Source organism: Centroberyx affinis, unplaced genomic scaffold, assembly GCF_046629955.1.
Source record: "Centroberyx affinis isolate AG114_WGS23_722 - 3 ecotype Tasmania unplaced genomic scaffold, CSIRO-AGI_Caff_v1 ptg004204l_1, whole genome shotgun sequence".
Lineage (NCBI taxonomy): Eukaryota > Metazoa > Chordata > Actinopteri > Beryciformes > Berycidae > Centroberyx > Centroberyx affinis.
Genome location: NW_027281952.1, coordinates 612,437 through 755,535, shown reverse-complemented (window position 1 = coordinate 755,535; position 143,099 = coordinate 612,437). Strand labels below are relative to the sequence as shown.

Genomic DNA, 143,099 nt, shown 5'->3' with positions numbered 1-143,099 from the left:
TCTAGTAAACAAAATTGATACTCTGTATGAAATAAGTATCTATGGCATGGTTTGGTGTCACAAAAATGTAAACTTTGATGAAATTGCAAGGGGAGCTGTGAGTTTTGTAGATGTTTTGAAATAATAGCGATCTCTGCTGAGCATCTGCAGATCGCACAGAGCGGTTGCCATGGTAACGAGGGACTCAACTGCGTTGTTACAGCTGAAACTACTGTAAAACACTAATTACAAGCCCTTAGCTAAGGAGATCATTTCAGGGGGTTCATGGAACGCTCCTAAAGAAACACCTGGCCTCAAGGAATTATTTGCCTAAAGGGACAAACCTAAGTTTGACACCGAAGGTTTTTCATGCAACTGGGCACTCAGATACTCACCAGTTGATGCGCCTTTAAAACATCAAAAGCTCTGTGTCCTTGGTGGCTCAAACTTACATTGAGTGTCCTTGGGCTTAGTATCATGTACACGCCACCATAAAAGTTTCAATAGAGTCCTCCGCTTTCACAAAATACAGCTTTTTGGAGCCAAATTGCTACCACACTGATGACGTTGACTGCACGCACGCACAGCGTCATCAGCGTGGTGATGCGACATCTCACTAAGCGTTACCTGACTGACTGACTGACCTGAATTTGGCTTGTGATGCCCTTGGCTGTGCCGTGGGAAATATCAGTTACTCAATATCAATCTGTAACACTTACTGAGGGCCAATGTAGAATAAGAATGGTAATGTAATGTGCTGACATATAACATGCACCACTACTATAATACAAAATATCAATAAAGGCTTAACTCAATGTATGGGCTGTATCTATTGGCAATGATAACATTAGGTACACTCAAGGAGGATAGAATGGACAAGGGCGAGGTTTTAGAAAAAAGTGTAACAATTGACATTTATTCAAAATCAATGTCTTCAGTGTAAGAGCTCATATATCATCAATTGATCCAGTAAAATAACCATTCAATGTATATTGAATTCTATTCAACAGGAACAATACCGGCAAGTATATATATTTCAGTGTTCATCTACCCGGGTAGTGTGATTTTGTTTTGCAAAGATCTTAGCTGAGTTATCAAGAAGAGACGAGTGTGCTCCATTCCATGGACACACGATGAGGCAAAAGTTGGGACGTCACACCCTCCACGCATGCTGGCCCGCACTCCGCTCCACGAGGCTCACTGGGTTGGGCTCTGGCTCACCATCTTGTTCATTCAGAATCCACTCTTGCAAAAGGGTATAAACAAGACTAGGTCAAAACATATGGCTAGACCATGTATGGGTGTGCCACATGCCACGGCAGTAAGCCCTTGGCGTGCTGAAACCTCCATGCTCCATGCTTGTCTGTGTCTCTCTCTCCACCAACAGAACAGAGGACTTCAGGTGGACTGAGCTCGCACATATGCATAAAATAAAATGGCGATATGATATAATTGTATAGATTCTACTTTAGCTTCAGCTTACATGCATGATATTGGTCAGCCTGCTTACTGTGTGGGAGAAACAAGATGGGGGAGAAAACGAAACTTAACTTTGCTCTGTGATCCTATGATGTGCCACGTGCCACGGCCGACCAGTGGTGTAACTTGATCACTCAGTCAGTCAGTCACTCAGTCAGTCAGTGAGTGACAGACATTCGCGTTTGTAGGGCTGGCCCCGCTGTTGCGGTCCAGCCAAAAAAACAACCTGCATACAGCGGTAGTTGTAGCTTAATTAAAATCTATAGCTCTTTGCTGTATAGTGATCTCTGTCTATGAAAATAGCTGTGTACTGTAAATAAATTAACTCAATAACCTTAGCCTTTAATGTATGGCTTCCAATACAATACATAGCAACATTAGCTACAAAATTTACAAGACTACATCGTGAAATCAAACAGATCACAAACATTCAGTCTGTCTCCGATTGCTTTTTAGAATCTCTAGCATACATAACAAGGATGCATAACGTGGCACATAGCCACAGGATGTAAACGTACGATGGGGCCAAAGTTAGCCAGCATGCTAAGCTAGGCTAATATCAACGCGATTTGAGTCCAAGTGAAACTCACCGGAGGTGAAATGCAATGAAATGGATGACGCTTGTGGGTCAAAACCTTCGGTTTTCAAGAGTAGGAGTCTTCTTAATGTAAAATCTAAAAGATACAACTCAGTTGATGAACATTAGAGAAGGTTACAAGTATATCAAAGTTTCACGAAGGGATATCTGTGCTCCAGTGTCTCTTGCATCAGTCAAAAGAGAACACTCTGCAGCGTGCATGCGCACTCTGCTGGTGAAAAAAGGAAACTACATGATGTTAACTCTGTATGCTGATAGTCAGTGCAACTAATGTGGGTTACAAATCTAATAAACTGTTTTAGTTTAAGTAAAAAGGACATCTTCTCAGTCTCCAGTACTCCAGTAGTAAGATTACACTAAACGCAATGAGGAAATAAGTGAAAGCAGCAAAATTATTCTCTAGTAAAGCGAGATTATTTGACTCGAAATATGTTGAGATCAGTTTGATAATGGTAATTCAAGTTAAAATCACATCCTAAAGTTATTTGGGGTTTTTATGTGGTATTATAAGCTTTAATCTTATACCAGCAATCACTTGAGTATGAATGAGTAGCTGTTACATTTTTTTCTTGATTTTTTTGTTTCTCAATAAAAAGTAAATTTTTCTTACTATTGTTATTTTCTTCCTTGCAGCCACTGAATGGATTGGGGTGACCAAACGATCATTCGGAGCATGTGTGAGTCAGATATTCAGTGCGTCCGGCCAGTGCATCCTTGCTGGCATTAACTACTTCATCCGTGACTGGAGACTGGTCCAGTTGGTCACGGCGGCACCAATTGCTGTTGTTGTTATTTACATATGGTGTGCATTTATCACATTTATCATTTTTGATGACCCTTTCGTTTTTTACTGTAAAATTGTAGATTATTACGAAGTGTCATTTTACTAATGTACATGCTTGTTTCTATCAGGTTTATTCCAGAGTCTGCCAGATGGTTGATGGACAGAGGAAGGACAGAAGAAGCTAAACAGTTGATTCTCAAGGTAGCAGCAATCAACAAACGCACTGTTCCAGACTCTCTGTTGGAAAAGGTACTGTCTCTTCACAAGAACTTACTTTTTTTTGCTAAACATCAATATATGATTGCCAAATTAATTGTGATACCTTGGTATAATTACCAAAACGAAACAAGTCCATGGTTGAAATGGTTGGTAAAACCACATTTCACATAAACCCTGATACTTCCTGTTGTAAAGGTGGTGTTGCTTTTTGCCCCTCCCCCTCCTTAGCATCGCTCCATGTGCATTTGTTTGTAATAACAACCTTTGATAACAGCGAATGTGTATTCACTGTTCCACCTTCTGCCATTGGGACAATAGGGACATTAGGGACTTTTGTTCCCTCAGTAAGGCCTATCAGGAGGTCGCCTCGTACAATCGCTACAATTGCTGCCAATCGCTGGCACGCCTCTTTCTGCACTGAGCCAACCGCAAGAGTCCTCTGAAGTGTGACATAATTTCAGCCAAAATGAGGGATTCCAGATCCCACCCCCTTTCAGGCTAACGTGAAAATGAAGAGGGGTGTAAATGATTGCCTTTAACTATGTCCAACACTAATATTGATTATTTTTGCTTTTGGGGTTAGCCTGGAAGCCAGGCTCTATTATGCAGTTCTTTATTTGTTGAGGTGGATTCTGATGGGTTTTGAAGGTGTAATGAAATTTAAAAACAAAATCGAATCGCTAGCCATACTTAGCATTCCAGCATTTGCTTGCTCTCTTTCATAGCTTTTTTTGAAGCCATGAATACAAAAATTTTAAAAAATAGGAGCACACAGCAAACTCTAGGAGCACAAATTAGATATGAATGTTGTATCCCCGTCAATGAGAATGGAGAGGTAGAAAATACAGAGACTTCCGGTCGATGGCGTGCTAGAGTACACGCGGGGGAGGAGAGCTCTCAAACATAACTTGTTTAAATACCATTTTTGCGCTACTACTACAACACATTAAACTTTCAACTTACTAACAAATATTAACGGAGACCATATGTCAACCAAAATGTCTAAACTTAGAAACAGAAAAGAGGAAACAGTATCGTCTTTGGACGAACAGGCCACGGGAACAAAGACGGCGGAGACATTCACGTTCGCTATGCTAGTAGCTGAACTCGAGAAGAACCGGGCTAGCATCACGGAAGAGCTGACAAACTCGATCAAGAACTCGCTTTCGCCAATTCAGAAGTCGTTGGACTCCGTTCGACTCACGGTCGAGTCTTATGGTAACCGTCTCACTGACACGGAGACTGCGCTCTCAGATCACAGCGACAGGATTGTTACGCTGGAAGCCGCAGTGACTGAACTGAAAACTGCCGTAGTGGACCTCAAAGCTGAGAATAACAGCCTCAAAGACCAGCTGGACGATTACGAGAATCGTGCCAGGCGCTGCAACCTTCGTGTGATTGGAATTCCCGAGGGTAGCGAGGGCCAGTCTCCATTAAAATTCATGTCTGAGCTTCTCGTTGAAATTCTGAAGGATGAAAGCTTCACCAACCCACCAGAGCTGGACCGTGCCCATCGGGCACCGATGCCCAAGCCTGGGCTAGGTGAGCGCCCACGCCCGTTTATTCTCTGTTTTCATCGATATCAAGAAAAGAACCGTGTACTCCAGCTGGCAGTCGAGAAGCGGCAACTTTTCTACCGAGGAAAAAAAATCTTCATTTTCCAGGATCTGAGTTCACGGCGAGCCGGGAAACGGAATGCATACAAGAGAGTCAAGTCGCTGCTCTATGAAAAGGGGATAAAGTTCGGCATGCGGCACCCAGCGACGCTCCTGGTATATTATGAAGGGACCCGATACTCTTTTGAGTCTGCAGAGGCGGCTGAGACCTTCTATGACCAGCGCATTGGAACGAAGGTACCGGGCTAAGCTGACAAAGTAGGCTAGTCAAGTTGGCAGGCAAGCTGGTGAACTAACCGGGATGTGAAATAAGCTATTTGAACATTTTGCACAGTGCCCAAGAAGTGCATTGGAAGGGACACCTTGCCCGGACTGATTATCTGATAACACTTTCGAGTCAATCGCGACAAGGTGAACCTTTTTTTTTTTTTTTTTTTTTTCTTTTCTCCATGAACATTTGGCTTTTCTGTACACTCTGTTAGGATAATATAGGTGTACAAGGTATGTTACTAAAGCCACGTTTGTTTGTTTGGTGTAGTTTTTTTTTTTGTTTTTTTGTTTTGTTTTCTGGTTTGTTTTATTTTTACTACCCTACACAATCTCTTTAATATAAAAGCACTGAGTGCATTACAGTGAAAGAACGTTATAGATAACTCAAGTTATGTTTTCCCGATGGTTGGTTGACTCGATGGCTTGTTTGCTATTTACTTGGTGCCATCATCTGTAGTAGACTTAGTTATATAACATACCTTATATAAAATCATGTTATATTGCATTCTAAGTTTCATTCTAACAATGTTATGTTTTGTTTTGTTTTACTTTCATCATTCACTGTTACTGGAATTATACTTATCTAAACCCATAGTGGACTGTTAAATCAGTCTGGGGGCATGGAAGGGTTAGTTCTACCACAGACACCCACGTGAGGGCGATCTTGTCCTATAGACTGGCTAGCAGTACCAAACCGCTCAAATGAGCATACTGGGGCCCTCTATACAGGACCAATGGCGCTATCTTAGCTAAACTTTTTTTTTTTTTTTATATGGATATAAATATATAAATATACCTATATAATTTTGGTATGGTAAACTAAGTTGTTCGATTATGGCATTATATGCATACTTTTTTTTTTTTCTTCTCCTTTTTATTTCTTAGGTTGTAAGAACTTGGAGAGTTCTCCCAAAGAAAATAGGTAGTTTACAATGTTACTTTTCGGAAGTTATGTGTTTATCACAGAAAGGGTGGGATGGGACACACAGAGATTCTTTCTTTGCTGCTTTTTTCTGCTCAGGTCTATTTCTTACTTTGATCAGGGATTATGACTATGGTTAATTATACTGTTTTATCTTTCAATGTTAGGGGGTTGAACTCGCCATTCAAGCGTACTCGAGTTCTGGATTTTTTGAGAAGGAAGGACGTAGATGTGGCTCTCTTGTCTGAGACCCATCTTAAACCAAATGATGTACAACGAATGCAAAATAGTCGGTACAAAGCGGTTGCCTTCTCTGGAGATGGCTCAAGGACGAAAGGGGTAATGATTTTAATGAAACGTAACATAAATCTTTCAATTGAAAAATCCAGCTCAAATGATTCAGGGAGACTAGCCTATTGTGGGGTTTCTATTCAGGGGAAAAAAGTTGCATTTGTGAGTATCTACGCCCCAACGGTCTTTGACCCTGCTTATTTTCCATGGCTGACCAGAGAGCTACTGAATTTGACCGATTATTCACTTATTATAGGGTCTGATATGAATACATTTTTTGACTATAACCTAGACAGGTCTAATACAACTACTACACGTTCCCAAACCTTAGCCTCCAGGGCTCTGTGGAATTTTGCTAAGGATCTCAATCTGGTTGATATTTGGAGGATACAAAATCCAACAGCTAGAGATTATACGTATTTCTCCCCGCATCATAAAATGTTTTCAAGGATTGATTATGTTCTCTCCACCCCAGATCTGACTTCTGTGGCGGGGAATGTTGAATTTCTGCCCCGAAGTATCTCTGATCATAATGCAATATTAACTACATTTAACTTGGATTGTATTCAAGGCAGACTGTCTAGGTGGAGATTTAATACTACATTACTTAAAAATAAAGAATATCTTTTACAGCTTAAGCCCAAATTGGAGGAATTTATCAACTTTAACAAAGAATCGGTTTCGGATCCAGCATTAATCTGGTCTGCAATTAAAGGCTTTCTACGGAATAATGCTATTGGCTTCTCCTCGCACCTTAAGAAATCTAAAATACAAGCTATTTCTCAGTTAGAACAATCGTGTAGTGAACTAGAAAGGGAGCTTAAATCCAACTACAGCAATGAGGTGGCGCTAAAGTTAAAGACAAAAAGGGCAGAATTAAACAATTTATTGAGGCAACGCGTTGAGTTCTTAATGCACATCACTAAGCATAAATATTACACTGATCGCAGTAAACCAAGCCGCCTTCTTGCATTGACATTGAAGCGACAAGATAACAAATTTAATATTTCATCAATAAACTGCCCAGAAAAAGGACAGGTTTCCAAAACAACTGACATAAACGATGCCTTTAAGTCATTCTTTGCCAATTTATACTCCTCAGAGGACCTATTCTCCCAAGATCTATTTCACTCCTTCTTTGATCATTTAAATTTGCCTATTTTATCTGATGAGGATTGTAGGGATCTAGACACTCCTATATCCTTAGAGGAACTGTATAAAGCCATAAAATTAACTAATAAGGGACGCTCCCCAGGCATAGACGGCCTTCCAGCTGAATTATATCTAGAACTATGGAGTATCTTGGGACCTATTTGGCTGTCCACCATTAACTCAGCTATAGAGAAAGGCTATTTTCACCGAGATCTCAACACGGCACTTATCACAGTTCTACCTAAACCTGGTAAAAACCTTCAAGACTGCTCCAGTTATCGGCCTATATCCCTAATTAATGCAGATATAAAAATTTATGCTAGAGTCATTGCGCTGCGCCTAGAGAAGGTCATAGGAGCTTTGATCAACCCAGACCAAACAGGATTCCTAAAGGGTCGATTAGCATCTGACAATGTTCGTCGTGTTTTGCATATTATTTCCGAAACAAAAAAGATAGACTCGCCCAGTGGACTTCTATTTCTCGATGCCGAAAAGGCCTTCGATCGACTAGAATGGAGATATTTATGGAATGTTTTAGAAAAATTTAAGTTTGGTCCAAAGTTCATCAAAATGGTTCAAGTTTTATATGCTAATCCCTCCGCCAGGGTCTCCACGGGAGGACTTTTTTCAGACCTTTTTAATATCTTTCGTGGGTCCAGACAGGGGTGTCCGGCCTCACCCTTAATATTCAACCTTTCATTAGAACCGCTGGCCCAATATATACGACAGAGCCCATTGGTTGCCCCAATAATAATAGGAACCATGTCCCATTCTGTTTCTATGTATGCAGATGACACGCTTATATATCTCTCAAATCTGCAATACTCCCTTCCAAATGCTCTCAAAATTATAGAACACTTTGGGACATTGTCTGGCTTTAAAATTAATCATTCCAAGTCGATTCTAATGTTACTTAATACGGACACAGGCAGAATGGGCGTTATGCCCTGCATACCCGTGGCACATAAGGTGACATATTTAGGTATAGAGATTAGCCCCTGTGTCTTTGCAATAGCAAAGAACAATTACTCCTCCATTTTGAGGAAGATTGAGGACGATCTTGGGAGATGGAAGCCTCTTGCATCATCAATACCGGCCCGTATTGCCACAATAAAAATGAATGTGCTCCCCCGGATTAATTTTGTTAGTTCGATGCTACCATTGTCACCCCCAGTAAATTATTGGAAGAAGCTTGACTCATTGTTAAAGAATTTTGTTTGGAATGGAAAGCGACCGCGCATTAAGTGGTCAACCCTGCAAAGAAATAAGTCTCAAGGTGGGTGGGCCTGCCCAAATTTTAAGCTTTATCATTGGTCTTTTGTGCTGCGCTCTTTACACTACTGGTTTGATACAGAGATGCATTGTCCTTGGAAATACTTAGAACAAGAGCTGGTTTCACCCTTAAGGCTCCGGGATGTGGCCTTCTCTGGGCTAAATCATAGGAAATGTACTGTACAATATGGACCAATAATATCGTACACAATACAAACTATGGCAAATGTGGAGAGATACCTAGGCTTCAAGTCAAAATGGCACAAACATTCACCTATCTGGCATAACTTAAATCTGTTGTCAGATGGCAAACCCTTTGCTGTGGAATCATGGGCCCAAAAAGGCATAAGAATATTGGATGATGTTTCAGGTCAGCAATCAATTCTTGACTTCCCAGACTTGATATCCCGCTTTGGTATTTCAAGACACTCGTTATTTTTCTACTTTAGGCTGAGATCAGCTCTTAGGGCATACAAAGTTCCCTGGGGACCAGACTTAGCTAATCACCCCATAGTGTCTTTAATAGAGAAAGCACCACAAAAGGGGATAGTCTCTTACATTTATGACTGCCTTATGTCACATCCCTCTGCAAAAATATCTGGGTTTAGGATGTGGGAGAACGATCTGCCCCAGTGTGAAGGGGTCATAGACTGGAGTGTTGTATGGGATAATGTCTTTGGCGCATCTAAAAACCCAAATCATCAGTTAATTCACTATAAAATCTGTCACAGAACATACTTGACACCACGTAAAAGACACTTGATGGGTTTGGCCCCCCACCCATACTGTACATTTTGTGGTCAGGGGACTTTGGGTACTCTGATGCATGTCTTATGGGAGTGTCCAGATGTGCAAAGGTTCTGGGTTGAGGTAGTGAAAAAGGTGTCTAACTTGGTGGGAAAACGCTTCCCCTTAGACCCTGTTCTCCTCCTGTTGAGTGACAACTCCAGGTTCGAGATCTCAGAGAGAGAGCGCAAACTTTGGTTGGCTGGCATGACGGCAGCAAAAAAAATCATAGTTTTACGTTGGCTACCTCCCCACCAATTGTCATTAAAGCATTGGTTACAAGCTCTCCTTGATGTGATATACTTGGAGTTGTCATCAGCAAGGATTAATAGTGTTAAAACACAAACATTGGACATGTGGAGAAGTGCTGCCGAGAATGTTAAAACTATGTTATTGGCATGAATTTAAAGTGTCCTTTTGAATTTTCACCCCCCCTTTTTCTTTTTCTTTTTCTTTTTCTTTTTCTTTTTCTTTTTCCTCTTTGTATAACTGCAATTTTACTTTGTATGTACTTAATACCCTGAGCCTGATTATTTTACATTTAACTGGATATTGCTTCTTTTATTTTAGGACCTGTTCTCTCTGTTTTGTGTGCCCCTTGAAGGGAGGGACAGTTGGTGGGTGGGGGGTAGGGGGTGAAATGTAATGTAATCTGCACTATTTTGTATGCTCCTATGTACGTCATTCACCCTCTAAAAGGGAAACTTAAAAATCTAAAAATAAAAAACATTTAATTACAAAAAAGAATGGAGAGGTAGCATGCCACTTGAACACTAACAGCCAGGTTACTCTTAATGGAGTCTGCTATCTCCCAGTCATCGTGGCACAATGGACGTCATTATCACAAGTTGGATTTATGTCTGAACTTTGTGAAGCTCCTCGGCTACAGTGCTGTATGCGACATGTAACAAACTAGCTTACTTTGTTTCAGTAAGCCAAGTTAAACATGTTTCAACTTTTATTACCTTGTCTTTATCATGCAAGGATGGATGGTGATCTGGAGGATGCTGTAGTATGTAAGATGTGTTTGACCCATTGTGTTCTTCAACAACCCCCGTCATTTTTGAGGAATCCAAAATACTCCCACCCTACTGATTTAAGGCACTTTTTGATGGATAAAAAGCTAGGATGTTGTATCCTCTCTGTTAGCTAATATAGCCTCCACACCAACACACAAACAGTGATTCACTCTTGTGAGAAGTTTTGACAGGAGCAATCTTGTGCGAACATGAGGCTGCATTCAAGAGCACAGAATCGCAGACAGAGATCAGAGAACCTTGGCGTTTTAAAGAGCGGCTAATAGTGACATTAATGTCACTAAACGCTCTTTGGCGATTTAAAGAGCGGCTAATGGTGACATTAATGTCACTATTAGGGATACAGCGATTAACCAATTGGTTAATCGCTGTATCCCTACTTTCACACCATTGCCCCTAAATTTAACCTCTCATTCGCATTTTTTCCACAGCGCAACTGAGGGCATCACAAGGGAAATTCCGGTCAGGCATTCAGTCAGTCAGTCAGTCAGTCAGTCAGGTAACACTTAGTGAGATGTCACTTTGCGAGATGGCCTCTAGAGGGCATCTTTGTCTAAGAGATGGCCTCTCACCTATGGGTAAATGCCACATTGGATCTCACACATTGAGCCACAGTTTTTGCCATAAATTTACAGACACTTCCAAAACTTAGGTTAGGTTAGCTAGCAAGCCAGCTAATACGACTATCATCTTGTGCAGTGTGCACATATATTTTGGTTGGCTCATTGCAGAAAGTGATGTGCCAGAGATTGGCACGCTGCTGCCTGACAGGCCTCACTGAGGGAACAAAAGTCTCTCCGACTAAATATTTAGCTACGTTTGCACATGTGACAATTAAGCATTTTTCCCACAATCTCCACAATGAGTGGTAATTGTGGGAATTAGGGAATTGATATATGATATAATAGAATGACTTGAAGTTATACCTAATTATCTAATGATTACTTTGTTTTTAAATATATACTTGATCATTTTCTGCTAAATAATAGCCTATTAATGATATAATATTAATATTATATCATATTAGATAGCAAACAGATGGTGTGTAGTTGACAGTGATTTTTTTGAATACGAATAAGTACATAATAAAATAATATAATATTTAATAATATTTCGATTACAGATTGCTGGGAAAAAAACTGTGGAGAAAGCAGGCATAAGAGTTCTAATCAGATCACCTGTACTTAGGAAGTATTTCTTTATTATAACATTGGCATGGTAAGTTAAACTCCACAAATTTTATAAATGATTCAATATTAATACTAAAAACTGTATTATGTGTTTACTTATAATGCTGTGGTAGCACTTAACATAAATTCTGGTCTATAATACATTCATAACGCTTGAACAAGAGCTCCATAACAGCGACATGGGACATTCATGAACATTGGCTCAGTTCTTATGAGACATTTTCATTAGGTGTCCATGTAATGCGTATGTCATTTATGATCAGTGTTGGGGAAACTTACTAGTTAGTTTACTTTGTTACTTGCCCTAAATAGTAACTTGTTACATTACTAAGTTAGTCTTTATTAAAAGTAACTTGTTAGAGTACGAGTACAAGTAACAATCTACTGTTGTCTAAAGAAAACATCAAGGTAGCTTTCATTTACCTGGTTCCACAGTAAATAGTCAGATCACGGAAGCGTTAACTGATCCGGTCTGGTCTCAAAATAAACGGCAGAGGCTCACAAGCGCTTTCTTTTCGAACTCAACTGGCTGGATTTCCCCTAAATAATGGTGTCAATATCGGTCTTTTCCTCTCACTGTGCATTCGTTGGCTTCAGGAGACTTGGATTATGCTGCAAGAGCTGTATGGAGTAATTTTATAGATATGTTCTGTTCTATTTCTGCTCTTTTCGGAACTCTAAAGATCGGTCCCTAACGACTTCAATTTTTTTTGGACAATGCTGCTACGAAGTTGTGCTGGAAAGCTCCGAGTGTGTTGGTCTAACAAACTTCACCTGTGTTTCAACTGGCATGAGGATGAGTAGATAATGACTGAATTTTAATTTTTGGGTGACCTATTCCTTTAATAGACAGTCACAGTATAGAGAGACAGGAAAGACAGAGCAGAGAGAGGACATGACATGCAGCAAAGGGCACAGGCAGGATTCAAACCCGTGCCGCTGCGACTAGGACTTAGTCTTAATGGTCTAAAATGTTTCTTTGACATAAAAATGTAGAGCTGGAGTGTATCCAGATTCAGTCTCCGGAATATGTACAGCAAGGGATCCACATGACGTGGAAGTTATTATTATATTTTATTATAATATATGTTTTATTATATTTCACTTTTGTGTTATTTAAAAAAAAATTTTTTAGTTCAGTTATTTGTAACATTTCCAACTTTTGTAATGTTATATAGGTCGACGAGTGATTAACGAGAAATAGATGTATTTGGTTTTTCGAATCTATGCGCACAGTTCTCATTGATTGAGTCTACACGGTTCCCATTGATTGAAAGCCACTCAATTCAATTCAATTCAAGGTGCTTTATTGGCATGACAGTTCACAAACAAACAATATTGCCAAAGCATGTAACAAGAGATTAATCATCAATTAAATTATTAAATAACAAAAAAAATTAAGTAACAGAAAAATAATTCCATCCCCTCCCATGTATTATTGTGTATGTGTGTGCGCGCATGTGTGTGTGTGTGTGTGTGTGTGTGTTGCTGTGCATCCACTGTCTACTGACTATCATCATATGCCACTCTTGTCCACTTTCATTAGTGTAGATTCTCGCTCATAGAGTGAACTAGAACCACGCAGAGTCAACGTACTCTTTTGACTCTCATTCATCATTCACCGGAAGTCTTCCCTCTCTGACTCACGCATGGCCAACTGAATCAAATGTACAAAAGAATTCATTGAAAAAATCCTGAGTGAATAAATAATTGAATCTCTAAAAAGAGCTGAACTTCTCAACACTAATCTACGTAAGCAGAAGCCAACAGCCCGCAGAACAGCAAGAGAGGTACAATCAAGGTTGCCAGAGGGGAGGGGTGGTTAAAACAACATATATATAACATCTGACAAATTGTTTCATAACACACATTCTCATTGCTAACCATAATACATGTTTTTCAGTTAACAGTGGCAATTACTCAGACTTTTATTTTGAAATTTTCACTCAATAAATTGACGCTATTCCCACAAATGACATGAAAACATTAACCTGGCAAACGGTATCAACATACATGAATGAAGCATGTCCCATTAGAAAGCTGTTGTTCAGGAGTTATTAATGTTATATAATTGGCTAACAGTAATGTTGCCATTTTGTGACATTTTGTATCAAATATTTTTTTTATAGTGCAATTGTCTGTATTGTGCAATTGTCTGACAACATAAACAGATATGTCAATGAAAACACCTGTATTGTGTTATATAAGCTATATGGAAAAAACAAAATAAGTGATCACAGACAGAGTTGTAGGCAACAGAAAGTTGGCTTCTCATTGCTGGTAATAATGAGAACCGATCTATACCCTGCGGAAGTATGTCAGCCATGTTTGTGAAAAAGTTATATTTCTTATGTAACGTATGTAACTCTAGTAAGAGGATTTTCAATAGTCAAATGCTTTGTTTAGTTAATATGAGACATATCCCACCGTTAACATTGACTTTGGCTCGCTATGGAGTTCATGTAAGGTGTCCTGCTCATCTCTGCATGACTAATGCATTTTTTTCCTGTTTAAAATCTAAGGTTTTCATTGAATCTTTCCTACTACTGCATTTACTTCAACATGGGAAACTTTGGATTGGACATCTCGTTGACACAGCTTATGTTTGGTCTCACTGAACTACCAGCTCATTTACTTTGCATCTGGCTGTTAGAAGTTTTGGGGAGAAAATTATTACTAATGTCAGCACTTGTGATTGGGGGACTCTTGTGCATGCTCACCCTAGCTGTTCAAGGTAAGACACTTGGCAGACTTTAGTTAGCAAAAGGATGATTTTATGTTTTTGCTTTATTTATCACTCTATTTTTCATTTCAGGAAGTGCCATTGCTGTTACATCCTTAGTTATTGCAGGACGTTTTTTCATGATTGGGTCTATTTCCATATGCAATGTCTACATTCAGGAGTTGTTCCCAACATCTGTTAGGTAGGTGTTGACAGTTCATGTTGGGCCTCTTATGTGTGAACAATCCAGATCTGGGTGAAACAGCATATTAAAATAGTTTTATTGGTTTGTTTTAGCCTAGTTAGCAGCCTGATGAATGGCACTGAGTACTAGAAAGTTTACATTCACTAGAAAGCATTTGAGAGCATGTGTAGCAAGTATATTTGTTGATACTTAAAGACTTAAAAACATTTTATGAGTTGTTCTAATGTGACATCCTCCATCAATGTGGTATTCAATGTATGCTAAAAAAATGCAATTACCACTGCAAATACTATTTAACCCATTTCTCTCCTCTGTATCAGACAAACAGCTGCAGGATTAGGGGCCGTAACAATGAGAACAGGAGGGTTGTTGTCTCCATTGCTCAACATGTTGCCCATATATCACTGGGCCGCACCCACCATTGTCTTCAGCAGCCTTCTAATGATCAGCGGGGCTCTCACCTTCCTGCTTCCTGAGACAAGGAGAACAGAGCTACCTGATTCAACTGATGAGGCTGAGGGCAACAGGTGACGATGAAAATATATCTTCATTATTATACATTATGTCATACAGGTATATACTGTATCTCTTAGCTGTCCTTATATCATGGATTATACCCCTTCTCTGTCCTGTTGCTTTTTCAGAAATATGACCTCCATGAACACAGCAAGTGACTATGAAATGGACAACTGTCAATATCAACAATCAACCAAACTATAGAAATGTTTCAGAGGGTTTAGTCTTGGGGTTGTCATTGATCTTTATCTGTAAAATATGTCTGTTAATCTAAAAATTTTCATACACATTGAGACACATTGAGATTTCAAAAATATTTTTGGTCTCATCAATAACTTATATACATTTTTGCCTGGATTTATGGGTAGATTGTTGCTTTGTTGTAAAAGGTCCAAGTTGAAATATTATTGGTTCTATGTATGGTTCTTCAGTGATTCTGTGATAATACCAATAGAAACAGTTTCAGGGTATGTGATAAAGTGGTCTAACCAAGTGTTACTGATGATCCAGATTTATACATGATTGAGCCTCCTTATACTGCCTAAATGGCAGTTGAGTCATTTTTAAAGAATGAAATGAAAGAATAGATGAATTATTTAAAAAAATATATATATAATACAATAATGAATCATTTGTTTTTGAGACAGTGTGATACAGTATAATGTGCATCTTTAAATCACCTCAAAGAGAATTTCTGAATCTCTCAACTGTCACTGGAAGTGAGTCCCCTCATGAATACAAGCCAATGAACCACTATTTTGGACTGTTTCCTGTTTAGAGTAGATCACAGTTTGTACATAAACATAAGAAAAACTAGAAGGGCACTCGGAGAGCGCAGACCTCCGCCAAGGTTTGTGCTATTATTGCTTGTTCATGAGTCGGATCCGGATCCGCTCCAAAATTAAATGGGTTCTTCCTTGGCCCATGCTACACCCTTCCACGAAGTGTCATGAAAATCAGGCCAGTAGTTTTTCCGTAATCCTGCTAACAGGCAAACAAACAAACAAACAAACAAACAAACAAACAGCACCGAAAACATAACCTCCTTGGCGGAGGTAACAAATATTAACACAAAATTATCAAAAGAACTTAAGATGTACAATGAATGTATAAATTGCTCTATATACATGAAGAAAGAATCTGTGCTTGTGGTTGCAACAAATAACACTTTAGCTTGCAGGCTGCTAATTACATATGTGGAGTTGAGAAAGAGAGAGAAGGATGTGTGGGTTTAAGCGTGGTCCAAAGTAAAAGACACGCAATTAGCCAAAAAAGATTGACAGCAGATGAGATGATGTATCATATTACGATTAACAGACATACCAACCAGACCTGAAATTTATCAGCATTTGACTGGTGGTGTAGGTAAGTTTTATTATGCTGCTGACTGAGGAGACAAGGATTCACTACACACAAGATTTATTCTTGGCTGGTAATCTTCTGGTACAGGTGGACTCTGATCTGCACAAGTCACATTTTGACAAGATTACACTAGCTAAATGAGTAGAGAAAATGCTAACTGCCCTATTTCTTATTCTCAATGTCAAGTAACTTTGAAACTTAAGTTTGTTGATGTGGATCCTGCACAGCTGTACTGAGGTTGGACAAGTCTCTTACAACCACAACAAGGCAGCTCTCATCACCTCCATCAGCATAGAGAGAGACAGCTTTCTGACCTTAACACTGATACAGACCTAGTGTAGGCTACATGGTAGACACAATCATGGCTACATGCCATGTGAAGTTCTCATCAGTCAGTCAGAGATTGATAATCTGACGATAATCACACTACATAAGAGATTTACAGATGGTTTATTTTGTTGGTGGTGACCAGCCATCAATATCACCAAAAGCCATATATTCACCATAGTGCTTACCACTGGTGTGATCTAATGTTGGCATGAATCCAAGTCAAAGTTATATTGCTGTCTACTTAACTCATTCATATAAGCTTCATAAACACCAGTGGTAGGAACTGTAGTCACATCGATTGGTAAAACAGGCCTAACTGTGTAGCTAAATATCCGCAGGGCTGTCAAAACAACATGGTGCTGTCTGGTCCACACCCAGTCTCTGGGCTTTGACTGGATCTCCTCCTCCTTCTATGGTGGCAACAATCTCTTTCAAAGATCCTCTGTGAGAGTGATAGTTCACACCAACACTAGGAAGACTTCGGCTCTGGCCCTTTTCAAGTGGTGGAGTCACATGGAGGCATAATATGTGTGTCAAAAAAGATTAATATAAATGCAAGGAGATCCACAGGCATAGTGCAATGAAAATACATTGGCCTTAAAAAATATGAAAAGTGTTGTAACTTATGTGAAAACCCCTTTAACTTATTTTATAAAAACAAAACCTTTTTCATAAATATGAAATTATTTATTTATTTGTGGATGTTTTTTTTTGGCAATCAGCAATCTTAATACATATTTATCTTTTTCCATTTATATTTCTAATAATTTATTACATATATTTGTGATTATTGACACAGAAGTCTTAAGTCTTGATTTTATGTAAGTGTACAGTAGCAGCCTTTTGTTTGGACTAAGCTCATCCTTTCAGTGTGTCATGCCCTTGTATTTAGGAAAAGTTTTCTTTATATTACAACTTTTTCTTGGTATTTCAGTGATAAATCAACATTTAGAGGTAGAAGATACATTGTGACAAAACTGAAAATAGTAGAATTGTTCAGAAACATGGCAGCGTATTAATGTCACAGTGAAAAAAAAATCTGCTCAGTATCTCGTTATAACGAGATTTTTTCTGGTTATAACAAGATATTTTCATGTTATAATGACATATTTTCTCGTTATTACGACATACCAACTTATCTCGTTATAACAAGAAACTTTTCTCGTTATAACGAGAAACTGTCAAATGTTGTTATAATTAGAAAAAGATCTATAGCCTAATGAGAAAACAACCTATGGACATTGGAGAAATTGAGAATGGCTCGTTTACACAATTTAACTCATGGAATGAGACAACTCAGCAACAACAATCAGACCAACCCGTTCTCATTCCCAACTCATCCGATCTTGACTCTTAGTCAAATCCCTTGGCGTCGCTATAACGACACTAAAGGTTCCCTTCTGCGTCTGTATAGGATGCACCGGGTGTTCTATAGACTCCATAGTAAAGCCTCTCGCTGCAGTATTGGACGCCTGCAACTTTCTCTCCTGGACCACGGAACACACAGTCTGGCGTACAATTTCTGCCCAAATAAGGCATTCTGCTTTGATGCATTTCTTTGCTTGAGCTCTTTGGTGCTAATAAAAAACAGGTTAGTGTGGTTGTAGATCAATTTCGAGGCCAAAAAAAAAAAATTGCTTGCATTTACCATGATGTCACCTGCTAGATAAATAAATAAATTTGGCTCATAACCTATATAACATGTTATTTCAGTGGCATCTCAATGAACTCCATAAAATATAGCACTTTATAACGACTGTATCGTTACATCTACATGCATTTCAAAGTAATCTGACCCAACTCCTGCTTAACTGTTACACTCCTCATTATAGCAAGTTGTTACCTATGAGGTTAATATATATTTGCGTTTTAGCAACAACCCAAGTTGGGATATTATTTTAAGAAGCTCACTTGATTTTATCCAGGCTGGAGTCTCAAAGGGTCTCAGAAACTACTCCTGAAAGAGCCTGGGGGGGACAGAGGTGAAAATTTAACTTTGTCGTAGGACAAAATTAAAGACATTTTTGGAAAGGCCTTGACCTGAAGAGTAACATATGTCAATATGAAGAACATGGGTGGTTCCTGTACTGCAGTATTGCCCTTTGAACTCTGACCCCAGGCTACATTTGAAGGCTTATTATGCAGCAACAGAAGGGACTAGAGACATGGGGTCAACTTCTCTAGAAAGCTATTGAGCTGTACTTTCATGGGAATGGGGTTACTGATGGCAGGCGGCAGTGAGTTGGGTTGAAATGCAATATTTTAAGATGGCTGAAATCTGACAAAAGATTTGTTCTTTTCCACCCTCAAATACCCCAATAACAATGTCAATTCCATGTTTACAACGTCAACTATGGGAGGAACAACAACAAAACCCACGGAGCAGGGCTTTTATTGTGAAGTGCTCATAGGAAGTGCTGAACAGCGCAAGCTGTAGTTTTTCTGGGTGGAAGGTTGCAATTGTGAAAAGGCAAACTGCTCAATATTAGAAAGATGCAATACAATCTGAACCAACAGGTTGATTTTATAAGAGGATATAATAAAAAAAATTACAAAAATATGCTTTTGTTGGTGCTATTTTGAAATTGATCTACAACCATACTAACCATTTTAAAAACAAGACTAGGGTTGTGTTCGGAATCGGATAGTAACCGCATACTAACGTACTATTCATACTAAGTGTGACGTGAAATTAAGTATGTAGTACGTTCCAACTGCATAGTATGTGAATTTTGTGTACGCGAGAAATGCCCGGATGTATACTAGATTAGCAAGAATTTCTGAGTATGCGCCGTGAGCTTACTGGATACACTCAACCGCCCCAAAATGCATTGCGTGTCTTCAGACATCACATTAATATACTGGGAGCTAGTGAGCTGATATTGTGCTAATACTTACTTCTGGGGGAAATCCCAAAATCAGGTACAGTTGAATCATGTACCGCAGACGACGAGCTGATTGCCTCTGTCGTCTGGTAAGAGGCATGGTTGGATAAAATGTAAAATGAAATGAATAAAATGTAAAATGTTAAAATGTTGATGGCGAGTGAACGTGATGCACAGGACGTTATGGTACAGGTAGGAAAACAAACGGGGGAACGGGGGGGGCGGGAGCGGCGGCGCGCTGGTCTGGTTTGTTTACCTTCAAATCTCCGAAAACGTCGCAGCAGATTTACAAACAGGCGTTATTTGGATACACTGACCACATATTGGGAATCTACATGGTTACTTTCTCGCCTGAAAAAATATTAAAACTTACTAAAGTGACATATTAACAGTCGTAGAGCCAAAATTAAAACAGCTTTTGTCCTGCTTTAAAATTCACGCTATCACTGCCGGCGAGTGCGAAATGCATTCTGGGATACTTGGTTGTATACTACAGTGTGAACAGTCTGCATACTTAATTTCATAATTAGTAGGCAGTATGCAGTACATACAGTACATACATATTGAGTATGTAGTAGGCAGTACGTTAGCATCCGGATCCGAACAAGCCCTAGGTCAAAACCTAGTATATGGCTGGACCGTGTATGAGTGTGCCACGTGCCACGGCCGACCAGTGGTGTAACTAACTCCGCTGTTGACAGGGGTTAAAGTGAGATTTGGCAGGTGGGGGAACCCTGTTTCGGAGGGGGGGGGGGTTCAGAAAAAAATAGTAATTTAAAACAAATTTCCTGCATTTGTACAGGGGGTAGATACATAATTGGTGGAGGGGTCAGAAAAAAATAGTAATTTAAAACAAATTTCCTGCATTTCTACACCACCTAACCTCTTGGATTAAGTCAAGAAACAGCAACATATTATAGATATATATATATATATATATTACTAGATTTCAGCATTGAGGTGCTTACATTCATGATCTTGCATAGGCATACTAACCTAAAAAACCTATTATTGGGAATCATGAGAAAGTTTCAGAGCGACAGACACAGAGCATCCCCGTAACCATAGCAACTTACTCTCACTCCTGCCTGCGTGCACACGGCGCGAGAGGAGAGGGAGAGACACAGAAGAGCTGCTGACTGAGATTACTCTGAGCAGCATGCATGGGAATAAATTACAATATAATAATAATATAATATTATAATAATATAATATAATATAATAATTTGTGTATATTTCTCGCTATTCAGATGGTCTGAATAACTCGCTGCTGCGCTGTGCTGCTCTGTCTCGTCTGTCCTGCTGTCAGTTTCCTTTTTTCACGTCGCGACGTTATCAGTTATGAATTTGTTTTTCACTGCGTGAGAAAATAGACTTGTGGCGTGAGAGCGTGTGAAAAATGTCAATTGCGTGAGTCTCTCAGTCAATGCGTGAGAGTTGGCAGCCCTGTGAACTCGCTTGTCATTATTATGTATGAAACTGCCAATCAGATTTATTCACTTATTAATCGAAGGTGCCGGAACGCCGTTCCAGGTCGTTCCAGCCCACTTTAACCCCTGGCTATAGACTGCTAATACAGAATAATAGTCCATACATCCATACTGATCGTTCCAGCGCATCCCGTCTCTCTCTACACCGCTGTCGTCTCCACCCACGGCCCGCATTGATCCTGTCGATCCAAGCGCCAGGCGCTCTGTCACCGGGGGCGCATCGTCATCGGGACCCCGGCCGAAATCTCGGCCGGATCATCGGGAATAAATCGGCGGCCAGCTAGTGGCACTTGCCGGAACCGTGGCCCCGGGAAACTTCGGGAAGGTCGGCAATAAGCCCTCGGCGTGATGAAACCTCCGTGCTTGTTTGTGTGTCTCTCTCCCACGACAGAACAGAGGATTTCAGGTGGACTGAGCTCGCGCATATGCATCGACATAAACGGTGATATGATATAATTGTATAGATTCTACTTTAGCTTCAGCTTACATGCATGATAGTGGTCAGCCTGCTTACTGTGTGGGAGAAACGGGCTCCTGATCTCAGCGGAGAAACTAGACGGCGGAGAAAACGAAACTTAAATTTCTGGCTCTGTGACGCTATGATATGCCACGTGCCACGGCCGACCAATGGTGTAACTTGATCACTCAGTCAGTCAGTCAGTCAGTCAGTCAGTCAGTCAGTCAGTGACAGACATTCGTGTTTGTAGGGCTGGCCCCGCTGTTGCGGTCCAGCCAATAATAATATTAGCACCAAAGAGCTCAAGCAAAGAAATGCATCAAAGCGGAATGCCTTATTTGGGCAGAAATTGTACGCCAGACTGTGTGTTCCGTGGTCCAGGAGAGAAAGTTGCAGGCGTCCAATACTGCAGCGAGAGGCTTTACCATGGAGTCTATAGAACACCCGGTGCGTCCTATACAGACGCAGAAGGGAACCTTTAGTGTCGTTATAGCGACGCCAAGGGATTTGACAAAGAGTCAAGATCGGACGAGTTGGTAATTAGAACGAGTTGATCAGACGCATACAACTGGCTCAGACACAATCAAGTTGATATCTTGTTATAATGAGAAAAGTTGATATCTCATTATAACGAGAAAAATGTCTTGTTATAACGAGATATGTTCGTATGTGATTATAATGATTATAATGAGAAACGTTTCTCGTTTTAATAAGATAAGTTGATATGTCGTAGGCCTAATAACGAGAAAAGATGTCATTATAACGTGAAAATATGTTGTTATAAAGAGAAAAAGATTTCGTTATAACGAGATGCTGAGCCAATATTTTTTTTCCCACCGTGACATCAATACGCTGCCGTACAGAAAACCAAATTACTGCCATTTGTTGAAACAGCTTTTTGTGGAGTCTGTCTTACTAGTCAGTCATGGTAAGACTGTTACTGTATATTATGTACAGTGGTATGGAGAGCTGTGTGTGCCGCAGCAATTATAGGCTAGTGATTAATTATCAGTAATTAATTAAAAGATAAATAAGTTTATTATTTATAAACCGATTAATAAAAATGCTTTTAAATGGGCCATTTAATAAAACTATTTATAAAACAGTTAATTAAGTGGACAAATAAATGACTGAATTTAGAATTTGAGTTGCAAAATGCTATTAAAAAGACATTTAAAATTTGCCTTTCATTGTTCATTTGTTTATTCATTTTCATATGCTTTTTCCTTTTCACAATAAAATGTTTACATTACTAATTAAAATGGATTTAAAATGTGTCAATTAATCACACTTTTTTATAATAATCAATTGAATAGGAAATTAAATTGATCAATTAATATGATTTCATAATAAACGCAACACGCAAAATGGCTTTCAAAAAGATATTTAATTTTATCTTTCCATTTTTATTTGCTTATTCATTTTCCTATTCCTTTTCCATTAAGTAAATGCGTTAACTAAAACCACAGGGGCCAAGTGTGCCACGCTAATAATAATACAAAGTCCAACCCACGTAGTAGTAACATGAGCTCTCATTGGCCAGCTGCTGCTCTGTGGATTCTCACTCTATCTGCAGTCAGGCTTCAGCATGTTGCTAACGCTAGCAAGCCAGCACAATGGCAGGGGCAGGGGTCCCTTGGCTTTAGCCTAGTCTGGCAGACCAGATGTAACAGCAGTGGAGTCAACCAGTGGATGGTAAGAGCAAGCATTAGCTGTTAGCCGGTTAACTTTAGTTTGACCACCATCAATTAGCTCGTGAGCTCTCTAGCTACTACTAGCACACACAGCAAGGACCAGTTTCTCAAAAGAACCATCAATAAGTTCATGTCACATGATTTGTTCAGTATGCTGGTGGTAGCTTGATAGCTCACAAGCTAATCACTGGTGGTAAAACCACCAGCTAACAGCTAATGCTTAACAGCTAATGCTCTTACCCACATGCCATTAAGTCTGAGCAGCTGATGACTGATACCATCGATGCGTTGATATGCTGCGTTCAACAAAAGTGAGGCCGAGTTCCCCCATAGTTTAGAGTCACTCTGAACGACTTGAAAGGTTGAAACGAAAACATCTGGGAGTGATTACTCAGACTTTTTAAAAATAGGGAGTGATTACTCAGACTTTTTAAAAATATATGAAAATAAATAAAGAAATATATACGGAAATAAATGAACAAATGTGAAAATAAATATAAAAATGAATAAAAAAATAAACCATGAAATAAGTTCCGATTCACACCATTTTATATTTCTATATTAATTTCCAGATTTATCAATGTTTTTTCCATGGCGCAGTCAAGGGCATCACGAGCCAAATTCAGGTCAGGCAGTCAGTCAGTCTCGCTTCGTCAGATGGCCTCTAGAGGGCGTTTTTGACTATGAGATGCAGTGTTTCCCATACAGAGGCACACAAATCAAAAGTTGCTCACTGTATAGAAATGGATCTAAATCGATCTCTAATGCATCTGATGTGCGCATCATGTCATGTCTGTAATTAGGAGATGTACAGACAGCAGACCAGCAGCACTGAACTCAATCCACAGAGTCTCCCGTTGTGAAAACAAAAGTTACGCTTACCATTCCACAGTTAGTAACGAGGATTTGCAGACAGTAACTCATCTTCGCTTCCCTACAAACTTGAACGGTAGGTGCCTTTAACATTATCTTATGGTATTTAAGTAACGTTAGTGGAATTAGGTAATTTAACCGTGTCGCAGTGCTTCAGTGCATAGAATTGATCACGCGCCGTGGGTCTGTACAGGATCTGTGCGTGTTTTGTATCGATTTCCCAATTGTTTTTTTATTCATATATTTATTTATATATTCTTTTATTCATTTATTTATCATTGTTGCACTTTCAGCGTTCCATAGAGGCAGCATTCCATACAGCAGTGTCCGTCATTGACCTTTTGTGCAATGTTATCTATTGCATATTATGCAACTGAGTTATCTTCAGTTTGAGTGTGTCTACACAGAGACTTGAATCTCAAAGGTTAATACCAAACGTTTTAGTTTTATGAAATGTCTATTCTAAAGCACCAATAAAATGTATGTGCATATGATACTGTTATTTAAACAACACTACAGTATATGTTATGGTCATATCAAACAACAGCCTGCAAAAGGAAACTGCTGTTGTCATGTGAAAACCCCATAACTCCAGTTTAGTGATTTTCATGTTTTCACTTCAATTGAAGGATTACTTGGTCTTCTGTGGGTTGAGAAAATTCGTCAACACTGAGTTTATGAAAACCATCCAAAAACCCATCGGATAAACTATAGTAAAAAATGCATGGTGGTCAAGCTCAAGGTAAGGCTGTTTTTCTTAGTTCCTGAGAAGTCAACATTTTGGAGATACAAGGTTGTCACCCAACGAACATGATAACGAACATGAATGGTGAATGCAGAGCATATTAAAGTTTGTCTAGTTTACTGCACTTCAGGTCAATGGAGTAAAATAGTCATCTGCTTGCTGAAATATAAAACACTGGGGTTAAACATTAATGGACACTGTTTAAAGGCAATCCTGTGGTAGTCTTTTTCCACAAAGCAACACAAAGGAGATAATCAGCAGTCTTGGAAGATATCCCTTGGGCTAAAAGAGATCCAAATAAAAGAAAAGAAAATCAAATCAACATGGCTGATTTTGGAGAGATTCTGAGGACTATCGGAGAGTTTGGATTATTCCAGTGGCTCACTCTTTTTGCTCTTTCTTTCCCAAATCTTTTCATGCCTTTTTACTTTGCAAGCTTGCTCTTTGTCCAGTCAGAGCCAGGCCGACACTGTAACACAGACTGGATCCTCAGTGCTGGTCCTAACCTAACCACAGATGAGCAGCTGAACTTGACTCTGCCCCGGGAGAAGGATGGGACCTTCAGTAGGTGTCAGATGTTTGTCCCTGTGGACTGGGACATTGATGCCATCAGGGAGTATGGACTCAATGAGACCACAGGGTGCCAGAAAGGATGGGTGTACAAGAAGAGTCTCTATGAAGCCACCGTAGTCACTGATGTAAGCTGGACTGAGTGTGACTCTTTGATATTAATGTTCAAGTATTAAATTATGCTCATAAAATCCTTTTCAATATACCACACAGTATCTTTTATTAACCAGTTGTATTGATGTCGGGTTTCTATTTTTTACAGTTTGATCTAGTTTGTGACAAAGCAAACCTGGTGGAACTGGCACAAACAGTGTTGATGGCTGGTGTTCTTGTTGGTTCTCTCTTATTTGGACCTTTTGCTGAATCGTGAGTGTATTTTCAAAGTGGTAAGTGGTAATTGTTTCCTTGATCTTTGATGTATCATTTTGTTCAATGATCAATCTCTGTGTCTTCCAGGCTTGGCCGCAAACGAGCAACACAAATTCCAGTGGTTGTGATGTTCATATTTACTGTAACAACAGGGCTGTGTCCCAACTTCTACTTATATTTAGCGTCACAGTTTATGGCGGGGGTTGGAGGTGGAGGCTTTCGAGTCAACTCTATTGTATTGGGTACAGTATATCCATTTACTCATTTGGAAGTGCAGTTTTCAGCAAGTTATTGTTTAGGCAGCTGTTTGCTGTTATATTGCTCCATAGAAAGATATACAGTAAAACTGACCAAAGATGAAGAGATAACAATAACATAATTTAAAGTAGTAATACAAGTCAGGAGATAATATAACAATGAGTTTGCTAATTAGATATTATGATATCTCTAAAACATAAACATCTACACAAGGTGGCACAATATGATTAAATTTGGTGTGGTACAAAAAAACAAAACACAGGTGACCTGTATAGTAGGAGGCTTTCGTAGAGAAAGAGCATGAAGAGAATACAAGGGTTTCATTATTAAAATGTAAATAGTTTTGACTTGAAATGTGTTGAGATCATTTTGATATTCATATGTCATTTCAAGTTAAAATCACATTCTAAGGTTGGTATTTTTTGTATCTTTACTAGGCTTTAATCTCAGCTCTCATTTTCTTTTTTCTTGAAACAAAGTTAAAAAACATAAATTGTATATTTTCTTCCCTGCAGCCACTGAATGGATTGGGGTGACCAAGCGATCATTGGGAGCATGTGTGTGTTTGATATGTGGTGCGTTCGGCCAGTGCATCCTTGCTGGCATGATCTACTTCATCCGTGACTGGAGACTGGCCCAGCTGATCACAGCAGCACTAGTTGCTGCTGTTGTTATTTACATATGGTGTGCATTTTTCACATAGTGTTTTTTTGAGGACCCTTTAGTGTTTTACAGTAAAATTGTAGATTATTACGAAGTGTCATTTTACTCATGTACATGCTTGTTTCTATCAGGTTTATTCCAGAGTCTGCCAGATGGTTGATGGACAGAGGAAGGACAGCAGAAGCTAAACAGTTGATTCTCAAGGTAGCAGCAATCAACAAACGCACTGTTCCAGACTCTCTGTTGGAAAAGGTACTGTGCCTTCACAAGAACTTTTGTCTTTACATTATTAATAGTGGTTGTCTAAGTTTATACTTCCTTGTGCCACGTCCTATAAACAGTACATTGCTAATACTTTATTTAAAGGTGCGACATGTAGCATTTTTAAACATCAATATATCATTGGCAAGTTAATTGTGATACCTTGGTATAATTATGGTAAACAAAGACAGTGGTTGAAATAGTTGCCATTTCCAATAAACCGAGTTACTTCCCTCTTTAAAGAGGATGTTACATGTCTGGTGGCTCACTGAGTAGAGCGCGTACTGCATAAAGCTCAGTCCTTCCCGCAGCGACCCGGGTTCGAATACAGCCCGCAGTTATTTGCTGCATGTCCTCTCCTCTCTCTCTCCCATGCTTTCCTGTCTCTCTCTCACACTATCTCTCTGTCAATAAAGCATAAAATGCCTAAAAAAAACTGTTGTGGTCACAGGTGTGCATTTATTGTGATTTTTATTGTGATTTACAGCAGTGATTTGAAGTTATACCCAACTACCTAATTATTACTTTGACATTAAATTAATACTTGATCTGTTTCTGCTAAAATATTAATATGATTAAATATTAAATAGCAAACAGATGGTGTGTAGTTGATAGTGAAAAAACTTTCAGTGCTACATAAGATATTTCTATTACAGATTGTTGTGAAAAAAACTGTGGAGAAAGGAGGCATAAGAGTTCTTATCAGATCACCTGTTCTTAGAAAGCATTTCTTGATTATAACGTTGGCATGGTAAGTTAAACTCCAATAACTTAATAAATGATGGGGAAAATAAACCATTTAAAGTAAATGAAAATGTTGTAATGTTGTAATGTTATGGTAGCGCTTAACATAAATTATGGTCTATAATACATTACACTTTAAACAACAGCTTCCTAACAGGTACATGGGAGATTCATGAACACTGACTCAGTCCTTATGAGAAATTGTCATTAGGTGTCCATGTAATACTTGCGTCATTATGATATAGCAGTGGAACAGTATTGTCAATTTATTTAATTTTTTTTTTATATAATAATAAGCCATTTTAACTTAAAACCATTGTTTGGGTTTAGCCATGAAAATTTGTTTGTGAAGCTGGTTTTCGGACACTTCTCCTCCTCTTCTTTGCCTTGGATTTGGAGCAATTCAACTGATGCACTGCGCACAGCTTGTTAGCCAGTTGGTTAGCTGTTGTACAAGTAAATTCAATTCAATGTGCTTTCCAGTGACAGGAAATGGACAGGTTACAGCAGTATAGTTAGAGATAAAACAAAAGAATAAAATTAGATACAATATAAAATAATACAAAAGACTAAAAATAAGATTAACTAAAATATTACACCACACACCTAGTTAAAGCCAGAGCAAAAAGGTAGGTTTTGAGCTAGTGTTAGGGTTATCCTGGTTGGTGTTTAAAAATATAAATATTATCTACTTTCCTGTGATCCTCTGGGAGGCTATTCCACCGTATAGGGCTATAGCTATTAAATGCCGCCTCTCCAAAGGTGTTTGTCCTGCTTTTTGGAACAGTTAGCAGGATATTCCCAGATGACCTGAGGGGTCTTACCGGTTCATAACTTAAAAACAGATCAGAAATATGACTTGATGTAAGCCCATGCAGTGATTTAAAAAATAATAAAATAATTAAAAAATCAATACAAACATGGACAAGTAACTAATTTAAAAAAAGGAGTAATGTGTGCACTCTTTCTGGTTCTAGTTAGCACTCTAGCAGCAGCTTTTTGAACTAATTGCAATAATTACTCTGGCAATGTTCTTTAAATGGTAGAACCAATAACAAGCACTTAGGTTTTGTCCTGGTTGAGCTGCAGAAAGTTCTTGGACATCTAAGCATTAAAATGCAGTTAATAAGAGAACCAATAGACCTAGTGTCATCAGGGGACACAGCAGCATATATTTGAGTGTCATCAGCATAGCTGTGTAAGGAAATGCCATGCCCCTCCTAATGACCCCACTGAGGGGAAGCAATAAAAATTAAAGGACCCAAAATTGAGGCACACCGCTATTTCAGATGAGAATTCGTCCAAGGCCACAAAACATTCTCTCTGGGAGAGGTAGGAATGTAGCCAGGCGAGGACATTGCCTGCGAGGCCAATGTATTTATTTATTATTAATCTCTCTATAAGAATAGTGTGATCCACAGTGTCAAATGCCGCATTCAAATCTAGTAGTAACAGAGCGGAAAGTTTCTTGGCATCTAGACCGACTCTGATATCATTGAGTAGCTTAACTAGGGCTGTCTCGGTGCTGTAATGGACCCAGAAACCTGATTGGAACATTTCCAACCATGAGCTTAAAAAGTGATTTAATTGTTTAAAAAACAATTTCTCTAAAATCTTATTTAAAAATTGAAGGTTTGACATTGGTCTAAAATTGTTAGGGGATGAGGGTCTAAGTTTATTTTCTGTTAAATGGGCTTAACCATAGTGGTCTTCAGTGCAGCAGTTAAAAGGCCTAGATGTAGAGAATAATTAACAACACCCAAGACCTCCTCATCCACACAGTTAAAAATGGTTTTAAAAATGGTGGTAGGGGGCACCCCGGTGCTCACCGAGTCGAGCGCGTACCGCATAAGGCTCAGTCCTTCCTGCAGCGACTCGGGTTCGAATCCGGCCCACGGTCATTTGCTGCATCCTCCCCTCTCTCTCCCATACCTTCCTGTCTCTCTCTCACACTGTCTCTATCAAAAATAAAAAAGCATAAAATGCCTAAAAAAAAAAATTTAAAAAAATGGTGGTAGGAACAGGATATAGTGATCAGGTATAGGGCTGCATGGATTGATTGTAGTATGAAACCTATGTAGCTAGCTAGTGCTAACAGTAGCTATATAATCAACTGCTAACCTACCATTAGCTAATAGCCATGAGAACATCATGCCTAGATAGAAAGACACGTACGTTACCTTACATGGCAAGTAAGAAACATTCAGACAGAGGAGTGAAGGATGCTTCCCCATGTTCTGTTCTCAACACTGCGTATTTACGTATATAAGCAGAAGCTAAATGGCTTATGGAGATATGGATTAAACCAAAAGTCAGAACTTATGGTTTGATTAAAAATTAGTTCAGTACTGAAAACTATGTGAAATATAATGATGACCAGGATACAGAGTTTGTCATTTATGTTTGTTAAATGAAATTGAAAATGAAATGCATTTTGTTTTATATTGTCCCTTGACTACAGAATTTGTTTGTTTAATAAGATCAATAGAGAAGATCTTGATTATTTATTGATGGAAGACTCGGCTTTTGCTGACTATTTAGATAAAGCATGGACACTCAAAAAATACATGTTGTATAAGTAGTTGCTTTGTATTATATTAGCTGTCTTATATTAGTTTGTGCTGTTGAGTGACCTGGAAGTCTGTGTTTTATATGTTCTTGTAATTGTGTGTCATGTAATCCCATGTGGGATGGGCCATTTATATGGTATGACACGAAAATTAAAAAAAATAATTCACTCATTCATTCATTCATAAATAGTTGAATTGTGAACACAAGACCACTGAAGAGCAACATGCGATTACATTTGCCAGAGGGGAGGGGTGGTGGCATTCATTAAAGCAACATACAATGTCTGACAAACAGTTTTATAACACATTCTTATTGCTAACCATAATGCATGTTTTTCAGTTAACAATGGCAATTACTCAGACTTTTATTTTGGAATTTGCACTCAAATTGACACTGTTCCATTGTCATTTCACAAATGACATGAAACCTGACAATCAGTATCAACATACATGAATGAGGCATGAAATGGTGGAGTTCATGTAAGGTGTCCTGCTCATCTCTGCATGACTAATACATTTTTTTCCTGTTTAAAATCTAAGGTTTTCATTGAATCTTTCCTACTACTGCGTTTACTTCAACATGGGAAACTTTGGATTGGACATCTTCTTGACGCAGCTTATGTTTGGTCTCATTGAACTACCAGCTCATTTACTTTGCATCTGGCTGTTAGAAGTTTTGGGGAGAAAAGTACTACTAATGTCAGCACTTGTGATTTTGGGATTCTTGTGCATGCTCACCCTAGCTGTTCAAGGTAAGACACTTGGCAGAATTTAGCAGAAGGATTATTTCATGTTTTTGCTTTATTTATCACTCTGTTTTTTATTTCAGAACGTGCCATTGCTGTTACATCCTTAGTTATTGCAGGACGTTTTTTCATGATTGGGTCTATTTCCATATGCAATGTCTACATTCAGGAGTTGTTCCCAACATCTGTTAGGTAGGTGTTGACAGTTCATGTTGGGACACAGAATCAAATCAACAAGTCAACAAAGCAACTAACTATAGTTGATACACTGTATTTAGGCTACATAACTATAGCTAAGGCGTATATGCTACTCATGCATCAGTAACAGAGGAACAGACAACACATCAGACTGAAAAACAAAAGATTCATGGTTTGGCACGGCAGCACATATTGTAGGCCTATACTGTTTTGCGCAGCAGTTTTGCCCACATCATATCAAAAACACAATGAGACAGGGTGGGCATTCTGCACCGATCCAATTCGGAAAATATAACCTTCTGGCATGGCGGCCCATCAGAAATCCCAAATCCCCTTGAAAAGGGGTTATTTTAATGGCGTCCAACGAGCCTAGAGTTGTGCAAACAATGCACGGGCCACACAGGCCCTCTCAGTCACGGGCCCCAGTGCAGCTGCACTGCCTGCACTGCCTATATGTCGAATTCAAAATACTTTTTAATGGTATTTGTTTTAACCTAGTTAGCAGCCTGATAGATGGCACAATGAGTACTGGAAAGTTTACACAATCACAAGAAATCATTTGAGAGCATATTTAGTATATTTTTTGATACGACTTAAAAACACTTTCTGAGTTGTTCTAATGTGACATCCTCCATCAATGTGGTTGTCAATGCATGTTAAAAATCAAAAACGATTTGCAAATACTATTTGACCCAGGTCTGTAAGTGTCATTGTAATCAATTGTATTTTCCCTCCTCTTTATCAGACAAACAGCTGCAGGATTAGGGACCGTAACAATGAGAACAGGAGGGTTGTTGTCTCCATTGCTCAACATGTTGGCCATATATCACTGGGCCGCACCCACCATTGTCTTCAGCAGCCTTTTAATGATCAGCGGGGCTCTCACCCTCCTGCTTCCTGAGACAAGGAGAACAGAGCTACCTGATTCAACTGATGAGGCTGAGGGCAACAGGTGACAATGAAAATATATCTTCATTATTATACATATGTCATACAGGTATATACTGTATCTCTTAGCTGTCCTTATGAATTATACCCCTTATGTGTCCTGTTGCTTTTTCAGAAATATGACCTCCATGAACACAGCAAGTGACTATGAAATGGACAACTGTCAATATCAACAATCAACCAAACTATAGAAATGTGTCTGAGGGTTTAGTCTCGGGGTGGTCATTGATCTTTATCTGTAAAATATGTCTGTTAATATAAAAATTTTCTCACACATTGAGAAATGTTGATTAGGATATTTCACGATCAAAATTTCAAAAATATTTTTGTTCTCATTAATAACTATTCATATGTTGGCTGGAATTACACTTCAGAGGCACTTTATGGGTTTAATGTTGCTTTGTGGAACCATTGCTCTTAATTTATTTGAAAAACCTTTTGCAGTTCCTTTAGCCTCTAGTTGTTCCATTTAGAACTAATAATGATTCTGTGTAGTTTTGTAAAAGGTCGAAGTTGAAACATTATTGGTTCTATGTATGGTTCTTCAGTGATTCTGTGATAATACCAATAGACCAAAAGGTTACAGGGTACGTGATAAAGTGGTCTAACCAAGTGTTACTGATGATCCAGATTTATACAACATGATTGAGCCTCCTTATGCTGCCTAAATGATAGTTGAATCATTTTTAAATAAATATATAATACAATAATGAATCATTTGGTTTTGAGACAGTGTGATACAGTATAATGTGAAGATGCATCTATAAATCACCTCAAAAATTTCTGTATCTCTCAACTGTCTGTGTCTGTGTTAGCTTGCAGGCTGCGTATTACATATAATTATGCCCATTCTTCAAAGTAATTAACCCATTATATCAAACTCTTTATACTAATTAACCCTGTATTGTCTTCTTATCATTATGCATGATTTATGATCTATTCATCGATATTACTAGCCTAAGCCCAGGCTCTGCTTTAAAGGGCCAACAAACAAAACTTCAGCGAAGAGTGTGATGGTAATTTATTAGAACAATGCAACATGAGGAAAGTTCAAATTTGTATTTTGGAAAATTGTGAGATTTTATTACAGATATTTATTAATGCATATTGTGAACAAATTATTTTTACATCAACATATTCAAACAGTCTTATTTTCTAGAATGTATACAGATAGCATTTCAAAGTCAAATTAAGAGTATTTAATTGCACCTATTTCTTACTCATGAACTTCATTTATTACTTATCCACTCATGCACAATCACCTTGAAATATATACTATTATTCTTTGGGGAAAAAGTTAGCTTTTCTTGATAAATGTTTTTGAAGAAAATCATGTTAATTTAATTAAAAAACAATTGATTTTGCAGCTCCAATGGAGAGTTGTCATTTTTATTGGCAGTACATAAAAATACTATCAGTGTGTCTATCTTCCTCATTCTGTTCATGAATCGCTTAATTACTGAAAAAAAGGAACACCAGTGAAAATAGTAGTACAATGCAAAGCTAAATGAATGCAATATTTTACTGATTAAATGTTTTGTGGTTCTTCATATTTATACACACATTTGGGTTAACCACATACGATGGTTTCTCTGTTCCTTGTACATTGCATTACAATATCTATACACATTGTTGCTATTACCCAAGCAAGTCATCCATCCAGCTATTGTTTGTGACAGTATTTTCTGTTACTTGCTCAACATTACTGTTTACAGCCCCTAAAGGACTGTCCATAAATGGATTTGCATCGCTTGGTTCAGACATTGCCACCATTTCTGCTTCTGATGTAAATATGTTTTCAGCAAAAAGATCCCTCTGAACTGAAGGGGTAGCAATAGATGACGTGTCTGACCCAAGGAAATCACTCAATGTATTGGAATTGGCTTGACTGCATGGTAGCACTGTAAAAACATCTGCACTACTTGAGATGTCATTAATCCCAAAGATATCATCAGGAAAGGCTGACGGTTTATGGTCTGAAGAAACATCAGCTGCACCTTGATCAAACACATTAATAGTAGACGACTGAGTGAGAATAATGCCCTCCGAGCTGAATATGTCAAAGTCAGTTTCCTGTTCTCTTGTCTGGGTATTTGTACTGAAACCAAAAAGATTTGTGGTTTGGTTCCCATCTTGCTTCTTGGGTGCTGGGACAATGAGCTGATCTGTCATGCCATATTTCTCTTGATTTTCAGCTGATATGGGCTGAGAGTCAAGCATCCCATGAGTTTCAGCAGAAGCATCTGTGGACAAAATGTTATGGCTCAAAGAAGATGCAAATGCATCACCAGAGGTGTTCTCAGAAATGTTCTCCTGAGAGCTGGATGGACCAAAAAGATTTGAGGAATCTTGAAGAATCTGGTTGAGACTGAAAAATGATCCGTCACAAAGGTTTCTTGCTTCTAATTCTGGTGCTTCAAGCATTTCATTTGGCTGTTGGACAGAGTTGTCTGTATCTATTTGAGTGATCAATGGCTCGACAGGGGCAGAACTGACGCTGTCTCCAAAAATGTTATCCTTAAATGCATCACCCAAAATTTTGTTGCCACTTTTCTCAGCTATTAGCTGATTGGCTGACACCTCATATACTTGGTTCATTGATTGCATAGCAACAGAAAGATCATTACAGTCAGCCATGCCAGTATCAACGAGAGACAAGCCTGTAGCTTCACTGCTCTGTATATTTGGTTCCTGATTATTAAATGAATTCATATCAATTTGTGCAGGAGCTGTTAAAATTGGTTCCACAACGGTTAGGTTATCACCTGACTTGAGTGGGTGGAATGGCTCTGTCGTTTGACTTTTGTCACTATTCAATGTGTTGGGGTCATTAGGATGTGAGTTGTCCTTTATATTGCCTACAGCTTCTTGTTCCAGAGGTGGGACTTGAGCTGTGTCCCCTTCCTCTGGCATTTCTTTTGTAACTCCGTCCTTTACCCCTTCTGTGCTTTTGTCATCAGTTTGAGCATGTGTGATGTCTTTTCTTTCCTCTTGCACAGCTGATCTTTTAGTGTCTTCAGTCTTCTCTGATGATGACTGAAACAGTTTTCCTAAGAGCCCACTGGGTTTGATTTCTGGTTTCTTGTCGTCTTTCAGTTCAACCTTGTTTGTTTTTTCATTGCCACTAGATGTGAAAAGCTTCGACAATGGACTCTTTCCTTTGGACCAGGATCCCAATTTTACTTTTGTCCTGTCAGTCTGTTTACCAGAACCCTTCAGAGAATTAGCATCCTTCTTCTGGCTACCATTGGTTTCTTGCTCTTTTGCTGAATCATCCTGTTCAAACTGATTATTATTTTTTGCTAGACTACCCTCTTCTCTAGTCATTTGTTCTGATTGAATTTGCAACATACTTGAATTTTCTGAGTCATACTGATTTACCAAGTTTCTTGGAACAACATCCGGTTTCTTGGATGGCTCTTGGTGAGTAACAACTTCTTGAGTTGAATAATCTCTTTCTTTTGTAGTTTGTACTTCATCAGCCTTAGATGATGAATTACAAACTACAACGTTCAGAATTGTAACGTTGTCTTTGTCACCAGTCTGTGGGATCTCTTGACTGGTCTCCACTTTCACATGCTCTGGGTTTGATGTATTAGTTATTTTTCCATGGCATGTGTATTCAAAGGGATTAATCGTTACCTCACTTTCAACCTGTTCTTTCCTGAACTCAGATGACAAATGTTCAAAGTCATTGTTTTTGCTGATATCTGTCACATCCTTAGATTTATTCACTGGGTGCTGTTCACTTTGGTCTGAATGCTGCTTACTGTGGTCTTCATTTTCTGCTTTCAAGCACAACTCAGAGGACAACTGGTCATCTTGAACATCAATATTTGAAGCAAACCGGACAGACTTTCTGGCTTTGCTTGGAGAAGCTCCCTGCCTGTTGGATGTTGAATTATAGTTCTTTATTGTGGGGGATGCCAAATTTGTCTGTTCTATGTTTGGTTTTGTGACAGTAATACCCATTTCTAAGCAGGGTGGAGAAGCTGCTGTTGGAGTGATGCTGTCTTGGAAAAGTGCTTTTTTGGTTGGAGCACTCCCAGGATTTGTTTCCTTTGGAGGCAATTTCTTGACTGAGTTAAAACCTGATTGTTCCTTGAGCCCTGAAATAAAGGGGCTTGATAATCTCTTCACTCTCTCTACTTTTTCTCCTCCCTTGCTGATCTTTAGTTGGTTCTTGTCAGGTATCTTATTTTTCTGGTCTGGTGCGTATGTCTGTTGTGTTGGACGGGTCCCTGGATACTTTTTCTCTGGTGGCCAGCTCATTTTCAGTTTGCCTCTAACATCAGCACCACTGTTACAAGCCGGTTCTCTTGCAGATGACTTTGCAGCAAACACACCAGCAGAGGACTCTCCTGAGCCGTCAAAAATGTCTACATTGCCCTTTGTTGTTTTGGGGATCAACTTGACATCTGGCTCATCTATTTCTTCGTTTTTCTGAAGCCAACGGTCTTTATGTTGTCTGTGTCCAAATCCTTCATCATAATTTCCTTTTCTTTTAAAGAGTTGTTGGTAGTGAAAGATGCAGTAGAACTCTCCATAAAGAGATGAATAGTTATGGATGCTGCAATAACATAAAACAAAGTCTTTTGTGATATTAAACACAATTTTAAATCACATGTTTTGTTTTTGTCATATGATTTCTCATTCATATTAGATCAGCAACTGTGATTGATTTTAATGCCCTGCATGGGGATTGGATTATTTTTTTTTTTTTAACAGCAATTGATTTGAGGCTGCTGCATTGTTAATGCTGAGAAATCTCACCTGAGCTTCTTCTTACAGTGTTTACAGCAGAAGCAGTTGTTGTGCAGGATAAGTGTATTGGCCACCATTTTTTCCACTGGGTAGACAGGTGTCAAACAGGCAGAACACATTTCCTTGGCAGGTGACCGGAACTATGATGACAACAAATCTGATTCAGTTCTGTGTTTCTTTAAAGGAAACCTGTGTATGATTTTTCTATCATTGGCCAATGAAGTGTAATATCAATATGACAGATATACTGTAATAGCACATGTGAGCTGTTTCCTATCAGCACATTTCTTTGTCTGCCCATCTACCAGTTTATCCTCTATTGGAAGGATTTTTTGTTTGTTCCTTTGTTTTGCAAATTTGAGCAATTAACAGGACACAGTACATTAGGGCTACTACCAGCAGGCACTATTTAGTATTATGTGTCATCAAATCTTAACATCTTCCTAATATCTTTATAGGGTAATAGAACCAACTGCCACCAATTGTGCATTCATCAAAAACCAGTGGCCATGGTCATAGTCTTCCAATGGGACGCAGCCATCTAGTTGTTTTGCTGTGTATTCTTGATGAACATTATTACTACATATCTATTATAGTTGATAGATGCAAGCAAATACTCAACCAATAATGTTATATTGACAAACGACAGACAGTTTACAGTAACGCTGGCAAGAGACATACAGTACTTAGCAATAGAGCTAACAAGCTGCAACTCATTTTAGGTACTGGCCCAACATAATAAAGTTACTCAGTGTAGATGCAGTTAATTAATGACAGCAAAACATACCAGTCTAAAGGAAAAAAGTGACATAAGCATCTCAGTTCAATCTTTCAATGCTTTTCATCTTGGACAAGTGATACTGATGTTCATTCTACTTTTGACTAAGAGAAAGTCTCTTTACTTTTTAACACTCTTGCGTTCCTCTGATATGTGTTTCTTTTTCCTTGGATTTTCTGTTGATGAAGTTTGAGTTTCTGTAGGTGGCGCTCTTGTTTTTGTCTGTCCAGCCATGGTGGCTATCACTGCTCATGCTAACTACCCAGTTCTTCTTCTATTTATTCAAAACAAACCACTGTTGCTGCTTCCATAAACATAAACACATCACTTTCTGTCTGCCAGAGGATTTTCCTGGGAAGGCCTCAGGAAAGACCTACCAGACACTGGGTTTTTAGAACAGCAAATTTAAAAGCTTTCATGAACTGGGTATAGGGTGAATCACTATTTTGTTCTGTCAGCGATAGAGAGTAGCAAAACAGAGATGTATTTACATTAAAATGTCACAGATTATTATTTTAACTAATTAGTGGCGAAACAGACTTCTTGTCAATCAGCTTGCTAGCTAATATTCATCATGTAAATTGAGCTTTGACACTTTGAAGTCAGATATATAAATTTGATTTTTGTCATGTACTCCCATTTATTCAAAGAAATATGGTTCCATTCAACCTCGGAATCATCCTTGACCCCACCCTCTCCTTCCTACCTCATGTCAACCAGGTCACAAAAACTGCCTTCTTCCACCTCAGGAACACTGCCCGCCTCCGGTCCTCCCTGTCCTTTGCCGCTGCCGAAACCCTGATCCATGCCCTCATAACTTCCAGACTCGACTACTGCATCCTCTACAGCTCACCCAACAAAATCCTCAATAAACTTCAATACGTCCAGAACTCTGCTGCCCGCCTGCTCACCTCCACCCGCCGCCGAGATCATATCACCCCTGTCCTTCACAACCTCCACTGGCTCCCGGTCAAATACAGGATTGACTTCAAAATACTACTCATCACCTACAAAGCCATAAACAACCTGGCCCCTCCCTACCTCTCCGACCTCCTCCCCCGCCACACCCCTACCCGATGCCTCAGGTCCGCAGCCGCAACCACTCTCAAGACCACCAGGACCAAGATCCGGACCTGGGGGCCTTTTCAGTTGCTGCACCCTCCCTCTGGAACACCCTCCCCAACCATATCCGACAGGCTAACACCCTACCATCTTTCAAACAGGCCCTCAAAACCCACCTCTTCAAGCTCGCTTTCACCTGTTAACCTCCTTCCCTCTCTCTCCCTTCCCTCCATCTCAGGATTCCTCTAGTTTTAACTACCTACTTTTATTCTTGTCTTTTATTTTTTTAATTTTATTATAGATTTACCTATTAAATGATTTTACCCTGTATGTGAAGCGTCTTTGAGTACCTAGAAAAGCGCTATACAAGACTAATGTATTATTATAAGGCTACTGTAGATGGATTGTGCATAAATGCGAGGAATTTGGGGTACATAGCATTTCATTCAACTATCTTGAATTATAGTGTCCTTATGCAACAAGTTCTGATAAGCTCTGGGATATTTCTATGAAAGGTTTAAAATAAACTTCAAATCATTTATGGTTTTGGTGGAATCATTTACCAGGTAAATGAATGAGGCGATGAGCATTTTGTAAATCCACACTGTGGAGGTGAACTGCCTGAGGCACATTTATCACAGGCAACAGCAATCATTGTAAGGTGCTGCATGATATTTTTCAATCTATCTGAATCATAGTGTACGTTTTAAAAGTTGTGGAATAATAATGAACCAGTGTAAAAAATAGAAATAATTTCTTTCAATCACATCTTTTAATCTGTCATTTATTTGATCATTTACACAACAGAACATATCAACTATGCTGCTTAACTTTAATAAAAGCACTTAACATTTTACTATATTATGGTTACAGTATAAAATCCATAAGACAAATCTTTTTTTACTAAAAGTCAACGTTGTTATTATTTCATGAGATCAATTATTCTTATTACATAACTGACAAAACTTTTTCATTGAAAACAATGTGAAAAATACATAAAAGGAATAATTAGTGATCTAAAATCAAAGGAAAAGTGGCATTTTAGTGCTTTTCTGTTGGTTGGCTAAATGTTACAAAGACTGTCCCATCCTCCTTGGCATTGTTTAACACATTTTCTACGAAAGGGCGACCAGATCTTCGCATCAAGGGGGATGTCATTACTTCATACCTGGTTGGACTGCCAACTACTTCAAACAGTGCAGATGTTTTACTCTCAGACTGCTTGGTGACGAATGTTGAAGTCTTGGAAGAAACAAATATGTTGCCAAATCCATCAGTCTCTTCATATGTTTCACTGACTGTCTTTGTGCCAATTATTCCTGCAGGAGGCTCCGGAACAGTTTTCACCTCAAGTACACTGACCTTGCGTTGTGCAGGACTGTGAAAATTGCGTGAGGACTCAGCAGTTGCAGATTCCTGGCCCAGATCACTATTTGCACCACTTTGGCAACTCTGAGAATTAGCCTCTACTTTTGGCTTGAATGTTGAGATGGGTGACTTTGGTTGTTCTGTAGGCTTTCTGGCAGCAGAGTGAATGGAGATGAATGACGGGGAGGATTGGGAACTGGACTGTCTGATAAGTGGCTTATTGTGCACTTGTTGTTTTGAAGGACTTGAAACTGAAACTTCTTTCACATTCCCTTCAGGTGTCTCTTTGATTTGATCTGGTTTGGCCTTGCTTGACACAATACTGATTTTCCTGATGTTGTTGGCAGGTTGACAGATTTGCTCAGATTTCAAAGATTCATCAAATAGTCCTGACAGCCCTGCAATGTCAGCCTCTGATTTCAGATTAGAGACAGAGTACAAAGCCTTTTTAATTGCCTCTTCAATGTCAATGAGTTTTGCTAAAGTCTGTTCCTTCAGATTCATTATTTCCTTGCTTGCCTTTTCCAGATCTTCAAATGCAGTGTCAACTGAGGAGATGCTTTCTAGATCATCATCCTGGATCTCTACTTCAACCTTCTTTTCAACCTTTTTATTACTTTGCTTAGCATTTCTACTTGGTGTAACTATCCAAGCAGGGACATTTTCAAATAATGTCTTCAAGGAGCTAACATCTACATTGCTGGTCTCTCCCTCTATCTCTTGCATTTGAGACAGGATTACCTTAAGTTCCTCTCGTTTCCTTAAATTTTCAAAAATCTCCATTGCTGCCTTCACATTTCCCTTCATGATCTCCTCCTTGTGGACAGAGAGCCTCTGTCGTCGCTCATCCTCTGTCTCCTTTGCTTTCTTCTTTCTGAAAACAACTTTATCCTCAGGTTTTTGTTCTTCATTACGGCCATTTTGGCGTATAGGACATGCACCAACTGGAATGTTGGTCGCTGACTTTTGCAATTCATTGTTGCTGTGTTGTTTTTTGGTAGCGTTGGGATTTGATTTCTGTTGTGCAGTGGTTTTGTTGGTTTGTTTTTGCTGGCTAACCTTATCTTTTACTACCTTTACCTTCTTGGACAAAACAGGGACTGTTTTGTTCACAGTATCATTATCCTTTCTCTCAAAGTTCTGTAGAGCAGCCTGCAAGCTCATGTTCATTTCATGTTTAGCATCTTCTGCATAATTCTGAACGCACATCCTTATCTCCTCAGCTGCATTGATTTTCTGTATCACATTTCTATCCATTTCTATCTCAGTGCTTTTTGAAGTTATTATTTTCCTATCAACTTGACAGTCTGATACTTTCCCTGTAAGTACTGGACTATTCTGCATTATCTTAATTTCCTGAGCCTTTGAGTCCTTTGCTAGAATTTCATTGGTAGCCCCAATGTGATTTGAGCCTTGAATTGCTTCATCAATAGATTTTTGATGGCATGACTGATGTATGGTCTCTTTGTGTTGTATACTCATTTCACTATGATTTTTGTTTTCTTGTGGTTTATGTGAAGAGGGAGTGGAAGACTGTTTGCCTTTTTTCACTTTTGGAGGAATCACAGGACTTTTTACATTGTCTTTGATGGGGCAAGGGACTTCGGAAGAAGGAGGTAGCAGAATATTCTGATCATCAACAACTACTGATTTTGTCCATTGTGGCTTGGGTGGTAAAGCTGGCTTCTGGTCCTGTGGTTTCTCACTTGTCTTTTGAGGGAGTGGAGGTGGCGCTACACCTTCAGAACTGGATGATTTAGAGTTTCCATTTGCAATCGCTACAGGGTTGGGTGTTGAATTCTGTGTTGTAATGGATGAGGGTTCTTCACAAGTTACTGAAATCGAAGGAGACAATTCAGTGTCAGATGGAGGCATAGATACCACAACACACTGCTTGTGAACAGTCTTGCTCCTCTCTGAACAAGCTCTGCCTGAATTCCTGTATATCATTGCAGCTTTAAAGTCTCCTCTGGATACATTTACACTAGACTTCTCAAGAGACTGCAGAGCCAACTGCATGTTACCTCTTACAATATCCTCTTTATCGAGGAGCTTCTGCTCTGTTGCTGCACTCTGAAGAGACCTAATTGCTGCCTTCACATCACCTCTGATAACGTCTCCTTCTGTCTCATCCTCTGTTGTGTGAACATTACACTTTACAAAAGGTGGCAGTGATTCTGGTGCACAATTATTGACTATAACTGCACTTTGTGATATTTCACCCTGTTGACAAGCCTCAAAGGTAACATGGCTTTCCTGATCTTTCACTGCATCACTGACCTTTGGATAAGTCGTGATTTGCTGGCATCTGGAGGAAGACGAACACGTAGACTGCTTCACTGTTGAGGAACTTTCCTCTTGTGCTGAGACATTCAGGTTGTATATTTTTCCTGGAACAATGACTTCACGCTCCACACGCATGCTTTGAGTCTTCGCCATTTCAAGGGACTTTTTGGCTGCTTTCACATCTCCAGATATAATTTCTTCTTTTTGTGCTTGGCTTCCCTCTGTTTCAGGACCTTGTGCTGACATGTCCATGTCATAGATGGTTCCAGGTTTGATGATCTCGCGCTCCACACACATGCTCTGTTGCTTTGCACGTTCTAATGACTGCATTGTTGCCTTGATGTCACCAGCCACAACCTCCTCTTTCTCTACCATGATAGGTTGCTTTACTGCAAGTTGTTGCTTTGCTGATGAGATATCCCCACGGATTATTTCTTCCTTTGGGATGCAATTTTCAACATCGAAAGAGCACTCTGATGCAAAAACTTTTTTGGTGTTCTTTACATCCCCTGGCAAGACATCAGAAATGGTTCGCTCCACCTGCTCTTTTTGTTGATAGAGACTTCTCTTTGCTTCTTTCACATCTCCCTGCACTACTTCAATGTGGTCCTTAGCCAAAAGGCTGTGATCATCTTCATCTCCTGGTGCCTCAGTATGAAAACTCTTCAGGTATTGCAGATCTCCTTTTTCAATGCAACTTTTGAACAAGTTCACATTCCCCTTTTCATTTTCATCTACTCTACAAGAGGATGCAGACTTTTGATTATTGGCTGTAGCTAGGAGATTTCCAATAGCAGACTTAACATCTCCCCTTTCAATGTCTTGACTCTCGGTTTTTGTTTCACAATGGCAGATGAGTGAGTAAACTGTCATCTCTGCTTGTCCCCCTGCAGACTCTTGCATTATGATTCCTCTTTTCAAGTGCTTACTTTGAACAAGCAGACTATCGATCATCTGGGCAATGCTTTGTATTCTTTGATCCTTGTCTAGGTTGATAGGTGACGTTGACTGATGGACTGGGAGTTCAACTACTGTGGTGTTTACTTTACCCTTCTCCACCTCTCTAAGAAGAGTAACCTGGGGCTTTAGGGTTGGTTTGTACAATAATTGTAACATGATGTTTCTGATGTTACCCTCAATAACCTCCTCCTTCTGGATTTGTACGCCTTCTTTGCTGGCGAGCTGATATTTTGCCATGTTAACGTTATGAATCTCATTTGCTTCTATTATGATACCACTCGAGTGAATAAAAGCCTGTTGATGTAGATGGGACAGAGTGTCGGTGACACTGTTGACAGTGATTTTGTCCAGTGGAGTGGTTTCAAACAGCCAGGTAGTGCTCTTCACATCAGCTTTTGGCATCTCCTCCTCAACACCTTGCACTGAGGTATTATCAGTCTCCTTGATCTTGTCCAGTGGCTGTGACTCAAACAGCCAAGTGCAGCGTTTCACATCTCCTTTCTGGTTGTCTTCCCTATGGACAGTATTTACCATACCTTGCTCCTGAGGTTCCCCTTTCAGACTGTCAATGGGTTGATTCTCAAAGAGCCAGGTGGAGGTCCTGACATCACCTTGCTGAACATCAGTGACACTAACCATTCTCACATACTTCTTGTGTGATTGCTCAGATTCAAATATCTGTTTACTGTGCTGCACATTACTGCTTCCAAAGTCCTCTACAACCCTGACAGAGGGCTCATCTCTGCTGGCGAAGGAGTCCAAAGGTTGTGTCTCAAATTTCCATCGGGCTGATTTGACATCTCCTTTCTTGACATCTTCTTGGGTGACAGCTCGGATAACATAAACCTCATTCTCTGCCTTGATGGCATCAAGGGGCTTTGTCTCGAACATCCACCTAGCTCCTCTTACATTGGCACTCATTACCTCCTCTTTCTTCACAGTAGTTACCTCATGAAACTGCCCCTCCTTGTCTCTGATGGCATACAGCGGCTCGGACTCAAACATCATGGTGCTGGACTTCACGTCAACATCGCTTACAGGCTTTTCCACACAGACCGACTCCTGTTCAAGAGGTTGATCATGGATCTTGTCCAGTGAGAAGGTTTCAAATATAAACTTCTTGTTGTGTACATCACCACCCTCAACATCACTGACTCTGTGCATGTTTGCTTCATCATTGTCCTTATCATTGATCATGTTGATGGGACGGTTCTCAAACAGCCAGGTGAATTTATTAACTGATCCTTTCTGAATGTGTTCATCTTGATTCTGTTCATCAGATACTGTCATCATTTCTGATCCTATTTCATCGAGAGACTGGGATTCAAAAAGTTCTTTGACTCGTGAGACATCTCCTGATTGGACATCTACCTGGCTGACATATCTCACATCTTGTTCTGTATTTGTGTCCTTTCTTATTCTATCCAAAGTTTCTGTCTCAAAAAGACGTTTCACCGTTTTGACACCAACCTCCGATTTAACAGAATCCTGTGTGGTGCTGCATAACTTCAAATTATGATCCTCGCTGTCTTTAATGCTGTCAAGAGGCTGTGATTCAAAAAGCCAAGTGAAGGACTTGACGTTGGTATTTTCAATGGCTTCTCTATCACGTACTTTGTCGGATTTGTCGTACAAAATGTCCATTGGTTGTGTCTCAAATAACCACTTACAGGTCTTGACATCGCCTTTATGAGACTCCTCTTGTTGTTCAGAAGAGTTTTGCTCTGTCTGGTTGAACTTGGAATGGATCCCATCTATTGTCTGGGTCTCGAAAAGCCACTTTGCCATCTTGACATCGCCCATTGTATCCTCCTGTCTGGTGATACCTTTGATTACCTCAACGTTTCCTTCTCCCTCTGCAAACTGGTCAAAAGGCTTGGTCTCAAACATCCACTTGTAGTTTTGGACATTCCCTTTGATGAACTCCTCTCGGCTGACTGTTGTGACCTTATGGAGGTTTCCGGAGGAGTCCTTTATAGCATATAAAGGAGTTGTCTCAAACAATGCTTTGTTACCTTTCACGTTTCCTCCTGTGATATCATTTTCCTTCCTCTCGTCAATCTCCTCATCAGAATGAGTAATTTTGCCTAGAGGAATTGTTTCAAAAAGATGTTTGAATGACTTTACATCACCCTTTTCAATCTCTTGTTCTCTGAATGAGGTGCTCTTTTTAATACTATAGTTCTCAAATATTTGCTTTTTGCCTTTTACTTCTCCTTGTTCATCAGCTGAAAGGGCAATTTTCTTCAAATGTCCAACTTCATAGCTATCACTAAGAGTCTCCATGGGTTGAGTTTCAAACAGCCACAGAGAAGTCTTGACATCTCCCCCAAGTATTTCTTCCTTTTCCAAAGCTATATCTTCAGAGTCTCCTTTCAGTGCTGCCAAGGGATGCGTCTCAAAGAGCTTCTTTTTGTTCACAACATCAGCCTCTCCTGTGCAGTCAGCCACAGTTCCTTCAAACCTGTCCACTTCCATGCCCTCTTGTATTGTGTTAAATGGCTGAGTTTCAAACATCCACCTCTTTCTATCAACTCCACCTCTCTGCCCCTCTTCCAGTGATATGCCACGAATAATTTTCACTCCATCAGTTCCTTTATTAATGATGTCCAATGGCTGGGTTTCAAAAAGCCAACGTGCAGTGCTGATGTTGCTGCTCTTGATCTCCTCCCTGCAGATGGACTTAATCTCATGGATATTGCCACTGTTGTCTCTGATGGCACAGCAAGGTTCTGCCTGGAAGAGTTTCACAGTCTTCTGGACATCTCCCTTCTGCTCCTGGAGCTCAGACTTAAGTTTCAGGAAGTTATGGTCTTCGATGGAGTCGCAGCGCCCTAAGTCACTCAGTGGTTTAGACTCAAAAAGCAGCCGAGTCCCTCGCACGTCTCCTGTCTGGATGGGTTCTGTCAGCACTGCTTCAACCAGTTCACCCTCCTCTCTTTTTAGTTTGTTTAGGGAATCTAAGGACTGGGTCTCAAACAACCATGTTGATGTTCTGACATCTCCTCTGACTGAGGTCTGCCTTTCAGCAAATGCCCCTGAAATTTGTTGGGCACTGTCAATATGCTCAAACATGGAAGAGGTACTTCTGACATCTCCACCTTTTAAGTCCTCCTCATCCAGCAGCTTCTTGGTTGCATGGGGATCACCAATATTGTCCAGAGTCCAGTTCTCAAAGATCCACCTCATGGACTGCACTTCACCCTGATAAGCTGCATCCGCTGTCTGCGAGGTTTCTGACTGCACTGCCTCCATTAGCTCATCATCCACAACATCATCAATATTTGCCCGCAAGTCTGGGTGAATGTGTTTAAAGAGCCTCTTCAGCTCACTCTTCTGCCTTTGCTGGTAGAACACTGAGAAGGTTTCTTTAGATGGAGGCACAGGGAGTCCACTTGATGGCGAAGGCCCTTCATAGTCGAGGGGTCTAGGTGGTACGTGGGGAGGTGGGGGAGGAGGCAGGTCGTCTTCATCATGAGATGATTCTGACACTGTGATTTGTTTGGCTGCATCGGCCATCTTGAAATGAAAAAAGAAATGGGAGTGATATTGTCAGTATTCAATTATCAAAAACGGTATTAGGATACATGAAAATGTTAGATTGCCATGCATTTAGCAAGTGAAGCCATACTTTACCTTTTTCTGTGCTCGCTTGATGTTTTTCACAGCAAACCATCCTCTACCACACCAGGGTTAGCAAAACACTTCATAACCGTTAGTAGGCAGACATTGCACAAATACCTACTCTATACCTACTCATCACATTTTGAGTGTGAAAAGGAAATGAGAGTTATTTTAATTACTTATGTACTACTTCTATAAATTATATATATACATACATACTGTATATATACTGAATATATATAATATATGTATAAATCCTAAATATAAATTATATAGAATATGATATATTCTGTAAGATTAAATCATATATAATATGATCTAATCATAAATATAAATCATATTTACTATATAAATCATGTAGTAGATACATAGAGAATGACTGATCTTCCAAATTATTTGTTGGATTTTCACAGGAATGTTGGTCTGCCTTAGGTGTGTTTTGATTCTGTGATCTTCTGATACCTGAAGTTAGGCAAGCAAACATAAAAAATGAACTGTCTGATTTTGCATCCTCCATGATCCTGTCCTGTTTAAGGAACTGTACTATACTATTTTAATGCATAATGTTGCTTATGCCATTTGCAAAGATTGCCTCAGTATGGAGAAGTTATTGTGACATTAATATCAATCCTGAAATAAATGAATAGCATGTGTTGGTTGATTGTAATTACACTGTGTTACAAAGAAGTGTAGAGTCTCTGCCTTGCTATGGAAAAAAAATCTATATCTGAAGCTGTCAGAAACTAAACTGAACTTCTTTTATCTAAAGGTGAATGTTACTGTATGGTACTCTTAAATTGTTACTAGTGTCCTAGATCAAAGAATAAAAGAGTTAACTATGTCTTAAGTTGTGCAAGCAAAGTAAAAGAGTTAACTACACATCACACATTTAACAGCACCCACACAATGTTTTTAGGATGATAAGTAAACTATACACAGTACCTTACTGTTTTTAGCCTTCTGTCCTGGAGTACTGATGAATTCCTATTGAACAACAAAATTAATAAAGTGTGATTTAGATCAGCGCATTCATAGAAATGTAAAAAGCATATTGATCATGAGTCACATTCTTTTCTGCACAGTTGTATATTACCATTGTAGCCTACTGCATATGTGCTAGACATTTACAGTATGCAACAGATTTATTGTTAAAAAAAAACGTTGAGTAGCTCCTGTTGTGCCGGAGAATAGCGGTCATTCCCTAGTGTGAGCCCTTGACCCCAGTGTGTGGGGAGGAATGGGAGGCATTTGAGGAACTCACTGGTTGTCTTGAGCCTCCTGCGGAGTCTGTAGCTGCCACTCTTGACAGGTAGAGAGCTGATCTGTCTCTTACTGAGGCGGAAGTAGATATCCTGTCTCGGCCTTGTCTTGTTGGGCTGGCTCCCTTAGTCAATGGTAGAGTCTTTCTGTCATCTGCAATAGATTGGATAAAATAAATTGAATACATCTCATTTTTTATTAAATGCTCCTAAATTACTTGTAAAAACTTTTCAATAACTCACATTTTATTTCACAATAACTATGTGAAATAAAATCATCGGGGTATCAGGGGACACTTTTGCTAGTTTACATAGCAATGATTAGAAATTGCTTTGACACACATTTGTAGTGATACCGTTGGACTCAGATATTCTTGTATCTCAGGCTATACACAGCAGTGTGTCTGGCGTCAGCAACAACAAGTGTAACGATAACTGTGTGTATTTATAGTGATGTTGGAATGTGTCTTATCAGTTTACTATTGTCGCTCCCCGTTAACTTGTGGAAACTGTCATCTGCAACATGGCCTGTGGCACCTTAACTGAGTGCTCTTAATATGTCTCCAGCCTGAATAGCTGGGGACAAATTAAGCAAATGAAAATGCATATGACTTATTGTGCTTAAGACCAACATTGTAACAAACAAGACAACTGACGGAGGCTTTGATCCCAGTGGCTGACAAGATAAATAAGCCCACACAGCCTGCCAGTTGCCTGAGATCCTCAGCAAACAGCATGCCATGGACTGACCATGGAGCCCAAGAAGAAAAAAAAAAAAAACAACAGCAACTGCTAGCTCAGCTGGAGTGACCCGGATTGTTTGCACATTGTTTGTGTGAGCTCTCTGCCATCAAGCCATCAACACCTGACCAAAGGAATGTGACTGCCTGACCCCATGGAAAATGTGAAAACAGTCTCAGCTGGTTAAAAGTGGGCGTGCGTTATTTAACCTGTAGCTGAATTTCACTGCAATAATAAGTCATAGTGCTGTAATGAAAAAAAGCAACTGTCCGCAGCATATATCATTTGAAAAAAAAGAAAACACTGCATCAGTGTAGAATTTTCTGGTTCCAGAGATAAACATTTGGTAGAAATAATAACAAATTCCTTAAATATAGCAATATATATACATACATAACTATAGCTGAACAACAACGAAACACCATGAAATCTAGTGTGAGTAGGATTATTTCAAACTTGTTATGAGATTCAAAACAGCACAAATGAAGCCCCAGCAGCCTCTGGTTTGAGAGGTCAGCAGCTCACTGTGTTGCACAGGCCAACCAGCTGTAACTAATGTCCAGATTTGAACACACCTCCCTTTTCACACAGTAAGCTCTCACAGGACAAAAGGATGGACCAGCAAGCTGGCGCCTCTCACGAGTCGGGACTTAAAACATTTTCATAGCTGGATGAGCAGACAGAATGAGGCAACCGAGCGCCATGCGAGTCCTGTTGATGTTCTAACCCACAAGACCGAGGTCAGCCTCATCAGTTATTATCACTGTACAGACACACATGCTACTAATAATAGCTGATGAAATGCTAATTGGTAAAATCCCTTCATACAAACTGAAAAGGGACAATTTAATTTCTAGTCTGAACTCTAAATTAACTTTTGCTGTTTTTTTCAAGACTGATATCAGCAACTATGGGTTCCTCACTAGAACCTCAATTTGAAGGCTTTTGTGAAGAGGAGAGTCATTTCTACTGACATCTCTTTGGTCTGGGTTGGTTCCCCTGCATGTCCAGCCTCTTTTACTCTTCTCTCCACAGGAATGAAGAGGAGCTATTAGGGGCACAGCAATGTGAGTGCTTTTGGGCCACGGACAGCTGTACAAATGATTCTGAAATGCAGTTGGTATTTGTTCTTCACCACCACCTTCGCCACCATCAGCTGTTTGTGATTGTAGCCACATTCACAGACTGTAATGAAAACCAGCATGCCAAAAGTGGCCTGTACCTCACAGGCTGGCCGTACTGAGGGGCTCAGACCCCCCAAACAGCACATCAGTGTCAACATCATTCTGAAAGAGCTAAGTGAAAATCATTGTGTTAATACGAAACAATACAAGTGATGTTTGTTTTTCCTTCCTCCAACTTTTATGACTGATATACTGCTTCTCTACTCTTCCTATTTCATAGTGCGTCAGCACCCTTCTGATGATGACAGAAGGCCAGTGATTGGCTGATCCCGCTCTCTGATCTCCCATTCCAGGCATATCTAAGGATTAGGGGCTGAGAAATAATAGCCACTTAGGACATCATGAAGATGCCAGCAATATAGCAAAGGCACTTGAATTTGTGACCTTGGGTAGCTCTGATATTACTCATAAGGACATTGACATTACTCATAAACATAGGCAAAATGAGAAGCAGATCGTCTCTTTTTCCTTCTTCATCAAAGTCAATAATTTCATATAAGAGTCTCTCATGCTTTTATCCAAGGCTTAAAGGACTTCTTGGAAAAGTCCCTTGTTTGATTTAACAGCGATATTCTGGTACAATATGAGATGTCAACCTAACGTGAAGAATACTGTCTTGTTGAAATAAGCAAGTAAAAAGCGTTCACAGCACCTCAAATTCATTCTATTTATCGTCCAGATTGGAATCATTACATCAGACAGACTACAGAAATGTAATTAAAATGATCAGAGTTATAATTATAGCATTTTTTACATTAGTTACACATTCACATTAGTTTTTCCCCCATTTCCAGCTTAATTCATTATACTCACAGAAGTACTACCCAGCGTCGCCCTCAGTCACTTGGTTGTGTATCTCGGTTGTTGGTTAAAGCTCCTCTAGTGGCTCTTAAGGCCCCTGTGATGTTAGCTGCTCCGTTGCCTCTCTCACTCTGTCTCTTTCTAGTCCTCTGGCCCTAGTGACAGCTGATTTTTATCAGACCCGCTGGCCCAGTAGGAGAGTTTGGCTATTTTGGGAGGGTGGCTGGCGGCTGCTCCTCGGCTGAGTCAATCACCTCTGTTAGTCACTACGGGACTGGGGCGTCCCTGCACCTCCCATTCCCATAGCTGCATTGTCACCCCCTATAACGGGCACTGGGAGGGATCTACAGTATCTGTGTCACTAGGTGCTCAGCGGGCAACATAATAAAAAACACATGCAGGTACTCAGTGGTGGTCCTATTTTGGTAAAGTGGTACATTGATAAGGCTGTCAAATAAACAATTTGATAATAAGTATATATCATGATTGTTATGATGGCCAATTAATATTCTAACTTCTAAACAATTCTGCTTTTAGACTGCAAGATCATTTTGTAGTAGTTTAGATATAATTTTTTGTGTTTAGAAAAGTACAATATGATAGATTTTGGTTTCTGTTGTCCTCCAACCACATCAATCCTGTCACTAAACCTGGGAAACTGAGGGACAGACGTTAACATGTCTCATCAACACATCTCGATGTCAGTCACACTCCTGTCTGTGACTCAGTGACAAAGCACCAGACACATCACGGGGTCAAAGTGTCATCCAAGATATGCTGGGTCGATCTCACCTCCAGGAGGCCCAAGGTCTGCGTCACGGTCAGAACTGTCAGCGATAGCCTCACTCCTATCTTGAGCATGTGTGCCGAATGCATAGTTCTGCATCTACGCAACCACATCCTTCTCTTTATTTAGCAATCTCCTGCTACTCCCAGGGCCAAAGAACAGGACTCACTGCTTACCTAACTCTCTCTTCTGTCAGGATTACATAGTGGTATTTTAAATACTAGAAGCCATGGCCCTGACATTCTTGCTCTCTGGTAACATAAGATAGATTCACTCGATGCATGTGTGTGGATGATGTCCATGTTGTAGCGCTGTACTTTGATGTCGAGCTCAAACGATATTCTTTGTCAGAGAGATTGATGGATGTGTCTTCATTCAAGGCACCTCAAAATAACTTCTCAATATTCATTCATGAAAGAAGAACCCAGACATTATATGAATAATGTAGACAGTTTGTGACGGGGAACTGCTTTGATAACAGTTTCTGTCATGTAGTGTGAGGACAATTGATCCTGAACTGTGGCACCAAAATACAGCAATGACTTCATGCCTTTGAGGGAAGCCTGGCAATAAGCCCTCGCCAATGCTGTCTCCCCTATCAGATCACACAGCGACAGTAAACATGTAATTTAGTACCACGACTCACCGTGTGAGTATCTGGACGCTCTGGCGTAAGACTCTGGGAGCCCACTTATGGTCTTTCGCCTCTCCACCTGGACAGCTTTCTGTGAATCAACAGCATGCAGTATGGTGAAGAACAGCTCATTCTTAGAATAATAAACTGTAGCCATCTTTCCCAGGATGCACTGAATAAAGAAATACTTAACAGATAGCAGTGTAATATAGTTAAATATAGGGTTCAATCGTGTTTATCACTGTTGTCATGTGAAAACCTTGTAACTCCAGTCTTGATTTTCATGTTTTCACTTCAATTAAAGGATCCCATGCTGCTCTACGGGTTGAGAAAGTTCTACAACCCTTGCTCTTATGAAACCTGTTCAAAAATAACCGGACAATGTGAAAAATGCTTGGTGGTCAAGCAGAAAACTCACACACAGACACATAAGTCAAGTCAAGTCAAGTCAAAATGTATTTGTATAGCACATTTAAAACAACCACAGTTGACCAAAGTGCTGAACAGGCTTAAAATGGACAGGAAGCCAGTGGAGGGAGGCCAATACTGGTGTTATGTGATCACGCTTTCTTTTTCCAGTTAGAAGACGAGTGGCTGCATTTTGTATTAACTGCAGACGACAAAGAGACAACTGATCTACACCCACATACAAAGAATTACAATAGTCTAACCGGGAGGTAATAAAAGCATGAATAACTCTCTTGAAATCCTTGGGAGAGAGATAGGCCTTTACCTTGGCTAAAAGTCTTAACTGAAAAAAAGCTAGTTTTGACAACTGAACTGATCTGTTTATCAAATTTGAAGGAGCTGTCAAAAATCACACCAAGATTCTTAACAAAAGATCGATTGTAAGAAGCTATAGGGCCAAGAGAACCATCAGAGTCATCCAATAGGTCAGGTCGTCCAAACATAACGATCTCAGTCTTATTTTCATTAAGATTGAGAAAGTTTAAATCCATCCAAATTTTAATATCTTTTAAGCAGTTCAGCAAAGGCAGCATTGAATCTTTACTTTTTGTTTTTATAGGCAGATAGATTTGTATATCATCAGCAAAACAATGAAAAGGAATATTATGTTTCTTAAAAATGGACCCCAAGGGCAGCATATACAATGAAAAGAGGATGGGGCCCAAAATGGAGCCTTGAGGGACCCCACAAGTAAGTGGGGCCACAGTCGAAGAATATTCGCCTAGGTGAACCAAGAAACTCCTATCTGTCAGGTAGGATTGAAACCATTTGAGGGCAGCACCTTTGATGCCTATGCACTGTTCAAGACATGATAAAAGGATCTTATGATCCACAGTGTCAAAGGCAGCAGTCAGATCTAAAAGTTCCCTGAATCAACAGTTAAGAGAAAATAATTAAAAACTCTTAAAGCAGCTATTTCAGTACTATGATGTGGTTTAAAACCAGACTGAAACTTTTCATAAATGCAATGGTTACACACCTGAATGGCTGTCCCCTTTCCAGGAGTGCTGTGGCCTTTCAAGTCCTGCGGGGGGCGCTCTCTCCCCGTCTTGCTGCCATTAGCTGAGGCCATGTTGAGCCGAGGGCCACTGGAGGAGTCCTGCTGCAGGACGGCCTTGGACTCAAACAGGGCTCGCAGTGCGCTGGTGCCTCCAGCCTCCTTCTGGGGCAGGCAGTCCATGGAACGACTCCTGGACAGGCTGAAGCTCCTTCCAGACCCCAGGCGGTCCACACTGTCCCTCCATCGGCCCTCCACCCGACTTTCTAAGACGTCAACTCTGCTGCTCACTGTAGACACCTAGAACAAAGTGAATGATTTCTAGCTGTTCTTCCATGGCATTGTTATTGTAATATTTGCTATATTTAATACTTAAAATCAATTAATTGACGCGTTACCTGGAGTTTGTGCTCTGCTTTCTCAGAGATCCTTAGGTCTCCACAGCTTTGGTACCTGTTTGCACAAATGCATTGTGACTCTTTAATGTAACATTGTCAATAAATATCAAATACAATGATGAACTTCAGCCGGAGTCATTTCTCCTTTATGTCTGTGCACTGTATATTTATATGTGGCAGCAGTAGCCGAGAGGCTAAAGAAGTGGGCTTGTGAAGGTTGAGTCACACTCTCCATCCCTCAACAACCCCTGTTGGTGTGCCATCGAGCAAGGCATTAAACTCCCAACTATTCCAGCTGAGCTGCTCAGCAGCCACCAGTAGAGGACTGTGGTTGTACTGAGCAACTCCCTGTCTGAATGTGTGGAACTGTGTGAATGTGAAGCAGGGCGGTGCTAGAAAAGTCAACTTTCTTTGGATAAAGGGAACAAAATGCATTTGTATATGTACATGTATTGTGCAGCACTTACTGTTGCACTAGCTGGGAGACAGACTTCCTGTCCCAGCGGGTGGAAGCTGGCATGACCCATGACCCCTCACAAGCCTCAGACAAGCTCTTCAAGGACTGGCTCCTCCTCAGGCTATGTGCCTCCATGGCAATCCCTCTAACAGCAGCTAAACTGAGGAGATTTCACCAATGTGTGACAACAAATCTCAATAATCTTAGCCCCAAACAGTATTTTGTGTAGATACTCACAACTGATTCATAACAGACAGTAGGTGAAATATTGTGAATGCAAAATCAGATGACTGCTAACACATTTATAGATAGAAGTATTTGTCTTCCCTGATCATAGAGCTCAAAACAGCATATTTGAGAATAGTCACATTTTGCTGAAATCCATAAACACTTTGTCTTGATTCATCGTTCTGTCTAGAATTCACTCATAGAAAGTGGTTTAACTTCATTTCTGTTATTATATAACAGTTTGTCACACGCTCTGTCATATGACTCTGTTAATGTTTATAAACTCCCGTGCTTAGGTAGTAAACCCAACACTAGGCTACATCCCAGTATGACTGGCGTACATACCAAATAGAATTATATTGATGCTAAAAGACCTGCAGTTTGCTGTCCTATCCTTCAAAAATAAAAGTTTTTATAATCTAAATACTGCACAAAAACATCTGTATTCCACAATCTCAGTCACAGCACTCAAGTGTAGCAAGTGGCTCTTTAGTGACACTTTAAGTCTAGACAGTTTAAGACAAAGGTACAAAGCACACCACACGCATAATGTGATCATTTCAATCAAGATTATACTTTTCTGTCTGCAAGATCTAGAGAATAAGTTCAACTCCATACCTGAGAGAAGAAGAAGTCACCTGTGCATCCTTGCCTTTGTTGGTCACTTGTGGTTTAGGAGCATCTCTCACAAGACACAACAATTCCCAGTGGCCAAAGTCCGTTCTTTAACAACCTGTGATTCTGGGCTTCCGGATATCAGATATGCTTCCTTAATTGTCGCCTATGAAATCTCTCTGATAGGTCAATAAAGCACAGAGGCCCTGCACATATTAACAGACCCGTGTTTCCAACATTTTCTCAGGTTTGCCTACATTATCTTTCCTTCTGTTTTTTAATAATAGTGTGTTTTTAAATAACACACTAAATTATGTTTTCTTGATCTCCATAAAAGTGTAACATGTTTTTGGTTTCCTTTATGATATTTAAATACTAATGGCAGTGTGATACATTGTACCATAAAAACCCATTGTTTATATGTGAAACAACAGACACAAAGAGTGGGAGAGAGATAGAGAGAGAGAGAGAGAGAGAGAGAGAGAGAGAGAGACCTATGTGTTTCATGACAGCTGGTCCAGTCAGATGTCAGTGCTGGAATGCCTGGCATAGCCTCTGTGTTACTGTATCTCATGCCAATACGCAAAGCAGCCATATTTTATCTGCACTTCACATGCCTATCATAGCCACTTTATTACTGCAACGGGAATCGCATTCATACACCTTACACACCATTATTGCAGTGTGGTTATACAGATGATAATGTGTTAAAATTGGCTCTGCTATTAGAGAAACTACTGCATGCCAGTATGCCAGTACAGTCAAAGTACAGGAGATCAAAGCTGACGCTGCATTTAAATCTAGCGTTCGTTCCTGTGGGTGATTACAGCCTGCTTGTGCTTAAACTGAGAATTAAAACTCTACATCAGTTTAATCTACCATAAACTAAGAGTAAAGGGTAGATTTTCCTTGGACACAAGCCACATGAGGTAACCATTAACCGTTAAAAAGATTCACCTTTCGAAACCTTTTCCCAGTGCACACGCTGTACAAATTTACAGTGTAAGACAAAGTTTTGTCCAACTAGGATACAGCGAGAATAAAAGAGTGATTGGGCAACTGCCTTTTTGTATCACTGTTGCAATCAACATGACATGTTGAAAGCAGTTCTGTCACCTGACCACATCAGTATCCATGCTGAACACTGACCATGTCGGCCTCCAGTGGAAAAAGTGGTGATATAGAGCACCATTCATCCTGTCCCATGGAAAAAAAAACATTTACTTTTTTCTTTTACTCCTTACTATCATCTAGCAGCCAGCAGATGGCGCCAGAGCAACATGCCTCCATGCATACTACTGGCAAATTATTTGCTTGCTGACAAAACATTTGTCTTGTTAATTTAGAAGCTACCAGTTCAGTGCATGGTAGCTATCCACTCTGTTGACAGCTCACTGGATTGCATTTATTCATGCACAACCAAGCAACCTTTAAAGAGGTTGATAGCGTATTACACTCTATAGATTGCTTGTGCACAACTTGTCCTTTAGATGTTTTTTAATGAGAGTAAATGCTTGCTTGCTCATGATGCAAGTTAGTGCTTAGATGCACTTTAATGCTTTGTACAAACAATTGAATATGTTACAAGTAACCGTGGAATGAGAAATCAATCTTATGTCTGACAGTTATGTTTGCAGCGTCAGTTGCATGTGTTTTGCCAGCTGCAATGGAGGGAGTACTGAGGCAAGAAGTGAGGGAGGGAGGGGGAGTCAGACAGGCTCACCCACACGACTCCATAGAACAGTCAGTACTGGACTGAACAGCTGAGAACAGAGCAGGTCTCCTTCCTGCTGCTGCATGCCTCTGCAAAGGCTCACATGGAGCCACATGTGACAGCCAGCACTGACAGCACAATTCACTGTGCTGGAAATCGCCGAGCACAGGCGCTCCCACTGCAGGGCTGCCAAGAGAGCCAGACCCGATCAATGGAAAGACGAGAGCAAGAGGAGGAACACGTACTGTACACGTACTGTACATGCACAGCTCTGCTAAGCTATAGTGCCGAATGCATAATGAAGCAGACCACACAAGCATAGAAAAATAAAGGGAATACAACTATTTCTCCGCTCAATGATTTGAGTGACTTCACAGAAAACTCCTCCTGGCTCCACACTGAGTCACGCAGGGCCAGTGGTTTGCAGAAAAGGTCACAACAACTCTCTAGCTGCTGTTGACAAGAGGCTCATTGTTAAAGGGAGAATGTCAAACCCAATCACACAGCTGCTTGCTGTTATCACTTGTGCTGCTCACATGCAGCAGCAGATAAGATCGCTTCTGTTGGGGATCGCAGTTGTGTAACCTAGTTTGCACCGGGGGCTGCAGCTTGACTTGCTTCTGCAAAAAAAACAAAAAAAAACACTAAAACTGATCATTCATGGACAATGTTTTGAGAGGATAGAATTGGCAATATTGCCCTTAGCTGGAATAGGCATCGGCAATTCTGATCAACATCAATGCATAGTATATACATAGGGAAAAGTATAATAAAATTGTTGTCATAATTGCTGACAAAATGACCCATCTACATTGCCTCAACATATTGCATTAGTGTTGAGGCTTTGTTCCCCACTGCTCCCTGCAGTGACAATAAAGAGGCTCTTAAGTGAAGGCATTTGAATTATACATCGCCAGTCATCTCAGTACAGGCAGTGTTTGCAGGTTACACCTCATTACAACATGGATCTCTTTCATATGCAAATATGTTCAAACTAGTTATTGCACAGACAGGACTCCTGTGCTCAGTGGTCTGGCAACTACAAGTTGTGTTTTTGTCGAACCAGATGTCACTCTGAGAGTGAAACTGTATATGGGTAGTGCGGTAGTGTAGGCCCGCTGGCTCGGCCACAGAGATATGATATCACCGCTGGAGTGGGCCGGGGATTAGGCAGCAGTGCACTTGGCACAGGGCCAGGTCCTGCTATCGGGGTGTCACAGGAAGTGTTTTGGTTTCACCCCCTGAAATGATACCACCGCACAGACAAAGGGACGGCAGTTGACACATCACTTAAGGTGTCACTGTTGTGAAATTTGACCCCGAGTCTTTGTCCAATGCTCTTTCCAAAGTGGAGCTATGAAAGTGACCTCGGTGTCTATCTGATGGAAATTTGGCACACAGGAAAAGAGATTAACATTAAACCCTGAACACTTGGAAGTCTTCGAGGGCCAGTATTCAAAGTTTAAAACTATGAAACTTTCACACAAGTAAATTTTGGACATATTCACAAATTCACATTCAAGAGTGTATCTTGTGGATGGCTCTTTTCAGAAATGACTTATCCCATCATTACTCAAAACACTGCTTTGTTTTACACCAGTGTTGACAAAACAATACAAATGCTGAACAAACCTTGTATATCCTTAAAATATATTTAAAATTTATTCTGTTGCATGCCATCAGCCTTTGTGTCAAAAGCACAGACAAACAATTTTAGAACAAAACGTATATCACCAAGTAAATAAAGCTGGCAGCAGGTGACGGTGTTTTAACAGGGGGCAGCATGTAAGTATAGATCGAACCTTTAATGGTAAGACTTCTTACTAAGACGGTGATGATGGTGACTGGTCCAGCTGGTCAGTGGCAGCTGAGTGATGACCAACACAGAGTGGACAAAATAACAGAAACACCACATGAAACAGGACTTTGAATACATTAAATCACCATTACAAACACAGCTACACAGGGAAGTCATATTAAGCTGAATGTATAGAAGAAATCTGACAATCACCACTTTTATAGGTGTTTTCAAAGCAACATTAGGAAACTAATAGAGTCAACAGGATGGTTGTTAAGCACCACAAAACTCACAAATGAACACAGAATTGAATCAGCATCACTGAGGCAAACACATAAAGACACATAACCTGGTGTAAGGAGCACAAAACCTGGAGCTCTGTGCGATGGAAAACAGAAACTTGGTTTGATGACTCATCTTTCACTTTTATCTCATCGTTTGGAGAAAGCTAAAGGGAGCCTTCAACCCACAATGTCTATCCCCAACATGGTGGTGGATCTGAAATGCTATGGGCATTACGGATCTTGTGGGAGTCTTAAGGTCCAATTATTGCTCTGCGTGGTCGTATTGAATATTAGAACCAGGCACCCAATGGTACCACTGTTCCCTTTTCATGTTCACCATATTCCAGGATGATGATGCCCCCATACACTCTGCTAAACAAATTCAAGTGGGGTTTAATGAGCACATGTGGCCTCCCCAGCCACCACATATAAACATTATTGAACCTGGAGGCTTTCCTTCTTGAAGAAGTGTTCAATATCCCACTGCACACAGTTCAGGGCTTGTATGACAGCAATCAAAGGAGGAGTGAAGCTGCTCTGAAGGCAAAGAGTGGCTCTATTTCTTATCAGGTACTTCATATTCATATATATTGTTAGGTGTTTTCATTATTTTGTCTGCTCCTGTATTTCTGCTTTGGACATGAATACTGAAAAACAAACTGGCTTCACATTAATATTGTTTTAATTAACCTTTTTCAAATGTGAAAAAATAAAAAAATAAAAAGGATAATGTAAAAAGCGAACATCATTGGTGCCAAAAATGAAGACAGTCATGATTGTAATAATGATGACAATGATTATGATCATGCTGATGATGATCATGAAGTTAAATATAGGGATTTGCTGTCTTCCTATCTTCTCAAACGGTAACCGCCGGGCTATATTTGCCCTGGTGACCATGGCGACCACTGTCAAAATATGACATCAGAGGGTATGTTAAAACAGAGCCAACTCATGTCTACATGTGACATTTCCACAAGTGGAGCCGGAGTAGAGTAGGGTCATGAATGACAGAGAGAGAGCGAGAGAGAGAGAGAGAGAGAGAGAGAGAGAGAGAGAGAGAGAGAGGGAGAGAAGGAGAGAACATCTGAGTCTATTCTCCGTTTCTTGAGGGAATGAATCATGCTCAGTTATTTTTATTATTTCACTGAGTCACCCTGCTGCAAACCCATGGCTGGATTACCTGGAAGGAGGAGTATCACAGAGAAACAAGTACAGTAAACTATATATATCTATACAATTTATATATATATATACAGTTACACAGTGGCAAGGACTTTGCAGGGAAGAGTGCTTCTAATGAAAACAGCTCATCAAGGAGCTACATATTGGATTATGTTTCCCCAGTTTCCCTGGTAATTTTTTATTTGATAGACTTTATGAATCCCTCCCGAGGGGAAGATAGTCTTTTTGTCCTCTGGTTGGAGTAAGTCAGCCAGCTAGTGCAGCACCTGTGGAGCAGGTAGAGGTTAAGTATCTTGCTCAAGGATACTTTGGAAACAAATGGCTGCATGAGGGATGACCACACAAGCCCAAAGCATCTTCAGTCCCTTCCCAGTGGCAGAGGAGGGATGTTTCAGCAGAACGTCTCACAGCATGTGAGAGCCTCCTGCAGCATCTCGCTTCAGTCGGTGCCTTACATTACTACCTGAATGGGAGGCGACAATGCGTGACACTACCTGATACCTCCTGTTATCCCCGGGAAAACGGAAAGCGCTCTAATAAAAGGGTAAAACCCCGAGACAGAATCCAAAGGAACTGGGGCACAGTTTCACATGCCTCCAGCTTTGTCAAACTTTGTCAGTATATTGCTGTATGTAGGCCATCGCTGGCACAGCTTGACTAAGAAAGTGGGCCAAAAGAGCCGGTGGCAGCAACCTGAGAGGCTGCCAGAATGTAGGTTAGCTCTAAGTTATGTAACATGGACGCTGCACTAAAAGCACATTAATGGTTCGCTCTCACTGTCACTCACAGTGAGAATGGGTGTGAGGTAGGCACATCAATATCAATGGATGACAATGTTGAGGAAAGCAGCTGTGAGCCAATGATTCATAATGGGGTCCTGTGTTTTTGCATAGCATATGTCGGTTCATCATTACTGTTTACATTTGAATGGCATTAAATATGAAAATATGAGAAGAATTCAGGTTAGGAATCTGGGTCACTTCTTCTCTGATTCCTTTCATGGCTGCATTGATAAAGGGACCAAACACAGTAAAGAGTGATAAAATGTACCAGACTGCTAACTAGAGCGGCCTGGAAAACACACACACCGTCTGGATCCACCTCCTGACACATTAAAAGATGCTGTGTGCTGCATCATCATACTCTGCATGGAAAGAGGCAGCAAAGTGAGCAGGAAACTCCCTCCGTATCGCACAGATTTATTTTCGACGAGGCAGTTTCATTGCGCTATAAATAGCCGTGCGGCCTCACACAGCCCGTTTGATCATGTGTTATGAGTAAGTCACACTCATCATTTCAGAAAGGAGATAAAGGATGTCAGTCAAGTTCGATCAGCACAATTATTGATCAAAAACTATAACTCAAAATCTGAGCAGAGTAAGACAGAGAAAACCTCATTTCTTGGTTATTTCCATGTTATCTCACTGTATTGATTGGGCCGTCCTGCTGCACAGACACCCTAGTGTTTACTCTATATGTGGGTCAGTGGAATAGACACACACACACACACACACACACATACAAGCATGCATGCAAGTGATCCCATCCAATGTGGGTCACCCTGTCATAACACACTTCCACTGTGCACTGAGGTCAGGATGAGCCTCTTTCCCCTGACAGGGTGATTTGGACCCACAGGTACAAAGGTATTTGCAGTGTTTTTCTTCTTCCACTGTGCATATCGATGCACTGTTTCACTGTGTATAGTGTGTAACATCTGGTCAAAGCTATAGTTTTTTCTGTCTGTCTTTCTGTTAATCTGTCTTTCTGTCCGTCTCTCTGTCTGAGTGCTACAACCGCTTCATTTCCTTCATCTCCCCGTCTCATCCCAGTCGGGGGACACACAGCAGCCTATGATTATCTTTAAAAGCAGCGCCAGAGACACTGGAATGTTAATCCGGTCACTTTACTTTTTCCACTTGGTAGTTTCTCTCTTAAAAAAAGAAAAAAACGCTGACGCACCACTGGTCATTTTTTCTCCACTGGCAGCTATCAGCTTTACTCGACACTTTAGCTCTTCATATTGAGAGTTCAAAGTGTGTGTGAGTGTGTGCATAGCCAAAGTTTCATTTCTAGCTGCACAGATCTATTAATAAGAAATAAGAGATAACAGTGAAGAGGATTTCTCCTTGAGTAGTGGAGGCAAATGCTTTACACCCAAATCCATAATCCTACCCATCTGCATCTGCTTATACAGCTGAGAGAGCTTCCTCTAAACCCTACAGGACCTCTTACAACGCTGTAATCAGGCATGTAAAGCAAAGGAGGAGAAACCCACCAAAACCCAGTTTACCCACCTTTTTATTTGTGGAACAGAGTTTAACCCCCTTTATAAGATTATATAAATATTCATGACCCAAAATCATAGTAGCCTATATATCACAGTGAGAAGTATCAAACTGATGTATGATATATTAAGATAGGGTCTTTTAAGGGGAACCAAATATAAATTAATACTTTTCCGGAAATATAATTGGCTGTTAATGCAGATTAACAGCCAAGTGAGCACAAAGGAAGAGTCACCAAGTTTGTACATATTAACAAAATACAAAATATAAAGTATTAAAGTCAATATGAGTGTAAATTTCAGATTTATTCTAAAAAAAAAAAATAAAAAAAAAAGGGGGGGAGGGGGGGGGGTAATTTATCAAAGTGCTTGAGGAGTTTGCCTTGTGATGATCACAGTTTACCCACCTGTTTGTTTCCCGCCCCATCGCTGGTTGTAACAGTGTAGTTTAACACCAGACAGGAAGCTGTGGGCAGCGCTGACTCTTCCCTCTGTTTGTGTGACTGTCTGCGTCAGTGCTCACAGTGGAGCTGCAGAGAGTAGAGAGGCGGAGCGAGAGGACTCACTGCGACCTACTTCCGCATTCGTATATTAAATCCCGTTAGACAGACTACACCACTTCTTTTTAGTGTGTCAGTGGCAGTATCTCGCTTTATTCGGTTCAATATCGTTTGTCCTGCGCGAGGCCCGTTTGATTTAGCCAAAACAACTTAATGTTTAAAGTCTAAGTAAGCTACTGATAGTGTTATAAGACCTAGATATATTTTCAAATAAGTAAAAACATTGTTTAGCAGGCGCTCCTGTTTCGCCAGTTCATAGAATGGGGACGTCTCGTGCTAGTAATGAATATTTGTGAACTTTATTAGCCTTCATAAATGAGTTGCTGTGTGCAATGACTAGCTTGTTAGCTGACTATTCAGTACGCATGTGCGAGCGGTCAAGCGGGCAGGAGTTTCCATAGCCTGGACGAGGATGGGAAGTATCTTGCTAGTCAAACGCTGGGTCTCTGGCCGCTCTCTGACGACTCCTCTTCTCATATTCACACCAGTACTACTGTGAAGCCTCACATTAACACAGAGGGACACACAATGTTGAGCTGGCCGTGCCGCAGACAAGACTTTGGCTTTCCATAAACACCGATAAGACTTCGTTCGTCTGCCTGTTTTATTATGCTGCCCATTCCTTCGTGGTGAGTAACTCCTAACGAAAAACCACTACTCCTATCCAATTAGCCTGTCTGCGGTACTTAATAATGAGTTTATAGTGACCTTATCGTACTTAATGTTTTTTTTTTTTTTTATCTCCCTTGGTGTCACTGTAACATTCCTATAGCATGCTATTATAAAATTGCTGGGACATTTGTATCCTTCTAAGATGTTTTATTGGACTGCTATCGTTCTTTGCCGTAAAGGACAATGTTACAAATCTCCGAAAAAAACATTTGACAAGGAGACAGCCCCGACTTTGGCATGACTGATGTTTTGTAAAACTTAATGATGATGACATGCGCTGTGGCCACACTGTGCCTCTGCTCTGCTCAACTTGGACAAGAGAGGAATAGTTGGCTGTAGTTGGGATGAAACTGTGCCTACCAGTGTTTTGCTTTGCTTGCTGCAAGAAAGCGAGGGGGGGGGGGGGGGGAACAATGTTGTCATTGTAGCTGACATGCTCGCCGTGTGTCTCCAAGAAGGGTGAAGAGGTCAGCTGCCTAATGACTAGTGTGCCAAATAGGAAACGACTCCTGCTCTGCCCTGACGAAAAACCACTATGACATTCCTATAACATTCCTATAGGGGCTTATAGTGTGTCTGTGCCACTCAATGGCGAGTTAAAGCGACCTTATGGTGCTTTATGGGTTTGATTGTTTTTTTTTTAAATCTCATGTTGTATCCCTATAATATTCTTTACACTATATAAACTATATTACTACAGGCTAGTGGTGCTTTTCTGTTATGGTCAGAGTTTTATTGTAGTCTAATAGCAATGTATTTTCTTTTCTTTTTTGTTTTCTACATTTTCTAAAGAAATGACCACTCACAAACCCAAATGAATACCATTATGATTAGATTAGATAGACTTTCTACCCCCCCCCCCCCCCAAAAAAAAAAAAAACAAAAAAAAACTCCACTCCACTACCCCGTGCGTGCTTGTGCGCCTGCGATCCACGTGAGCGCGCGCGCCTAGTACCTGCTGCTGCTTTGAAACTTTGAATTATTGATGTGGTCTCAGTGGATTACCCACATCTTCTAACTCTGTCATGTATTAAATGTGACGAATGTGATCTGAATGGGGGAAAGACACAGACGGAGTAATGCTGTATTATTGCAGCATCACTTACCATTACAGTAGGTTTACTTTTAGGAATATTGCAAATAAATAGCTGTCAGTCATGCGTACATTTTCAAGTGAGACAAATCCCTTACATCTTACTGCCAGTACAGCACAGAGGCCTACTGCAGAAACAACATAAAGAAGGCTGGCTCTTGTTTCCCCTCTTATTTGCTGATGGATCAAGGAAGCTGCTCGCTGTTTGTGCAGACACACACACACACACACACACACTGTGGCCTCACTGGTTTAAGTATTCGCTTACTACTGACGATCAGAAGCCCCTTGTCTCGTCCATCCTGAATGACTTAGTGTGCCATGCCTCGGTTAGCACGGGGCAGTGGCAGAGTCCACTGGAGGACGGCCTGTTCTTGGCACCACAGCAGCCTATCAGCATTAGGAGCAGACCAGGACCAGGTAGCCAGGAGTTTACACTGCTGTCTGCAGCCACAAGCAGTGTTACTGCTTCCCCCCATGTACTTGTTACTCCTCATATCTTCCTTCTGGGACTAGTTTGTAGACTTTAAACCCACAATGATAGTATTTGTTCCTCACTGATCTCCTTCAGGCAGCTGGCAAATGTTCAGAATTGCACAAGATGTTATGTCTCCTCTAGATTGTCTCTTCAATTGTCTGTTTTACTCAATCGCTTCGCATTCAAAGCCCCGCTAAGGTCTGTGATTTTTAAATGCTGTAAGGTGTTTACGCATGTTTTGATTTATTTTCCATGTGCACATCCAAAAACCAGCAGCTTCGTGGGCCATTCCACCCCCAGTCCCTCGCATGCTCTGTTTGGACTGTCTGTTTCCACGTATTCTTCACAAAAAAACTTGAGGAATCATTGGAATGTTAATTACTCTGTGGGGAAAAGAAAAAGAGCTATTGATGTGTTTTTTTCCTGTCTTACGTTTCCAGCTGGTGTTAAGCAATAGTGGGTTTCAGTACACATTTTGTACACTCATGGAACATCAATTTGAAGGCTAATCACTATCAAGATTTAATTAGCCTAAACAAGCTGATGTCCTGAAACCGGCTCAACCAGCAGAGCTGCAGCTCTCTGCTCCCTATGGGAGAGACCCCTCCCTCCAAGTGTCACTTACAAAAGAAGTATCCAATTACTTGGCTGTGCATATTTGGCCATTCATACAGAAGAGGAAACATAATTGCAGGAGTACTAAAATGTTACTGCAATGCCATAATGACTCATTAATTTGCATAACGTCTTATTTGTATCTCTGGGATGAAAATGCTGAAATAAGTGCTGCCAATGCACTTTGCTTGGTGTGGATATAGCTGCAGAATTGTTCACTTACTATTACTGTGCTTATCATAGCATTGATCTGTGCATTTATTACCACGGTGTAATAAATATTCATATCAATGTCACTTTTCTCGCTTTGTGTTGGTACAGAATGTTCATCGACCACCACAGCCAAGCAATGAGGGGGCTTCTTAAAAGAAAGTTCGCAGAGGTGGATGAAGATCCCTGCTACTCCTCCTCTCCTCCGTCCTCCCTCTCCTCCCCCGCCTCCTCGGAGTGGGAGTCCGATGGGGAGAGCAGCTCCTCCGACACCCAGGATTTCACACCTAGTAGCCCCGCTTCACCTACCAGTTTACCCAGTAAGTTTCCACACCAGCACCCGTTTTTTTTCTCTCCCCTCTTTCAAATAATGCAAACCTCTCCCTTATCTGGCTGATTTCCCGTGAGTGTGTTATAGGAGTGTCTCTTATCGCTCTGCAGCAGCACTATTATGAGTTACTGATATGAGAGCGCTAACCTTAGAGCCGCTCTTGATAATGCACGGAGAACGACTTGCCTTTGGGCCGCCTGTCCGCTCGTGTAGAAGATCATTTGCCTGAGCAATAGGATGTTGTGGAATCAATTTGAATAGCAAGGTCCCTTTAAACAAGTCGTATCAAATGGTCTCATTAAAATATCAGGCAACATCACGCATTGCTTTAGCACTTGCAATGACAAAATTCTATACAGTTGTTGCTGTTGTACAGTACTTCAGCCTTTTGTATTGCAATTACAGGCTTGTTATTTTGAGCCTCTCCACAGCTTCAAAGTCTTCCACTAAGTCTCACGGCTGAGTCACCGTGCAAACAGTGCCCCAATGTGGAGTGTCGTTTTTAGACAGAGGAGCAGCTGAAACAAGCTTAGTCAGCTGGTCTCAGTTGTTTACTGACTTTTGGAACTAGAGTTCATCCATGAGTTCACCTCAGTTGTGTGTGAAGGTCAGATGATTTGTTGAAGCCAAACTGTTAACCTGATGGATATAAAAAAAAACTACACTGGCAGAAAGATTCTAAATGTGTATTGGCAAACTGCTGCTTACACCCCGCTTTACTACTTTTCCCTCTCTTCTTCTTCTTCTCTTGATCTATTCACTGTTACAACGGACCCTCTCCTTGGTATTTCCTTTGCACATTTATGTTCAATCATTGATCCAAGCCACTGCAGTGAAGCACCTGTAGTGTGTCACCTAGTGGCAACTCAGAGATCTACAGTATCTTAGGCCTACGTCAGAGTTCAGAGATGGGCTGCTCAGCAAAACATGTTCAAGGGTTCATTCATTTCATCTTCTCACAGTATGTTCCTTTGTTCCTAATCACTAAAGCAATAGATGGTCTTTAATACTGTACCTGATGGAATTTTAATGGAATTTGCTGTCTGTCTTTCTCTTGTACAACCAGTCCGGTCCATCCTGAAGAGGCCCAAGCTGGCAAGCGGGCAGAGCAACGTGCGCTTTGACCTGGTGACGGTGTTCCTGTTCCCGCGCTGCCAGGGCTTCACCAGCGTGCCCAGCCGTGGAGGCGCCACCCTGGGCATGGTGCGCAGGCACAGCGCCCTCCACAGGTACACCCTGGCAGAGCACGCACTGGAGCAGCGGCACAGGCGCAGGGAGAGGCTCCGGGAACGACTGAGAGAGGAGAGGCTTGAGGCGTGGAGACACAAAGTGAGTGCACTTGACTTCTAGAGTAGTTGGTGTACCTCACCCACACAGTTCCTGCAGTCTTGAGAAAGTCTTCTTAGTTTGTTTTTTGGGCCAAGAACTTACACTCTTATTTTCCCCCTGATTCCAGTTGATTGCAAGTGGTACCATTGACCAGAGAGAAGCAGACCAACTCACCGTGGATCAAGTCCCAGATGGAGACACGGACATCCACATCAGTGATGCTGAGCTGGAGGACGGGGGGTTCCTGCACCCCTACTCCTCCAGACACAGGCAGGCTCTCCTCCAGGCAGCGGGGGTGAAGCGCATCGACAAAGAGGAGAAGAGGCAGCTTCACGCCCTGCGCCTCTCCAGGGAGGACTGTGGCTGCGACTGCCAGGGCTTCTGTGAGCCTGAGACCTGTGCATGCAGCCTGGCAGGCATCAAGTGCCAGGTAGGAGACGTAAACACACTGATATATCCAGTATGTAAACAAATAATAATAAATAACAATATTTAATCAGTTTTCTACTGTAGCATTCAACATGAATGGTATACAGAGCGATTGTTTTGCTTTAATTTGATTGGCTCACAGTCAGAGTGTACAGTGGCCACTGACCAACAGAGACAAAGTTTGAGAACAGGCAAAGACCAAAGACTGTATGTAACCGAGAAATTTAAATGTAATTGTCTCAAAAAGTTGGTGGGTGACCCTTATTGATTTATCCGCCAAAGACGGATGTTTGGGTGTTCATTTCAGACTCCGGTGCCAATACCTTCAACTGTATGAAAAGTAAATTAAACCCACAGCACTGACTTTACTCACAGCTGTGTTCCTGCTGTTTTATTCCCACAGATGGACCGCTCCAACTTCCCATGTGGTTGCACTAAGGATGGCTGTGGGAACACTCAGGGACGCATCGAGTTCAACTCCAGACGCGTGCAGACCCATTACATCCACACCGTCATGAGACTGGAACTGGAGAGGCGACTGCAAGACGAACCACTGAGCCAACTGGACCAGACGGAGGACATTCAAGAGTACGAAGACCGGGACGTGGCACATCAAGCGCCGGACGTCCAGGACAAGAGCTGCCCCTTTGGGTTCACCACGGAGGAAGACGGCCTTCCTCTCACCATGCCCTCCGCCCCTGCCTTCCATTTCATCCCAGAGCGGCCTGTGGTGGAGGAGAACAGCTGCAGCAGCGACATGACCGACTCCTCTTGCTCCTCTGCGCACAGCGAGGACTCCGACGCGGGGGGGCGCCTCATGGGGAGCCAGACTTTACCTGAGGTGGACGACGGAGGGTTGGCCCGCGTCCTCAGCATCTGCGACTCTGAAAACGACAACTACTCTACGGGCGGCCGACCGAGACACACCAGACAACCGACGACCAACTCTGGCACTTACGGCACCGCTGCCGACACTGCGGGACCACGGGGTGCGTCTGACACCGCCGACACATTCACAGACAACATCGGCAGGGCCTCGGCGGCAGATTATCTCGACGAAAACGCGAACCAAGCCACCGACTTCTTCGATGACAGCTCCCTGGAGGGCTTCCCCAACACTCCCTCCCCCACTGTAGACTATTCCTCAGGCAGATACATGGACCTCAGCCTCTCCTCCGACTCCGACCTGGAGTTCTTCGACAGCGACTACGCCTCCGGCCCGCTGCACAACTCTTTCAAAGGGCACAGTCACCCAGACAACTTTCGCCATCTCCAGCTGTTCAGCTCTGCGAGTCTCCCCCAGTACAATGAGTCGAGCACCTACCTCCTGGAGTCTCTGATCGGCTTGTCTGAACCAAACCCAGAGCAGGCTTTTCCAATCACAGACAACCAGCTTTTATAGGCGATTCAGTGAGGTCTTGCGATGAGGAGGAGAAACTTTTAAGAGAGCATTAAATGTAGAGAGCACTGTTTTTGTATATTTGTAAGGATATTTCAATGTACAAAGAATGTTTGATAAAATATTTTTTTTCCCAGCTGGATATTTTATATTGCCTAAAAAATCTGCCTTGCGGGGAAAACACACTTGAGTCATCTAACTTATGTCTTGTTTATCTTTTATCCATCTATATATATGACTGTGTTATTTAATTTCTTCATGTTTAACAGTATCATATTTCTGTATTGGAGTAATAAAATAAAACATTTGTATTTATTTATTTACTGATTTAGAATTTGTTCAATGGGTGGTCATTTCCTGTTGACCACCATTGTTTCTCAGGATTTATTTGAATAAACCAAGACGGGGCAAGCATAAAGGTATAATGACACAATGCAAACATAATGGAGATAATGATAACTCAGCTTGTAGAATTCATTTTCCAATGCTCCCTTTGACTATATTATTTGATGGTGTAATGATGCTGCAGCATGTTTCAGGTATTAACGCACAGGTAACATTCTGTAATACTGCAGTTAAATCTCTGTCACATCACATTGACGATTGCAGTCGATATTCTGATTACACTGTTTGTTATATAACTGAGCAGTTGCCCTGTGTCGGTATATCTTTCAAATACAGGCAGCCTCAACGATCTGTGATCACACAGGCTGAAAAAAATACTAATGTAGGCCGAAATCTAATGCAGACCCCACTAGTAATACCTTAAAGCTTTCCTTTGACGTCTGTTATACTTTCACAACAATGACTATAGGTTCAGTTTAATTTTCAGTATGTAACTAGCCTATATGTCACATGTCTCAGACATCATTTCAGGCTGATGGACTGTCAAACTGGCATTTATTTTTATTTTTTAAACTTCTATAAAACATGAATAGTTTAAAGTCTACATTACTGTCTGTGTAGACACATTCTTGTTAACACAATAACTCAAGAATAATACATGATCACAGGTTCCCCCTAGTAGATGTTCTGATTAGATTTTGTAGCACTTTCCTGCCTAAATTTGCATATTAATGAGGAACAACTATTCTTGAAACTACAATAACTCCTTAATCCTTTTGTTAATGTGTTACGTGAAGATAAGTATGTTAACATAGCAATATTTGCTAATGAATGCATTAATTGCCTTAATTAATGACCTCATTAACACAACTGGTTATGTTTAATATATCATGGTTATTATGGCGGGGCATTAGGCAGCTAAAGTGCCTCTTGTTCATTAATTTAAAGGTTTTTTGGGATTTTTTTTTTTTCAATACTACGAATAAACCTAATTTCATGTGCAAATAAAATAAGTTAATTCTAGAAAAAATGCCCCGTGATCTATCAATTTGACCGGTGGAATCCATCTGCTGTCCGTTGTCATAACCTAAAACGTAGTGAGTGGCCTATTACATTTCTTTTGTCTGATGCTGCCTTAAAGGACTGTCAGAAAAATCGTTGTGGCGTACACATGAATAAAGTGGTGAATACGACTGAGAAACATTATAGTGATGACATGTAGGCTAATGATAGGATTGGATATTAGTATGGGAAAATGGGAATTTTCTTTGATACCCGAGTTGCCAAGATGTTACATTTAGAGGGCGGAGGACATGTGTTAACTGATGATAAAAGTGATGTATTTTACTGAATTATTCTATGTTATTGCTCGGCACTCTCTGTAAATACGTTGTACTGTTAAATGTTTCTACTTTCACAGAGTTTCAGTTTTTAATAAATTAATTTAAACATCAATTACATGGCTGATGATGTGCATTCCTCCTCTTCATTCTACCGCTGCTACATTTGCTCCAGGGTCGCGGGACTTCGGAGTTTACGAGGAGCACATGAAGGCAGCTAAAAGTACAGCGTGTGTGTGTGTGTGTGTGTGTGTGTGTGTGTGTGTGTCGAGGGGGTGGGGTGCGTTAACTGCCACCACCACGCTCGTTGGCAGCGGCGTTCGACTGCTCTGGACTGCAGACAAGATGGCCACGGACTGTCAGTTATAAATCTTACCCAAATTCTTTGATAATATTAATATTGTAGCGTTCAATCAAAATGGGTTTATCTCAGAGTTCAGCTGCTTCCGAAGGAGGGACGTATGGATATCACGTGCACGGCGTAAGGCTTGTAAAAAAAAAAAAATGATATTTTTGAAGCAGCGAGTGTAGCAGCTTATCTTGAAATGTTACTGTAGCCTGAGTAGTTGCTGCCTGACAAAATCTGATGAGGTGGCACTATTTACTTGTGTATTCGAATTGGAAACAATTCTGCAAGAGCAACTTTTATTTTTGTAAAAGAAACTAGCATAAATACGCAGGCTAATGTGTAAATACATAGACTCACGACAAGGAAGAAGGAGCTCCAGCAGCCCCTTAACCTATTACAGCACTAGTGCTAAACATGATTTAATCTACCTCGTGTAAATGAAAGTCAAATGTATCTTGAATTATTTTCTATAATGCATTGCTGAGAATATTTGTTTTCCATGTGAGGCTTGATTCAAGAAGGGAGCTGTGTTTACTGGTCTTTGAGGAATAGCCTCACCTTACTTAAGCATTTTCAGGCTGTTGCATAAAAAAAAAAGAATGATTTATAGTTCACATTATCAAATATAATTGGTGACACAGGCTATGATTTGATGGTGTGATGACTATTCTAAAACACACATTCTTCTGGTTGTTTTTCATTTATTTCAATAAGATATTTTCGCCATTATTATTAAAATGTACATTTTAAGAGCGTCATTTTTTACGTAAGAATGAAATGAATTCGTACATAATAAATAATCCTAGTAAAAGGTGTCCCAACGTGGCGCCCCCATGAACTATTATTTGGACTGGAAAAAGCCATCTACTATTCATGTTTGTCCTATGTAACTAATTCAGAATAAGCCTATTAGAGTTTGGTTCTTTTAGTTTTATCTGAATGCAAGTCAGATTCATCCCTCGTAGATTCCAAAGCCCTAAGGCTGGTGTATTGGTGTGAAAGTTTGACTGCTCTCGATCAGCAGGTTTATGCATAAATCTAGCTCTACAGGTTTGTAAATTGTCTTGGTGTTGACAGGTGCAGGAGAATTCACCTGCAGAAAAGGCCGGACTGGAGCCCTTCTTCGACTTCATTCTGTCGCTTGACAGCAACAGACTTGTAAGTTCACAACCACTGTAGTCAGTAGTCGTTATCTAGGTAGGTCATAAATCTGTAAAGGGCACATATACATTATATACATTATACAACACATCATAAAAAACTTTAGATTACCTCCTACTTTATAGGCATTGTGAATGATTTTGATCGACTCCTCTTATTTCTGCACCCCAGAACCAGGAGAATGACCTGCTGAAGGAGCTTCTGAAAGCCAACATGGAGAAGGCGGTGAAGATGGAGGTGTATAGCACTAAAACCATGAGTGTGCGTGAGCTGGAGGTGGAGCCCAGTAACATGTGGGGAGGACAGGGCCTGCTGGGCGCCAGTGTTCGCTTCTGCAGCTACCAAGGAGCCAACGAGAACGTGTGGCACGTCCTGGTGAGCTGCTCCATCGAGAGCTAGGAAACCCCTATATGATTCAGATTCTGATTGAGCCTCTATATTCGTGAACCCATCTTGGATCCACCTTTTGTTTGGTCCCATAGTTGAAATTCAATTTCTTTCCCCCAGGATGTGGATGTGAGTTCCCCTGCTGCGCTGGCAGGGCTTCAATCTCACACCGACTTCATTGTGGGAGCAGATCAGGTGATGCAAGATGTAAGACTCATTTTCATTTCACGCATCTTTGTTGACTTTGGGTTCTAATATATTGTGCTAAAATTTGCTCAACGTGTGGGATTTTAATAGACCACAAGTCAAAAATGACCTGATCTTTGAAAGCTAGTTCATGTAGACTTGTCGATTTGCAGTCAGAAGACTTCTTCTCCCTGATTGAGGCCCATGAAGGGAAGCCCCTGAAGCTGCTGGTGTACAACACACAAACGGATACTTGCCGAGAGGTGGTGGTCACGCCAAATGGAGCGTGGGGAGGAGAGGGCAGGTGCGTGGCAATACACACAAACACAAGGGATTAGAGCTGCTTATTGGGAAACACCACTGTTTCATCTTGAAAAAGCCTCTGTTCAGCCTGTTTTAGAGAACATTCACTACTTTTTGCATAGCAAGGAATGACAGAACCTCCTCCCCCCATTTGTGTTACCCAAACTCCAATTAGAAGACATCATGCCAATGTATAGCTCCACTGAAAATAAATAGAGAAGAGAAAGGTTCATCCATAAGTAATTTCTGGATTTTTTTTTTCTTTTTTGCATTCTGTGATTTCAAACCGACAGAATTAATATATGTATAAAGTGTATTTGACTAAGTCAGACAATCATTGTAAGAGTACACAAAGTCAGTCAGCCATTCATTTACAGTGTCCCAGCTCCAGGCTGTCCATCGGTGTGACATCACAGATTACAGCCTTATTTCTGTGGTTGAAAAAAGTCTGAGGTATTTCAATTGCTTTTAAAGAATAATAAAATATATATATGTTTGTTTAGTTTGGGTTGCGGCATCGGCTATGGCTACTTGCATCGAATCCCAGCTTTTCCTGAAGAATCGACGGCGATGCCCTCGTCCCCTGATCCTGAAGAGAGCACCTCTCCAATGCTGCCTACCCATGGATTCACAGAGGTACCGTATATACTGTATTTCCATGTAGTTCCACTGCTAATCTGACCATTTGGTGAACTGACTGCCAGTGCATTGAATGCCCTTTTCCCCAAGGCAATAGCAGTCAAACATAATGGTTTATCGATACTTAAACCATTATCCTGGTTTACACATGAGATGAAGGTCTTGGCTGTAGCTATAGCGTACCTCTGTTTGTGGACAGGCGTCCCTGATGGCTCCTTCAGGCCAGAGTGAAGATGCGGTGGACCTGGAGGAGCATGTGATCCTCCAGCATGCTCCACTGCCTCCACCCATCCAGAGAGTCATGGACCCCGGTGAGTTCCAAGCCGTGTTTAAAGAAGATGTTGCACAAAAGAGAAAGTGCAGCGGTAAGACTCACTTGATGACTGCGGAGGCTCTCATTGTCTCCTTAACATCTCCTAAACTTTACCGGCCCAAAGAACTGTGTCAATGCTTACCAGTCAGTGTCTTGTGTTTGTGTTTCTAGGCTTCTCTGAATCTGAGGTGGCTATGATGAGCGCTGACCCTGCAGACTTGGTGGACAGGCTGGACCTGTCCATGTCATCCATCGACATGACCAACACTTCGCTGACCATGCACGAGGAGAAAGACGGCGAAATCTCTGGTGTTGGTAAGTTACAACAGCAGCAGTTCATTCCAGCCTCCAGGTGCTTTCATGTGTTTAACTTGGATTTGACAGAAGGAAATAAGTTGGAAGAGAATCAATTGTAGTAGCAGAGTTTATGCGACCAAATGTTTTGTGTTACTGCAACACTGGAAGCCATCTTTATTCTTAATGCAAACCATATTTTCTCATTTCCTGTTGTGCAGAGGAGCTGGAGGATAGCGAGGTGCCTTCACCGTCAGCAGACGACCAGGCTGAGCCGCAAGAGCTGAGCCCCGAGGCGGCCATGGACCTCGCTTCTGCCCTCGCTTCCACTGACACTCTGTCTGACTCGCCCATCCCACCCGTTGAACCATCTCACCCCGTCACAGAGTCCACGGCCCTCCCCGGCTCTCCCTGCGACTCCGGCGAAACCCCCGGTCCGCCTACGGATGCAGCGTCTCCCCCCTCAGAGTCCCCAGAGCCTCCTGCCGAGCCCCTTGTCCCGGCCGTCGACCCCCCCTGCCCGCCTCCTGTCGATCTCCTCCCGCCCCAGGCCGCTGATGAGTCCTCGCTAGACGATTCTCCGGGTCAGGCCGTCACGGACGCAGCGGAGCCTGACATCATCAGCTCAGCGGAGCAGGCCGCGGAGCCTCAGCCAGCGGTACCCGCGCACCAATGTGACCATGAAGACGACGGGGAGGAGGCAGACGAGCTGACTGCAGAGCCCAGCCTCGAGTGAGCTTGCATCAGGTGACACAGCAAGTACAAAAATACAAAGTGATGTCGACAATCAGTGGGGCTTTTTAGGGAAACACTACAGAAGAAACACAGGACAGACCAAGGGAAAAGATGCCCTGTGCAATTTGGTACTGATAATCTGTCTTACATTATTTTACGGCTCCATCATCAGTTACACTACAAGAACGGGCTAAAGCATTAGCATATAGTATAAGTAGGAAAATACTTAGAGGCACTGTAGTAATATCCTTTTTGTATTGTATAAGAGAAATTGCAGGTACTGCTAATTTGTAAGCCAAAAAGGTTATAATGTTATCAACATTTTACTTTGTCTGGTGTACAGTTAGATTATATAAGTAACTAGGCATTGCTTTACAGTCCTTTCATACACTAGTGGAATGAATACTTGAATACTTCCAAAGATATACACATCGGTTATGACACTAACGACACGGAAACACACATTCTACATTTACTACTGCAAAGCACAGCTGCACCTTAATCTTAGTATCCATGGCATGGTCAAGAGTTTTTGAAATCACCAGACTGTTGTCAGTTGAAATGAGTAAATGTTACATCGTCATTCACTACACAGACGAAGAGCACATCTCTCGGTGCAGTGTTAAATCCAGTGCTGCTGTTGATGTGTGTTGAAGAGGTATTACATTAATAATGACACCCCAAATAGAGGTTTTATAATAGCATACACAGCTTTATTTTATAGGTTGGCATGTAGGCACATTTTAAGTTAATGGCCCATGTATGGAATTTTAAAAGTGCTGTTGTGTTTACAAGGGAAATATGAATCCACTTTTAGTCTTAGTTGAATCAAAAGGTCAGTCGATTCTTTCTTAAACCTGCTTTGATGAGGTCAGTATGTTTTGAACAGTGTCATTATTTGATTTATTCAGCCATAAAGCCTGTACAGGTAACAGGCAAGTGATAGTACTTTTATAGGAGGAATTGTCCTAGTGTCTCATTCCACATTATTCACACTTTGTCATTTTTGTGATCTATGCAATAGTATAACAAAAGAGTATTGCCTGTGGCTCGAGCTCTTGTTGACAGGCAATATGTTTATAATGTAAATCTAATAGATGACAGACCTTTCATATGTAAGTAGTCTCTGATAACATAGTGATGCTGCTGTTAGTTGAGTAATTGTTTTATGTTTTTGTAGGGGGCATCCTGTTTTTCCACTCTCAAAAGTAGGTGCTAGTAGGTAAAATAAGGAAAAACGTATTTTTGCAGATATTTTATCAATGAATTGTATGTTTTATTAGGAATGAGTGCAAACAAAGAATCTGTTGATGAATGTGAAATGGGTGAATTTTTTGATGCTAAAAGAATCACATATCACTGGAACAAAAGATAAAAAATAAAAAACAGAACTTTTTGTCCCTTGTTTTTCTTATTTCAGACTCATCAACCGAACATGTTACAATTCAGAATAAACATCCATTTATAATTACAATAAATCTGTCATTGTTAAACCATTCCAATTTATTTCTTTGTTGAATGCCTAAAATATACATCATTCACAAGTTATTACAACAAGGGTATACATATTGCAGTGTGATGGCCTAATTATGGTATCCCGTCCCGTTTTGGCCAATTGGAGCTCAATCAATGCATCCCTCTATGACATTTTACACATTCCTCATGGGAAAATGTATTCCATAAAATTTACAATGAAAAGGTTTGTTATTCTGCTTGGTGACACCAAGTGAGAAATAGGCATCGCTATCTATTTTATTTTGGTAAATTTCCCACAGTGGTGAATATTCACATATAGCTCAGACGGTGGGATTCCCCTTCAAGTTGATATTTAAGTTATGTTTAATTGAATTACTATTTAATCTAAATGAAATATACAGTAGGAACAGCCCTCAATATGTCAATATAGTCACTGCTCATGATCCAAGCACAGAGCAAGTAAGCATGTGTTATTGTTTAAGATATATACCTTATATATAATTTCCTGATTGCTAAGATGACTTGGACAACTACTAACATTCTTAAGAGTAAACTGCAATTTCTGGGTTGTAGTGAGAACAACAAATGCCATTTTTACATCCAAGTCAAATTACCTTTATGATCATGAATGTGCTCTTTTAGGGATTTGGAAAAATAACTAGTTAGTTTCGACTTTTATACTGTACAACAACAAAATAAGATTGCTGAACCACACCTTCCGCCCTGCCCCCCCAAAAAATGTCATCTAAATCAAAAATGTTGTACATATATTTACAAAAAAAAAAGAACATTCAGTTCATTGATAACAGCACAGCTAAAAAGAAAAGCTCAGACACTCGGACAAGTGCTTCTGTCAATGAGGTTCAAGCTCGGCAATAATTAAATCTCTAAGCCAAGGTAAGTTCAAGTTAAGATGGATGATGCCAAAAACAGAACAGATGATGATTGCTTTGAGGAACTGTGACACTACCCAGAGACCAAGTGTACTCCTAAGTGGTGATACTGTTTTAGACGGTGGAGTGTTTGTAGAACAAGGACAGTTTCTGGAATGTACTAGAACAAACATTAGTCTACTACATCCATGTGCATACACACACACGCACACACACTCGGACACAAACACATACTGTACTATCGGTCGCTTCCAAAGTAAATGCCAATCAGGAGGAAGAAAACAAAAACTAAGCAGTCAAAGATGTAAAAAATAATCATTGAGAGCTAGAGAAAACAGTTGATTCCATCCTTCAAATTGTAAAAAAAAGAAAAAGAAAAGAGAAACTACGGACCACTTATCTCCGAGGTGTCTTGGCTGCTCCGGCCTGTTCTGGTGAGTTCCCTAAGATACACAGTGAGCCTCGTCCTCACAAATTTCACTGGGTCCTCACTGATACTGCGACTCTTGACCACACAATGGGGTTGAGGGTACTATATGTCAGAGGTGGGTGGTGATTGGCAAATGACGAAGAGTTCTTTTTTATTTTTAAAAGTCACGAGTTTCACGTGGACTTCTGCCTATAGTGAAGCGTCAAGTCCCCTCCGCTCTTCCAGATAAAATGTTTAACTGTTCGCAGGTCCATGTTGGGATCCAGAACCTGAGTGAGAGGTAAAGAAAAGACGACGGTGAGAAAAGTGAGCAAGGGCTGATGATGTAAGAGAGGTAAAACACTGACGTCAAAGGTGTCAATGTAAATTAAAGCCATACTAGGCAACTTTGCACATTGGAGGCTTCGAATGGGAGCAAGAGGTAACGGTTTGAAAAATTTGAGGATTTTCTGCCATAACGACACCTGACACCAGAATTTGATTTGGGCAAATAGAACAAATCTACAGGGTTTCAATTATAGGATGGGACGCTCTTCTCTGCTGCAGACACTACTTGTGATTTAGGTTGATAAGATATTTTTAAATTACTGGAGAAAAGAAAGAAGGCATCACACTGGATATACACAAGTGAGCAGGTTGGGAGTTTGGGAAAAGCAGAGACCTACCTGGTCTTGACACATTAGCTCGATCTTCTCCTCAGCTAGCATGGCCATGTCCTCCTCCTTCTCCTGCTCCCCGGGCTTATCGTTGGCTGAGGAGCTGGTGGTCTGCGACTCATTGTCCAGGTTGATGATCTTCTCATAAACGTGCTCCATCACCTTCCTCACCTGGAGCATGTCACTGGCCGACAGACGGTCCCTGCAGAACACAGTGCGTTTAAACTTATCTGCATCATCCATGTTATTGCTTCACATGATCAGAGGAAATACAAGCTTACAAGCTCACAACAGAAAGGAGAACAACTCACTTCTTCAGAGTTTTTGCACCAGAGGAAGAATGGGGCTGGAGGTAGAATGGGATTTTGTTGAATTTGGGCATATTTTTCTGAAGGAGGAAGGAAGGATAATACATGTAAGTCAAATGCATCAAATCAGGCCCAGGCCTGGAGCAAATTATTAGTGTGCTTGCTGGAAGAAATTCCAACTTCCACCTCAGGAAAATGCAGTGCAACGGCCCTTCAAGTCGGAAGTCCAAGTCAGAAACTCAATTTTCTGAGATGCAGTTATCGGACGTCATGACAACATGGCAGCATACACTGTAAATGCTACAAAGCATTACGTTGAGTTCATCTATTCTTTGTGCCATCTATAAAAGCTGATCAGCGTAAACAAACGCTTGTGTGTGTCTTGCATTGCTTAGCAACAAAAGCAGTAGTGATTGTGTGAGAGGGTACAAGCTGGCAAACTGATAGCTTGCTAAAGGCAGTGTGAATGGGTTCAGAATTAGCAATGCCGCTTCACATGCACACATACATGCACGCACACACACATTCTCCCATGACTCTCCTTAATTGGAAGGGGGGGGGGGGTTGCACAGAGAGAGAGAGAGAGAGAGAGAGAGTGAGAGAGAGAGAGAAGATGTTAGGAGAAGGGAGAGGTTTTTAAAGGAGGGGGTGAAGGCAGAGGGAGGGAGGGATAGAAAGGGAAGAAGGGACACAGACACACAAACACATTTCCTTTGTGAGCAAGCACACTCAAATTTTCTTCAGAAAATGAGCCTAAGTTTCATTTCACCATGTAATATAGGATTTAATATAAGTAAAAAGAAGGTAGGCCATAATACTCACATCTACAGTTATGTCGATAACCCACTGTGGAACAGTCTCATTCAGCAACATGGATTCAGTCTCTCCACCTGAATCTCTACATAGCAGCCTGCAGCATATAACATGACGTCAGAAGCGATGAGGAGGCGTATTCAGTGACTCAACCATTACAAATAACGTTTCTAAACAATCACACATCATTGCAATCTGGTGATATCAATGTAATCCGGTGTCACATGATCGATATGATGAATACAAAGTGGTGGCATAAACCGAGTTTCCAGCCAAGTACTTTTGTGCAAATTATGATCTATCTAATTAGAAAGGCTAAATGGAAGCTGCAAAGTTTGATCAAACTTACTCAATATCGCAAAAGGCTTTTATACTGGCTTGAGACATGGCTTAAAGTTTTTTGACAAAAAATAAATAATGTAATAACCACTGATACACAACATAAATACTGTTGTAGCGATGTTTCCACTGTAATCCTGGATATTCCCACAGTGCAGGTAAAAATGTCAACCAGCAACAATTACAGGACCCATAACAACTTGCCTAATACTAATCAATTCTTGAAAGCCTCTTTCCATTTTTCTGCTTGATGTTTTCCAATTAAGCTACGTTGAGGAATGCTCGTAATTTGCTGATGGAAGCTGATAAAAACACACCTAATTCACATTTTATTTTTGTGACATTTCAAAGGTTTGATTACAATCTGCTTGACAGTTGGATGTAAACTTAGGTAATGAGACAGTACCTAAATAGAGTTCTGCCTCCTGCTTCCCCGAAGATGACTGGCGTGTGTGGCGGCACCTGGAAATATCCATTTCCTTTCTGGACCCTGTTCTCCTGCTCTCCGTTCACTGTGGGGGTGGGAGCACATTCATAAGACCAACTGATACCTTACACGCCCAGCACTCACGGCATTGATCTACAACAGCAAGGAATATAGTAGATTGTACAGCCAACTCATGTTTGAGGCCAAGTGGATAAAGGTATACTTGAAGCACAAATGGAAAAATGTGTCCACACGCTGGATGGAAGGTCCAAGTGCTTTAATGCATTTTAGTTTCAACCAACAAGGTCTTTATCAGACAATCAGTCACATAACGGAGGAGGAGGAGCTATACACTGGATGAAATATTTCAATGAAAGCACTTGAATCCAATATGTGGATGTATTTTTCTATTTCTATTCTGTAATATAACTACAACAGGATGCGACAGCATCAAGTTGACACAAATAAAAACATTATTGTAGGAACATTGATTAGTTAACAGTCAAAATCATTGCAGGGAAAGTAAACCAACTCCTTACCGTGATTCACCTCGTTCTCCTCCTCGTCCATGGGGTTGATGTGAGTCCTGGGCCAGAACTCCAGCAGAGCCTGCAGCAACAGCCCACCCAGGTTCACTGCAGAGATGATGGGGGCAGAAGCATTTAATATGAAGTTATAGTCTTAATGACACATTACTTAAGTGTTACTTGTACAGCTAATGTGATATAGTCTGATATCATACGCTTTGGGTCAGATCCATCAGAGCTTGAAAATCCTGCGTCCTTTGCAGACACCCAGGCAGCGAAGCAGTCACTTTCATCCAATGTGATAGTGAGCATCTATTCAACAGCAAACCAAAGGAAGAGAGGAAAACAAAATTACTTGACTTAAAATCCAAGCTATTGCCTGAGATTGATTAAGTTCACTCCATTGTTGGAAATGGGCATAATTGCCAAGACAGATGAACAACTCTTTTTTTGCCCAGGTTTTGAACTCACCCCAGTTTTCAGATCAACAGAGAACCAGTTTGGCACATAGACCATCTTGAAGCGCTTTTTGATCTCTTCATCAAACTCCACTTTCCCCAGGTCTTCACCCTTGCAAGCCTGAAGATAGAAAAAGACAATAAAAGCCTGATTCAGACCACAGATGTGACCAAGGGTGCGTTCATACCAGGCATGTTTGAAGCAGTTTATTTGATCTCTTTAGTGATTATTCCTTTAGTCTGGTTCATTTGAGCAGGTGACAACAATGCCATTTCAACTGGGGTGAGCATGAACACCGGAGAAGGTAAATTACGGCAAAGAGTGCAGACAAGTCCATCATGCTTAGTTGAAGTTACAGGGACTGGAATTTGATTTATTTTGACCCCCGCCAGCAAAATTTCTCACCTCACAAGATGAAGGTTACTAAAGCTTCCCAATAAACAAGCTACTAGTGAGTCCATGTGACTTTATTTAAACCCCTGGTTCACAAGTGGTAATTGGGCAGTGCGAACCACTATGGCTCAGACCAAAGAACTGTAGGTGTGATCGCACTCTATAGCAAATAGATTTACCACAGCCTGGAGTTTACCTTTAGGACGTCCCAGAAAGCCACATTGTTGTTGGTATCTTTGGTGAGTATGTGTCTCTTGTCATTCAGAATGTGACACTGGATAATACTGGCACCTCCTACAAACACAATGTGGAATTGTAGTGAAAGATATCTCAGAGAAGATGTTTTGCAAAATACTGTAGTTTCAAACAAATAAAACGTTTACCCTTGATGACTTGTTCAGGTTGAGTACATAATGGTGTCAGAGGGGTACTGCAGTCATTGTCATAGTCCCCTGATGATCTGAAGTTGTGCATTCCCTTTAGAGACTACACGGAAAGTATAGAAAATGTTATTCATTACAGATTGTCCTGAATCTTCATAATCCCTTAATTGCTTTTCCATGCAGCAATAGCTGTGATTAATGTAATGCAATTATCATTTGTGTATCACCCACGCCATCACAAAGCTGGTTTTAATTTTTCTACAAATTACAGGAGGATTACCATTAAATAGCATTAGGTGCGGTCACACGCATAGGTCTCTATCTGCACTGTGTTCTGCTAGAGTCATTAGGCTGACAGCTCGCCAGTGATCTCAGAGGTGACACGCATGCTTACCCATTTATTAACGGATGACTTGGTGGTGGAGACCCAGATTGCTGGAGGTGGGTCAGCAGATCTGTCCAGTTCCATCTGAGCAAGAGAGAAAGAGAGCAAAAGGTTGAATGACTCTGAATGGTTAGAATGAGTTATGAGCGTAGGAATGACCTTTAAACAGGAGAATACCGGGGTGATTTAGAGTTATAGCCCATTTACTTCTGTCTATGTCTAGTTTATGTTTCCCCCAATCATTCTGCAATGCATGCTGTATGTAATTAGATGTTTTAACAATTACTCAATTTTTGTTTTTAAAATACAAACTTAATGGTGTCAAACCTAGCTAGAAGTTAACTATTGTCCCGGCTAACAAAGACACCCTTACAAAAAAAAAAAACATGGATGTGACATTAAAGTTTGTTAATGCAATGTTTTGAGGGATTATTTCCTGGAGGAGACTTCCATTTCTTCCTGTGGGTTTCAGGTGATCGGCAGTAAGCAGAGTGTAACATAAAGCGGCACTGATATGAAAACACTCAACACAATGAAATAGTGACAAAACCAAATTAAGGCCTCATGTTAACTGTGATTTTCTAGCTCAGGCAATTTTCAAGTCTGTGTTGGTTGTTCTTCATACTGTACGAAAATGAATGGCAGCAAATGGCTTCTTCTGAAGGGAGGAAAACGAGCCCTGATTTCTCCAACTACACTGACTGTGTGCAGACACCAGCAGGAATAATATAAAGGAGAAAGGCAAGGAAATTATTGGCACAACCTTAAAAAGAAAACATTGGTATTATCCTTTAATTGAATTTAAGGGATAGTTGTATTTTTTAATTCAAAATCACAGCATCGTAAATTTGCTCCTCCATCCCTGTTACTATTGTGTAGTTACAAACTGAACGCAATGCATCATAGAATTAAATCATTATCGCACAACTGGGAAGCTGATGTTTCCCCTGTTCCAGGTTAGTGTCTACTGGCTCCTTACTTTGAGCACCGGGGCCTTCTCCTCACAGATGAGCACGCGGATGTCTGGGTTGCGGAGGTCAGTGCAGTAGATCTTTTTGTCCCTGCCTCCGGAGTAGATGTGTGTAAAAGCCTCGTTGACCTGCAGTGCCCAAACGCCTTCGTCATGGACCCGGTAGGTGGCGATACACCTTTGCTGGCCGAGGGACCACAGACGGATGGTCCCGTCGGAGCTGCCGGACAGGCACTGCGGGGGAAACACAACAGAATCAGACTTGGGGGCAAAAAATAAAGAAAAAAATAAAGAAAAATAAAGTGTTGAACAGCTACCAACCATTGTATATTTCACACATCTCAACTCACCTGAGTACCATCTCGATTCAGCAACAATGACTTGACGTTGTCTGTGTGGCCTTTCAGCTTCATCAGTTTTGCACACGTTCGTGGGTCCCACACTCTCAGAACCTAAGGAAAGGAAATAAAACACAATTAGCGCACTTGCCACTTTGAATCTCAATGGACTGGTGGAGGTGGGGATAGAAAGAGACATTCATTGAAACTCAAACCTTTTCTGTGGATCCGGATACAATGACTGTGCCCATCTGATTCATAGCCAGACTGTAGATGGAGTCTTTGTTCCCACTGAGCGACGAGGCTGAGCAAGGAGACAAAACGAGAGTGAGCCCACTGGTACAGACACGAATATCATCCAGGGAAAAATAGAAGCCATTACAAAACACTAGCGACTAAAAAAGTAGAACAACCTTAACCTTGTCCTTTCACAGTAACAAGTGATAAGCCAGCCACAGTATCACAGTGATAAGCCACAAAACAGCACAACTGTCAAATAGAAAATATGTTACTTACTGGTGACAGTGTTGTTGGATGCGGTGAGTGCTGTTAGCGTGTTCACATCCCAAAGAAAGATCTGCCGGTCCAGCCCAGCTGATGCCACCAGCTCCTTGTCCTTAGCATAGGCCAAGGCTTTCACATAGTCCTTGTGTGTCCGTAACGTCGACATGCAGAACCCTTTATGCGCATTCCACACTTTGACTGTTGTATCTGATGAGGCAGATATCACTGAAACAGAAGAGAATCAACAAAGTTTTCAACATTTATCAAGTGAATCTGTCAACAGGACAGTAGAATAAAAGAGTGCAATGTTAGAGGCTGAATTGCATGGTAGGAAGAATATATCCCTAAACAAAACAGCTGTCAGTAATCAAACTCACGTGTTTTTCCATTGCAGCAGAGAACAATGTCATTAACCCAATCTGTATGATGCTCCATCGAGGCAATGTATGGGTCCTGCTACAATGACAGAAAAGAGGAATTAGGACGTTTCTGCTGCTGAGAATTGAGGCAGAGTGCTATCAAGTGATTCAGGAAAATGGATGTACACGAGAATGTTACAGCCAGATAATATATAGTGTCTAATATTTGATATGGATTAAGAGACTGAGAAGCTGTACTTTGTGCTGGTTGACACTCCATATCCGGATGATGGAGTCTCTTCCAGCAGTGAAGAGCCGGTTCAGCGCAGGGTCCAGTTGGAGCGCATTCACCCCGTTTCGATTATACTTCTCCACCTCATCTCTAATGACATAGGACACCTGGACCATAAAGAGAAGAGTGAGCACTGAGGCCAGGCTGCACTCACAGAGCCATAACTTACCTCCGACACCCCCGGGTTTACCTTCACACAGCACATTACTAACTTTCTAATGCCCAAATCGATGCTTCAACACGGTAACGGTAGATGTTCCAATTGCACTGTTGTGATTAAAATCAGCTAACGGTACATACGACTTAGCTAATTAGTCACACAAAATGGCGAAGAATTTCCCGAGAATTCATCGTAATTACGGTTAAACATAGGACAAGTAATTTGTGATGACATGTCTACCACTGCATACTTGCAAAGTGCACGATGGAACCAGCAAGGGACGTGCGTTATCCCAGCAATTAGACCGAGCCCAGTTACAGTGTAAGCTAACGTTAACGCCGTAAAGCTTAATATGGCTGCTAAGACGGCATACCAAATATTGGTGCTAATAAACGCACTTTCCATGGAAATAAGACTGCATTTACTATGTACTTGTGCGAGAATTGCTAACGCTAGCATGTGACGATTTAGCCGTTAACGTTAGCTGAAGAAGCTAACAACTAACGTAAGCTAAGCTAGCTAGGTTAGCCGGCTTGAGTCATGATTCATAACAGCCACGCTGCCTCTTTCAGCCGGTTTTTAGTATCTGTCAAGTGTCCTTGAAGCACTTTTCTATGGTGAACACCATCATATGGCCGTTGCCAGACATTCAGCAACAACGCAAGAATTACAATTTACCTGTACTTTTCTCCGCCCAGCAGCATTTTGCCTGTGATGCGTGGCCATCTTGCATGTTGACAGTCAATGCATATGATGCTACATCCGGAAAAAAGAAAACACACGCGCTTGAGCTTTATGGGTAATGTAGTTTTTATACTGTCCTTGCGTTTCACTGTGCGGAGGAGGGTGTTTTCCCTCTTTTCAGAAGGCTGGTCAATTTTCCACTGACCAGCCGAGAGTGGAAAAGCCTGCCACATCAGGAAAGGGTCTGGACCTAAAGAGAAGTGCTTCATAGGTTTGTCTGTCAGAGGGCCGAACTAACGTTGCAGTTTTGGTTACACTTATTTCTCTAAATGACAGTGGGTCTGCTACACTGCTTTCTCACCAGCAACAAAACCACACACTCAGTTCATGTCCAAATAAGAGATGACACTTCAGAGAGCCGCCAGTCTTGAAGTCAGCTCTCCTTTTCCATGAACAGATATTGAGAGACTTTTTTATAAATGCTTGATAAAAATGAGATTTCAGTGATTTTGCAGTCTCTTGTCTTGCAATGTCTGTGCGTGCGCGTGTGTGGATCTTTTTAATATGCCTTTGTATACTTTTATATAAACCAGATCATCCTGTTTTTCATGGAATAATGTTGCACCCCTTCATCTTCAAGAAGGCCTTGGAGGCGCATCAAGACTTTTTGAGATTTATCATTTTCAGAAGAGCTAAGAAATGTGAATGTGGTGATGAGGTCATGGGAGCTAGGCTTTAACAATTGTAAAGACAGTAATTGGCTATTGCCGTGCAGCTTTTTTAATGTCAATGCAGCCCCCCCAGCCCCTCGGTTTGAGATGAACCTCGGTGGTGCGGTGGTGGTTAGGAATAAAAATATAAACTTGGTGGAGTCCCACAACGTTATTACATAAAACCCACATTTCCGAGAGAATGCACTAAACTATGTAAATCTCGGCAAGTGTTCTAAATTTCCGAGTTTCACTGAATCTGTCACCTTAAACTCAGCATAAATGGTTTGACGTGTTGACGTGAACAAACGTACAGAGCCCGGGAGTGGCCATTGGGAAAGAAAAAAAGTTATATCGAGTCCACGATTTACTGTAACGTGTGCACGTTTAGTTCATTCGTGCGCACGAGACACAATTCGTTCCCTCGATTTCGTTAAACTGTGTATTTTAGGAAAATGCAACTTAAAATGTACCTTTTAGGTAGGCCTAGTAACGATTTGGTATGCTAATATCCATTGTCTGTTTACACTGAATCTCCCCCAAATATTGCAACATATTTAGCCACTTAACCTTCAGGCCATGTAAACGCAATCAGTTGGCTGCAACGCACCCAGGACAGCGCCACATTTAAACATAATCACCAATATGTGCACTGACTCTATAAGCTCGTGAAGAGCGCATGTATTATACTGTATATCGAGAGCACGATATCATTATTTCGAGGGCACGTTTTGGCAATTCATGCGCACGTAAAGAGGAAATCGAGGGAACGAACTGTATCTCGTGCGCACGAAAAAGAGAAAATGAGAGCTCGAATTGCATATCGTGCGCACGTTTCAGTAAATCGTGGCCACGACATACATTATTTTTCTCCCGATGGCCACTCCCGGGCTCCGTATAAACGCGCGAATTCTTCTGACAACCTAAAATGCCACAGCATTTTAATTTGCAGATCAACTTCGTGCGTTAATGACTTTAGTAAGTAACTTTTATCATAACATTTTTTTTGTGCTAGTCTCTTCAATGATTTATTTAGAACACTTTTAACAATGGCAAGCTAGCTACCTAACCTAACTGCTATACACCAACTGGGTTACACAAACTAATGGTCTAGCTAGCTAACGTTAGCTAGCTAACTACCATAGGCTGAATTTGGCAAGGAACACTGTTGCTGGTGGAATATTGACTAGAAAACACAACTGTCTTCAGAAATGGATGGGAAGAGAGGGGAAGGGGAGAGGATGGGAGTTCTCATAATAGACATTTTTGAAGGGTAATTTTCTTTCCAGAATTGGCTAACTTGTTCCTTCAACCAGGTTGAAAAATGTATTATAACACCATGTGTCATAAAATGTATGGTTTAGTTAGGTAGTGTATCAACCAACAAACTCTTTAGAACATATTTAATTTGCAGATCATACAATGCTGAATGCTGTGGCATTTTAGGAAGTTAGTTCCAAGTTTGCATTTAATAATATACCCATGAAGAATACCAAAAATGAATATCATTATTGTTGTGGCTGTGGCCTCAGTTAATCTCCTTCATAATTAATCAAATTGAGTGTAACGTTCCTGTATTAACATTGTGTAGGCATCAGTGCAGAGGATCTTTACTCTTGGCACACTTTCCTGGCTTCATGCACCAGTAGAGGGCGCAATACGGTAACACTATGGGTTTACAGCTGGTTTACAGCTGGGCAATACCAAAGCTAATACGGTTGTCCATATGCAGGTAGCCTGTCCACCTTCGCAGGTAAAACAGACTACAGACTTACAGGTGCACTGACAACTTTTTGCCTCCTGAAAATGCCACTATATGTGCAGACAGCTTGTGGAAACCTCGTGTCCTTTTAAGAGTTTAATAAACTCAAGTGTCAAGTGGTGCAATTTTAGTTTAATACATTATCTCTACAGAAATATCCTGAGAGTAGTGATGTAACGGCAAGGTGGGTAAATTATGATTATAAGGCCAGCAACCACCAATGTAAACACAAATGAATTATATTTTTTAGAAAAGCATCAATGTATGTTTACCACGTTAAAAGACCGTATCCCCGTAAACTTAGGTTACACCAGTTTCATATAACTTGACGATGTTTACGATAAATGTGCGTTGTAAAGACTTGCGATGAAGTATAACATGTAGTTATGTTGACCTAAGCAGGCGTTTAAACTCTATTCCGCATATAAAAAGTGGGTAAACTTTAGTTGGGTGAGTTGTGTTTATCCTCCACCACATCCCCGTCTATATTCGCGACTTGATAGTGTGGGGGGAAAGTCAAGTCCAACTCTCAGTATGTTGGAACTTGTATTTCGCCATCACATTTGAGTGAGACGGGGTGGTAGAGCAACTGTAATCTCCTGTGGCCGGGCATCCTCCCTCCTCCCTCCTCCCTCCCTCTCCAGTCCCACTTGCTCAAGGGCAAATCGAGGTGCGACTCTCCTCCTGCTGCGCAACCGGTGCAGAAAGCGCACCATCCTCTCCGCGCCGTGGGGCTTGGGACTTTCCTCTGTGGGATGAATACGGAAGAGCCACTCGAATGGAAGGGAAGACATTTTTTGAGGTGACAATTGGTAGGAGATGCTGCACCTGTAGCAGAATTCAAAATGTCCAACACAAGGCGTTCATCTAGAAGTCAGTTCTGACCGACGACCTCTGGATTCCGGTAATAACACGCACTTCTCAGCCCTGTTGATTGGAGTATTGGTCCATCATGAAGCAGGATATGACATGAAAAGAAGTCATGGATTTCGCACGGAGGGTTTGGCAGTTCCTTCTTCTAAAACCCGAAATTAACTCTGGAAGCTATGCTGTAAATCTCAGAGTTTCACATGTAAGTATCCTTGAAAGAGCTTTCGTATATTTGACATTAGACTGCGTAATATTGCCCATGCATTATTTTCCATGACTGCATAGACAGTGAAGTAAATAGCATCTTAGAGTAAACACCGGCCCTAATTTGTTCTCTGTTTTTGTCTTTTGCTTTGTGCTCATAAAAGTTGAGTAACCTACTGATGGCCTCCTCAATTTATAATTATGAGGCATATGTTAGGGCTTTGGCTTGTAATTTATAACACTGAATAATACTGAGAGTCTATTTGATATAGCCTACTGTATCACAAAAGACCAAAAAAAAAAAAATAGAATGTAGGCTACTTATTGGGAAATAGTCATTTGATGTGCATGTTTTTCTTTAATTCGCTAAGAGTTTAGCATTAAAGGCTTACATTTAGCTGGATCATTTGCATCACTCCCATGACCTCTCACTGTGGCAAAATCTGTTTGAAATTCCAAATATGGAGGGAATCTTTTTTTTTTTTTTGTGAAAACTATATTCTCATGCAACACAGAATTCCACAGCATGCCTAGCTTTTAAAATTTAATGGATGACACATCACATAATGATGTATGAAGCAGCAGTAGACATTTGAAACTCCTGTCCCTCTTTTGGTAACTGCTGAGACCAGAGTATGACATTTAAGATCTTGATTGTGTCTCTCCTGGCCTAAGGCCGGTTATAACTATGATCTATCATGACTGGTTTCAATATTTCCTTGCTTTGAAGTGGAATACAGATTCCATACACTACTTGTGTATAGTGATTAGCCTGAAAACAGCCTATATGTGGATGGACAAGTCTCCAAACTTAAATAATATTTCTAAAGCACATAAACATTATTGCTCATCAACATGGCAGCCTATATGATGATAATTTCACTACAGCCTCATTTTGTAGGCCTATACCTGCTGTAGTCTGCATATTTAGACTATCTGCTGCAATCACAGTAAAAGGTTTTTGCAAAGAAAGTAGGTCATCAGTTCAGTGTTGAGCACCTGCAGTAGCGCTGCAGTATGAATCTCTGTGAGGGCAACAGCAGCCATTCACCATATGGCAGTATGGTGAGACACTACGTAAACTGTTGCACCCTTTGACTTCCAATCTGCAGTGGATCATTGTTTCCATGGGTATTAATAACAAACTTGAACTTTTTCAGACCTTTTGCAGTTCATGGAGGTTTTTCTAGTTGTATACAAATCCTGTCTCAATAAATATTGTTGGTTTAGAATGACAGGGGTTTGTGATCATGGTCAGGGTCTAGCTGTTCTCACAAGTAAGTTGCTACAACTGTTTAATTTGGCATTTGAAGGTTTACAATTGTTCCATAATTCCAGATTTAACATGAGCATTTAACCCAAGGAAAGAGCATTTGATAAGAACTGACAGTATGTAAAAGCTAAGCAGAAGTACAGTATATTAATATCTTTGAATGAGAATGAGGTGACAAAGTTGTAAAAAGCTTATTTCCGTCTACCAGCACTACTCTTCAGGAGTATGTATCCAATAGACAACAGATTTGACAAACCTTGATCTAGAGGATGTGAGAACAAAAACAGAAAAAAACCTTTACAGTCCTATAGTATAATTAATAAGAAATATCTTGAAAATGATATATAAATGGAATCCCATTCAAATTTACCATACTTTACAGATTGTCACCTTTTGCGAGAGTACATAATTGATCACCATGAGTGAACAAAGGCTAAACTGCCTGACTATTATCCTGTTATCCTGAAATAACCCTCTCGAGGGCTCAACTCCATGACACCAGTGAAACACAGAAACGGAGTGTTAGTATAGAGGTAACAGAACAGTAGAACAAAATTCAGAAACGTCTTAGGTACATTTTCATTACGGGAAACTTTGTGTCAGTATTTGGTTGCATGAATATCCCATTTCATATTTGGCAATAGTTTTGGTAAGCTTATAGCTTATAGCATGATTAATGGCTCCAAATGGTACTTATTACATAATGACCGATGGGGAAAAAAAAGAGAAATCACAACAAGATGATTTTTTGTTTGTACACAAATTAAAGAAATTAATGGGAAACCTGGAATAGAATATATTCTTTAGCATTTTTAAAAAATTATGCAAAGAGTATTTGCTAAGAACAGACAGTAGGCTAGGTGACAGGGAAGCAGAAGTTTAAAATGCATTTTGATTAATTCCTTTGAATGAGAATGAGGTGACAAAGTTGCAAATAGCTTATTTCCATCTACCAGCACTACTCATCAAGAGGGTTGTCCTTCTAGAAAAAGGGTAATACATGTGAATGGGATCAAGCCATAGGTCAAGCTAGGGACAGTTGATTTGCCCAAAATCAGCATCAAACACAAGAAGCACATCATCTTCTTCTTCAGTATCCAGATCAAGATACCTGTTTTACTTTAAAATAATATGTTCACATATGTTTTTGGATTAATTTACCATTGTGCAAGAAGAAGATTGATAGAAATGTCAGCTGTGTGTTAAGTAGTTTTGAGATAATGCAAAGCTACCTGGTACCGTCCACTAAACATGATTTAGCATCTGTAGAAAAGTAAATAGATACTGGGCACACAGAGGTGACACTGCTAACAATCTACTCATCACTCAACAGGAATTTGAGCCAAGAGTTTATTTGATATAAGTTGGAGTATTCCTGTGGAGACAGTAAATCATCTCAGGATCTCTGTTTTCTCAGGATCTTTAGATGATCACAATAAGACAAATAACAATATCAAGAGCTGTTGTTGTTGTTGAGCTAGATAGTTTCCAGAGTGACTCAGTCTCTCTAACAAATTCGCTCCATGTCAAATCTCACATGGGTTTGCATTGAACTTTATTGAAGTGGTGTGTTCATTTACTGTGGTGTCCTAGAGTGTCCTAGAGTTTGGACAATATCATAGTCTAGTAGAAACATATCGCTGCTGTCAGGTGAAAACATCCAAAAAAATGAAAATTGAAAATCTCCAAAATGTCAACTTTTCATGAACTAAGAAAAACTGCCTTGTTTTTAGCTTGATGGCTGTGCATTTTTTAGTTTTGGTTCTGAAAGGATTCCATCAGCCCAGGGGTTGTTGAATTTTCTAATCCTATAGAGAACTATGTAACTAGTGTCCTTCAACTGAACTTGAAAACCAAGATTTTCAGCCAATTTCACCCAAATTGGAGTTACAAGGTTTTTACCTGACTGTGATGATAGCCTACATTAAAACATTGATCCAAAGCCGTAAATGTGAGTTTCTGTAGCATGCAATTCGGAATAGCCTTTAAACTGTCAGTTCAGTGCTGTAGGTTTTCAGACACAACAGTGCCGTTTAGCATAAACAAACTTAAATAGGCCTACCTTTTTAATCAATATAGGTTACTTTATAAAAGCATTCATGACAATAATTTTTTCTTTTCATTTTGTCAGAACAGGTTACATACAGTGACTAAAAATATGGGTCCATGTCATGAAAAGCAGGGGAAAATGTTATTTGTGCAGCTAAAACATTTAGTTTCACATCTTTTTTTACATTTCAGTGAGCGTTTGATAACAAATCATTCCCAAAACAAGCATAATGGTACAAAATGTCTGATTTTTTGGAGGTACATTAAGAGGTACAGTAAATAATCTTGTCCAAAAGCAATGCTCTTCTGAATTCTGACAAAAGTATAAAGTTATAGTAATGCATTCTGTAGCATATTCTAGTTTAGAAATCAACAGCTTAAACATCTTATAATGTTGCACTTTTGAAAACATTATTTGCCCTTGATCCATAATATATATGGAAATGTATTAATTGTGTCAGATCCCTGGAAAGCTTGTGCATGAACCCTTCTGTTTCGGTTTGTTTGTTTTAACAAGTTTTACGATAATAGAAGAAAATGAAAGAAATGAAAATGGTTGGAAGCATTTCTAGGGAGGTGGAAATGTCTCCAAAGAAGAATTTAGATTTAAAATCATTAACTTGTCCTAAAGAAATTCAAAACTAACAAAAACATGGAGTCGAGCAATGGGAAAAAAGTGCTTATGCAGAAATAGGTAATTGGGCATGAATGTTGGCATGTCTGGCTTTGGGATATGGGCATATTTCAATGCTCCAAACATATTATTACCTAAACACCTTCCATTCCCAAGTGGTTCTACTATAGCAAGGTTTTGATTAGATCTAACAAAAGAAGATTTTCAAGTTATACTATTCATGACTCATGTGGATTCCAACCCCAGAAATACTGAGTGACTGTGATACTCTTTACATCAACATGTGTTGAGGGCAGAGGAAGCACCCAACTTCACACTTCACAACTTTTCAGCCACTTTTAAAGTCTCCCAAGGCTCACAAGCCTGGAAAGCTATTTTTTAGTTGCAGAAGTAGATAGTCCAGAGGCCTGTCTGTATGCATGCCTCCCACTGCCATGTATTTATTCACTTATATCCATTCAGCAGTCAGCAGGGTATTTAAGACTTGACATTCCACTGGGTATTTTTAAAGGAAATAAGTCTATCCTCTTCAAAATACTATTGAGTTTTTATTTTCCATAGTTTTTCCACTAATCTCTATGTTTTAGGGATAGGGTTAGGGTCTGCTACTTCAGACCCAACTAAATTGGTGTAAATGTATAAGGTGTACCATTAGGAAGAAGTTAAAGTCACATTACCTTGCCAAACTAAATTCCATTCAGTTTGAAACCCTGTGTTTTAATACTCATGTCTTACGATGTTTCAAAAGTGAATTAAACATACCTTGTACCAAATTCTAACAACAAAGCCATCCAATGGGAAATGGTGTGTGGACTATGTCAAATGGAGGTGCAATGAAGTAAATGAGCCTAAAAGTGACAAAACAGCAGTGTGTCTCTAATTGGTGTGCTAGTGACAACAACGTCCTCTGGAAGAAGGTCTCCTGGACATAACTGACCCTTCTCCATTATATCACCTCTTAACATCCCTATTAATCCTATCAAAAATACTTGAGAAGTGTGTACTGTCCACTCTCCTTTAAAAGAGAGGGAAGTGAAACTCTCAGTTAACCTTAAAGCTAAAGGTTTTAACATGCCTCCGCCTATCAATAAAAATGGTGAAATTATGTTCTAAAAAATATGACCAAATGTCAGTTGAAATCACAGTAGCGGGATCTGTTGTTGAAAAAAAAATCTGAACGCTACAAACTCGTCCAGCTGCATGCAATCTTGGTGATTAGTTTATATTCTGGTTCTCATGGCAGTCAAGTGCCAAATATCTCCCATGTTAAAACTAAGTGGAATATTGCTTTAACTTTTAGGAGCAATGACAATAGGAGAAAATTTTGAAAAACAAGGCATCTCATGGAATATTTTAACCTCTAATTATCCAGGGAAATTGGAGCAGGCGAGCACGCTTTCACTTTTGAAGCAACGCCCAGCTTCACATTCAACCAGTAGCCCACATTCCCACCTGGGATGTTCCCAGTGCAACTGCAGTCCTCTACTGTTGGCCACTGAGCAGCTCAGCTGGAGTGGTTGGGGATTAAGTGCCTTGCACAAGGGCACATTGATGGTAGTTGTTGTGAGGTGAGAGCGTTACTCATTTCAGCCACAAGCCTGCGTCTCTAACTTCAAGCCTACCACTGTCCAAATATAGTGTATGAGAAATGCAATTGAAGGATATCTTGATATACTTTGCCATCATTCAGTTTGTTTTCCAGTTTTCAGTTTAGAGAATACAGCACAGTAGTAATGTAGAACACATGTGTGTGTGGTTGAGGGTGTGTGTGTGTGTCTACCAATCCATGGCTCCTCTGTACTTTGAATCTAATTATGATAATTATTTGCAGTGATGACCGTATCACATCTGGCTGTAATGGGAATTAAATTTCATTCAACTAAGAGACTTTTTCTCTCTGCCCTGTCTAATTCTTTTCCACCATTTCCTCCCCCCAGTAAGCCGGCTTGCAAATCAAAACAGCGCACACTGGCAAATATTCTGCCTGTGCATTTGACTGTAGATTAATAATATTGTGACCCAAATTCATATACAGTTTGAATACACATACTGTTGGTTGCCTATGACTAGATAAAAGTGATATGGCCAGTGCCAAACGTAAAACAATTTTCGGTGTAGAATCAGTTATCATATTATTTTATTTAGATCTTGTACTGAGAAAAGTGAAACAATGCAAAGCTACACAATGTGAGTAAAGGTCTGTGTCATGGCGTTTTGCTGTTCTGTAGTGTTACAGGTGATGTCCTGTGACTGCTCTGTATTTCTGTGAAGGATCTGTCAGTGTCACATCGTGACAGAAACGTCTTTGCTTTGAACCAGTTTATCTGCTTTATGACGTTGCAAATGGAACTTAACCTATTTATTTTGATAGCAAATGGGAAAGCACTGGATTCAGTGTATGAGATGAGCTGATCTGAGATCAACCTTGGCCAAATAAGCAGATCAAGTGAAAGCAGATAACTAGCGTCTGGCTGGACGTGTGAAGGGATCAATGCATTTCAGGACAGGAGATGGAAAACTCACAGAGCTTAGTCAATATGAAAAGGATACAATGGCATTTCTCTGTCAAAAGGGGAACATAGAAATTTAATCCTCTCTTTGGAAAGCTTTTTAGTTATTAAAATATCAGTCTCAGTCATTGGCAAAAATTTGGTTGTGAGTTTTTATTATTTTTATAAGGACAGCAGCCCTCTCTGTCCTCCTTGAGTGTTTTCTTTGGTTAGAATGGTCCTGGGTCATATTATTTGCAAATTTTCTTAATGCTTTGTCTACTTAGGTACCAGATGAGTGGAATTTGCCAATATAGGGCAAAACAATGAATGCCTTAAGATTTTAATCCATTTCAGACATTCGTGGGAAAGCATTTGAAGCTATATTTAGTAACTTTTTTGTGACTGACAATTTACCTGACACTATCTGAATTGTCCTGATGCGGCAAAATAATCCCATCTGGTGCATTCAGTAGGTCAAGATAAATGCTAAAAATAATCTGCAGTTAGGCCTACTATTTGACCGAGGTCTGATGGCCAAGAAGACTACATCACACAGTTTTGCCATGGGAGTAAATTATTAAAATAGAATGATGTGAGAAAGCTATTAGGTCTTAAGTTGTACACTGTATATCATCATTTAGCACTACTATTTCTGAAGTCAAATGTATTCTAAATCTAATTGTGACAGCTATCTTACACTAATTTATTCAAAAACATTGTGGACAGTAATCCTGGTCATCCTCTATTGTGTGACCCAAACTTTTAAAATTATTAAGAACATATTTAAAAATCTGTTGTAAAATTAGTGTAGCCGTAAAACATCAAATCATTGTGCAATATAAATTGTTTGGAAACCACAAGGTTCAAACATGTTTTTGCTGTGATTACACACTTTTAGCCCACAAAATCTCTTATATACATCATCATATTATCAAGCTACTGATCAATATGCCACTACATCCTAATAACCTAAACATTTCACCTGCAGGAACTCAAAATAAGTTATTCACAAGATTCTGCACAGTGTTTCACATTTTCTGTGTATTGTCCGAATAATGGACTTGCAGAATTAGTGTTGTGTAGTGTGTTTCCTTCTGCTCATATTATTAGTTGGGTTTGGTTAATTTGGACTGGCTACTTGGATTGATTCATTTTAAACACTGGCTTGGTCTGCAATTCACTTAGATTTTTCTGTGCCATTTGCTGAGTTATTGTAATGATAGCTAACACTTCTTCTAGCACCTGTTAGCTACTTTCTATCTGCATGTTTCATTATTTCCCCTCCCCACTGCTCTTGATTGCAATCAGTCTACCTTAAGTAGTTTCCTCTGATTTCAAGGGGAATCAAGTGCAAAAAATCCCAGACTTGACCAAATGAAAGCATGGAGGAGATCATAGAGACTACATTTTGTAACAGTGACAGTCACTTTTTGATAGCATCAGTCCATGTCATCACAACTAATGCCACAGAAATTCACTGATGCTTTCCAAAGCCTACACTTTGCATCTTTAAAGTTGCTAAGGTTGACCCTGCGGTTTCATCCAGTTCAGTGGAGGCAAACGGCATGAGATCACCATCCCAAATCAGTGTGCTGGTGAAAACCCCTGGTCAGAGCAAGCGACTGTGGACTTAATCCCTCTGACTGAGAACTATGGCTGCCCTAGTTTGACAGAGACAGTTGGATAACAGGAAGCTGGCATTGGTCAGTGGTAAAGAACTTAAATCATGTCTCTGTCCCTGCATATGCACTGGAGCTCCCTCTCTACCGTCTTCCAATCAGAAAATCAGAGGCAATCCGGCTTTTGACTTAAGCTTTAAATATCGCATTCATGCAAAGTTCGAAATAGTGAACATGAGAGAGCTTCAGTGATGGAGACGTATATGTCATCTAGCAACGCTACACATTCCATGATGTAACCATTAGCCTTTCCTTGCAAAACACTTAAAATATTCACTATTTCCTGTGGTTCAGCTTCTGTGTTCATTAATTACATACTTTCCATGAATCAGACATTCAGATTACTTGTAGATCCCCATCAGACTACATTTTTACAGAACCACTTTCATGCTCTAAGTACTGCACTTGATCTGCAGAAGTCTCAGGGAAATCAACTCCAGAGAGCATAGACAATTCCGATGGCTTTTCGTTTTCACCTGTTACAACGAATATGAAAAATTTTGCCCTTTGTTACAGTAGTACAGATCACAGTGTAATCTATTGATGGATAAAAGGGTCCCTAGCTTCATATGCTTATTGTCTTTCTTGCTGCTTGCTACTTCACTGTAGACATTTAATGCAATGTAAGTTTGATTTCTCCCATACTTGCCTCAATATTTCTTTCCATCCAGCTCCACTGATGTGGAGCTATGAGATAAATGGAAGCAGAACTATATCCTCTTTGTTAAATTGACATTGCCATTTTTTTGTTTTTTTTAGATATGAAGCACAAGATCATAACAGATTTCTGATATGTGATTTTGGCACACCTCTTTTCTTACTATGGCATAAATTCAGCACCATATCTATTCAAACGCTCTTCAAAGGAATTTTGTACAAAGTTAAGATAAACAGGAAAGAGATCAGAAAGTGATCAGTACAGCACTAGCTAATATTCAAATGGAAAGAGAACACACATTTAACACACAAGCATTATCTTTTCTTCTTGAGGTTTCCTCCTCTGTTTGGCAAGATGTTTTCATTGCCAAATGCTCATTTCAAGTCAGTTGCAAACCATGTACCTGTATAAATGTTTGCTCTTGTGAAGCTAACTTTTTATTGGGGCTGCATTCCATTCATGGTCAAATCACAAAGTTTACACTGGATGTTGTTAAAGATACTTTTAATTTTCTGTGCTAACCACTGCAGTAACGATAGCATTTTGGATGATGAACTGTGTTGTGAACTTATTAGAACTAAGAATGCCAATCAATGAAGCTACAGAATGTTGTTGTTTTTTTCGTAAGGTTTTATGTGCAAGATATTGAAAAGTGAATTAGATTACTTATTTTCTCCCTTCTCCCATCTCTGCTTTTTTCCTTTGTCCTCACTCATTCTGCCCCACCTGTAGCTGTAAGTAAATTCTAGTACAGGAGAATCAGGATGAAAAGATGGCAGCCATGCTGTTACCAACGGGTCCTGATGGCTTGCGGCGGTTCACTCGCGAATCCTTGGCTGCCCTCGAGCAGCGGATTGCGGAGGAGCAGGCCAAGAACGCCAAGGATTACCAGGAGGATCTGGGGAACGTGGAGCTGCCCAAACCCAGGGCCGACCTGGAAGCAGGCAAGCAGCTCCCACGCATCTATGGTGACATCCCTGCAGAACTTGTTGGGGTACCACTGGATGACATCGACCCTTTTTACTTCAAGAACCAGAGGGTGAGAGTTTCAGTGTGTGTGTGTGTGTAGGTGGGAGGGGAATGGATGTGTTAGCATGGACAGGCATGTGCATATTTGTTTGGACAAGAAGTAAGTGTGAAGGTGTACTTGTGTGTCGATATGTGTGTGTATGTGTATGTGATGGTGTAGGTGGAGGGGTCATAGGGGGTTCAGGTATATACACTAGTTACATTCCAATCCAGGCAATTCCTAAGAGATATAAGCTGCTTAAGTACCTGATAATAGATTAAACTCTACCGGACCCTCCACAGTTTACCTTGAAATCAAGGTAGTGCATAACAAACTACAAACTAACCTGTCTGACCACTATGTGTTGGTAACAGGTAGCTACATTAACTTACCATGGATGGAACAAAGAAAAAACTGTTGTTGGAGATGCTATTTCTTTTCGTTTTAGAAGGAAAGCGGACAGGCCACTCACCTTTTAGCATCTTATATTTCCTTAGGCAGTTGAGTGAGGGAGACAAAGTATAGGGGAGGCACAGGAGAGAAAGCTATGGTGAAATGTGATCCTTAGCCAGTCTGGGCTCAGGTGGCTCCAGAGGTGGGAACTTAAACACTGAACCAGCTCAGGGTATGACAGCATTACTTTTTGTTATTGTTGCAATCAACTTTTACATTTGAAGTTCAGCAAATTTACTTAAAAGGACTATGACGTCAGCAGCATTTTGCACCACCTCTTTCCTCAATAGCCATTGAAAGAAACAGGTTTCAAAAAGACTTCCTGTGAAGTTACAAATTCCAGTCCACCGTAACCTATAAATGCAAGAGAACATTTGTTCATCAGGCTAATGTAAGTTTAATGTTGAAGACCCATACTGATTTCCAAAGTTCAGTGTGATCCAAAACACAAAATTATTTGTTTTCCTGATGCCAAGAACTGTTCTTTTGGTTTGTTTTCTGCAGAAATCTGCAGGGATGATCACTATTGACTGGAAAACAGATATTGTCACTTTGGCTCATTTGTGTCAATCGGCACAGGACAAATTCAGTCCTTACTGGCACCTGAGTGAAATGGTCAAAGATAGTGAAGATTTGTCACTCAATTTGTCAACATTAAATGGCAGTGAATAGATCTACAATGACTAATAGTCTGTTCAGTGCTTTTCGTTTGATTCATCTTGCAAACAGCTTGCAGTAGTCAGATCCATCACATTATAAATGTGTGTGAATACATGAATACATGACACATGCTTTATTCTATACTTCGATAATGCAAGCCTCATTTGGGTTTCTAATTTAAAGGGATGGGTTTTCATCCTGTTATCAAGGCTCGAAATTCCTTGTTATGGCAGAATTTTTTCTCATGTTCGTAAAAAGTCTTAACTGTTGCCTGATTAAACCACTATATTTCTTGGCGGGCATAAGTGACTCTCTTCAGGCCTAAATTCCTATTTCAGAATAGCAATACTGTGGGGGAATTGACAAATAAGTAACATGATGACATTTTGACATCCCAAGTGTAGAAATTGCTGTCATCCTATAGGTGCTTTTATGGTGTGAATTTTATGGCTGAGAGTAGCTCTAGTATTTGAGAAGCCTCACTGGTGAATATTAGAGTCACGTGTTTTATTAATGGCTGTGACATCTGTTGAGGGAAAGTACTGTAACTGATGGAACTACTTTGGCCACGGTTACATAAATGAAAACACAATGTACATTGATTTGTTGTTACTAGTCAGTTTATTTATAAAATATTATTGGTAGTTGATGAATTGACTTGAGCTATTTTGTCTCCATTTTCAGCTAATGTGTTGTACTTTGACATAAATGAACCAAGGCTCAGTAAACTTATATGGATTGTAGTGGCAGTATATTATCTTTCTTTGTCCAGTAATTGTATCTGATGATAGCTTTGAACGCCAGCAGTTATCTGTAGCACCAGAGAGGGATTTTTGTTGTTGTTGTTGTCTAAAGTAATCTACAGGCAATTGAGGCAGGGGCATTACTGAAATTGCCTTACTTTGTGCATCTTTTAGAAGGGGGGATTAAATCAATAATACATCTAATCATTTTCACATCACAGATGCCAGTGCCATAGAAGAAAATGATCTCTTTATATTCCCTCTCAGAACAGGCCTTGTTGTATAGGCCTTGTACTGCTTTCTTTCTGAGAAAGCACGTGACAAATGGTAGTTAAAGAAAAGTGAGATTCGTCAATTCATCTTATTTTTTGATAACATAAGAAACTAATTATCTCAAGATTGTTGGTGTCATTTACCACGGGAGGTGTTATAATATCTTCAAGCGGTCATCAATATCCTGGTACGATCTCAGAAAATGGTTATTGGTGGTGCAAAATTGTAACTGATGACAAATTGCTGGCAAATCATCAGCATCAATGAAGCTCTTGTGCCTAGTAAACAGCTTCATTACTCAACTCAGACATAGATTTAATTTACCCTGTCCCTATTGTTTTACTGATACACTCTGATGCATTTGAATACATCATCAATGATCAGTAAAACTATCCCCAGGACTTGTGAACATGATATGTCAGTGACCCTTCAGATGAATCAAGGTTGTTCACTGAATTCTCCAAGTGGCATTTTAGAGCAGTTAGTTAAGATGAGCCCTCAGACCTCTTAGTGGACGCTGAATGGGATTAGCAAGTTTTGATTTGCAGAGTCGGTAGATCAGGCCTCTGCCCATTAATGGGCCGCTTATGGAGAGATGAAAAAGGACGTGGCAGTCATTCTCAGGGTCTCTTTGTTTTGGCATGTGAAGCGCTGCTGGATGGGAGGATTATCCAAAGACGAAAAAATATTTAAATAAATGCCACATCTGTTCGAGAGGTTCAGCCCGCATTGGAGTTGCCTCCATTATCTCAACTGGCCCCGCTCACTCAGTGTGTTGACAATAGTGCCCTGCTTTCTTGGAGGCAAAAGTGCTTACGGTGGATGTCAACACAGATGGTAGACAAAGTCGTAGACTCAAAGCAGCGGCTGTGTTATCAGCCCTGCTGGTCAAAGGAAACAGTTGAACTGCTGCTTAGAACTGCTGTTTGGTTTCCCAGCAGTTTCATTCATCATACTATAAAGCAAGGAATCTCTGTCTGTATGTGAGTCCTTCGCATATCTCGAGAACCGTTCGTCCGATCTACTTCACACTTGGCGGGTGTATTGCTGGGGACCCAAGGACGCGCAGTGTCGGAATGGACGCGCAGTGTCGGAATGGACGCGCAGTGTCGGAATGGACACGCGACACGTTCAGTATTAATAAACTTTGAATAAACAAGCAAACAGCACTCTGTGCAGCAGCGGGGCTCAAAGCAAGCGTCTGGAAGCGCAGTGTCGAGTGTGAAGTTGTTTGGATGAGCGGTTCTTGAGAAAGCTGCAAGCAGCAATACCGGAGGCCTAGCAATCGGCCCGTTCCGAATGGGCACGTTTTGAACGGGCACTGCACTAGTTGATCTAAATGTGCATTGATATGGTAGGAAAGTTATTTTGGGAAGGGAAAAGAATAACTTATTTACATTATGACTTTTTCTACACCTCTTTATAATGCTACCGTGTAATACACAGATTAACTGATTGCTATAAATGATGTTTGAAAGATGTGATTTTGTCACTAATGATTTGTGTTTTTTTCTGTTTACTCTGCAGACTTTTATAGTACTTAACAAAGGGAAGGCCATCTTCCGATTCAGTGCCACATCTGCGCTTTACATATTTACGCCATTTCACTTTATCAGATCAATCGCCATAAAAGTTTTAGTCCATTCATATCCTTTCTGATTTCCAGTACCTGTGTCTCTGCCTGCCACTGCCTGTGCCACGAGCACAGCTGCACACACTAGTGATGTAATGACTGGTCATACTCTAAATTATGTAAAATAATGATGTCATTGTTTGGGGAAGCAAGTCAGGTTGGTCTTTCTTTGTTGGCATTAGATCACATTATCTGTCACTTTAATTAGTTAGTTGATGGATAAACAGCTTAATGAAATTAGGGATAATGTAATAGTGGCTTGCCACCCTTTTCTGGGAAAAGGCTTGAGGAAAATGACGATGATGAAGGATTTTTTAACTAGATAATAGTAAGAAGTATAAGCATACAGAATATATGTCTTGAGAGTGATACACCAACATTGACAGTGTTGTACAGATAGTCAGGTGATGCTTTGCCTCACCTATAAGACAACCATTGACAACCATTCAAATTGTGTTTCACTTCAAAGTGAATATTAATGTCAGTATATCCTGGCTTTTGTGATAACATGAAGATTATCTTACGTATCAGGCAGCTTTGTTGAAAACAAAACCCTCTGAAAATGCTCCTAGCAAGATATTAATTTCATGCCACAAAAAAGTGTAACAGCCACTCCCTGCATCCCATTCTGGCAGATAAGCCAATTTATAATATTTACCGATTTCCCCTGTAAGATTCTATTGGATTTTTCCATAGTCCCATTTTTGAAACAGCTTTGTAATGTTCCTCTCTGGCATCGCAAACCAAATCCCCTGATATCCCTCTTTTAATCTCCAAAATGAAATAAGAGCAAGGAGATTTTACATCATGTGACGGCTGCCTATTAGTTCTCAGACAGACTGTTGGTCCTTTGCATGCAGGAGGGAATCTTTCTACTCTATCTCTTCTATGTTATCAATAACGAAGCGTCTGTCTGGCACACTTGTACTTTTATCACACATAAAATGTGTGAATATGAAGTATTATCTACCATGATTCTCAGCAACTGGAGGAAAAATAATATGAATAGTAATAATTGACATTATTATGCTCTGAACTACATTTGAAGAGTCCCATTTCCAAAACACCATGAGTTCATTATGGAATAAGATCCTTAATTGAAGTTCCTTATTTAATAATATCTCTATCTATAATTCACTATCTCTAAAATATAAAAGGTTCAGTCAGTAAAGGTGTTGTCATTTTATCAGTCAAGGATGTAGGTTACCTACTGTTCTTTAAAAAGTACCATAATTAGCATTTATTTTGTACTATCAATAACTGTAAGAGTAGGTGTCACTTTTCTCAAATGGTGGAAATCTCATTTTGGAATCAAATCCCATTCACTTTCAAAGGCCCCCTTGCTAGAAATGGATAATGGATAATAGAAAATTTGGTGCAGGAACTTAAACCATACAAACTGATATTAATTTGGTAATGATAGAGTGCTCATTCTTTCAATAATCATAATTTCTTGAAATGGTAGATCTGTCCATCTTCTTATCTTGACATGTTCTAATACTTCAATTTTGAAGAAAATCTACATACTGAAGCACTAGAATTGAAAGCGAGATCAATCAGATCAATATCATCAAAGATAACCATACTATTTATTTCAACCTTCAAAGATAGCAGTGGCCCTTTGGTGCTTTGGTTCCATTCATCCATAAGAGAGAATGATATCACTATCCAAGTTTAATGTTTAATGGAATTTGCTGTTGTCTATCCTGATGATTTTCTATAATCTCCATTTAGTTGTAATGCCTTTTGCACACATGGATGTTTGTGCAGTCATTTTATCCTAATGGATATATTCCATAGGATTATTTTCATTGAAAGAAAGGTTGCTTCCCCTTTATTTTGTACATTGTGGGCTCAGTGACCAAAACATGACAGAAACTGCTGTGGTACTGATTGTATGATAACTGTAAATGAATTCTATATTTCATAATGCTTTTTCCTTAACCCCTTTTCACATTGTTCAGCCTGTTCATAATGTGCACTATATTGACCAACTGTTGTTTCATGGCAATGTCTGATCCGGCACCATGGACCAAGTACCTAGAGTAAGTATATATTTAACCTGTCTTCAGTTGTCTGATCATAAAGTATCTGTCTGGGACAGGAATTTAAACTGTGCTACATCTGTTCCAATGTTGAGCTTAACCAGGGTTTGTTGCTTTGTCAGTCATGATTGGAGAATCATTTGACATGTAAGTATATGATGCATGTAATGTTTACTGCACTCAGAATGCCACATATGAATGTTAACAAAGCATGTGGTGTGGAATGAAAATTACTCATTGCCGCTTAAAAATCTTCATGAATATTGTGCTGTCCAAATGACGGCCATTGTCATCATCCGTGGGCCACAGGGGCCTTCAGCATGCAGCATGCCATCTGCACTGAAAAGGAGAGAGGCATTAACCTCAATGGGAAAAAAATCTATGTATTCCATATTTCATTTAATTAATGAAAAAAGAAAAACAACAGTTGTGAACCATGGCATGGCTGATTTGCTCCTATATTGCGCTGGCCCACAAAAGTCTTGTGCACAGTTCTAGTAACTTGGTAACTATGCCAGTGCAATTTCTGCATTTCTGTTTGGTTTGACTTGATTAGGCAAGGTGAAAATGCCCAAACTTGTCAGATGTTGGTTTTGCTTTTGATGAATCAGTTGAAACTTGCATGTATTTATTTCCTCTTGGTACTGTAAAAACCCTAGCTTACAAATATTAGCATTTAAAACATGTAACATTTATTCATAATTTAAGTGTCATTTACAATAATAGACACACTTTCTATTGTATTTAAAACTGTTCAAGCATAATATTTTGTCTCCTGCTAAAGCACACAATTTGTCAAAAACATCACTCCTCATTAATAAAAGTTAGTACAAATTGCCAATTATATTCAATGAATTCTGGACTGAGAGTGCTTGCACATTACGCATTGCTTCATTTTTTGTACCTTGTTTTCATTCTGAGAGTCTGATTTCATTCCTTCTTTTTATTGATTGTGATTGTTATTTTTAAAAGCTCAAATCAATTCTGAATTCTTGCAATTGTTGTGCATCATTTCATTCAGCGCTAACACTGCATTTTTCTTCTCCATAAAATATTTTCCAGGTATACATTCACTGGCATTTACTCTTTCGAGTCAGTAATAAAGATGTTAGCGAGAGGATTCTGTGTTGGACCGTTCACCTTCTTGAGAGACCCATGGAACTGGCTGGATTTCACTGTCATCGTCATGGCGTAAGTAACAGCGGCTTATCCTACAATATTAGTTATTACAGTCAATTTTTGTAAAGTGATCATTTTTATTCATTTGCTGGCTGCCTTCACTTGTGAATTATTTCAGAATTTTGCTTTGTAATGTGCACTGTAGACGCTACAGTCTTTAGTAAAGTCAATAAAGAAATATTCTCAGGTAGTTAAGACGTCATGTCCAGCCTCACTAACTAATCATTGTATGTTATTTTAAGGAGTGTAAAAGATTGCAACATAAAACACAAAATATGTACATAGTACATATGTACATAGGAAAGGAGTTATTTTTGTGACAATGCATTGAATTAGAGCTGCAACGATTAATTGATTAATCGATTAGTTGTCAACTATTAAATTAATCGCCAACTATTTTGATAATCGATTAATCGGTTTGAGTAATTTTTTAAGAAAAATGAGTCAAAATTCTCAGATTCCAGCTTCTTAAATGTGAATATTTTCTGGTTTCTTTACTCCTCTATGACAGTAAACTGAATATCTTTGGGTTGTGGACAAAACAAGACATTTGAGGACGTCATCTTGGGCTTTTGGAAACACTGATCGACATTTTTCACCATTTTCTGACATTTTATAGACCAAACAACTAATCGATTAATCGAGAAAATAATCGACAGATTAGTTGACAATGAAAATAATCGTTAGTTGCAGCCCTACATTGAATCAGACTTTTATAATTTAGTGGAAATAAATGAGCTGCTCTTCAGTGTTACTGAGAGAGTCTAAAATCTGTGTTATTCATAATTAAGCAGACCAATGTTGTCACCAGCACTGCGTCAATACTTAACTTGATGATTCTTATTTTTTATTAAATATTCGGTGCTCTACCCTGTAAAGTAATCTAAAAACAAGGTGGGACTGGAATGTATGGTGTGTTACTCTAGTTACAGCCATACAAACATCAACTGCATGTTTCAAATTTGATAAGATGCCTTGCTCATTTGGGAAAGAACTGTTGCTGAATTAAGTTAATGCAAGTAAATTTTGTAATGAATTATAAATCATCATGCAGCAGTATCTGTGACTCACATTCACTTAGCATTAGCAGTGGCAACATTTTGCTGATGCGTGTGTGGCAGCTACCAGAGAAACATCTGAACTACACACAAAAAAACAGGCCCTTTCCTATGTGGCTGTTAAATCAATACCGTATTAGTGTTCAGGTTCAGGTTCAGTGTTCAGTTTCTGTCTTGTCTTGTCATTTTTTGCCCAAGCCTAAAATGACTAGATATGGGCAGATGAAATGTCCATCCCTCCTTTCAATATTCTAGTAATTTCAAAGTGACCATGGCCAGTCGTCCTCAGTGGTGATTTGAAACACCATGACCTATAAGCCTATTGTGGAGGTCATAGATCCGTGTGCCGTGACTCAGTGCCCATGATGCAGGTGGTGGATTAGACAGGTGACCTATTTATGCTGCTTTATTGTCCGAGACCAATCATCCTGATAGGGCATTTGCTTTGTTTGCGAGATAAAAGGAGTTTTACTGTGTGTAGTCACACCAAATGCTGTTATTAACTTGAATCATTTGCTCTGTATCCTGGTGGTTCAGTCGGCTAATTCATCAGTCAGGTTTTCTCATGGGTCAAATCCCTGCTCATGTTATGCTGTTGCTTCTCTCTTTTCTGTCCAGCTTCACTGTACTATCTGAACAACTGATAAAACTTTGGATGGTAGATTGTCCACTCTCCTTTTCAAAAGGAAGCATTCTCTGCAACAAAATTATTGCCTCTTTAATAAAGTCATTCACGTGTTTTATGTGTGAGACCAGATTATAAAACTTGTTTGGGTCAGTCTTTAAATCATGATGAAATGAACTGATGACTGAATGAAACCAAGATACTTTAGCCATAAAAAAGGCCTTCAGTAGATACCCAAAATATAATTTTGGCTGTAATATATTGAACCCCACGATATATAAGTGACGCCCAAAGAATAATTATTTGTCCCAATGTGTATACTTTGATAAATCTCTTTGCAAAAGTGAACAAATCTTTCTCTGTTAAATTCCAGATATGTGACAGAATTTGTAGACCTGGGAAACGTCTCTGCATTAAGAACTTTCAGAGTACTACGGGCGCTGAAAACCATCTCGGTTATCCCAGGTAAGAAGAGAATAACGTGAAATTCATCTGAAGTGTCTGAAGTGCTCATCTCCTGGTCTATGATAACAGGGGATTTCCTCTTTCGTGTCTCCTCCATGTTGCTAGTCAGTGGTAAACGAATGGCAAAGGTGGCCAAGAAGTTTTCAGCCATGTTTAGACTATTGAGAGGATATTGAATCCTCCTTTCCCAGATCGCTGTGAAACTTTATTGAGGAAAGTAGTGTTACCAAAATATCTGTCTCCTCCATCTAGGTCTGAAGACCATCGTGGGCGCTCTGATCCAGTCTGTGAAGAAGCTGGCAGACGTGATGATCCTGACCGTCTTCTGTCTCAGCGTGTTCGCTCTCATCGGCCTGCAGCTCTTCATGGGGATCCTGCGACAGAAGTGCATCCGCAGCCTCTCCCACTGCGTCAACTCCTCCTACAACCCCAACGAAACCTTCATCTGCAACAACAGAACCTGGAGCTCCAAGGCGGACTTCCTCACCAACGAAGGTCAGTCCACTGCCACAAATACCCCCAAAATGCTGTACTTTCACCACTCAAGTGTTGGAATAAAACGTTACACACATGTACAGTGCACTGGATGCTGTAACTGATACAGTATCCACGTTATCCTTCCGAATAAAGCAATGAAGTAAGTAGAATAAATTTAACTTCATACTCTACTCCTTTGCTTTTTCTTCCCCTCTCTTCAGATAATTTTTACAAAATTGAAGGAGCAAAGGATGCCTTAATATGTGGATATGGAAGTGATGCAGGGTAAGTAATCCTGCGTACCGAGTCCCGTATGCTTGTTAATCATGTGCAGGGTATTACGCAATAAAATGTTTAGCATCTAATGGCTTTTGATCCCATGCGTGTCATCTGTATAATTGGATACAGTGGCTTGAGCATGTGTTTTAACAAAGAACTCGTTCAGCGCCAGGCTCAGCACAAACGGGTTTCTAGAACAAAAAACAACAGATACAGCAATATATGATGTGCTTTCAGCTTCATATTTTCAATCTGCGACTTAGAGATGAAATGTATAGAGGCATCTCATCAGAGGGAGGGGTGTAGCGTGAGAGAGGCTGTACACAAGATGACATGTGGTGTGGTTAATCGCCCCGGCTCCGCTGGAACCCTTTACTGTGAAACATGGAGTTGCCAGCTGGAGAGAGGGGGGTCTTTTGAGATTTCATCATCTCAAAAGCTCCATGACACGATTAGGTTAACCGGAGCAGACAGGATCACCTCGGATGGATATTCTGTTATTGTTGGGACGAGGTACTGCACTGATGTCTTGGAGCTCTGCGGTCTTGGTAATGCACCAGAAACAGTTCACTATGTCAGACAGTAACTGTTTAATTCAGTTGCTTCCAACATAAAACTTCTATCTGGTGAAGAGACGTTGCTTGCTGATTTAAATTTCATCCAAAAAAGCATCTAGCCTTTTCAATTGAGATATCAGAAAAAAGTAGACATGATGCATAGATGATATTTTATCTGTGGAGTGATGGACTTTGTTCCCAATCAAAGGCACTGTGTGAAACCATCCAAATATTGCTACTCAGCCTACGCACTGATTAATCCTATAAATCCAAATGCTTTTGAAACAAGCACAACAGGATGACTCCGTCCATGCCAGGCCCAGTTCAAGGGTTATAGTGAACTAAATACCCATCTGTGTGAATCTGAAATCCTACGGTTTCAACAAATGGCTCTTCCATTAGGTGTTTTTGTTAATGATATAAGATAATAGATGATCGCAAATAACAGAAAAAGATGAAGATATTAAGCTTTGGTAGGGAAGTTGAGTTTTTATTGCTAATATCAAAGTCTGCTGCACATGGTTTACTTTTCTTATGAGACTTTTTAGCCATGGGATTAAGCTAGTATTAGTAAAGTATTTTAATGATTTAATGGAAAAAGCATACACACAGTGGAAGTAGTTACTCATTTTTTGCAGACATCAGAGTGCAGCAAACTCTGTAGTTGTTAATCTTGCTCAGTAACCCCCCCCAAAAAACACAAGAACTTAATCTCCCAAGAAGGAAAATCTGATTCAATAATTTGTGTTCAAGTCAGAGGGAAAAGAGGATACATTTGAGGGCATTCGGGGGGAAATGACGTCATTAAACTCGCTGAAATAGTAGGTCAGTAAGATCAGACTATCTCCGATTTGACTTATCCAGCTGTCCCAGAGTTTACCTACAAATTGCTGCAATTTGACATTTTCTATTTGTTGTATTTCTGGCTTTTGAGGGGCTCTAACAATGTAGAGCATGGATACTCATGCCCCACATCCAGTTTCATTCACATCTGAATTTTAATCTTTTTGTCAGTCTCTAATGGGTTTTATAATGGCTGTTTGGACAATAAGAGAACAACAAGGATTAGTCCTTTTTTTCTCCCTTTAATTTTAAGGCTGTTCTGCCGTAGAGTATGTTATTCATGTCAGCATTTAGATTATCATCAAATCGAGGACAGAATGGCACAGGTTTATGGCAGAGATTTGCAGGGAGGCCAGGTTCTGGGTCAAAGAAACGTTAGAGTTGCTTATGTTTTGGTTAGTGAAATGACCAAGACAGCCTTTAAACTTCTGTTACGTTTTAGCTGGACCTTTTTTTTTGAGGCTAGTCATGGAGGCAAGATATTAAGCAGGTCAGGAGGGAGGACATAAAACATAGCTTAATCTTTTGAGTGTATTCCAACAAGTAATCCCTGAGTAGATTTCCAAATTAAAGCTTTGGATACATTATGATGACTCACACACAGTCACACACAGACACACACACAGGCATGCATGCACACACACACACACATATACACACAAAGACACAAATGCGCATACAAAAACACACAGACACTCAAAAGACATTTTGAGCCTAGATGGTTAACAAGTCTGTGGTAAATTGTTTGCTCAAAGGTCCTGGCTGTTCCTTATCGTGCATCAAGGATTATGACCAGATCACTGACAATTGTATAGACGGTTTCAACTTTTGCCCTTGACCAGCCTGATGCAGGGATGGAAACCCCCAGCCCCCACCCTCCATAGAATGGAAATTATTTAGGATTAAATCCAAATATCCCTTGCTGCATTTGACAGATGCTGTCTGCCATGTTGTTACACAAAGTGCAAGCACTTCCTGGTACACTGTAAAAGATCCCCCGTATAAATAATTTAAACGTTTTAGTTTTCATAAATGCCGGATCAAAGTGCATCAGAGTTGTATGGTGATGTTCCCACAACTCTTACACAGCCCAGACCCATACTGTTAAATGGACTCCACCTGTTAAGTAAAACTCCCCTTATGCAATCTGAAACAGGCTGTATGAAAGTACATAGCCTCTGTGTGGCTTTTCATTACATCAGATGATGTTTGTCTTTTATGAAAGCTTAAGAAAAAAAATGTAATGGCAGGCAAAAGGCAGAGAGCTATTCCTCAGTTTTGGGGGAGGACTGTGTAGGATTTCATTGTCTCATAAATAGATTTTGTTTTCAAGAAGTGCTAAAGAGAGATGGTGAAAATGTTAGCAATACATTGTAGGGTGTACAGAGAAAAAGAAAAACATTGGGGTGGCCACACAGTATGGCATTCTCAGTGCAAACAGCAAACAGCCATCCAAAGTGTTTGAGGCTGGCTGTGGAGGCTCTTGGTGTGGAGGGAGATCCCACAGTGAGCAGCTCTCCTGGAGGAGCCTAACTCAGGATGTACACATGCAACAGCAGTCTCCAGGGCACAGTTACTATAGAAACCTCTAGCACTTTTAGCCTAACAGGTGCCTTGTTTTCATAGCAATATCTCATTGCATGACAAGCCTCACATTGAAATGGCCATAGAAATGACAGCATGGGCTACCGTTGGAGTAATGAGATTAGCAACCACATCATTACATGCATCTAGTCAGTTTGTCGTGGTACTGCATGATAGGTGACCATACCCTGTGTGCACAAAGCAAACTTTATCATACCTCTGGATGCAATTTCTAGAAATTTCTACCTTTAGATTTCCTCTTTGAAGTTGTTCACAAAGCTTTTCAGTAAGAAAATGTAAACTTAAAAAACAATGGAATTAGATTTGTTGCCCATTTGATTTATATTTTGTGACAAAATTCTTCAGAAATTGTGAAGAAAATTATATTCCCATTCAAATTCTTTAAAATTAGGATTGAAATTTTACAAAGCAAATTTACACAGCAAATTTGTGTATGTGTCTGGACATTATATTCCTGAACATTCTACAAGGGTAGAATAATGATTAAAAAAGGAATCACTGTGCCCTACTGTATGACTAGTTAGATGTTAAGACAATACCTGCAACGTCAGCTAGTTCTGTGTATGTATGTTTGTTTGTCAGTTAAACACACAAATATGTCCTGAGTCATATTGAGGGGAGGTGTGAGTGACTTGTTGGGTGAGGAGTGTTTGAGAGAGGTGAGAGAAGCAGGGTGCCGCCGGCCTCGCCCAGCCTCCCCTGTCCCCACTGTATTAGTGAGCATTCCTGCCTGCCTGCCTGCCTGGCTGGTTGGTGAGATCTACAGCTGTTCTCACAGCGACATGCTCCCACCCAGCTGTTTCCCTGCCATTACGAAATTATTCTGCGCTCAGATTGACACGGCAGTCCAGCTTGTTCTCAGCCGCTGGACTGAAATATTTGCTGTAATGCCACTATGCTGACAATAAAGATCAGAGATGGAGCATCAAGCAGAAAATTTTTGAACTGCAACTTGATATCCATCTGGCTCAGCGTAATCCCTTTTGCTCCAATGCATTTTAGTGCTCCTGCCTGCAACGAATTTCAAGTGCCCTCTTCAGTTGAAATAATAGTGATGATACCAGTGGGCGTACTTACCGACTCACCCACTCCTCTCCCCTGCGGAGTCAGAGGCCACAGGGCTACGTGTTGATACTGGAGATGTTTTTAACTCTGATAAAGCAGCATGCACGCGCCCACCGCTATATCTGTCCCAGCTGCTTTTTGATTTAATTGTGCACAGCCTTTGTTTATCAGTCCCTCGCTATAATCATCTGCCCTCCCCCCGTTTTTGCTCTACTTTTGAATGTAAATAAACTGTTTGCTGTTTGTGCATGTAGGAGGTGTCCAGATGGATTTGACTGTCTAAGAGTGGGGAGGAATCCTAACTATGGCTACACCAGTTTTGACAGCTTTGGCTGGGCTTTTCTGGCACTTTTCCGACTCATGACACAAGACTACTGGGAAAAACTCTTTCACCAGGTGCAATTTCTGAATCTTTCTTTTTCATCATGTTTATATTACGTATCCATTTCAATGACATATTTGTCATGTAACTGAATAATGGTCCATACCTGATCCTTTATTCCTCCTCATTCATTCGAAGTAACTGATATACAAATGTAGAATACAATTTCAAATGCATGCTTAAATATGTGAATTTGCTTGTACTGTCTACTCCTTCAGACTCTGCGCTCAGCGGGGAAGACCTACATGGTGTTCTTTGTGCTGGTGATCTTCCTGGGCTCCTTCTACCTGGTCAACTTGATCCTGGCTGTAGTGGCCATGGCCTATGAGGAGCAGAATCAGGCAACCATCGCTGAGGCCTGGCAAAAAGAGAGGGAGTTTCAGCTGGCCATGGAGCACCTCCGCAGAGAGCAAAGAGTAGGTGCAGTCTTTTAGCACAGCACAGAACACCCAGCAAGGATACAACGACAATACAATTTTCTTTTCAAGCTCAAACTTAAGTCGAACACAAGAAATGAGAAGATATTACTTTGAACATCATGTCTTTCTGTGTGAAGTTGGCAGCAAAAAGACAGGCGCAGGAGACAGACTCGGTGTTGTCCCCCGAGTTGTCCCCGTTCTGCCTGAAGACGGGCAGTATACGGCGAAGCAGCAGCAGAAGGAGGAGATCTCACAGGGCGTTATCAGAGGAGACAGCGGAGGAGGCTGCTGAAGACAAGTCTGACCCTTTGGACGAGCCGATGGTACGCCGCTCAACACTCAAAAGCCTAAACCTTGCTGTCAGTCTTTAATGTTCCTGACCTAATGTGTCCTCTGTGTCTCTGTAGCCTCCTCTGTCTCCCCTGCCCGTCCACCCGCTCCTGGCCACGCTCTCCTCCCACCCCCTCAGCACCCGGCGAGGAAGCCAGAACAGCATCTTCAGCTCCTTCCGGGTGCGCAACAACTCGGAGGCCGACTTCGGGGACGACGAGTACAGCGTTTACGGGGACGCCGTGAGGAGCCGCGCCAATTCGACGGTCACTCCCTGGAAGAGGAGGACGGGCAGCGTGAGGAGCCACTGCTCCCAAGTCTTCACCCCCAGCCTCAACATCAACGGCCGACTCAACATTTCCCTAGACCAGAACGGAGTCACCACCGTGGGCCTACACACCCCCACCTCAATGCCCGCCTGCAGCATGGAGAAGGTCAAGGAGGACACAGTGAGTGATGGATGCCTGTCTGTGATCAACTGAGACAATCCTACAAGAGAGAAATATGTACTCTTATTGGGATATAGCATTTTCAAACTCACACACACAAACACACACACTTGTTCACAGCAGTCTTGGCACTCAAATTAAGAAGGCCTTGCTTTTAAATCCATAACTGCCTATGTGTGTGTCCCTTTGCTTGTCTCAGTCTGTGTTTTTCCCCTTGCTTGTGTCCCAGGAGCCCGCCTGTGTGTTTGAGACTCCCAGACCTGCTCTCCAGCCTTCCCCCACAGTGACCGGGCCTCCTCCAATGCACAGGAAAAGAGGGCTGAGCTCCGTCAGCTTCCTCAGTGATGCCATGGAGGGTGAGAGTCATTTCAGAGGTCAGACGTTATTTACAGAGGGTTTTTTTATTCCCTTAATTTGCAAAATACCAATGCTTCAGCATGCCTCACTCACATCACCACTACTTAAATCAGCATGAAGATACAGAGAAAACAAACGGATGAAAGTGCATGCCGAACCTACCTGGGTCTGTCTTTGCAGAGCTGGAGGAGTCGAGGCAGAAGTGCCATCCCTGCTGGTACACATTCGCCAGGAAGTACCTGATATGGGACTGCTGCCCCTGGTGGCTGATGCTGAAGGAGTGGGTGAAGTGTATGGTGATGGATCCCTTCCTGGATCTGGGCATCACCATATGCATTGTCCTGAACACCCTCTTCATGGCCCTGGAGCACTACCCCATGACTGACGAGTTCAACGGGATGCTCTCAGTGGGCAATCTGGTAAGGGTTTTTATGGCAGGGGATACGATAGGAGTGGGCAGGTTTCCAGGATACGGGGTTAACACTCTCTTTCTCCTAAGTGCTACTGGACAGTACATGACCAGAGGAGTGGGCTGAAAGCCTCATTAAAAAGGCAGTAAACCACACAGGAAAGAGGAATGGCATATGAACACACAATTCAGATAATGTATTTCTATATCAGGCAGCATGTTTTTTTGTTTTTTTTTTCTCCCCGGTTATGCTGAGCAAGACTTGTGGAGATAATTGCTTGCAAATGACGGAGAGAGCACAATACCAGTGCAGAATTAAACCATGTTGTCAAATATTAACATGTTGAACCTTTGTAGAAGGTTCATTTGTATTTTGTCATCTCCCCCTACTGGTAAATTAGGAAACCTGCCGATGTCTTCAAGTTTCCTAATCAAACACATGGGAAGTAACACTTTTCTATTTCAGGATTTGAGTTTTCGTGCATATAAGATTGTAATACTACTGGGTTCAATGTAGTATGCTACTAGCAAACCTGTACCATGGCATGTGTTCAAACAATGCGGTCTCTACTTCTCTCTCCTCATTTTCTGTCTATCCTCACTATTATGGGCTGGAATTGCTAGCTCTGCTTAAAATCGATTAAATACTTCTCATAATTGATGTATTTTGTTCATGCTTCTCCAAGAGAGCAAAATTCAGTTTTTTTCAAGGGTGGAAGTAGCTAGTATTTAGTAGTAGGAGTATTTTTTTTTTATTAATCATTTTACTTTTACTTAAATGTGGTTTGACTTAAGTATTGTATTTTGCTACATTTTAAATCACATCCATTACAGAGTGCAAATTTTGTAAGCTGTCCATAAGAATTGCATTGCTGAGTTTTCTTCTTTTGTTTATTTTATTATTTTATTTTATCTTTTGCAATTAAAAGTATAGATTGGCCTTTTAGAATTGCATGGAAAAGATCACATCTAACAATGTTCTCTTTTGTAAAAAAAAAAAAAAAAAGTATATGTGCTGCTTTTTACTGTTACTTAAGTAGGTTTTTACACCAATAATTTTACCTCTACTTATGTAAAACTTTAGCAAAGTAACAATACTTCTACTTGAGTAGATTTTTTCCACCCCTAAGTGTTTTGCTGTCCCTCTGTGTCTATTCCAGGTGTTCACAGGGATCTTTACAGCTGAGATGGTGCTGAAGGTGATCGCCCTCGACCCATACTACTACTTCCAGCAGGGCTGGAACATCTTTGACGGCATCATAGTTTGCCTCAGTCTGATGGAGTTGGGCCTCTCCAACGTAGAGGGGCTGTCTGTCCTGCGCTCCTTCAGATTGGTAATGGGAACCATTAACACTCACTGTGATTTTATTTACTTTCATGTAAAACATTTTTTAAATGTTGCTCATTTTTCATTATTTTGTTATTCATCATTGCTTGTGTTTGTAATTATTCACAGTTAATATTATAAGGGGAAAGTTTTGAACTGGCGCTTTAGTAAACTCAGCCACAACTAATCTGTCAGCTTTTATTGAGATTGTGCTGTCACCACTGAGATCAAAGAAGTGGATGACATGCTTTAACATAGTCACTTCAGTTATAATTAATATGAAAATGTATCTTAATTCCATTATGTGGGAAATGTGAAATACAATCTTTGACAATCAGACTTGAAAACATTTTTCAGAAAATTTAAAACAGACCTATAAGTTTCTTCATCTGAAGGTTTCAATGCAGAGGTTTAGAATTTCGTAGTCCAACATCAAACTTAAACACAGTCAATTTCTTATGAAAGAGCAGCATCATTTGTTTTTTTTTAATCTCTCTCCCTTCATCAGTTAAGAGTCTTCAAGTTGGCAAAGTCCTGGCCCACTCTCAACACACTCATCAAGATCATCGGTAACTCGGTGGGCGCCCTGGGCAACTTGACGCTGGTGTTGGCCATCATCGTCTTCATCTTCGCTGTGGTGGGCATGCAGCTATTTGGCAAGAACTACCAGGACTGTGTGTGTAAGATCTCCATGGACTGTCAGCTCCCCCGCTGGCACATGAAGGACTTCTTCCACTCCTTCCTGATTGTGTTCCGGGTGCTGTGCGGCGAGTGGATCGAGACCATGTGGGATTGTATGGAAGTGGCCGGGCAGCCCCTCTGTATCCTGGTGTTCATGTTGGTCATGGTCATAGGGAACCTGGTGGTGAGTACAAAATTGGAGACTTTTATATAATTCAATATCCCTAATTTATCAACATTATATGGCATCAGGAGGTCTGCCTATAGAGGATGCCCATTGCATGCAAAAGCAGCCAACTGTGACTGCTGTCAGGTCCAAATGATGATGTCATGCGTAATCAGGGATTACGTTGCACCAATGAGGATTGGTGATTCCATATTATGAGGATGGGACCTGCTTGGACAGCGATTGGTGTCTCATAGTGATGAATTCTGATTTGTGGATTTTTCCTCCAGGGTTCTTGAACACCTGCCAGTAACTGAGAAAAAATGGTTGTGTCATAGCCTCACAGTGACTGTCTTGCAGATTAGCATTAGCCAACTTCAAAACAGATCTAGTCTGGACAACATAGAAACCATCTGTTCTCCCTCCAAAATCATATATATGTATTATCTTCACATGCTGTCATGCAAAGTGTAGTCACAGCAGATACACAATGGGCTGGAGCGGCTTTACCACTGCTTGATGTCCCACAGGGCTGAATGTTTTATCCACTGCTAATGAATTAAGCCTTATGGGTGAAATTGTGACCTAAGCACTGTACAAAGGATCAGCCAAGGCTATGGCACAATATGTTCCAGCTATCATTACAGCCTTTGTTTTATGTTCATATAACATAAAACAAAGCTTCCATATCATTGCTAACTGTTTAGATAAAGTATTGAATCCACGTATCAGTTCTGTTTATACACAACTGCTGTCACTTGGGGCCACAGCAAGGGTATATTGGTTGGTCCACCCATATGGTGATTTGTTGTCCAGCTGTGTCCTGGAAGCTAACATTAATGAGAATGGATCAAAAAAAAAATCCCAGACAGCCTGCAGCATTTCATTCATGATCAGTGTTTTATTCAGCGAAGCTTGTTTTTACAGCATGAGTATTCAACTAGGTGTTGCCTTCTCTAACATGAATCTGCAAGAATTTTGTATAATCTAAATCCAAACAACAGAGAGGGGCGGCGCTATCGGTCACTGGCTTTTATAGGTCATGTTAAGCACATATCAAAATAGTGTAATACGCTGAGATATGGACAATGGGCATGATCAAATCAGTTCTGTCACACAACCTGGTCAGGCTTTAAAAGAGCGGGGCTTTGAGAGTGGAGTTCCTGTTGGATATTGCTCTAACACCTGCTCCCTGCATGCCCTCTGTTCCCGCTGCCATTAAACGCTAGTTTGTCCCACATTTAATCCCACGCTCTGAAATGTTTTAAAACCTTTTGTTTAACCCCAAAATATTATTCTATGTTCTTTGCATGGCTGATTACTGATTCTGTCTTTAATGCAGATCTATTATTCAAACTAATGCATCTGTGGTTTTATAATAGCAGCATCTCATACATTATTTATCTCCTGACAATATCCAGAGTAATGAAGTTTAAAAAAACATTCCCTCAAACTGTGAGTAATAATTACCACCACACAGACACCTAGAGTGACTTTATTGCCTCGTTAGGGAAAAGACCAGATCACAACCGTGCTCCTTATGGAGTTTGATGGACAGAAATAAAGCTGTTTATCCGAGGGATTATCCAGGATGCTTAGGGGCGAGAAGGTCGAAGGGCATTCATCACTAATCATCTGCTCATGCTCCCCATCTCTGACTGGCTCAGTGGCCTGGCCCAAAGATGATCCCTACCAACTGTGCACATCACGCACACACACATACAAGTGCACGGACTTACACACAGAGTTATGCAGAGTTATGCTAGATGCCGCTGCTCTCTAAGCTAGTAGATAGATTACTTGGGAGTAGGACGCTTGGAAACTTGGGTTCCTGGGGCAGCTGGAAGCCATATGTGCCTGGGCACGACTGGATACATCGTCCTGCACTTACAATGCAGGATTGTGCAATGTTGACAAAACAAGTGGCGATGTCATGTCACTTAACCTCGAGATCAGCTTGAAGACTATAAAAAATTATTAAGGCTATTAAATAAAAGCAGTGTTCTAATAGTTTCTCAAAATATAACTGCAGTCTAGGCACCTCTCACCCATCATGGAACTTCAGATTTACTAGGTTGCAAATAATTGTATGCATAAATCTAATGCATGTGTCCGATCTGACTGTCACCAGGTGCTGAATCTCTTTCTGGCTCTGCTGCTCAGCTCCTTCAGCTCTGACAACCTTTCGGCTCCCGATGAGGACGGCGACTTGAATAACATCCAGATCGCTGTCGCCCGCATCCACAGCGGCATCACCTGGCTCACCACAAACGTCGCTGAACTCTTCAACGGCAACGTGAAGCACCAACAACAGAAAGCCAAAGAAACCGGTCAGTCCATCAAGCTGGTCGCCAACCACGTGGAAAGCAATGGGGGAATTTGTGGACGCTATGAAGAGAAGTACATCATACCAGAGGAGGACAGCTATATGACCAACCCCAACTTGACTGTCATTGTTCCCATTGCCCCGGGGGAATCAGATGTGGAGTTTCTCGAGGAGGAGGAGGAGATTTCTGAGTCATCAGAGGATGAGGAAAATAAACCAGTGAGTTTTCCTATACCATACATATTTCTGTGTGTACACAAGGCTTGATATTATCCTCATGGCTCATGATTCTCCACAACTGGTGGTTTTCAAAAGTTGTCAACCTTATCCGTGTGGAGTTGGCATGTTCTTCCCGTGTCATGTGGCCTTCCCCCCACAGTCCAAAGACATACAAGTCAGGTGGACTGGAGACAAGGCTCCCCTGCCCTCTGCCCAGTGCATGCTGGGATAGGCTCCAGCCCCCATCCTCCTGAATAGGAATAAGTAGGTTAATGAATGAAATGAATGAAAAATATATTACAACAAATGCAAATATAGCCAGTAGCCTCACAATCTCACACTTCATGGAACAGTTTCTCTGTCTTGCTAAAATTGATGTTTTAGTTTAGCCTTTAATATACTGTAGCTGAAAGCAGAGTTTTTCATCCAGGTGAATTTAATAGCCAACCAAAGTCTCTGGCTGCAGCCCACCACACAAAACAAAATGCTAGACCTATGCAGATTGTATGCAGAAAGCAATTTAGCAGACAATTTCCATTTTATGTGGCACATCTGAGTGGCTGATGTTGTAAAAGTTGTATCTTGCCCCAGTCGCAGCCTAATTAGATCTTTAGAAAGATTTTCAAGGCCTACCATTATGTAAATGAAAAATTCAAGCTAGAGGTATAACAAAATACCTAACCATCATTAACTATCTGTTCAGAAGCATGAGGAGGAAGATGCAAAGTGGTAGTTTAGTCACGCATGTTTAAATAAAACAGATATTAGAACTAGAGTGTAAGAGGAACGAGTAGCTACATCAGTTTGCAGTGTGATTTCAGAGTGTGATAGATTGTTTAGTGGCTACATTCAGTTAGCAAGTCAGCAAGCAGAGACAGCCTACTCATGGCAATTACATACTGTCTGTAATGTATTTCTGATGGACACTGCAGTCAGTGATTTTCAATACAAACATCAGAAGTAAGAATTATATTGGGATTGGTTGAATTAAGAATTCCGATGAAAACTCGACCAAAACGACAACGCAATGCAGCACCTCCTCTGCCTCACTCCCTCTAATCCAATCCTCTGCAGCCCTCCTGGCTACCATACTGACATCAGATGGTAGTGAAATGTTTTATAGTGTAATGATGTAAATTGACAGGAAGAGAGGATGCCCCCTCCTGAGAGATTCCCTGATTTGCTGGAAGATAAGCCACACAGAGGTGTGGCTCTCTCTGTTCTCTGCTCTGTTAGGGGCTTTTGTAGTCTAAAAAGATCTGTCCATCTGTTCTGAAAAACAGTTTTGCTGAGTTGAAAATAACAATACTGTATTCTTACCTATGGCAGTTAGTGGATGTTAATTTCAAGTGTCACTGTTGGAAATTGTATGAGACAGTAAAATTTCATCCTGGTTTTTCGCCCTCAGACATGTCTCAGATTCGTGTTTCACTCTTTGTTTCTGTTTGTTTTTGAGAGACACAGAGAAAATATTCTTCTAGAAAGTTCTCTCTCAAAGGACTCATCAATTAAGCTCTCTGTTTTGACTCCTAGCTTCAAGTGAAACAAAATACACCAAGATGTAGACCGTAATCTTATACCAATCTTCACATTTTAAGTGGCTGCTGCTCGTGTCATTCAGAAGTAAAAGCAAAGTGAAGGGTTGATGAGGTGATGGAGGAGGGGCATTAGATCCTGATGGGGGAGATGAAGTTGATGCGGACGTGGAGGCTTTCCGGACGCATAAGCTGTTAATCTGTCAAGCAGACAAGGTGATCCCTGGCAGAGATTTGGTTATATAAGAACCAAATGCAAGTGCACACAAGTAAATCTCAAGTAGACTAGCCATCTTTTTTTTAAGCAGTTAGAAAACATATTTTGGCTCAAAAACCAGAAATAAAATGAGAACAGTTCCTTTGATAAAATTTGAACTACAATGGTGTCCTGGCAAACAGTAAAACTGTTTGTGTATGCAATGTAATAATAGAGCAGATGGCCAGGGAGGCTTTCCAAGTGAATACTGGCCAAGATGCCAGAAATATGACTTTTGAATCCAGATCATTATTGTACAATGTGTTCTCACTGACTTTTGAGTTTGAACGGCTGCGTTATTTTGAGGTGATTAAACTTAATGCGATGAACATCTGGTGAAGTCTTCTCAGAAAGCAGAGCTGTACATGGAAAAAAATAGAATAAGTGGCTTTTTTCTATTCATAGATCAACTAGGATTAATCCCCATATCATTTTAACTCTTATTTAACCGGGCAAGATGACGAAGGACACATACATATTTACAGCAACAGGCTGGGGAAGAAGTTGCTGGGACACTTTCACTCCTTGTAGTTTCTCAGTTCAACCACAGTCTTAAACGTTTTGTCACTGAACAGTTGGGGTTTCAGTGTTTTGCTCAAGGGCACTTAGGCAGAAATACCCTTGTCTGTAAAATTTCTCTTTAAAATTGTTGCCAACAGTTTTGAGCATGTGGACATGCATGTGGATCATTATCATTTGCTGCGTTTATTCTATACAAACACTACAAGACTAGTTAATGTTACCCTTGACCCTCTCTTTCCCCCTCTAATCACCTCTCTCTCTCTCTCCAGCTCTCATGTACTTTCTGTGTTGATGAAGCAACCCTCCCTCTCCCTTTCTCCCTCCCTCGCTGGCAACAGCGCTCTGTCGCTCTCCCTTTCGGCCTCCCCTCCTTCCTCCGTCACTGAGTGGCTGCGGACGGGTGGGGGTGGGGGTCGGAGGGCGTGGCGGTCCTGGCCCCTCCGGCAGGCAGACAGCAGTGGGCCAGATGTGGAGCGAGGCCCCGCAGAGCAGATTAAACTGACAGAGCCGAGCAGAGCCAGGCAGGGCCAGGCTGAGCTGGGCGGGCTGCGGTCTGGCTCGCTCCCTCCCTCTTTCCCTGCCCTGTGCTCAACTCCCCACCACACCAGAATTAGGCATCGGGGGGGAATGGAAATGCGAAAAAAAAAAAAAACGCCTTCTCCAGCCATCCATCAGCTTAACTGGGCATCAGCAGCTGCTCAGCGGTAAAGAAGGATATATTTTACACGCGTAGGGCTTTATACACACACCAATATGACAAGGCTGTGGTCACTAAGGAATTAGTTATGAAGAAATTGTTTATTATTCTGCCCTTAATATGTAGCCTAAAACCTGTCATCCAGACTCAAGATTTTGTGTGACTTTATGATTCAGTGTTTTTATTAACTTCATTGAATTTCAAATGTTGGTCTTTTTCAAAGGTAGAAACTTCTTTAAGCTGTTCTCCTGTCAGATTGTCATGCATCCTTGTATGGGTGTAACAGCTTGCACATCTACGTATGTGTGTGTGTATGTGTGTGTGTGTGTGTGTGCATGTGTGTGTGTGTGTGTGTGCACATGCCTCAATGTGAACAGGACTAGTAGTAATACTCATAGTACTAGTAGTCATAGAAGTAGTAGTTCTCTGTTCTACGCATATTTTTCACTGCTGAAACACTTTGTAAGTATACATGTGTGACAATGCTATGATAACAGAAGGTAAAGTGATCATCACTGATCCTGCTGACTCCACAAAATGCCATCAGTGCACATTCTTTGCCTTTGAGCATTAAGACTGATAATGCTAGTAATCTTGTCTCCAGGTCCTATGTTCTTTCATGCTGGATTATACTTTATACCCATTTTATTGGATTGAAGCTGCACCTCTGTCCCAATAATCCCAGTAAATCATGTTAAATATGCTGCTGTTATGACACACGAAAATCTCATCAAAACTGTATTAAGACTCGGGTGGAGTGAAAGGCAACTGCATCCAGGTGAACTAGGCTTTAAAGGGAAAATCCACCCTAAAACACTTAAACTCTGTAAAAAAAAAAATCAGCTGTTGGTGATCTACCTTGCATTTCTGGGCCAATTTTGTTATTTGGTGGTGTATTTTTCTTAGTCTCACGAATAATTGGCCAAACGTAGACAACATGACGTCAGCAATATAATTCCACTGCAGCTACAATGGAGTTTAACAGGAAAAAAAATTTCAGGCATCTAAAACATCAACAGTAAACGTCTGGTTTTGGTGTCAGCCCCTCAGACTCACCATTATTTCAAGACTGGTATCCATCATAGAAGAGGCAGAGATACCAGCTTCTTTACAGACAGCAGCCTCAACAGACCAGAATGTAATGCAGCCACAAGACATGGCTGCAATCATAGACACACCCCAATGTTCACAAACTTGTTGGCTCGCTAGCTACATTTACATGACCGTTCCCCAACCTTTGATTGAAAGTTCAGGCACATTCTCTGGGGTTTGTCGAAAGGCTTTGTGGGAAATGTAGGAAATCACTACCAGAAACAGAAGTAGACGAGGTAGGTTGAGGGAAAGTAGGTCCACAAAAAAAAAAAATTAGAACACTTCATCACACAAAAACATCATAAATTGATGATATCTAACAGTGTAAGAGCATCTGAGGATGGATTTGTCTTTTAAAATCTTTATTGATGTTGATGAGTGATTCTGATAAGCCCATGGCTTCATGCGTATGGGGGTTCATACACCGTTTTCATTTTCAGGAGACATCCAGTGACCAGTGCATACTGGATCTAAGATTAACTGGCATGTGAATGAGTGATGGGGTGGTAACAGTGTGACTTCCTGCTTCTCAGGAGAAGGTCAGCCTATCAGAGGGCAGCACAGTGGACCTGAGGAAGCCCGGGGAGGAGAGGGATAACCTCTCTGAGCTGGCCGAAGAGACCATGGAGCCGGAGGAATGCTTCCCCGAATGTGTGTATAAATTACTACACTAGCCTTCTTGTAGAACCCTACTACAAATATAACAAAACAACTGATATGTTAAAGGCTACACTATTTTCAGATATGTCAGAAGTTCATTTGGCACTGCTGTCCATTCATGTGATGTGACGTGTCTTGGCTTGTGTCCACGTTGCCTCCCCAGTCTGCATGAGGCACTGTCGCTGCTGTGACATCGACACCAGCCGTGGTCTGGGCCAGGCCTGGTGGAGGCTGAGGAAGACCTGCTACCAGATCGTGGAACACAGCTGGTTTGAGACATTCATCATCTTCATGATCCTGCTCAGCAGCGGCGCTTTGGTACGGCCGCTTGGTGCTGCTCCGGCCTCAACCTTTCACGGGGTTCCCACAGGCCTCAAAAATCCTTGTGGATTTGGAAAAAATAAATGAGGCCTTGAATGCTTTTGAAAATGAATGGATGGCCTTGAAAGTACTTTATTTTCATATTTTCTTATTAAAATATAGCACCTAAATTCATCAATATGCCTCAGCTCTCTCAAGAATCTGCACTTCACATGCTGAGGAAAACCCTGTTTGTTTTAACATGAAAGATTTCACCATGATTTCTTGACTTGACCAATGTCATGTCTTATCCCAAAACATGCCAATTTTTACTCTTTGAATTTGAACTTGAAAGTCACTGAAAAGTAATTGAATTTGGTGTCCAAGTGAGTGTGGGAACTCTGTTTTCACTTGTATTTCAGCCTTCACCTCTAGCCTGGTTCAGTGCCTGTTCATGACAACAGCCACACAGTACTGAATCTTGTGGAAACAGAGTGTAGTGACACCCTCATTAATTGTACCTTCTGATAGCTTAAAAGAGAAACTCAGTATTGCATTACAGTAGTGCACTGCTGCATGCAGTATAACTGTGATGGTTACATCTGTATCTTATTCAATTATTACAGCTTCTTGTGCCTGCATCTTTTTTGACATATAGCCTTTACTGATATTAGAAACAATGTAGCCCTGTTTTCTTATGTTCTGTTGTCCCTTTGCTGTTATAGGCATTTGAAGACATCTACATTGAGAAGAGAAAGGTTGTAAAGGTGGTGTTGGAGTATGCCGACAAGATCTTCTCCTACATCTTCGTGCTCGAGATGTTCCTCAAGTGGATTGCGTACGGCTTCAAGAAATATTTCACCAACTACTGGTGCTGGCTTGACTTTCTTATTGTGGATGTAAGTGAACATTGTACTGCACATCACACCATTTTTCGTTGCTCAAAATGAAAGGATGCTATGGACGAAAATTATCAGGCTTTGTAACTTTGTACAAACTTTGTACATCAGGCTTTGTAGCTTTGTTTTTCATCTCAAATACTTTATTGCTAGTATTATTAACATACTAACATACCTTAAAAATTACCTCTTAATAAGTGCCAGATTATTCACAGGAAAGTACTTGATAGTCCATTTAGTATACTGTACCTTGATTGGCGACTTTCCTGATCAAAATTTTCCCGACCCACCCATCTGGTACTCTGGTACAGACTGCTGTGGGAGTCTCATGTTGAGCTTTGACTTTGTAAAGTTGTAATTGCACTCAGTGCAGTACACTGCAGCTGATGTAAGGTTCACTTTGCTACACCAAGTTAGCTGTGGGAATTTACTATAAACATTCAACTCCTCATTTGTAACATCTTGGAACTGTTGCACATTTTACACAAAGTTGCTCTTATCCCAGTATTTTGCAGGACAAACAATTGAACGAAGTACTCCAATGATCGGAGTCACTGCATTACAGTTTGTGAGCAGCCTTATTATAGCGTAAAATGCATTTGGTTCTGGCACTTCCCAGTCTGTAGTGTGTAGTGATCAAACGTGGAACTTAGGGCCCGAGGGCTGCAGCCAGAGGCCTGACTTGACTTCTGATTTCACCTGCTGTTACACAGATTGCCACAGACCGCTCTATTGTTAGGGTAAGTTCTAGTTAGTGGGTCCCAGGTGAGTATGGGCTCTAGGATCGGAAACTTGCATCCGCATCACAAATGCTTCTGTGTTTCTTCACTCGTAAGTGCTTTCTGTTGAGATATTAAAAGCCACCGTCTTGTTTCCAAACAAATACATTTCTTATTAAATGAAAGACTTTCTGTTGTTGTAAAAAAACCTTCTCAACAGTCTTTTCTTCCAAAGAAAATCCCTTCTATCAGTTGATCCTCTTGAATACAGGACCTTGGCTTTTATATCAAATACAAATGCACTACCATGTACTCAAATGTTTATCTACAGAAGATCTGTTGCTTAATACAACCATTTAAACCTAGAAATAATAAATAGATTGCTAAATAGACAGTTAGTCTTATTTATTATTATTTTTATTTAGAAATATACTGGTTGAATTTATGTCAAAACCACTGTGTCTTACTCATGTATTGAGTGTTACACGTTATATTTTCTAACTGTTTAGGAGAAATGATCAGTCCTGTTGGTCAGTGCAGAGATTGTTGACTATCTACCTTTCTTTTCTCTCTTTGAAAAGTACCAGCTTACTTTTCTTTTACTATGCTTTTGCTGTCTACTATGCGTATTTGCTGTCTGTACTTCCTTGGAGCCAAAGACTTTTAGGGAACATTTAATTTTGAGTATCTTCTTTAGATATATTGGACAAACCCATCTAAATAGACTTTTATAAAGAAATACAGATCATTGGGACCTTAATAGCCCTAAATTGCTGTAATGAACTTGGATCAATTGGATGCAAATTGGGAAACAAATTCGGCAAAGCAAGATTTGTTAAAATTCTTTATAAAACCTCACTCTATTTGATATATATACATATTCTATATGCATATATAGCTGAGTATGTATGCATGCACACTGGTTGTACATATGTGCATACTTGTCTGTGTTTTGTCATGATCGATCATAACTCTACATTAATTTCTTATTTCTTTCATTTATATCATGCCATTTCCATTCATAGCTTTCATCCAAGGGTCATTCAACAGCGGAATACCATTCTGTTTTGTTTGTTTTGGATGTAGAATAGAGTGGACGTCTAAATTTGATAAAAATCTAAACTATACAAACTAAACATTCGTGTTCCTAACTGTGGAATGTCCCAAAATACACAATAATATAGAATTCTAAAATATGGCTCTTCAGCTGTCTTCTACCTGTCTTTTATGATCTCTTATTTATTTTTCTCTATAAAAATAGTATAATTGTTTAGACAGCATAAAATTCTTTGTTTGACCATTGTGTCAATAAGAATATGTATGATATTATTTTATTCAAATATGTATAAATATGTGTATGTATATGTATCATAATGTCTCTTGCCCATTTGAAACTCCTTGACAACAATTTCCTCTTTGTGTTATAAAAGGACATTTCAACTTTTTCTCCAAAGGTTTCAAGGTGAATCGGAATTGACCTACACATTTGAGTTTGTTTTATGAGTCTTACAGTCTAAATGTCTCTCTATACCCCGTATAGGTGTCCTTGATAAGCCTGATAGCAAATTCCCTGGGGTATTCCGACTTTGCTGCCATCAAGTCCCTCAGGACCCTCCGGGCTTTGAGACCTCTAAGAGCCTTGTCCAGATTTGAGGGCATGCGGGTGAGAAATGCTTTTTGTAAACATCTTTCTACTCTCACTCACTGATATCTCATATCCTTTTTATAAAAGTGTTTCTGTTGACTAGTAACTTGGGGTTAATACCTCTACCAATGAGGTTATGTTTTCACCTCTGTTAATTAGTTTTTCAGTCACCAGGGTATCTTGGATTTCCATGAAATTTGGTGCTTTTGTTTTTTAATCATAACTGTGAAATTAACAGGGATAGAGACTATTCAAAATTCTATGGGTATGTTCACAGGGAATCAATTTCATTTAAAATGTAAGTAATAGGAATGATGTCTGATGTCCTAATGTCTTTAGGTGTAACAGCAAGTTGTAAAATTGTTCAGCATGAACTTAGTCAGGCAGTTAGCTGTCAGGTCATCAGTTTGATAGAAAAGTTTATTTTCTATTTATTTACATTTTAGGCATTTAGCAGACACTCTTATCCAGAGAGACTTACGAGTGGACAGGTAGAGATTCAATGTGTTCCACAAGGACACATTGAGGCTACTGATGGATGCATTGGCTGTTGTAGGGATTGAACCTGTGACCCTTCGGTTACAGGAAGGTCCTGTAACCACTGAGCCTCCCTGCTGTGAGACTGACCTGTTTCTTGTTGGTCACCAGGTGGTTGTGAATGCTCTCATTGGAGCCATCCCCTCCATCATGAACGTGCTGCTGGTGTGTCTCATCTTCTGGCTCATCTTCAGCATCATGGGAGTCAACCTGTTCGCCGGCAAGTTTGGGAAGTGTGTGAACAGAACGGGCTTCGTCCACAACGCCACTGTAGTCAACAACAAGTCAGAGTGCCACGCCATGAATGACACCCAGTTCTACTGGACAAAAGTAAAAGTCAACTTTGACAACGTTGGACTCGGCTACCTTTCCCTTCTGCAAGTGGTGAGTTTCTTTTGCTGTCCTCGTTTGAGTTCACCAAATCTGCCGAATGACGACATCCATCAACCACTTAGCAGTGCTCCTGTTCTTAGAGAACACCTCTGCCACTACAAGAGCCTGTTCATCAAGCTTGTTCTCTTAAAGGACGCCACTCAAATTATCTGGAGTGGTAGCAAAGCAACAAGCTGTTTTGCACTGGTACCCCTCCTGACCTCACTCCGTCACAGCTTTCATTTGCATCCAGAAATAGTCTCTCTCTAGATACTCATAAAAGCTGGTCGTTTAGCCACTGAAGCATTAGAACCAAATGTCCTGTGTCTGACTCCTGCTTAGAGACTCCAGGGGTCTGTGTCTTCCTGCTGCCTTGGATGTGAACCAGTTCAGATAGAGTCAGAAATGAAATGATGTAGGCTCATCTCTCTTTGCCTCTGCATGAAGTCTGCTCAGTTTAGGATGAACTATTCATGTAATTCTTGTCAAGTGTGTAGTGAGAGCAGGAAGATATGATGTCTTATTTTTATTACAGAGTTTGTCGTTGGCATAGAGGCAGATGTTTTGCTAGGCTGGCATTTTAAAATTGTTTTTTCATACATAAAGTCAATGCTAAACAGCACAATGCAATGCAAAGCCAGTAATGCTGTGTAATGTTGTATTGTATTGTAGGCTACATTTAAAGGATGGATGGAAATAATGCATGCAGCCGTTGATTCAAGAGGAGTAAGTATGTCTATTCACTTCCATGGTCTATCTCATAAATGTATGAGGGTAATGGACTGACATACAGAACTGTTTGTTTCCAGGTGGAGGAGCAACCCATCAGAGAAATCAACCTCTACATGTACCTATACTTTGTCATCTTCATCATATTTGGCTCCTTCTTCACCCTCAATCTCTTCATCGGTGTCATTATTGACAATTTCAATCAGCAGAAAAGAAAGATGAGTATTAACAACATGGCAGCCAGGCCTAGGTCAGTTGGTATTTGCAAATAATTCTTAGCATTTCTTTTAACCTGCTTGCAGTGCCAGATGGATGGCATCAGGGAAATTTAGATTCAGTCACAGAAAATGACACTATGTTGGCCTTCTGGTCCTCATTGTATTGTCCTATGTTGCCCTGCTCATTTAGTTCTCCAAGCAAAACCAAACATGAAGAATTGTGTGCAAATACTATTTGACCCAGATCTTTGTTTTATGTCCTGCACATACAGTATATATATATATATATATTTTTAACATTGAACATAAAGATCAAGGACAACACAAATTAATAATATAAAAGCATTTTTTTCTGTTTTTCTATAAAAATAATATTCCATATTTTTGGCTATACTTAGGTGGACAGGATATCTTCATGACTGAAGAACAGAAGAAGTACTACAATGCTATGAAGAAGTTAGGATCTAAAAAGCCTCAAAAGCCTATACCAAGGCCTGCGGTAAAAACACATTTCTCAGATATGATATGGCTTCATTCTTTTTATTTTGATTCTTCCTTTTATAATTTCTTCTGTTGTATGAGTAAATCTAATCTACTGCATATCACCTCATCTTAATTTGATCTGCATGCTAACATTGTTGATATTTGTCATATTATACTCATTGGCTGATCCTCCGTTTGTTTCCCAACCCTAGAACATTCTCCAAGCCTTCTTCTTTGATCTGGTGTCCAAGCAAGCCTTTGACATCATGATCATGATGCTCATCATTGTTAACATGGTGACCATGATGGTGGAGACCGATGAGCAGTCGGAGCGCATGGAGTCGATCCTCAACAAGATCAACCTGGTCTTCATCGTCATCTTCACCACTGAATGCCTCATCAAGATCTTTGCCCTCCGTTGCTATTTCTTCACAGTTGGATGGAACATCTTTGACTTTGTAGTGATAATTCTGTCTATCGTGGGTAGGTGGAGACACTTGGTGGTTAGATATATAGCTGATGTCAGTGAAGTAGTAAAAATCAATTATATATTGTATTACAAATATATATTATATTATATCAATTAAAAAACATAAATGCTTTATTTCCTTAAAAGATTGAATTGTACATCACACAGCCATGCAACAAATTACAAAATGTATCAAAGTATTAAGTATAAGCGAAGTATAAATTGTGTGTATGTTGGCGCTATGAGGCAACCAATTCTTGTCTTGTTTCACTCTCTCATTTCAGGGATTGTTCTTGCTGACATCATTGAGAAATACTTTGTATCTCCAACCCTCTTTCGAGTCATCAGACTAGCAAGGATAGGACGTGTACTGCGACTTATACGTGGAGCCAAAGGAATAAGGACTTTACTATTTGCCTTAATGATGTCCATGCCAGCACTGTTCAACATTGGCCTCCTGCTTTTCCTAGTCATGTTCATCTATGCTATTTTTGGTATGGCGAACTTTGCCTACGTGAAAAAACAAGATGGGATTGACGACATGTTTAACTTTGAGACCTTCGGGAATAGCATGATCTGCCTTTTTCAGATCAGCACCTCAGCAGGCTGGGACAACCTCCTGAGCCCCATCATGTCCAGCTCCCCAGACGAGTGCGACGTTAACTTTGTTAATACCGGCACTAACACCCGGGGAAACTGTGGCAGCCCCTCAGTGGGCATAGCTTTCTTTGTCAGTTACATAATAATTTCCTTCCTCATTGTGGTAAATATGTATATAGCTATAATTCTGGAGAACTTCAGTGTTGCCACAGAAGAAAGCACAGAGCCGCTGAGCGAGGATGACTTTGAGATGTTTTATGAGGTGTGGGAGAAATTTGATTACGAGGCCACTCAGTTCATCGAGTTCTCCATGCTCTCGAGCTTTGCTGACACTCTGTCGGAGCCACTGCGCATCGCCAAGCCCAACAAGATCAAGCTGATCTCCATGGACCTTCCCATGGTCAGTGGAGACAGGATCCACTGCCTGGACATCCTGTTTGCCTTCACCAAGCGTGTCCTGGGAGAGTCGGGCGAGATGGACGCCCTCAAGCAGCAAATGGAGGAGAAGTTCATGGTGGCCAACCCCTCCAAGATCTCCCATGAGCCCATCACTTCCACACTGCGCCGCAAACAGGAGGAGGTGTCCGCTATCATCATCCAGAGGTGTTACAGGAGGCATCTGGTGCGCCGGCAGATGAAGCAGGCATCCTACCTGTACAGACGAATCAACCACGAGACTGTGGTGGATGTGGAGAACGCCCCGGAAAAGGTTGGCCTTATAGCCTCCATGATACAGGAGAACTATGGACCCGCGCGGATGGAGGCCGTAAAGACAACAGGGGCCACCCTGATGTCCTCACCGCCATCTTATGACAGTGTGACCAGGGCAGCATTTGACCTCTGTCAGATTGCCAGATCTATATCCAGAGACTCCGAAGTTGGGGAGCCTGGCCCCTCAAGTGAAAACTATGAGGAGACGTTTCTTTGAGACTTGATTGTGTGGAGAGTGTTTGTGTGGGCTTTTGTTTTTGTCTGTTTTGTTTACAGCAGAAGATATAGCTCAAAACAACTCATGGTCATAGAGGTAAACATTTTTATATTGGCAGACGCCAAGGAAATATGCTTTTTTTTTTTTATGTAGCCCACAGTCTCTATCTCAATTGAACAACCTAGGTATCAGTGATGTTAGATATACAGACACAACCTTCGTGAGAGAAAAGCTCTGAAGTTGGGCCTCTTCACTCTGTTGCCATTTTCAAAATCAACATTTGGCAGATTTATTTTTTATTACATCCAGATATACCATCTTAATGTCCACCTACATATGACATGAATAATACATAGGCTATGTGCATTAACTCATAACACTACATGAACTCCAGTTTCTAACACATTAATAACACCTGAACAGCATTACAGGACACCTTTATGAAGACTAAATCCTTATTTCAATTTTCACAAGCAAAGGTAAAACATACACATTGCTATTGAAATAGCCTATTTGTTAGGAAGATGTTTTTCAGACATTAGTGTTTGTCATATGCAGCAGCCTTTGTTCCTTCCCCTTTCTTCTTCTTTGGACCTGTGCTCATTGTCCAAGTTCAGTCAATTTGTTGATAGCGTGGTTGATTGGTTATAGTTAGCTCGTGTGCTAGCTGCATGGCTAATTAGCTACAGTCACTGAAAATATATTTGGTGAACACTAGCTTGCTATCCAATGTAAAAACCCTTCAGTTAGCAAACTGTATAGATAGATAGTCTGATGTGTTATCTGGTTTGCTAATATTAGGTTTATGTTTATTTTTTGAAATTATCATGCTTTTTGGATGAGCTAGCGAGCTGGTGTTAGCCTTCTTTATAACTGCAGCACATGTGGCTACCTAATGCACTAACAGCAGCTAGTAATTAACAGCTCATAAACCAGTAGTCTGGCAAGCTAACAGGAGCTAATTGGTTCAACTGAAAGCACAAGTTCAAAGAAGAGAATAAGAAGCATATTGAATGATTGGTAATATAAAAGGTGAAGGATAACAAACAGCATACAATGTCTACAAAACAATTCTACAATGCAAATTATCATGGCTAAATTCAGCACATGCTTTTTAGTTAAAATTGCTTGGAGGATTTTCAGTATGAAATTCCCCTGCGATATATATAACACACTGTTCCACAATATGCAACAAATGACAAGTAGCTACAACATGAACAACTAAAGCTGACATAAGGAGTCAATCATGAATGTGCCATGTGGCTGTTATGAAGCTCTTATTCAGGTGTCATTAATATGCATTACCCATTCATTTATTCACTTAATTTGTTTAATTTCCTCATAGTTATTCAGACTCATTTTGACAAATGTTTCTATCAATTTTTTAATCATAATTGAATTTGACATTTAAAAAGAAAAGAAAATTTAGGAAAAACATGTAGGCCTACACTCAACTGAAATCAGTTTTGTCTTGTCCTTGTTAATGGTAATTCAGGAATTATAACTGATAATCAATTGAAGTCTTTGGGGGATTGTTTGATTTGTCAATTTTGTTCTGATTAGTGAAATTATTCCTTTAAATGGTGCATTTTGATTGGTGCTTTATAAGTGACGAGAAATTCTTAGAATCTTGGCAGCTGGTTAAAATGGCATTAAGTATACTCATTTCATAATAAGATCGTCCCTTTCAGTTATCTTGTAACCCACTGTTAAGAAATAAAAGAACAATTCACAATTATTTTGTCAAACATTGGAACATTTTAAGTATGATTTGTGTGTCAAACACAAAGAAGGGCTGTGTATACTAATAATCCCAGAATTATGTGCCTAATTTTGATTGTTGTCCGCACACTTATTATATGAATCCCCTTAGGCCGTTTAATTTGATTTGATGGATGTGGATTGGAAGAGCATGAATGCACTACAAGCTCCTTTTGTAATTATCTGTGTAAAGAGCTTTGGGGCTGTATATGTAAAACTAATTTTTACCTAATTTTTTGTAATGTATTTATATTGAAAGACCGTTTCAACGACACTCATGACAGCCACAAGGAAAATAACCAGAATTATAAAATTATATATATCTACTCTGTTAATTTTTTTTATATAAAAGACTATAATATTTTCCTTGAGAACCTGTTTGTCTGTATTACATTTAGGTTGGTCATTTCATGGATCGCTTTATCAAATGGTAATAAAACATTTTTCCATATTTGTGGGTTTTCCAAATTGCATTACAGTTAAAATAGTGGGGTGAGTTTATATACTTAAAATATTGCAATTTACTTTAATATTCAACATGCTTTGAACATATTTAAATGCTAGTAAAACAAAAAGGGCAAAATTCAACAACTGCAATGTGTCTCCATTTTCACATGAAGAACCAGTTAGCTGATTCGACCTCATTACAAGGCAGGGCAGTTAAATCCCTCGGCGAGTCCATGTGTATGAAAAAAAAAAGACAGGACAGATGTGCAAAACCTCAGCATCTCCATGGCTGACTGTCCTTGTGAGTGTATTGCCCTTTAAAGCTTTAATTTGTTTATAATGCCTCTGCAAACGCTCTTGATATTACCTATATGTGACTTTAGGAGAACACAGCACAATCACATAATACCTCCACAAGGTATAGTCTAAAATGTTCTGTACTGATTAATACATTTAATCTCTTCGTTGAAGCATGCTGGAGAGAGAGAGGGGCACACACACACACACACACACACTTTAGCAGTCAAATACCACACAGAGTTGCTATTGCATGATGAACAGCTTCAGCTTTTAAAATGGCCCCTATATAAAACCAAACAAATCCATTGAAGAGGTGGAAAAAATTAAACGATAAAAGGCTAAAAACCAAAGTGAATGGGAATCCAAAGAGATAAACTGACAGTAGAATATGATTCTTCCTTCTTTGAGAAGTCGTCAGGTTTTATTATCTTGCTGAGATTTTAGGGCTGGATTCAAGTTAATAGTTGAGCACTCCCACATTTTCAGTTTGGAGAAAAAAAAAAATCATCAAGGGTGCCAATTTGGATTTAGCCCCAAAGAGATTTCCTCTCTCTGGTTGTCGGGGTGGTCAAATCCAACTCTGACCAGCTGGGATAGAGGGATAATCTGTGTGTAAAAAAAAATCACTTGTTTTAATTACACACTCACAGACACACAAATGCACGCACTCACTCTCACTCTCTCTCTCTCTCTCTTTCTGTGTCTCTCTCTCTCTCACACACACACACACACACACAGGCACGCAGTACACATGCACATATACATACTCTCCCACACACACACGCGCTCACACACATACACACACAATAAACAGACAGCCGCATGAGCACTTGCTTGCATGCATGTGCACACACACACACACACCCCGTACTTTTCCCATCAATCCTGATAACAGACAGATGCTTACTTTGAATTTAATTTGGGCTTGTGCATGAAATGCCGAAAAAATGTGACTTGAATAAATGTGACTTGGTAATTGATCTGATTTTTAAGCATTTGGACATGTGGCGGAGATTAAAGCTTCATCAGAGAGAGAAAACATTTTTAAAAAGATTAAAAAGGCACTATGTCTAATTACTAAAATGCAACCAGCACACAGTAAAACACTGCAATGTCAACGTAATGCATTATAAATCGTCTCACTCGGCTAAAGTCTGCGTATAATATGGACATGCTGAAATCTGATAGGAGAGACATTTGATGAATTACATGTTCTATGTGTGCCGTATATTCAAATAATGTTGAGTAAAGCAAAGGTCATCGGTGTCATCCTGTCTGTAGGCTGCAGCTCAATCATCATCAGTCAAAGAGGGCACATGGGAATGCAATTCATTTTTCAACATGGATTTAAATCTGCCATTAGAACCCTCTGACAAGCAAAAACACTGCTGGAGTCAACGTACACATGAGGAATATGCATGAACTAGTTTAAATTAACTGGGGTTGTTTTGGTTTGAGTTCAGTGGTTTTGGTCCCAGGTTTGTTTATATAGACTTGTACCACCATCTGAAAAGTACTAATTGTAAATGGGGAAATAGCCACAGTAGGATTATTAATATGTTTAATGAATTTCCCATTGTCTCTGCCATTTGTGGTACTGTCACTAGTAAGCAAATACAGAGAAAACACTGATGTGAACTGTAAACTGCAGTGAATTCACAATGTTTCCTTTTAGCCATTTCCACTGTGCTGCACTGGAATCTAATGGGGGATTTTTGCTTGCTCAGGTTTACCTTCCTGCATCTCTTAATGGAAGTGTCTTCATTCAAAAGGGGTCTACTGATGAAGACACTAATCAGATTCAGGACTTTTACTTTATAAAAAAAAGATAGATTAGTACCTGTCAAAGCGACTGGTAAAGTAAACTTCATAATTTATTTGCAGTTGGCTCTGGTGGCTGGTTTTTGCCAGCATTTCTATATAAATTAAGTTCATTGAGACTTCAGAAAACAATCACAAACCTATAGACCATCCTGAAAACACACAGATCAGCTGAAAATTATGAACTTGTACACTGGCTGGATGATTCAGTTGACAAAAAAAAAATCAAGGTTTAGACTTACTAAAAGGGCTGAGTGAGAATCCTAAAAAAAAAAAAAAAAACATTAGAGGAAAATTGCCTCTTTACGCACCAGAGGTCCCTTCTGCCAGTCACCACTGCAGGGATTTACTTAGTCATGGTGGCAAACACTGCCCAGATGGTCTGGTGAGGCACTATCTAATTACTTCTTCCACGGTTTCCCTGCTTCTGATAAATGCTGGGCCTCCCCTATTAGAAAGCCTCCACTGCCACCAGCAGGGGATTTGTGCAGATAAGCTGCAAGAACGCCATGGGTGTGTTTGTTGGAGGGTGATGCTCTGCAGACCTGTAATGACCGGGAAAAATTACCTGAACTTTTCATGGTCTGCAGCTATGGAGATGCTGTTTTCTGTCATGTTCTGCCAATGAGAAGTAGGTTTATACCCAACATGATTTTTTTTGCCATGTTATTGAACAAAAACAAAAGGAATACCCTACATTAGATTCAGATGTGTTGGAAAGAATAAAAAAAAATGAGATTAACAAAGCACAATTTTTATGCAATGATTTGGAAATTGTATGTCCTGAATTATTACAACTTTATACGGTTAGATGAAAGGATACAGAGGATAGAGTTCCTTGGCGATTTACAGTATATTTGTAGGAAAATGGAACAATATTTTTGTAGACGGTAGATGGCGCTGAAGCAACGGGACACGGGTTACGGTCCAACCACCGATAAAACACAAGAAGAAGAAGCAGAGGAAGGAAGTGGTAGCCAGCTGTATTTGACAACGAGCAGAAAGTAGCGAAGTGTTGGGCTCAAACCTTGTTTCCCTAGCCCATTACCGCTTTAAGTAGATATTTGAATTGAGGAATTATTCCCCGGTCTCCCTCCAAGTATCTCCGTTCCTTGGGGGAATAAAATGGGTATGTATTTCACAGGAAACATGCAGGTGGCGTTTGATGTTGTTAGCTTGCCTGCTAACTTCCTTGCTAGGCTCTGTCAAAGTAATAACTGTCATTCTGTTATGATTCCTCGAGCCCCTTTGGTTAAACCGTCAGGGGAGATAACCATTATATTTAACATATAATGTCTTTTTTTGTACAAAATAACAGTGCAGGGAACAGAAGAATGGGAAGTTTTCTAATCTATTTTGATGTTAGTATTTTAGTTTTACCTGTCAAAATGCTAACCTTGTATATTAACCCATGGAAAGAGAGATGGATAGCAAGATGCATCCTAACTCGATGCATACAGTCTTTGCCTCTGTTGTCACACCTCACATGGTCTTTCTCTTGACTGCTGACTGATAAGATAGCTTATCTATGTGCAGTGGGTGTCACATAGTGTAATGGCACGTCCACTGAAAGGGACCCACATTATGATTAGGTGTTTTCTTTCTGGAAATGATTTGAATACCATGGATAACAGTAGGGAGGCTTTATTCATCTGATGTGACAGCATGGTTTTGGGAATGTTATTGTTTGTGTCTAACATACTGTCCCTACCTCAGCGTGTCCCCTCTCCCTGTCCTCGTTGGGGCTCCTGGTTCCACCGCTGCGGGTGATGTCCGCTGTGATGTGGGAAGTGGTTCGTCTGAGAAACATAAAGCATTATGGGAAAGTGGAGGAGTTTGTCTCCTTGGTAACTGAAGCCATCCCTGACATCTTGACAAACAGACAGATGAGACTGCTCACTCTGGGCTTGAGAGCAAAGGTAAGAGGTGGCTGCTAAGTCTAATCGAGTCTTGAAGTTTACAGTAGTTCATTCTCAGATTGCACATTGCTCTGCTCAAAAGCACTTAAAGATACAATGAATTTGTTTGGCTTGATTATGGAAGATAAGCTTTTTGGAGCTTTCTCAACCCATCATGACTTGAAATACAGGACTGTTTCATTCCAGTGTTTACAGACATTATAAATGTAAAATAGTCTTTTATAGCCTCAAAGCATATGTAAAACTCATGTCAATTCTTATATCCACTGCTCAGGTGATACATTACAGAGAGGGAAAAAATGTGTTTCAAGCAAAACAGTTATGTAAGCAAAGCCAGTGGTGGGTGACAGTGTTTCAACAGGGGGCACCAGAGTACAATTACAAACTGGGACTTTACCACAGTTAAGGTGGGGCTCAGTTCCATGGAAAACTTGACATGGTTTTGACATAAACATAAGGATGATGTAGTGGTAGCAGAAAGCCAGGTATGTTGAGCAATGATTTTTTTGTAGTTCCTAGAGCCTTTGACCCTGTAGTGATGCCTCTAGCTACACAGAGGGATTCTTCAAGTCAGCCTTTAGCTAAGGGTGGTGAATAGATTTTAATTTTCTAAATTTTCAGCGATTACCGGTCCGTTTCTCTTCCAGATGACTTTACAGCTGTTGAGTTCTGAACACTCAGAGGATCTGAGAAGTGTTAAAACACACCTAGACAGCCTTCAGCCGTCCTGCTTAAAACAGGTGTGTGACGCTTTCCACTCTTGGATATTAAACGGTAGCCTGTTTAAAAAGGGCTCTGCTTATTTTAGATCTGCATATGTTACTTTACAGGTTCATACGGGGAATGAAGCTCTTGAGGCTAACTTTGTCAGGCTTGTTCAGAGACTTCTGGAAGACCCAGAAGGGAGAGAACACTTCCTCAAGGTAATGGTTCTGCTTTGATCTGACTGTGCCTTCTGACATAAAGAGGGCAGTATTTGGGAATTTGATAGATCGTCAAAAGATGCTTCATATCCATGCTTTTGGTTGAAATGTTCTGCCTGACAGAATGTCTTTCCTGTGGAGTACGGCCCGGACTTTGATACAGCACTGGAGACTCTAGTTTGTGAGTTCTTCATCCGACTGGAGAAGCTGCTGCCAATACCAGACTTCAAGCAGGTACAGTGACCACAATCGATGCGATACCACTACGTGTCCAGAGACTGTTTGTCTGGTTCCAGTTCAGTAAAATATTGTTGTTTTGTTTTGTTTCCTGAAGACTGCAGAGTGGATCAGTGATACACCTTCCATGCTAGAAGAATACATGCAGTGTTTATCCAAAGCGGAAGACCTCAAAGTGCTGCTCAGAAGCAAGAAGTGCGTTGGTAAATTGGCCAAGATAGATGGAGGTGGTAAGTCTGTCTGCCTGAGATACGAGCACCGCAGTTGGGTTTATATGTGGGAATAGATCACAACCATTTTAAATCATAGTTGGTATTCTCCACTTAATATAAGTGGATATAATGTAAATATATAAAATATTTTCCCTCTTTTTCTTTTTTCTCCTCACAACCAGCCCCCTGTCCCTCAGAGCATCGGCTCTTCACGTCATTATCCCTCGCTCCTTCGCTGAGAGAGACCAACTCATCCTACCAGACTGTTGATAACAGTGATCCAGAAGCCTGTTCTGACTATGAGAGCACTGCAGATGTGGGAGTGGAAGCTAGCACAGAACAGTCTGAAAACCAAAGAGAATCTGAGGAGGTTTCTCTTCAGGAAACACAGAACAGAAAAACAACGGGAGAAAAGTGCAGCGAAGGTGTCGCCGACCTTCACATCGTGGTGTACGATGACCAAGCCTCAGCCAGCTCCCTAGCTCCTTCTACATCTTCCGACTGTCCTGTGTCCTGCAGCACGATGATCGGCCCCCCACGGCAGCGAGTCGCACACAAATGCGCTCAGTGTGGGAAATGCTTCATTTACCGCTATGAACTCCTGGAGCACCAGAGGCTGCACACAGGAGAAAACCCTTACAAGTGCTCTCAGTGTGGAAAGGCCTTCAGGAGGACCTCAGACCTGTCCACTCACAGGCGGACCCAGTGCACAAAAGCAGCTTACATTTGCATCAAATGTGGCAACGGCTTTGAATCTATACAGGACAAGTTTAGACACCAGTGCATCCAGCAGGTCCAAAAGTTTGACTGTCCCCAGTGCGGAAAAAGCTTCAAGAAGATGTACTTGCTGGGAAAGCACCAGCTCACTCACACCCAGAACCGTATTTTCAAGTGCAGACAGTGTGGGGAAGCGTACCCCAGTATGAGCGAGCTGAGAGCCCACCAGAGGATCCATCCCCCCGAACAGTCCAATCAGTGCATGCAGTGCGGGAAATTCTTCAGTTCTGTGGCGTGTTTGACGGCCCACGAACTGCGTCACAATCAGCAGAGAACACAAATTTGCATGCGCTGCGACAAAGCTTTCAAGAACAAACACGACCTGAATCTTCACATGCGCAGTCACACGGGCGAGAGGCCGTTTCAGTGCACGTACTGCGGGAAACGTTTCTCCGTGTCGGGGAACCTGAACATACACATAAGGACCCACACCGGGGAGAAACCGTATCTGTGCTCTGACTGCGGCAAGGCTTTCATTTCAGCCGGCGAGCTGCAGATTCACAGACGCACCCACACGGGGGAAAAGCCGTACAAATGCACCGTGTGCGGGAGAGGATTCACCATGGCGAGCAAAGTGACGCTTCATATGCGCGTTCACACCGGGGAACGGCCTTATGTCTGCTCTGAATGTGGGAAAGGGTTTTCACGTGGCAGTGAATTGAAAAAACATACAATGAACCATTCAGGGGTTAGACCGTATGCTTGTCAGTTATGTGCAAAGACTTATACGTGCCTCAATCACCTGAAGAGGCATCTGAAAACTCACAGTGTTGCCCAAGCCCACTCTATTTGATTCCTTTGATTACCTTCAAACTAGACTTTGATGAGCCAT

General features: G+C 40.5%; 9 protein-coding genes across 13 annotated transcripts in view; 6 read left to right on the top strand and 3 right to left on the bottom strand.

The window, feature by feature from the left end:
- The window catches only part of LOC139664224 (solute carrier family 22 member 13-like), a 17,061-nt gene extending 2,008 nt beyond the window's left edge, over positions 1-15,053 (top strand). The window contains exons 4-9 of the mRNA XM_071542975.1: positions 2,690-2,858; positions 2,969-3,089; positions 11,529-11,623; positions 14,118-14,329; positions 14,411-14,519; positions 14,843-15,053. Coding sequence (XP_071399076.1) covers positions 2,690-2,858; positions 2,969-3,089; positions 11,529-11,623; positions 14,118-14,329; positions 14,411-14,519; positions 14,843-15,053 — 917 coding nt within the window. The remainder of the gene's footprint in view (positions 1-2,689; positions 2,859-2,968; positions 3,090-11,528; positions 11,624-14,117; positions 14,330-14,410; positions 14,520-14,842) is intronic.
- Positions 15,054-25,197: 10,144 nt separating this feature from the next.
- Positions 25,198-32,392, top strand: LOC139664223 (solute carrier family 22 member 13-like). The gene is made up of 10 exons (XM_071542974.1): positions 25,198-25,572; positions 25,707-25,810; positions 25,901-26,055; positions 26,587-26,755; positions 26,866-26,986; positions 27,652-27,746; positions 30,850-31,061; positions 31,139-31,247; positions 31,999-32,205; positions 32,317-32,392. The coding sequence occupies exons 1-10, from the start codon at positions 25,198-25,200 to the stop codon at positions 32,390-32,392; spliced, it is 1,623 nt and encodes a 540-aa protein (XP_071399075.1).
- Positions 32,393-39,720: 7,328 nt separating this feature from the next.
- LOC139664253 (xin actin-binding repeat-containing protein 1-like) lies at positions 39,721-41,017 on the bottom strand. Its single transcript, XM_071543028.1, has 2 exons — positions 40,791-41,017; positions 39,721-40,736 (listed from the first exon to the last, which is right to left on the bottom strand). Exons 1-2 carry the CDS (start codon positions 40,978-40,980, stop codon positions 39,847-39,849), a joined length of 1,080 nt encoding a protein of 359 aa, XP_071399129.1. The 5' UTR covers positions 40,981-41,017; the 3' UTR covers positions 39,721-39,846.
- Positions 41,018-41,924: 907 nt separating this feature from the next.
- LOC139664222 (xin actin-binding repeat-containing protein 1-like) lies at positions 41,925-54,904 on the bottom strand. Its single transcript, XM_071542973.1, has 8 exons — positions 54,780-54,904; positions 54,313-54,367; positions 53,897-54,214; positions 52,462-52,540; positions 48,305-48,456; positions 47,986-48,027; positions 42,454-46,938; positions 41,925-42,008 (listed from the first exon to the last, which is right to left on the bottom strand). The coding sequence occupies exons 1-8, from the start codon at positions 54,902-54,904 to the stop codon at positions 42,006-42,008; spliced, it is 5,259 nt and encodes a 1,752-aa protein (XP_071399074.1). The 3' UTR covers positions 41,925-42,005.
- A 9,037-nt stretch (positions 54,905-63,941) lies between these two features.
- Positions 63,942-71,757, top strand: LOC139664242 (cysteine/serine-rich nuclear protein 1-like). The gene is made up of 5 exons (XM_071543014.1): positions 63,942-64,069; positions 66,620-66,828; positions 67,906-68,168; positions 68,296-68,598; positions 69,001-71,757. The coding sequence occupies exons 2-5, from the start codon at positions 66,621-66,623 to the stop codon at positions 69,997-69,999; spliced, it is 1,773 nt and encodes a 590-aa protein (XP_071399115.1). The 5' UTR covers positions 63,942-64,069; position 66,620; the 3' UTR covers positions 70,000-71,757.
- A 266-nt stretch (positions 71,758-72,023) lies between these two features.
- Positions 72,024-76,057, top strand: LOC139664184 (Golgi reassembly-stacking protein 1-like). Of its 2 annotated transcripts, none has more exons than XM_071542928.1 (9): positions 72,024-72,162; positions 73,108-73,188; positions 73,363-73,566; positions 73,699-73,785; positions 73,938-74,068; positions 74,571-74,703; positions 74,906-75,017; positions 75,191-75,334; positions 75,535-76,057. In XM_071542928.1, exons 1-9 carry the CDS (start codon positions 72,100-72,102, stop codon positions 76,047-76,049), a joined length of 1,470 nt encoding a protein of 489 aa, XP_071399029.1. In that variant the 5' UTR covers positions 72,024-72,099; the 3' UTR covers positions 76,050-76,057. The 2 variants fall into 2 exon arrangements, with proteins under 2 accessions (XP_071399029.1, XP_071399028.1); XM_071542927.1 differs by having other exon boundaries at positions 74,906-75,071.
- A 2,921-nt stretch (positions 76,058-78,978) lies between these two features.
- LOC139664182 (WD repeat-containing protein 48) lies at positions 78,979-86,895 on the bottom strand. Of its 4 annotated transcripts, none has more exons than XM_071542926.1 (18): positions 86,839-86,895; positions 85,967-86,107; positions 85,727-85,805; positions 85,362-85,574; positions 85,061-85,149; positions 84,858-84,959; positions 84,517-84,741; positions 83,547-83,621; positions 83,153-83,255; positions 82,966-83,063; positions 82,389-82,496; positions 82,133-82,229; positions 81,930-82,025; positions 81,370-81,475; positions 80,634-80,721; positions 79,815-79,891; positions 79,513-79,705; positions 78,979-79,116 (listed from the first exon to the last, which is right to left on the bottom strand). In XM_071542926.1, the coding sequence occupies exons 1-18, from the start codon at positions 86,884-86,886 to the stop codon at positions 79,021-79,023; spliced, it is 2,034 nt and encodes a 677-aa protein (XP_071399027.1). In that variant the 5' UTR covers positions 86,887-86,895; the 3' UTR covers positions 78,979-79,020. The 4 variants fall into 4 exon arrangements, with proteins under 4 accessions (XP_071399027.1, XP_071399024.1, XP_071399026.1 ...); XM_071542923.1 differs by having other exon boundaries at positions 85,967-86,149; positions 86,839-86,886; XM_071542925.1 differs by having other exon boundaries at positions 85,362-85,547; positions 86,839-86,886.
- Positions 86,896-99,947: 13,052 nt separating this feature from the next.
- LOC139664164 (sodium channel protein type 2 subunit alpha-like) lies at positions 99,948-133,870 on the top strand. Its single transcript, XM_071542896.1, has 26 exons — positions 99,948-100,214; positions 103,841-103,959; positions 105,902-105,991; positions 107,054-107,182; positions 109,227-109,318; positions 109,571-109,813; positions 110,017-110,080; positions 114,399-114,540; positions 114,745-114,942; positions 115,083-115,268; positions 115,353-115,724; positions 115,954-116,080; positions 116,262-116,500; positions 117,651-117,824; positions 118,326-118,682; positions 120,796-121,209; positions 125,845-125,962; positions 126,135-126,289; positions 126,997-127,170; positions 129,430-129,552; positions 130,183-130,455; positions 131,116-131,169; positions 131,253-131,394; positions 131,789-131,889; positions 132,086-132,356; positions 132,627-133,870. The coding sequence occupies exons 1-26, from the start codon at positions 99,948-99,950 to the stop codon at positions 133,868-133,870; spliced, it is 5,868 nt and encodes a 1,955-aa protein (XP_071398997.1).
- A 5,324-nt stretch (positions 133,871-139,194) lies between these two features.
- LOC139664186 (zinc finger protein ZFMSA12A-like) overlaps positions 139,195-143,099 on the top strand; it is a 4,269-nt gene continuing 364 nt past the window's right edge. Inside the window, exons 1-7 of the mRNA XM_071542931.1 lie at positions 139,195-139,328; positions 139,916-140,118; positions 140,766-140,858; positions 140,949-141,041; positions 141,165-141,275; positions 141,376-141,508; positions 141,673-143,099. The exon at positions 141,673-143,099 is cut by the window's right edge and continues 364 nt beyond it. Coding sequence (XP_071399032.1) covers positions 139,325-139,328; positions 139,916-140,118; positions 140,766-140,858; positions 140,949-141,041; positions 141,165-141,275; positions 141,376-141,508; positions 141,673-143,060 — 2,025 coding nt within the window. The 5' untranslated portion in view covers positions 139,195-139,324 and the 3' untranslated portion in view covers positions 143,061-143,099. The remainder of the gene's footprint in view (positions 139,329-139,915; positions 140,119-140,765; positions 140,859-140,948; positions 141,042-141,164; positions 141,276-141,375; positions 141,509-141,672) is intronic.

Bases quoted from the DNA above. Each gene is read 5' to 3' on its own strand.
- LOC139664222 (XM_071542973.1), bottom strand. From the start codon at position 54,904: ATGGAGGCACATAGCCTGAGGAGGAGCCAGTCCTTGAAGAGCTTGTCT. The intron at 54,368-54,779 runs GTAAGTGCTGCA...TTGTGCAAACAG, and splicing joins GTCTCCCAGCTAGTGCAACA to GTACCAAAGCTGTGGAGACC. The intron at 48,028-48,304 runs GTGAGTTCCTCA...GTTGTTCAATAG, and splicing joins CAGGAGGCTCAAGACAACCA to GAATTCATCAGTACTCCAGG.
- LOC139664223 (XM_071542974.1), top strand. From the start codon at position 25,198: ATGGCTGATTTTGGAGAGATTCTGAGGACTATCGGAGAGTTTGGATTA. The intron at 27,747-30,849 runs GTAAGTTAAACT...TTAAAATCTAAG, and splicing joins TTGATTATAACGTTGGCATG to GTTTTCATTGAATCTTTCCT. The intron at 32,206-32,316 runs GTGACAATGAAA...TTGCTTTTTCAG, and splicing joins GATGAGGCTGAGGGCAACAG to AAATATGACCTCCATGAACA.
- LOC139664164 (XM_071542896.1), top strand. From the start codon at position 99,948: ATGGCAGCCATGCTGTTACCAACGGGTCCTGATGGCTTGCGGCGGTTC. The intron at 125,963-126,134 runs GTGTGTATAAAT...TTGCCTCCCCAG, and splicing joins GGAGGAATGCTTCCCCGAAT to TCTGCATGAGGCACTGTCGC. The intron at 127,171-129,429 runs GTAAGTGAACAT...TACCCCGTATAG, and splicing joins TTGACTTTCTTATTGTGGAT to GTGTCCTTGATAAGCCTGAT.
- LOC139664182 (XM_071542923.1), bottom strand. From the start codon at position 86,886: ATGGCCACGCATCACAGGCAAAATGCTGCTGGGCGGAGAAAAGTACAG. The intron at 83,622-84,516 runs GTAAGGAGCCAG...TCTCTTGCTCAG, and splicing joins AGAAGGCCCCGGTGCTCAAA to ATGGAACTGGACAGATCTGC. The intron at 83,256-83,546 runs GTAAGCATGCGT...CTTTCCGTGTAG, and splicing joins AGTCATCCGTTAATAAATGG to TCTCTAAAGGGAATGCACAA.
- LOC139664184 (XM_071542927.1), top strand. From the start codon at position 72,100: ATGGGTTTATCTCAGAGTTCAGCTGCTTCCGAAGGAGGGACGTATGGA. The intron at 73,786-73,937 runs GTAAGACTCATT...GTCGATTTGCAG, and splicing joins CAGATCAGGTGATGCAAGAT to TCAGAAGACTTCTTCTCCCT. The intron at 75,072-75,190 runs GTAAGACTCACT...TTGTGTTTCTAG, and splicing joins ACAAAAGAGAAAGTGCAGCG to GCTTCTCTGAATCTGAGGTG.
- LOC139664253 (XM_071543028.1), bottom strand. From the start codon at position 40,980: ATGAAGGGAAATGTGAAGGCAGCAATGGAGATTTTTGAAAATTTAAGG. The intron at 40,737-40,790 runs GTAATAAAAAGG...ATGATGATCTAG, and splicing joins AAGTAGAAATGCTAAGCAAA to AAAGCATCTCCTCAGTTGAC.
- LOC139664242 (XM_071543014.1), top strand. From the start codon at position 66,621: ATGTTCATCGACCACCACAGCCAAGCAATGAGGGGGCTTCTTAAAAGA. The intron at 68,169-68,295 runs GTGAGTGCACTT...CCCTGATTCCAG, and splicing joins TTGAGGCGTGGAGACACAAA to TTGATTGCAAGTGGTACCAT. The intron at 68,599-69,000 runs GTAGGAGACGTA...TTATTCCCACAG, and splicing joins TGGCAGGCATCAAGTGCCAG to ATGGACCGCTCCAACTTCCC.